The sequence below is a fragment of the Mytilus edulis genome, chromosome 8, assembly GCF_963676685.1.
Source record: "Mytilus edulis chromosome 8, xbMytEdul2.2, whole genome shotgun sequence".
Lineage (NCBI taxonomy): Eukaryota > Metazoa > Mollusca > Bivalvia > Mytilida > Mytilidae > Mytilus > Mytilus edulis.
The window spans coordinates 33,567,481-33,698,497 of NC_092351.1; the positions used below are offsets into that span (position 1 = coordinate 33,567,481).

The 131,017-nt window shown below is 31.7% G+C and overlaps 8 protein-coding genes across 11 annotated transcripts; 5 read left to right on the plus strand and 3 right to left on the minus strand.

Moving 5' to 3' along the window:
• Positions 1 to 2,864: 2,864 nt before the first annotated feature.
• On the plus strand, positions 2,865 to 5,401 carry LOC139485415 (5-hydroxytryptamine receptor-like). Its single transcript, XM_071269886.1, has 2 exons — positions 2,865 to 3,276; positions 3,865 to 5,401. Exon 2 carries the CDS (start codon positions 3,886 to 3,888, stop codon positions 5,260 to 5,262), a length of 1,377 nt encoding a protein of 458 aa, XP_071125987.1. The 5' UTR covers positions 2,865 to 3,276; positions 3,865 to 3,885; the 3' UTR covers positions 5,263 to 5,401.
• Positions 5,402 to 11,213: 5,812 nt separating this feature from the next.
• LOC139485416 (Fanconi anemia group B protein-like) lies at positions 11,214 to 35,315 on the plus strand. 2 transcript variants are annotated; one of them, XM_071269888.1, is made up of 7 exons: positions 11,214 to 12,540; positions 16,994 to 17,236; positions 20,338 to 20,457; positions 22,171 to 22,334; positions 27,977 to 28,413; positions 29,035 to 29,272; positions 34,894 to 35,315. In XM_071269888.1, the coding sequence occupies exons 1-7, from the start codon at positions 11,644 to 11,646 to the stop codon at positions 35,279 to 35,281; spliced, it is 2,487 nt and encodes an 828-aa protein (XP_071125989.1). In that variant the 5' UTR covers positions 11,214 to 11,643; the 3' UTR covers positions 35,282 to 35,315. The 2 variants fall into 2 exon arrangements, with proteins under 2 accessions (XP_071125989.1, XP_071125988.1); XM_071269887.1 differs by having other exon boundaries at positions 11,575 to 12,540; positions 29,032 to 29,272.
• A 1,716-nt stretch (positions 35,316 to 37,031) lies between these two features.
• On the plus strand, positions 37,032 to 58,280 carry LOC139485417 (uncharacterized). Of its 3 annotated transcripts, none has more exons than XM_071269890.1 (10): positions 37,032 to 37,194; positions 40,050 to 40,086; positions 48,724 to 49,421; positions 50,422 to 50,543; positions 51,046 to 51,132; positions 52,144 to 52,377; positions 52,951 to 53,178; positions 54,211 to 54,321; positions 55,670 to 55,838; positions 56,993 to 58,280. In XM_071269890.1, the coding sequence occupies exons 1-10, from the start codon at positions 37,115 to 37,117 to the stop codon at positions 57,480 to 57,482; spliced, it is 2,256 nt and encodes a 751-aa protein (XP_071125991.1). In that variant the 5' UTR covers positions 37,032 to 37,114; the 3' UTR covers positions 57,483 to 58,280. The 3 variants fall into 3 exon arrangements, with proteins under 3 accessions (XP_071125991.1, XP_071125992.1, XP_071125993.1); XM_071269892.1 differs by having other exon boundaries at positions 37,100 to 37,575; XM_071269891.1 differs by lacking the exon at positions 40,050 to 40,086 and having other exon boundaries at positions 37,092 to 37,575.
• A 10,567-nt stretch (positions 58,281 to 68,847) lies between these two features.
• LOC139485418 (uncharacterized) lies at positions 68,848 to 80,186 on the plus strand. Its single transcript, XM_071269893.1, has 8 exons — positions 68,848 to 69,449; positions 71,698 to 71,956; positions 73,774 to 74,099; positions 74,712 to 74,930; positions 75,624 to 75,870; positions 76,678 to 76,851; positions 77,418 to 77,631; positions 78,305 to 80,186. Exons 1-8 carry the CDS (start codon positions 69,328 to 69,330, stop codon positions 78,664 to 78,666), a joined length of 1,923 nt encoding a protein of 640 aa, XP_071125994.1. The 5' UTR covers positions 68,848 to 69,327; the 3' UTR covers positions 78,667 to 80,186.
• Positions 80,187 to 94,501: 14,315 nt separating this feature from the next.
• LOC139485419 (cyclic GMP-AMP synthase-like receptor 1) lies at positions 94,502 to 97,250 on the minus strand. The gene has a single exon (XM_071269894.1). The coding sequence runs from the start codon at positions 96,256 to 96,258 to the stop codon at positions 94,579 to 94,581; it is 1,680 nt and encodes a 559-aa protein (XP_071125995.1). The 5' UTR covers positions 96,259 to 97,250; the 3' UTR covers positions 94,502 to 94,578.
• LOC139484045 (serine/threonine-protein phosphatase 6 regulatory ankyrin repeat subunit B-like) lies at positions 96,324 to 97,130 on the minus strand. Its single transcript, XM_071267768.1, has one exon. The coding sequence runs from the start codon at positions 97,128 to 97,130 to the stop codon at positions 96,324 to 96,326; it is 807 nt and encodes a 268-aa protein (XP_071123869.1).
• A 5,123-nt stretch (positions 97,251 to 102,373) lies between the features above and the next one.
• LOC139485420 (uncharacterized) lies at positions 102,374 to 114,593 on the plus strand. The gene is made up of 7 exons (XM_071269895.1): positions 102,374 to 103,132; positions 109,974 to 110,046; positions 110,840 to 110,925; positions 111,363 to 111,470; positions 112,268 to 112,327; positions 112,774 to 112,854; positions 113,519 to 114,593. The coding sequence occupies exons 1-7, from the start codon at positions 103,022 to 103,024 to the stop codon at positions 113,759 to 113,761; spliced, it is 762 nt and encodes a 253-aa protein (XP_071125996.1). The 5' UTR covers positions 102,374 to 103,021; the 3' UTR covers positions 113,762 to 114,593.
• A 3,075-nt stretch (positions 114,594 to 117,668) lies between these two features.
• On the minus strand, positions 117,669 to 120,373 carry LOC139485421 (protein mab-21-like 2). The gene is made up of 2 exons (XM_071269896.1): positions 119,108 to 120,373; positions 117,669 to 118,609 (listed from the first exon to the last, which is right to left on the minus strand). Exons 1-2 carry the CDS (start codon positions 120,260 to 120,262, stop codon positions 118,571 to 118,573), a joined length of 1,194 nt encoding a protein of 397 aa, XP_071125997.1. The 5' UTR covers positions 120,263 to 120,373; the 3' UTR covers positions 117,669 to 118,570.
• Positions 120,374 to 131,017: the final 10,644 nt, after the last annotated feature.

A 131,017-nucleotide genomic window follows, 5' to 3' on the forward strand; every position in this document is an offset into this window, starting at 1 on the left:
ACAAATTTTAATAAATAAAAGTAGATGTAGAGTATACGTCCATCAACAACTACATATACAACTAAAAGACTTCTATAGGTCTTCAAATGTAGACCAATGTCTTTCAATATTTCAAGCTCTTAATCGTCTTAAGTTTACAGAGGCTGTTTTGAATTTAACAGGAACGATTGAAAATCTGTTCAATATTTTTTTTCTAAACTACAGAAAAAAACGACATTTGAATATAACAAAAAACGACCAATGCAGGAGAATTCGTGGACATGGGACATAAAGGTCAAGATTTGGCCGCAGCGTCCTATAATAAAATAAAAAACACAGATAATACTAACTACTGGCAAATACATTCGTTTAGTCGATGATATGTGTCAACTAATTCAATCAGAGAATCAACTATCTTCTATAAAATAATAACACAAAAAGTACGAGGATATCTTCTTTTGCAAAAACAAAAGGTATGATATTTCAATTGTATAATTACAATAAAAAAACACACACTTCATAAATGTTGAGATGAAGAGAAACAATACAAAAATAGACTGGTTTGTCTTTTTTAATGTTTAGATGAGTTTTCCAAATGCAGTGACTATTGGAAACAAAGACTATGGACTTTGTAAATCCCAACAACTTTTCTGGACTAACCTTCATCAGGAAGGCTCATAGTATTTTGAAACTAGAAATAGTATTTAAGCGACATAGTTTATCAGGAAATATCAAATTGTAATACATGTATATGTATATGCGACACAATGGAATATAATTACAACCTACATATTTTCAATTGCTTCATCATGTTATATGTAATACATACATACTATTTGTAAATATTGTGTCTGGTTGCTAATTCTCATCATATTATTTCCGCTCTGATATCAAGGCCACAGTAACTGATACGGGACAATGATGCTATTTGCGATCAAACATCCCAGTTTGAAAAAATAGAAAATGAAGTATGAAAACGACACGTATATCATATGTTAATCGTTGGCAAAAAAAAAATTTTTTTGGACGCTTGTGCTCGGTGTTAATTGTGACAAAAACGTTTCTCGGTGTATCCATTTTTTCACCAAATCCTGTTAAATCTTACAAATATGTATGACTTATATTATGTAAAGCTTTTATTCAGATAATGAAATGATCGCTTGTGACATAAGTAAATTGTCCTTTTCTATAAACGATTGTTTTATGATATTTTGTATGAATAGAAAGAAGGTCGGATGATACCATAGGGCAAAACAGATTGACAAAGAAAAGTCTACAACAACGGTATAGAAAGCTAAACTAAAGAATTAGCAACACAACTCCTACCTAAACAATAGTTGGCTGATCTTATTGCAAACATGTTTCACTGTCACTTTGATGTATATTGAATTTTTGTCTTGAATTGGTCATTTAACATCAAGTTTGTGACAAAAGAAGTATAAGCCACTGCCTCATTAACATAAATGTATTTTACCCACATTGTCAAATTTGGCGGAATTCCAAATACATCTACGGGATTGGATGATGTTGAAAATACCATCGGAGTTACGACGTCGCGTTTCAACATGCGAGACGTATCCTTAGCATTCATAATATAAATTGGTTTTCAATGCTCTTCAACTTCGTACTCTATTTGGCCTTTTAAACATTTTTGATTCGAGCGTCACTGATGATTCTTTTGTCGATGAAACGCGCATCAGGCGTATATATAAAATTTTGATCCTGGTATCTATGATGAGTTTATTTGTATATGAATTAAAGTGTAACAGTATAGATTTATGTTTATATAACGGTAGTTGATTTAGCCCCGAAATGTATTTTTTCTTGTTTCTTTCGATATAATAAAACTCTTATTGACTGGATATTCATGGAAAAGTAAGTTCATTGTCCGTCCCCTTGGATACAACTACTCCTCAGCAGGGCAATAATTTCATCTTGTGGGACTATGATCTCACAATTCCACTCATACCCAGTCAATAAGTATATATTTTTTGATAGATTTAAAGTACTGTTGGATTCCGAATTCAAGGGCCGAGATACAGTCTTTATTACAATGTCTTGTTCTGTGCAGTACTGTTACGCATTTTACTTTAACCGCCTTAACATATATAAATATTTCAATCTAATAGATTGATTGATTGGTTGTTGGTTGATTAACGTCCAGTGTCAATCTAATGGATAAAATTATATTATAAACATTTTTTAAATAAAGGCAAAAGTAGAATACCGGTGTTCAAATGTCATAAATCGATTGCAAGAAAACCAATCCGGCTTACATACTTAACCGCGGAAAACATTTTAATTTCATTAGGTTCAACAAAAGGGAACGAACTATGACTGCAGGAAAAAAAACATAACATGAAGGGCTTTCGAATCTATAACCTTTATACTTTGGAACGCACTGAACTCCTCTTTGGTACTGATAACGTAACTTTCTCATTTCCCCAGTGATATCATATGATATTCAGGTCTCAGACAGGGAATATAGCGTGACATTCTCAGCTTAGAGTTCGGCTCAAGGGATATAAGCCCAAAGCCGGGAATTGGACAGTATATATCGTGTCTGGAAATTGCATTACACATATATTACGGATTACCCATGTCTTAATGTTTTTCCAGTGCAAGTATACGTAAACATTAACAATACAGCATGTTAGCCTCTGACATTCTTTAGTGTTCTGTATAGCTTTTGACTACGTCATATTATAAAAGGGTTATGATGAAATGTTTTGAGGTTTCAATTTAGGATAAAAAAAAAAAACAAAAAAAACAACGTCTTATAACATATCCCGGCAGTTTCCTGAGTATATACTGACTTCTCTGTTTTGTTATCCAATCATAAAACTCGACACATTTGTAATCCGTAATATATGTATATAATATGTATATTCGTCATTCGCAATAGGATGTAGATATGATGATAAAACAATACGGGTACTGTATTTTAACAATATATTCACATAAACAAATGTTATGTAATTTCCATATTATAATTTAGTGTAGGAGTGTTCGTTTCAGTGAAATATAAAAAATTTCGAGAAAAATTATCAAGCACGGATCAACAGTTGAAAGTCATTAATATTTCTAAAAGAAATTAATATTTATTGTGGATTTAAAAAAAAACATTGTTAATTAGTTATCATTAATCATTGTAAAATCGGTCACATTATATTTAACGGAGTTCCTCATCTTGTGTGCCGTTATCGTCAATTAAAAAAACACAGAACAGAAGAAAGTCTGACGACTCTCTATATTACGATTTTCAGTGAAAAGGATTAGTTGACAGTCATCCAAAAGGTATATTATTGTAAACATGATTCCATACATTTCGAACAAAAACAAGCTTCATGCTTTCTTCCTTGAATAAAGAAAGATGAACATTTGAAATACAGGTGAATCTGGATTTGTTTGGCTTTTGGTAAACGATATGAATATACTTTTAAAGGCATGAAATTAAAAACTTAATATTTTTAACTCTTTCAGTAACTTGTTAACAGAACTAGATGGTTGATTGTATGTGGTATATTTTTTTTCTGGAATCAAACAACTTTCAATTTAAGTATATATATATATATATATATATAAGTTTGTAAACAAATGAGAAAGACACCATCGACTGAATATTTTCTATAAACCAAGAAAGAAAATATTTAAAACCTAGAAAGAACTGACTAAACAGCAACAGGACACAAAATAATTTTATGCATCTTATACTTTTATGATCTATAATGGTGATCAAATGATATACCAAATGGTTTGTAAATGAAGGTAGAGCGAGTGTTAATTAAGTCTGTGTGTATGTCTTAATATCCAATAAAAATAATCCTAGCAAATAACCATATCTTTTAGACAGACCTTTAACCCTTTTTTCGTCTTATTTTTCAGTGTACCTGTAAATAGTTGCCAATGAATTTTACAAGCGGAACACCACCAAGTTTCGTTTTACAAATTACAAATGATAGCATTGCCTCAAATATAACAGAATTTCTGAATCAGGATTGGGCAAAGGACGTGCATAAGAACATAATCACAAATGTCGTGGTACTATCACTGTATCTTGTTATTGGTGTAGCTGGGAACAGTTTGGTTGTTGCCGTGTATAAAAATCAGTTAAAACATGCATCCGTCGAAAGGTATTTTATTCCAGTATTGGCAATTTCGGATATGTTGGCAACGATTTTTGGAAGTATAAATAATATTGCGTGGGATTTAATGTCCAATAACTTCACAAACAATGCGTTGTGTAAATATTTTCTATTTACAAATTCAAACACAGGATTCATGTCCCTTTATTTATTACTTTGTATCGCTTTCCAGAGGTATTTACTGATATGTCGAAACTATTCATTAAGTCTGAAGCATCGCCGCTTAATGGTAGGTCTGTCTTTTGCATTTGCTAATGGACTTGCTTTGCCATTTTTATTTTTGTATGGCGTCAACAACTTTTACAATGATGATAAATTCATAGGAACACGATGTGGAAGGCTAAAAACTAGTTTATACTTGCCTGGAGTGATATATGCCATCTCCTTTATTTCTCTTAGTGTTCTAATAGTTCTGTCACTTGTTTTCTTTTACGGACGAATTGCTTGTACAATATTTAAGCATTTTAAATCCAATCCATCAAGAACTTACTCAATCAATCCAGTGCCAAAAGAATCAAATGGACCAGGTAGCAGAGCGGAGTATCAGACAGAAGAAAGAAGCATACAGAACAAGTTGGAAAATATCAGAAAAGATAACAAGAACCATATTGTCGTTGAAGGAATAAATAATCTATCAATAGATGCTGTAACTGACGACAAAATTCAAGCAGAAGATATCAGGAATAGTAATTCTGGCATATCAAGTGCAAAGTTTAAATCAAATTCTATTATGAGTGTTAAAGTAGTGGAGGACCAATCATGTGTTTCATCAGGATACGATTTTCATACTGATATGACAAACATCACCCCAAGTAATAAAGCATTGAACAAAACGTCCGCTAAAAATTCAAAACGCAACAAACGAAATCGACAGGTTAAAAACAAGTTTTCAGCTATGTTTATTGCCATTACCTCTGTCTCATTGTTCTGTTATATGCCTGTAGGAGTAATTATTCTTTTAGAAGGTGTTTCCCCGGATTTTTGGGACAACCTCTCTAGTACAGAATTTATTGTGGTCGCCTGGCTGTATCATACACATATTATCAATAGTATTATTAACCCAATAATCTATGCCTTTCTCGATACCGAATTTTATACAGGACTAAAGGCTCTTTTTGCAGATTGCTGTAAATTGTGAAAATATTCTAAAGGTACATTTTCATTTAACAATTAGCAATGACGTTTTTACGAGATTGAAAATGATTATGAATGTGATACATGTTCTACATTAGTTATCAAATTACATTTTTCGAAATAAAAACTACAGATTAAAAGCACACATTTTCAAATGATTTCAACGTTAAAAAAGGTTTTCACCCATCAACTATGAACTGTATTAATTGATTGACTGTCAACGAGCTTTATAATGTACAAAAGGTTCAAATGTTTTGATTTTCTGTATAACGATGTTCTATATATCTGAAGTTGTTGCGCTTTTTCGCAATCAAATAATCAAACGCCCAGGTCAAACTCCTTTATAAGGGTTTCAAGTAACTAGTGTTGATGTGGTTAACGTCATGTTGCCGCTTCCCTCAATTTTGTTGGTCTACTTTAGAGGATTTTCGGATCACGTCAAATACGTCTTTCCCAGAAAATCCCACGTTTAGAAGACTGAACGAGTCTTAGCTAAACTTGTAATATACGTCAATAAGACGGCGGCAACACACATAAAAACATATAATCTAAGAGTTACCGTTCAACGTACGATTTAAGAAGTAGATAGATACCTTTTCAATATGTCAACATCTAAATCAACATGAGTATAGGAAGGTAATGAATTGATTTTAACAATACTACCATGGGCCATCGACATCAAGGTCACAAAAATGAAAACAAAAATACGTTACGGTTTGAGAAAAGACAACCACTCACGAGATTCCTGATTTGAACCAAACACGTGAATATGTGGAGTGTTATTTCTATGTATCAACTACCTCTTTTCTTTAAATATGCTATCAATATAAGAATATAGAATACTAAAATGCAATATCATATTTCCGTTCGAGCATATAAGATATCACACTTTGTATCAATAAGATGGTTTGTATGAGTGTTGATCTAATCAGATCACATGACACAAACAGTCGTTAAGAACGAACCATCCTCAATTAAGAACTAACTTACTGTTGACAATGTGGTAAGCTTATTAATCAGGTTGAATTAACCATCCCTTAAAATAGTATATAAATACAACAGATAATGTATGATACAAGCCATTACGTCAGACGTTCTAAAGCCTTAACAAGTATATTAGACAAAATTCAAGTACAAAAATCGGATCCTGATATCTGATAAACTAGTATGGCGTTCATTATCACTGAACTAGTATATATTTATTGAGGAGTGTTTGGATGGGGTTAAATGATTAAAGAATAATGCCCTTAAAATGAAGATTAGAGAATAACGGGCAAAAAAAATGAAGATTAGAGAAAAAAGGGGTTAATTTTTTGAAGATTAGAGATTAAAAGGGTTAATTTTTTAAAGATTAGAAAAAAGGGTGAATATTAAATGTTTACAGAATAACAGACCCCCATCCAGACCCTCATTTAGGGGTCAGCTGAAGGACGCCTCACAAAAGTTCCCGTAAATGTTGACGTCGTCATAAAAATATCTGACGTCACAATGGAAAGGTAAACAACCGATACCGGAAACACCGGAAGTAACTTGCACGAGAGGCACTATTATGGGTTTTGTGCACGAGATGCACCTGATATGGGTTATCAGCCCGTGTGGGAAATTATGGCTTGTGTACTTCCGCTCGTTACACATATGCAAAAGCTATCATATCAATGCTAAGTATATGATAAATCGATTTATCATATAAATACTTGCATCTCGTGCACAAAACCCATAATAGTGCCTCTCGTGCAGGTTACTTCCGGTGTTTCCGGTATCGGTTGTTTACTTTTCCATTGTGACGTCAGATATTTTTATGACGACTTCGAAATATACGGGAACTTTTGTGGGGATAGTTTAGTACTTGCTAACAAATGTCATTGACAAGTATGAATCATTTTATAGTACAACAAACATGAAGTAATAGTGATCATAAAACTCTTCCAAATTTTCAATGTTTCAAAATGCCTCTATAGGAAATGTTACCATAAATATATATTGAGGTAGCGATGCTGTTGTTGGACAATTATAGTATATTTGATTCATAATTTAACTTCTTAATAAAGTTTTTGACTGTTTTAGTTATTGCATTTCTTTATTTTCCTTACATAAAACTATTGTCGGAAGTATATGATAAAGCGATTAATACATGGCCTTTTCCATATCAGCCTGGGTATCATCCCTCGACCCATATCAGCACCTCGACTCCGTCTCGGGCTGATATGGGGGTCTAGGGATGATACCCAGGCTGATATGGAAAAGGCCATGTATTAATCTCTATATTAAGGATCGGGAACATATTGATTATTAAAATTGAGAATGAAAATGGGACATGTGTCTCAGAGACATCTTTTATAACAATTTTGTCAATGTAACGGATAATTCCCTTGTCGTGATTGGTATTATTATTGTTCTTTATGTCATTTTGATGAGCTATAAAAGATTCAACCATGATCAATTTAAATTTGACAAACAGTATATTGACAAGCAAACAAATAGTTCTATTGCTACTCAGACTTTATAAAACGTCACCAGTGTCTGAGAACAACCAGAGTAATGTCAAAAACGTATCGTCCTTCGTTAAACAAGTTTATCGGAAGATATCAAGACCTTTATTGTAGATAAATATCCTAGATAAATTTCAAGTAATACATGATGGTCTTGAAGTGAAGATTTTAGTTGCTGACGAGTTTTGTTATCTAAATTATGTGTTATAATAGTGCTATTTTATTAGTCTTTGAGAATTATTTACTTTAACTATTTAGTCAATTATGGTAATATCAATTGGCGTGGTTCGGTACCTATCTATCCCGCCTAAGTGTTTTTATGCTGTGGTCATTTTCTTTTTATTCTTGTCGTTCATTTTTTTTATTTGCTTTGTCTATATGCCATTTAGCTTTTCTTTGTTCACATATTTGTTTGTTTTTGCATGTGTGATTAAGATCATACCATAATGTTGACTGCTATAAATTTATTTTTAATAGTTTACCCCTATGTCTTTTTGTTTAGTACACATTGTTGTCAATATAATGGAATTTTAAGCAACTGCCATACAAGTTAGAGATTTGCTTACTTGCTTAATCATGTTACTTCTTGGTGGGGCATAGGCCACCAACTATATTTCTCCACCTTGTTCTGTTTTCTGCTAGTCTCTCCAGAGCATGCCACTTGTACCCTTCTGTCTCCATCTCTGATGCAACGTTCCTTATCCGTGTATATCTTGGTCTGCCCCTGCTACGCTTTTCTTGCGGGTTCCACTGTAAGGCTTGCCTTGTAATGTTTTTCTTTGGCTTCCTCAGTGTGTGCCCTATCCATCGCCACTTTCTCTTTTTCAACTTTTCATCAACTGGGTTTAGGTTGGTCTTTTCCCACAGATCTTGGTTAGATATCTTCTAAGGACATCAAATGTTAAGGATGCACCTGAGACAGTTGTTGATAAAGACTTGAGATTTTTGAAGCAGGTTTTTTGTTGTTTTTCAAGTCTCAGTTCCATATAAGAGTATGGTTTTTACATTTGAGTTGAACAAGCGTATTTTGGTCCTGAGAGTGATGTTTCTTGCTTTCCAAATTGATCTCATCATATTAAACGCAGTCCTAGCTTTGCCACTTCTGATTTTTATATCTTTATCTGAACCACTAAGATTATCCACTACGCTTCCATGGTATGTGAAGGAGTCCACTTCTTCCAAAGCTTGGATGTTAACCATTAGACTTGCTAGGGACCTTGTGTTAGAGACTTAGCTAGCTATAAAACCAGGTTCAATCCAAAATGTTTTACATAAGAAAATGCATGTATCAGTCAGGAATATGGCAGTTGTTTTCCGTCAGTTTGAAGTGTTTGAGCTTTGATTTTGCTATTTGAATTTCCCTTGAGGTTCGGTACATGAGTTATTTTAATCAATATCATATATCTCTGTACAAATATCGCAAAACTTCAAAATTCTACCGCATTACAAAGTGCCAAAGATGAAATTTAGAATATTTGTACGCTAGTTCTTAAATATTGTTCACACAACTTTAAATCTTGAACGCTCAACTTTAAATTTGCGTACAACTTTAAACCTTGTGCACACAACTTTAAATCTTGACCGCTCAAAATTAAACTTGTGCACAACTTTAAATCTTGAGCGCACAACTTTAAACTTGCGCACATTTTCAAGTTAAAATAATTCTGAGACTTTAAAGTTGTGTTTGTCCATGTAATACGTAAAGTATTAAATGCTGCTCACATTTGTGTAATGAATCGTGCATCAGTATTCCGATTTGAATTCAAAATATATACCGTCCTGACTGTTGACTTTAAGATGTTGGCACGTTTCAAATTAAAGTTGATGCAATATCAACATCGCTTTTGTTTAGTAAAAAAAATGTAATTACGAAGTGTGTGGTACTTTCAATACATTTGTATTTGCTTTTAATATCACTAATAGCTGACGATCTCTGCAGTATCCTATGAAATAAAAAACATACCTATTAGCCTGTCTGTGGGATTAAATGATGAGAGTACTGAATAAAAGAAAGCGTTACTTTGGCAAATACTATGATTAAAAGTAATTTTGAAATCATATTTATATATTTGAGTTAGTTATCTGTTAGAGTTACTGAGCTATTTAAAAAATAAATGCAAATTAATTTTGTTTTACTGTCATCATTCATATAAACAGTCGATTGACGCTTTTAACTGTTGTTTTTATACTAGCTTTTGATATCGATGTATATTCATTTAAAGAAAAGGAAGTTCTTTCTTTGACAGGAGTGGTACTAAATTTGGAGCAGGATCTACTTACGCTTCTGGAGCACATAGATCATCCTGGAATTTTTTGTGCGGTTCGTGTTGCTCCGTTTAAGTTTTCTATCCTGCATTTTGTATTTTTTTGCATACTGTTATATTAATATTTTAGTCTTTTCTGTTTTTTGCAATTGCTTTGTCATTTTATTTTCGACTTGTAAGTTTAAATGTCCCTTGAGTTTCTTTCAGCTCTCTTTTACGTACACAATTTGTAAAGAATAGCTTGCAGGTCTAACATATGATAAACAAGAATGTGTCCAAAGTACACGGATGCCCCACTCGCACTATCATTTTCCATGCTCAATGGACCGTGAAATTGGGTAAAAATCTAATTTGGCATTAGAAAATTAGAAAGATCATGCCATAGGGATCCCGGAACATGTGTACTAAGTTTCAAGTTGGTTGAACTTCAACTTCATCAAAAACTACCTTGACCAAAAACTTTAACCTGAAACTTGCACTTTCATTTTCTATGTTCAGTGGACCGTGAAATAGGACTCAAAAGTCTAATTTAGCTTTAAAAAATAGAAAGATCATATATCATAAGCAACAAGTGTACTAATTAAATTAAGTTTCAAGTTGATTGGACTTTAGCTTCATCAAAAACTACCTTGACCATAAACTTTAACCTGAAGCGGGACAGATGGACAGAACGGACGCACGGAAGGACGCATGGACGGACGAACGACCAGACGGACGCACAGACTAGAAAACATAATGCCCTTCTACTATCGTAGGTGGGGCATAAAAAATCCCACAACATATACCAATATTTTAGCACACTTGTCTACTAATTTTCACGGGCACTTTCAACCAAATATATTATCTGTATGCGCGTATTATGTTAAACTTATATCTTGTAATGAAACCTATGTCTAAGTAATGATTATTTTCAACAGAACAATGTATTCTTCCAGACATGTTTGATTTAATCAGGAACATATTAATATAGATATACTGTTCCCAGATTTAATGCATTACTTTAAGCTCTTTTTTAAGAAGCAGTTATGTTAGCATGTTTAGCTATATATTTCTTTGTCCTTGATTCATTTTCTGTAATAAACTTTTCAATTAATGTTTGTCACCGATTTATTTTTACTATTTATTCTTTTTTCTTTAAAGATAATTTGATTGTTATTCATTATCTAAACAATGTTAAATTTCAGTATTCTTTATATTTTTAGCACCTCACTACAAGGATTCATGACAAGGATTTCTTAATATAATTTATCGTTGTGTCCATGTGTCCGGCTACAAAATGCAAGTCAACTTGACCTATATTTTGCCACTAATGATCACAAATGGGATTTCTTACTAAACACATCCATGCTCACTTTTTTCTATATTTTTGGCTTTTACTTTTTTTTTACTTTTTTTCAGTCTCTATCCTGCACTTTTTTCTTTTTGTCCCCTTTAAAAAATAATCTATTTCTGGTCCTAAAATGTTGGTCCTGTAACGTTACGAAGAAAGTCCGAAAACGTAGGTACGAGTCCATTTGATACTAATTATTTGGTACGAGCTTGTATATTGCATTGTTGATTTTCATTGGATAAAGTTTTCGCGGAATATTTATTTACAAATGTCTAGTTTCACTTTGTATTTTGAACCAAGTTATGGATGTTCATCACACTGGTAATGGAAAAATTCTACACATCATTCAGAAGGAAAAACACAAAAGCAACTCAAAGTTTACACTGCATGAAAAAGCATATGAGTGTGGAACATATTCTTTTACAAACAAAGGAGAAGTGGAATTTTCTTGTTCTAATTCGTGTGGTATTTCCTTTACATCATGTTTAGAAATATTGACAGACACTGTAATACCTCTGTTACTGATTGAAAAGTCAAGTGGTAAAGCGTTTGACTATTATTTTCTAGGATATTCGTTCACGAACTCAAAATTTATTCCTCTTAGAAAACTTCAGCTGAGACAACAAATCTATGATTTCCAAACAGTAGATGGACCTACAGTAATCTGGAATGCGGAAGGCTTAAATATTGGTATACAGTCAAAACAAAGCCCAAGTTGTTTATTAGAACATGAGATTGAACCAGAGTTGGGGGAAACCCATTTATTGTCGGTAAAATATTGCATAGAACATTATTTGATAATTGGGACAAGCACAAAGAAATCTAACAGCTCAACACACTTATTTTGCCTTATTTTCTCTCCCTCACAGGCTGACAGTTCCTTGCCAAAAACAACAAACATTGAAATTTCACAGGTTTTACCGTCTTTATACACAAACATTTGCAAGGTTCTTATTCAAGATTGTGTGATCAGTTGTTTAGAAGATAAATTTGAAATTGAATGTACTGCATATGCTGTGACTGATGATGGCTATATCTTAAAATTCACTAATGGAAGGCTCTTGTTTGCTGTACCAACACATATTCAGTGCACTTTTGATCTTAGACTTGACCTTATTGAGTGTGTTCCACTGCAGAGATGCTACTTGAGTCTTTTCACAAATGAAACTATAACTATCATTTGTATTGGTGATGAAAAGGTAAATTGTATTTATAGAAAGTTCAATAATTTTAGGTTAGAAAAACCATAGAAATCTAAAAATTTTGATGATCAGGCCAAGCAAATATATATACACATGTTTTCCCTAACATGCTGAAAAAAAAGTGGGTAGGTAGGTAGACAATAACATTTTATTTTACAAATATTTTTATGCGGGTCGTCTGACTTTAAAAGTGATAGTTTTTAGCTGTTTGTCTGCTACAAACATGACAAATGTAGTTTCAAAATGACATAAAAAATGTTAGGGTAGCCTGGTAGGCACTAACCATTAGGGAAGGAAGGCAGGGTTGGTGGAAAAACATGTATATTTTTGGCCTCATGTTTTATGACTCTCTTATAGCCTTACCGGACGCAATTACGACTGGACACAATTACGAACGATTTTTAATGTTTGCCCCCTTATATTATATTTATGCATGATAATTAATAAATGTTTCTATTAATTAAAAACCCACTACATTACTTGTGTTTTCACGAAAAAAAAGTTCATGCTCACTTGGTTAATGTTGCAGACGACGAAAAATTAAGTTTCGTAAATGTCAAAATAATGACTCCCTCTCTTGGAAATTACATGAATAAAGCACACAAGCTAGTGCAAATTGCCTTCTTTTGTCATTATATAGATAGAAAAATATCTCCTCAATCTGTTCATATGTGTGATACCCTTTATCTTGCCGAAAAAAATCCAAAAATGAACGTTTTCTCAGACTCGGGTGACCCTGAGCATTGTCAGAAGAAAATAGTATTTTTATTGAAAAGTCCCGAGAACTCCGAAAGTAAAGGTTAAATATAAATTAAAATCATAGGTTCACTAACTAAAAAGAGAATTCAGTGCTTCTTAGACGAAAGAACTTGCATAAAAACAAAAAATCCGAATTATTTCCTTTTCAAAGAATTTTTTTTGTCACTAATTTCGTCTCCAACTACTGCTCAAGAATTTGAAGAAAATACCATATTACACTTCTTATTTTCTTAGGAAAAGTGTTTTAGATAAGATTAATGTATGTTTCATAAATTTAGATCGTTGTCATTGATTTTTTCTGCCAGATATATAAATATAGTGCCGTTCGTAATTGCGTCCATATTGGGCTTGCTAGACCCATAAAACCAGGTCATGAAAATCTTACCAAAGTATCCCAACGTAAATAGAAAATTATGTGTGTTATGATTCAAAATGAAAAGCATTCATACATCTTTAATTCTATGGTACAAACAATTCAAGAATAGCAAAATGAATAGTATTCTACAAAGAAAAAAAATAATTAAAGTTCAAAAATCGTTCGTAATTGTGTCCAGTGAGGCTAATTTAATATCTATGATAATGAAGTATTGATTTCTTGCCTGTTTAGTTCATATACATATATTTAAACAAGTCAGCATCTTATACCACGTACTCAAACATATATGTATGTTTAGACTTTTATATGTTAAAAATTTTAATTTTTGTTTCTGTAGATCTGGATAAATTTTCATTTGTTTTTTTGTAATTAAGTTAACCTTGTACATGTACATGTTCAAGTATTTTCTATTGTGTCTACTATACAAACATGTCAAAAGAATTCTCTGTTATTTGGTCGAGGGAAATCAACGGTAATATAATGTACATATAAATAAAAGTATTATTTTTATAGACTTCATAAACTGAGAAATAGTTTTACAAAGTGTATAAAAGTAAGGCCAACCTTAAAAATATGTTTGTTTGCAGTTTTCCGACTGTACCTTCAGACTAAAGGGTCGGTAGGTAGGGAAAATATTTTTTTTTATCAGCCAAAATACAGTTTAAACAAGCAGTTACACTAAACCAAGTTTCTTGTGAAGAAAAAAAAAACAATTTAAAACAACAAACACTTGACATGCTGAAAACCAACATCAAATGAACAGGCATTTTCAGATAAAAAAAACTTTTTAACCAAAACTGAAACTAACATAGTGTCATTATCCAATTTATGACATAAAATATGGTATAATTATTAAATACTGGAACACTTATAAACAAGGAATGAACTGTTTTAAAGAAATATATTCAGACATGTATGCTTCTCGACTAGAATGTTTTCATGAGTAGAGTATTTTCATCAGAAAAATGTAGATATTTAAGATTTATAAGACAATATATTAAAGAGTGTATTTTTAATAAAAAAAAAATAACCATTGAATCTTCCTCAATTGAAAAAAAGGCAACTTGAAAAAAAAGTATTAAGACATTCGACTGTTTTCATATTTCTAACAATATTTAATTATATGTGATAAGGTTATATTTTTGCCAGGCTTTAAAGAAAACCAAAGAAATCTAAAGTTTGGGGTGAAATCCATAGCACCCCATTAAAATTAAATGGTCTGTACTGAAATGTTTTTAATGCATAAAGAAAATTGGCAGCATAGCTCCTAAGGACATGTTTTAATTGAATTCACACAGGCCACAGAGTTTGGGTATATTTAATATTGTAAGAAAGAGAATAGTTGCAATGAGTGGAGCAGCCCCCTTATCCTAAAGGAGCATGCTCATTGCAATCGAAGATAGATTTAATATAGAGAGAGTATATTTATTTTTCAAGCTAACCATTCATTTTCTCTACATCTTTGTGTAGTTAGGGTTGCTTCTTATTGATTTGGCATGATCTATATCCATTAACATTTCAAATGAGCCCTTCCTCCGTACAGGCGTGTTTACAGATATCCATGAAGATGTAAGTCACGGAGGAGTGGTTTCATCTTTGTCGTCTTCACAACGATTTGTAGAAAATATGCCATACTTCAAGCTGCTGTCAAATTATTTAACCACTGAAATTGGTTCCATAAAGTCAGGCTCCACAGATTCTGTACCCGATTTGTTTGAGACAGAATGGTTATCGTGTCAGTTCACACTTCACTGGCCAACATTACAAGAAAGGAGACTCAAAAGCAGATTAAATATGTTCCATAGAATAACAAACAACAAAATTGCCATACCACATACTGACATATTAATTAAAAGCCAATCAAACACCAGGTCTAGCCACGAACAAACATACCGACAAATTTGATGCAGCAAAGACGGTTACAAATTTTCATTTTTCTGCCAAACTATAAAAGACTGGAACTAATTACCTGAACCAATAGCCTGCAGCACCACTACTGAGTGCTTGAAGGAGAAACTCACTAGAGAGATGCTCCTTGACACTTACAAACACACATAGTTTAATATGTATCTTGTTTTTATCTTATACCAAAAATTAAAAATAAAAATTGAAAAATATTACTTACATATACATGTATTTGTATTATATAAAAATTGAAAAATTATTAAGAAACCAAAAATATATATTTTTAATCATTAACAATATTGTTAAACCAGGCATGCGCCGGAAAGTAATCATCAACCAGTTGATGTTTTTCTGTATATAAAGAAGAAGAAGTTATGAATATCCGCTGCATCATCGTCAATGATATCATCACACATCATTACATGTGCCTGAATCTGTATAAACAGTTTACTAATAAACAGTTTAATGATAAACTTTTTTGTTTGTTATTTGTCTTAAAATTGACACGAGATGACAGTGTAATGTACTCCTCCGTGACTTCATGGATACCTGTAAACAATTTCCATGTGCTTTATCATTAAATGGTCACATGAACGCTTGATGGGAAGCTAAGAAAAACCGAACTTGAAATGCGTAATTGACCCAGACTTTAAATCATTTTTGGAAAGGACCCAAAGTTCCGGATCGCGTCAATAGAAGTATTAAAAAAAAATTCTTCAAATTTAAGGCAATAAAATTTTCACAGTCGGGAGGATTTTCAAGGGTTGGTCAGTAAACTGCAAACAAACAATATTTTAATTTAAGCCTAAATTCTTCAGATTTATGTTCATGATATATTGTCTCATGAAAAAAATCAGTAAACATGTCAGTACAATCTTTCCTGAAATATTTAAATAATCAGTGATTTGAGTCATTTAAACATGCATAGCATGTTGTATAAAAATTGACAAAAAATAAAGGGTAAAAGCATTGCTATCTTGTGATTTGTAATAATTCCAGATCAAATAGATATAGGAAAATGTGGAGTGAGTGCCAATGAGACAACTCCCAATCCAAGTCACAAATTTTAAAAGTAAATCATTAAAGGTCAAGGTACAGTATTCAACATGGAGCCTAGGCTCACACCGAACAGCAAGCTACATGTATAAAGGGCCCTAAAAATTACTAGTGCAAAAACAATCAAACGGGAAAACCGACGGTCTAATCTACACAAAAAAGCAGAAACAAGAAACACTTATGAACCTCATAAACATGATAAATAGAAGCCAACTACTGAACATCAGATTCCTGACTTAGGACAGGTGCAAATAATTGCAGTGGGATTAAACATTTAAATGGTACCAAACCTTCTACCTTTTCTTAAACAATAATATAACATAATAACATAAAAAGACAAATGTTCATTTTCAGATCACTCATACATGGTCAAATGTTAAACAGGTCCTGTGTGATGATTTTGTTAAAAATGGAGGGCAGCAGTTACTGATTTTAGAGAAGGAGTTTGATGGGGAAAAGGGATTCATTTTGACAGATTTTGATATTGTCCATGAAGATACATGTACAACAGCAGAACTTGTAGAAAATGGAAAAAAGACAGAAGAGGAAAAGTCCAGCACTTCAACAGCATTATTTGCATTACAGTCAAGACTAAGGGTAAACAAATGTTGATCTCAAACATGAGGGGGGATAGGAGGGGTCCTGATCCCCAAATCCCGGACTTAAAAAAACGAAATCCTGAGGTCCCGAATTTAAATAAAGTAAATCCCGAAATCCGAAAAAAAGAATTCCTGGATCACTAAAGGGCCAATCCCGAAATCCTGAGCTTAAAAAGACCCTATCCCGGAGTCCCGATAAAGGTCCTATCCCCCTCAAACATTATGGTCACTAACCTGGGTTATGAACAGATTTAAGATAATTATTTTTGATATTAATTTTATTGATATCATAGGCGGATCCAAGGGGGGGGGGGGCCTGGGGGGCCCGGGCCCCCCTTTTCGTGGGAAAAATTTGGTTGATTATATAGGGAATAACTGAAGCATGACTGGAGCGGGCCCCCCCCTTATGAAAAGTTCTGGATCCGCCACTGGATATATTGGCTACTAAGAAACCTAGCTGAACTGCAATGAGAATGTTTTTTGTCTCAACAAGTCAGCTTTTGACATATGTATTAAATATGTTTGCTTTGAAGTAAGAGACTCAAACATCTCATCATATTACTCACTAGAAGATAGTGTGAGATAACATAATATAAAAATACACATTAGATGAAAAAATTAAGCCTTGTTGAATAAGCAAAACCATCCAATTTTATCAAAATCATATGAAATATTTATTTTTTGTTCATGAAGTTTTTGTAAATATTGATGAGAGAAGCCTGATCAGTTCTAAGTCTTAATTTTAAACATTAACATGCCTTCTAAGTTTGAAGAATGTATCATTTGATCTGTTATGCCAGTATTTACTAAGCAGGTCTGCATAAACAAGAATGTCTGTCTGTCTCTCTGTCTGTCCCTCCTTGCAGCTCTTACAGGTACAATGTATGTTAGATTTGTGTAAAACTTCTACTTTAGGTTAATATCCACAATTACTAGGACAAGTTCTATGATGAAATTCTGAAATATTGCCTTGTAAACGCTCTCACAGGTATAATTCCGTCCAGATTATTTTTAGCTCACATGACCTGAAAGGTCAAGTGAGCTTTTCTCATCACTTGGCGTCCGGCGTCCTGCGTCCGTCGTCCATAAACTTTTACAAAAATCTTCTCCTCTGAAACTACTGGGCCAAATTTAACCAAAGTTGGCCGCAATCATCCTTAAGGTATCTAGTTTTAAAAATGTGTCCGATGACCTGGCCATCAAACCAAGATGGCCGCCATGGCTAAAAATAGAACACAGTGGTAAAATGTATATTTTGGCTTATATCTTTAAAACCAAAGCATTTAGAGCAAATCTGACATGGGGTAAAATTGTTGATCAGGTCAACATTTATCTACTCTGAAATTTCAGACGAATCGGACAACCTGTTGTTGGGTTGCTGTCCCTTAATTGGAAATTTTAACCCCTTAAGGAGTTATTGCCCTTTATAGTAAATTTTAACAACTTTTTCGTCATTTTTTGTACAAAAATCTTCTTCTCTGAAACTACTGGGCCAAATTTAAACTAACTTGGCCACAATCATAATTGTGGTATATAGTTTAAAAATGTGTCCAATGACCCCACCTACCAAAACAAAATGGCCGACATGGCTAAAATTAGACCATAGTGGTGAAATGCAGTTTTTGCTTTATATCTTTGAAACTAAGACATTTAGGGCAAATCTTTCAAGATTTAAATGTTCCTCAGGATAAGATCTATCCCCTCACAAATTTTCAGATGAATCCTACAACCCGTTGTTGGGTTGCTGCCCTAAAATTGGTAATTTTAAGGAAATTTTGCAGTTTTTGGTTACTATCTTGAATTCTATTAAAGATAAACTGTAAACAGCAACAATGTTCAGCAAAGTAAGATCTACAAATAAGTCAACATGACCAAAATTGTCAGAGAACCCCTTAAGGAGTTATTGTCCTTTATATAGGTCAATATTGAACAACTTTTCATCATTTTTGTAACTTGTACAAAAATCTTCTTTTCTAAAACTATGAGCCAAATTTAACCAAACTTGGCCACAATCATTACTAGGGTATCTTTTTAAAAAAAGCGTCTAATGACCCGCCTACCAACCAAGGTGGCCGACATCAGTAAATACAGTAACAGGTGAGCGACACAGGCTCTTGAGAGCCTCTAGTTTTATAATACTTGTTCTATAGGTTAACATCAGTATTATCTCGGACAAGTTTTATAATGGTGGCTGATCTACTTTTTTCATGAGTTATGTCATGTATGTACTGGAAAATATTAAATTAATGTAAAATGGCCTCATTAAGGCAACAAAAAAAGTGTTTTATTTAGTTATTGCCCTTGTACCTTGGGTAGATAAAATATGCATATTAATGGTAATGCAGGGAACATTGGAACTTTATTCTTTTATTTATTCATGTTATTATAACAAGCTATTTAAAAGACTAATTTAAACTGCTTGTATATAAGTAACGGAATAAAAAAGCAGGGTCTGTGTCCTTGTTTTCAGGATGTAAGCCATTGAAAATGTTTCATACAACAATGTACCTTTTTTCTTTTAAAAAATATGAAACATATTATGGATTTTAAAGTTGTTTTTTTGTGACTTTTAAAAATGTATATAGAAAAATTGACATAAAAGTTTGGGTTAGCATTGGTTAGTGGCAAATTTCTAATGGCATTAAATATAAAAAACCAGAGAATTCCAAATTGCGGACAAAAATTCTAAAACATGAGGTACGAACATCCATAAGTAAAAACTTTCAGTAGAATTATCCTCAAATAGAAGACATGATAGAGAAATCAATTATTATAAACATATACTAGTTTCATAAGGCCACACTAAAAAATATTTTGGTTTGTCCAAACCTTACCCAAAGGCAGAGACAGTTGGAAGGGTAGGCAGTTTCTATTTTTACAGCAAAGAGAAATTGAAGTGTCAGATGTTTTTAGTCTTCATGCCTATCTGATTGAAAAAAAACTTTTTCACATCAGGAAAATAAAAGATTTTGAGTAGGTAGCTATTTTCTTGGTTTAGGGTTAGGGCAAACAAACACCTTTTTTATGGCCTTTTTTACCACATTATTGACCGTCAGTATTGCAGTATTTGTAGTTTAATTAACATATTTAATGTTACAGAATGAAGTTGTATCATTGAATGAGCTCCAGTCTGAGATTGACGAAAGAAGAACACACATCACAGAGTTATGGAAGAGTACAGAATTACTGAACCAGGGAAAAACATCTGCTTCTACAAATGTAATTATTGTTTTAGATTGTTTTTAAAAAAAACTCCTTGAACAGCAGTTCATTTGCGATTGACTTTGATCAATTGTTTGGTTGCTTCAGTATTCAACATGACAGTGTTAGAGGCATTTGGTCTGAGTACACAGTTATTTCGTAGCGCATTTCTTTTAGACAATAAGTAAAAATTTAAAAAGTCCCACCTGCAATTTCTCAATAATATATTTACAGTGTGTTGTACTTGTTTTGGGACAAATTATGTCAAAATTATAGAAAACTTCATTGGCTCTAACTCAAAATATGTACAATTTCATGTTAAGGGAGTCTTAAAATCTTTTGACAGCTTCTGAAGAGCTAATTTTTAACCTTTTTCAGCTGGACCAAATCACTACTTTACTTTAAAGTTCATGACCCAAATCTTTTTACAGTGCACATGTCATTTTACCTTCTTGCTATTTGAGGCATAAAACATGGAGAAATAAATTTTAAAGGGGTATATAAAAAAAATTGGCAAGTAACACACTGTCCACACTAAAGACTATATATATATTTGTGAACAACGAAAAGGATGATAACTGTGTACCTGGACCTTATATATCTTCATTACTTTGAAAAATTACCCTACAAAAGCTTGTTTATGATCATAAGATATTTTACTTACAATTATAACAATGTATAAATGCATTAATTTAGTTTTTTCTGCTAGGAAACAATACATTCACTCTGTAGTTAAAGTTTTTAAAATTTTAATAACTTCTTAAAATATTCTTGATTTGTACCAAACTTGGACAGAAGCTTGTTTATGATCAAAAGCTAGTATCTAGAAGGAAATTTGGTTAAAATTTTGTACCTGTTTATCTGTATTTTACTTATAAATGGACTTTTTCTTCCATTTAACATTACATGCAGTCTGCAGTTAAAGATTAAAACATTTATTAGATTCATAAACTATCCTGGATTTTTACCAAATTTGGACAGAAGCTAATTTTCTTACAATTGAAAGATAGTATCAAAAGGAATATTTTTATTAATGTTTTTCCTCATTTGTGTTGAGCCTGCAATTAACAGCAAAAGTAGGAGAGACACTGGGTTCTGTGGAACCCTTGCATTTTTTTTTCATTTTTATCTACTCCACCAAGTTCATTGTCCTTGAATTATGAAAAAAAAATATATGAATGTTCTGGAATAAAGAATGGAAACAAGGGAATGTGTCATTAACAACCTGACCAACGAGCAGAAAGCAGAAGGAAACAATAGTAATTAGACACCACATTTAACTCTGAAACGCACAAATTGAACCAAATTTAAAGATACACAGCATATACTCTGGGTAGGGATTCCTGACTTTCTGACAAATTTGGCCAATGTAAAATAAACACAGCAAAACACACAATAAAATTCAACAGAATTTACCTCAAATTATATGCATTATTTATCATGTTTGCTATAACAGATCGTCTGTTGTCTTTGTGTTCTAAGAATAAAAAATCTTAAAAAAAACCAAAGGAGATGAATACATGTATATATAAGATAAAAGAAACAATAAAAATGGCAAAGCTGTTATTCCACAATTATATTTTCAGCAGTATAATCGGAAATATGTATAGAAGTCTAGAAAAGTTGTGAATTGATATACAGTGACTATCAAAAAGACTGCCACCAACACCAAATCCTACAAAAAGAAAAAAACTTAAAGATTAAAATTAGACAAGGTTATTTTTATTTCAGACATCAATGTTGATCAGTTTGATTGGAACCGAGAATGGTTCTGAAATTTTTACACAACCAAAGAAGGAAGACAGCTCAGCAATCCTTAAAGTACCTGCTGTATGGAAGAGAGTGGTGCAGAATACTCTAGTTATAGGTGCTGAGGTCGTCAACTCATCAAACAGGTCGGTTCAATATTATTTTGTAAAATGTTTGCAAGTGGTTATTTTTCTTCTTTTCTTAATTTGGAGAAAAGAAAAATGGAAAAGAAAACTCAAAACAAAATAAAATCTTGGGAACATGTAATTCAATATAGGTTTAGTGGTTATTGTTTGTTGCTGTATTAAATATTTGTTTACCGTTCATTGTTTTGAACATAAATAAGGTTGTTTGAACTGTTTTACATAAAAATTTGTCATTTCAGAACTTTTTTTTTAGTTGACTATGTGGTATGCTCTTACATTGTTGAAGGCTCTACAGATTCCAAAAGTTGTTAATTTTTATGTCATTTTGTTCTCTTGTAAAGAGTTTTCTCATTAGCAATCATACCACATCTTCATTTTGTTATTGCCATGATTTGCCCTGTAAATTGGAAATTTGTAGGAATAATATCTGACTTAGCTTTGGTATGAATAGGAAAAATCCAAGAGTAAAATAAGTGTTTGACAGAGGATTTACTTTTATGTTCTTAATTCACGATGTTCAAACGAACATAACATATTTATGTGCTAAATTGCTCTATTTTTTTTGTACAACTCTGCTCCTAATTTCTGTTCTAAACTAACTCATATTGTATATATGTATATAAATAAGACAAGAATAGTTCTGATACTAACAGGCACGGTGACCATTTCGACGTACAAAGAAAGCAGAAAGTGAAAATGTTATAAACCTAAATTCTTAGAAACTGATTATCGTTTTTCTAAACTATCTGATACGTAACCATCTTTAGCTAAATCAGATTTCCATCTTCCATGTATTTTAAACAGTCTATCTGTTATATCATATTTAACGGCCGCTGTGGCACCGCCTGCTCTGAAACTGTGTAAACCAAATTTGTTCACATTTAAACCAATTTGTGATAAGGCCTCTTTGACTAACTCTCTTGCTCGAGTGTACGAAATTTTTACATTTTTACTTCTCAATATAAAAGAATTAGTTTTCTTTAAAAAAGACAATGCACGAAATATAAAGAATTCTGAATTATTCTCAATCTTAGCTAAAACTAGATAACTTTGCAAAAGCTTTACAGGACAGTAGGAACTATCTAATCTAGAAATAACGACATTATTACCATGTCTATAACAGTCTATTTTGCTCTTAGGAATAAAGATATTGACATGCGAAGTATGAAAAACTATGTCTTTAGCTGTGATGTTGCATAACTCGTTGAAACGCAAAAATCCTGTATACATTAACGAACACATTAACAATAAACGCACTTCTTTTAGTGAGTTACGATCTTGGTATTTATCAAACAGTTTAATCATTGAATTTTTACGGACGAGATAGTATTCTTTTAGCACCTTCTAGTATACTCTTGACTAGTTCAGATTCCCTTGGATCAGTTACGCCAGCAATACGATGAGCCCATTTTATGCTATTAAATGCTGTATCTACTGAACTAAAACCTTCGGATGACTCAATCAAATGTTGCAAGTATAAACCCACATAAAGTTTATTACACGGAAGTACTGAAGTTATCTCTTTGTATTTTTGTGTCCACTTTAAAAAACGTTTGAAACCTCCAATATATTTTGTAACAGTCGTCTTGGCCCTCGAATCTAAGACAGTTGCATTTAGATTTGAGTAAAGTAATCTGAGTTCTGTGTGCTTAACCGAACTTAACTGTAACCAGAATCCAGTCGAAAAAATGTTCTAAAAATAGATATACAGTAATTATAATCTTTTTGTAAAAAGATAAAAATTCTATTACATACATAACATATTTACCTGAATCAATGCATATCAATCAGGTCCAGTGACCATACAGTATACTTAAAAGATTTAGTCCAGTGACCAAAGAGCATAACGTCCAGTGACTTCCAACATTACATCAATATTCATATAGTAAAAACAATTCTGTAAATAAAAAACTTAATATTAACAACATGAAGCGTCTAACAAAACAGCTAATACAGTTCCTTTGAAATCTCCTCTCACAAAAATAGAGTTCAAATTATTTCCAGATTCGAAAATTCTCTCTGGTTCGTTGAACTGAAGCACATCATTTGTGTACTTTCTATATTTTAGACCAGTGTCAAAAATCAACGGCCAAAATGGCGATGAAGGCCAATTCGGAACTATCAAAGTTCCTTTAGCTTTGCATTTTACTATATGATTTATAACCCTGCTAACCTCGGTTACTGGAGGTACTAGCCAGTTATTCTCACCGGACCAGTCGCACGTGAAAGCGTCGACGCATAAAGAACCTGGGTTCCAGTATAAGGAATTAAACTTTTGTAATTTCGTATTTTCAAAGCTAGCAAACCTATCCACTGAAAATGGACCCCATAAATCATTCAAGAATGTGAAAAATTCATCTAAAATACGCCAGTCGTCAATATCGACAATTCTACTTAGCATGTCTGCTTGTTCATTCTGTTCCCTTGGAATCCAGTTAACAAAAATAGTAATATCATTTTTGCGACAACAATCGTATATTGATAAAGCTAAAGACTGTAATTCTGGTACTTTACTACCCTTGTGAACTATTGTTACAGCGTTTTGATTATCTGTATAAAACGATACCGTGCAATGTTTAAGCAAACGTGCAAAACTTAGTATAGACAACTCTATTGCTTTGACTTCCCTCCAAGTGGAGCTCTTCAATTTCTCATCATCCGACCAAGATTTATGCATAATCTGTTTTAGATTATCAATATATCCAGCAGCCCCTGTATTGCTTGCATCTGTAAATATGTAAAATTCAGAATCCAGTCCTAACAATGAAACTGGTTCTAATTCAAAAATGTTATCTCTCCAAAATATCAGATCTCTGATACAAGCGTTACAATGATTTATATTAATTGATTGGTTCCAATCTTGTCTTAAATTTATAACTTCAAACAAACCTCTCGACATGATCTGAGTAATGTGGCCTAAAGCAGGCGTAAAAGAAATGATTTTACCAGCTACTTTTGCTAACAATCTTACTTTCACTTTGCAGGAACTGTTAAGTATAATATTAACTAATTCAATTAAATCATTCTTTTTTCTATCTGGTATATTGAGTTTACATAAATCTAAATTCCATATAAAACCTAACCACTCTAATTTTTGTGTTGGTGTCCAGTGACATTTATCTCTGTTTGGTTCAAACCCCGATGCTATAAGATCTGACTTTACTAAATCAGAATGCATTTTACATGTGTTTTCATTATCGGCTAAACCGAACTCTTCATCTAAATAAACAACAACTTTGATTCCTTTCTTTCGCCAATGTTTTACTAAAGGTCTAACTACTTTAGTAAAGATATATCCGCTAGATTTCAATCCAAAAGGAAGTACAGTAAAAACAAAAAACTTTGTTACACCTCCTAATTTCCAGGAGAAACCTAAATATTTCTGATGCTCGTTAAAAATATCAATATGATGATATCCTGATTTCTTATCAAAAACGAATCCGAAACAGTTAGAAGATAAATAACGTTTAACTACTTTCCAATCTTCAAATTTAATCTTGCTATCGACTACCTGTTTGTTTACGTGTCGTAAATCTAAAATTAACCTGTGTTTATTTTTCGCAGTCGAGACGGTCAAAGGATTAACCACATGCGGTCTTCTCAATACCTCACGTATCAAGCCCCCTTTCATTAAATCTAAAATAGCTTTTGAGACAAATTCGCTGTTATCAAATGCTGATTTGTTATTTCTTAAGAATATTTCTTCGGGCTCATTTAGCAAGAGAATTTTGTAACCATCTGTAATAACATTCAAAATGAAATCTGAAGCATTAATTTGTTTCGAAAAGTTAATAGATTTTTTCAAACGACCTTTAACATAAATATCAGAATTACAATTTTCATATTCATAAAATGTTTCTACAATATCATAATCTTGTACCTTGAAAATGTCACTGTTATGGTCTTTAAGAACAAGAACCTCTGGGAGGTCCTGTCCTTGCCTTTCCCTTCCTGCAGTCTCTTGCCCAGTGCCCTTGCATGCCGCAGTTGTAGCAGACGTCTGAGGTCTTGAAGCTATTTTGGTTGCCGAAACTTTGGCCGCTTGGGGCCAAGCCCCCTCGAAAGGGCTGGAGGCGAAATGTAGCATCAGAACCACCTGTACCATTATGTGACATTTGAGCTGTTGAACCAGATGCTTCTGCCGGACGCTTTCTACTACTGCGTTTATCTGTTTTCTCTGCTTTGATCTTTTTGACTGCCCTGTTATCTGCTGCGCGTATTCTTTTCTCGTCCTCCGAGTCACTGGCCACTTCATCTGAAAGGTATTCGTTCACCGTTCTCCAACCGCCCTCGGACTTATCCGCAATTCTAATTAATTTATTTCTCTTCTTGAGCTGAATAGACGAATCTTCTAAAACCCTAACTGCCTTTTTATGTCTATTCTTCTCAATATAACCAATTGCAGTTGATACTGTCTTGAATATCAGAGTTAAGCTCAAATTGTAACTGATTCCCCTTAAATTTAAAAGTATTCTCTGCCTTCTTTGCTCTCTTTACTAATGTCTCTGTAGTATCTGAGAAATTCTTCTCTATGCCGGAAAGTTTATTATTGAAATAAGTGGTCATCAAAGAAAACAAATCTGCATTTGAAACTTCAGGTGCCCTATCTTGCTCTGAATTACCTTTTCTCTTAGTTGGTTCAGCAGCCGAACGTAAGGCTTCAATTGACTTGTCAGGAGACTTGGTTAATTCTCTATCGTCGAGGTCTAGATCTGAATCGGACATCTTGAAAAATTGTCTGCAAGTCGAGTTGTCACCGCCCAGCCTTCGATAAACTTGAAAACCCGTTTTCAATCTATTATACACCTTACTAATTTGCATAACTAGTTTATTCTATTGTTAAACAATAGACTAAAATAGATCCGAAAATTCGTACGCATACCGCACATAAATTTATTACCTTTTTTCCTTTGGAAAGAAGTCATCCAAACTTCTGTGATGTTATTGAAGCATTAAAAAAACTTAAATGGCACTGAGAGTAAAAGCTAAAAGAGATTAAGAAATCATCTGAAATTTCATTGAACTGCATATTAAAATATCATAAAATGTGTTGTAAACAAAATAAGATGTTTTTAGCTCAAGTGGAGGCATTGAATGTTACCTTTGATCGTCCTTCCATCCGTCTGTTTAATTTTTATTACCTCACCCTGACTTCAATGAACTTAAGTTTTTCTCATCCAAATTACATGAAACTCATTCACAATGATAAGAACAAAAACTCACAGACAGAATTCAGTTTTGCCAGTGAGTAACCAAAACTAGCAGACGGAAATTAAAATTTGGACTGTGAGTCAAGTAATGTTCCAGAGTTATGCCCCTTTATAACATGGAAAATACATTCTTTTAAGTTTTTATACTTAAACGTAAGTTTTTGTTTTTCAAATTTTATGAAACTCATACACTATGCTAAGAACCAAAACATCCAGACATAGTTTGAATTTGAGTTGTGAATCTATTCTAGAGTTATGCCTCTTACTAACTTTGAAAATTGCAAAGCTTTAGGAGGCATTTGCGTCCTCAGTCACATTCTCCTTTTATATATATAACAAATAAATTAATTTTTAAACTCCAATAAACAATGACTTCGTGAACTTAAAAGTCTTATAATTTATAATGTCTACATGTCAGTTATTATATTTTAGTGATTTTGCCTATGTTGCCATGACTATGGTGCAGCCAGAATGTAATAACAGTCAAGTATTGACCTTTACCTCAGAATGTTATGACCTTGGGAAGACATCAAGAGATTATTCATATCATAATGTATCAAAAAGAAGAAGAGTTTCAGCTGCATCCCTTTCTAATTTCAATGGCACAGAATGTTTTCAGGTTAAATCCGGCCAGTCAGTCACTATTCTGTGCAAAACTAGTATACCAAGTTTTAGAATAATGAGTGATGTAAAGTATGAAATGTTTATCAATGTGACTGACAGCATCAGCCATGAAGAACATAGAAATAAGAAAGTAGTTTATGCAGGGGAGGTAACTCTATCATCCTTAGACATATTACAAGGAAAACATACAGTTTCAGCAAAGAAAATTTTTCATCAGGATAATCCAGGAACAGAACCTTTTACAGGTAATGTCATATTAATGAATTATGGGATTTAATGAAAAAGGTGTTTTATTGTTAGGATTTACTATAACATTGGAAGAATGCATGATGTACATTTAAATTTTCAATTGTTAGTCGCATTTGAACAATGCTGGAGACCAAAGGTAATGCCTACCCTTGTTTAAACAAAGCATAGATCATGATATGCAAATGTTATTTATTAGTCCCCTACCAAAAAAGTCAAAGGGGACTTTTAGGGTTGCACTACGTCTGTCCTTCCATCAGTCAGGCAAATGAGTTTTCCGCACTTTTTATTTCATGCTTTATGATATTGATTTGATATTTGGTGTAATGTTTTTTCATGACAAGTCAGATCATGTTCAAATTTTGTTTCCAGTCTAATGATTTTGTTTAGAGTTCTGGTCCTTGGATTTAGAAAATTCACTCAAACAATCGAATTTCTACATTTTTTTCCGTCATGATTAAATATATTGACTTTATATTTGTTATATAATTTACACCGTGACAAGTTGTAGACCAAGTTAGCATTTTGTTCCAGTACAATTTATTTTTAACTGTACGGGGACTATGTATTGCCAAGAAATACTCACAAAATGCTTGTTTAATTTATATTTTACTTAGCAGAGATCCAGAGAAACATACTTGCCTTGAATTCTGTCCAAGTTTGTACACCTCTTGGTGTAAGATCAACAAGATTTCCCTTGTCTCAGCTGCAATCAAGGCTACGGAAAAGGGCTGGTTTAGTCTTACTGGAAAAATATGAATGTATGGTATTTGATAATATTCAGCCATTGGAAGGTGTACGATTATATATTGATGAGTATGGTGATGAGAAGGAGCTAAAGTTAACTGTATATACCAGGTAGGAAGATGTGACTACATCACATTTGAATATACCTTTCAAATTTTATTTAATATCAGTAGCTGAAGATTGTACTTTTAACCAATTACCTTCATAGGATTTAACAATTTTATGTGGTCTTTGATGATTTCCTGATATTTTATTTGCACCAAATTCTACGTCTTAACTATTACAGACAGGTAATGCATATTTAATCTTAACTTTAGAAGAGGTGCTGAAATCTTTTGTGTATTGTTTATATAAATTGATATGAGCCCCTATACATTTTAAAAAAAATCAAATTTTACTTTCCCGTGTTTTAATGGTGTTTTATTCTTTAAAAAAGAGGAATCATCAAGTCTTTGATAATTTCTTAAAAATGTTTTGATCAGTTTGTTGGAACTTCGATGTATTATTTTTATCTAAATTTATGCCTCTTTTAGATTTTTGTTAAATGTCCTAGTCATGGGATTTTATACATAAAAACAAAAAGGAATTTCCTAGTTTTTTGGATAATGACTCAAAACTGTTTCAACCAGTTTTCATAAAACTTTGATGACTGGTTTATATTTTTTTTTATTATCACTTTTATTATTTTTATACGACCGCAAAAACTTTAATTTTTTGGTCGTATATTGCTATCACGTTGGCTTCGTCTTCTGCATCGTCATCGTCGTCGTCTTCCGAATACTTTTAGTTTTCGCACTCTAACTTTAGTAAAAGTGAATAGAAATCAATGAAATTTTAACACAAGGTTTATGACCACAAAAGGAAGGTTGGGATTGATTTTGGGAGTTTTGGTCCCAACATTTTAGGAATTAGGGGCCAAAAAGGGCCCAAATAAGCATTTTCTTGGTTTTCGCACTATAACTTTAGTAAAAGTGAATAGAAATCTATGAAATTTTGACACAAGGTTTATGACCACAAAAGGAAGGTTGGGATTGATTTTGGGAGTTTTGGTTCCAACAGTTTAGGAATAAAGGGCCAAAAAAGGGCCCAAATAAGCATTATTCTTGGTTTTTGCACCATAACTTTAGTATAAGTAAATAGAAATCTATGAAATTTAAACACAAGGTTTATGACCATAAAAGGAAGGTTGGGTTTGATTTTGGGAGTTTTGGTCCTAACAGTTTAGGAATAAGGGGCCCAAAGGGTCCAAAATTGAACTTTCTGTGATTTCATCAAAAATTGAATAATTGGGGTTCTTTGATATGCCGAATCTAACTATGTATGTAGATTCTTAATTTTTGGTCCCGTTTTCAAATTGGTCTACATTAAGGTCCAAAGGGTCCAAAATTAAACTTAGTTTGATTTTAACAAAAATTAAATCCTTGGGGTTCTTTGATATGCTGAATCTAAAAATGTACTTAGATTTTTAATTATTGGCCTAGTTTTCAAGTTAGTCCAAATTGGGGTCCAAAATTAAACTTTGTTTGTTTTCATCAAAAATTGAATAATTGGGGTTCTTTGATATGCCAAATCTAACTGTGTATGTAGATTCTTAATTTTTGGTCCAGTTTTCAAATTGGTCTACATTAAGGTCCAAAGGGTCCAAAATTAAACTAAGTTTGATTTTAACAAAAATTAAATTCTTGGGCTTATTTGATATGCTTTATCTAAATATGTACTTTGATTTTTGATTATGGGCCCAGTTTTCAAGTTGGTCCAAATCAGGATTCCATATCAAGTATTGTACAATAGCAAGAAATTTTCAATTGCACAGTATTGCACAATAGCAAGAAATATCTAATTGCACAATATTGTGCAATAGCAATTAATTTTCAATTGGAGTTATCTTTCTTTGTATAGAATAGTAGTTGATAATATATGTTGGAAATTTGCCAAACATGACTATGATGTCATTTTCTATTTTTATTTGCCAATAACTTTATGTAAATAACTTCATTGGAAATTTGCCAATATAAAATGTTGCTGATGAAGTTTTTTTTCCTTATCTTATCTAAAATGTTTTTAGATAAAGTATGTTGGACATTTGCCAGACATGACTATGATGTCATTTTCTATTTTTATTTGCCAATAACTTTATGTAAAAAACTTCATTGGAAATTTGCCAATATAAAATGTTGCTGATGAAGTTTTTTTTATTGTTTTATACAATAAACAATGTATATTCACTTTTACTACCAACCAATCTTTACCATTCAGTGATAACAAACACTTTATTTTACATTTTAATATTTTATGATGTATTTAAAAGAGTAGCTATTGTTGCAAACTCCATTAGAAATTTGAATTAATATCAGTTTTTGAAAAAGGGAAGCGGGGATGTGAAAAAAAAGGGGGGGGGGTTAAATTTTTCTCATTTCAGATTTCATAAATAAAAAGAAAATTTCTTCAAACATTTTTTTGAGAGGATTAATATTCAACAGCATAGTGAATTGCTCAAAGGCAAAAAAAAACCTTTTAAGTTCATTAGACCACATTCATTCTGTGTCAGAAAACTATGCTGTGTCAACTATTTAATTTTAGATTTAAAAAGTTTGAAGAAGAAATCTTTAATTGATTTGTAAAATCTTGACATTTGTTTTGTGTAAAAAAAACACCATGTAATGTCAAAAATTTGATCACAATCCAAATTCAGAGCTGTATCACGCTTGAATGTTTTGTCCATACTTGCCCCAACTGTTCAGGGTTCGACCTCTGCGGTCGTATAAAGCTGCGCCCTGTGGAGCACCTGGTCTGATATGATATTGAGGAGTAATAGAACTTTATTCTTTAAAAAAGAGACTGGTGTATTAAGCACTCATGGCACAGCAATTTGTTACATATGTTTTTATTTTTTACGCAATAATGTACTTTTATATAATAAGTTTAAAATTCTTGTGGTTTATAGGACTACTCACAAAAGTATTTACAGATAGACTTTGTCAGTTATTTCATCTTATTATCTTCTTATGTAGTAGCATGAAAAAGACCTAATCAATCATATGTCTATAGGATATGGGTTTTTCTCATTATTGAAGATTATACAGTGGCTTTAATTGCTTGTATTTTAAGTCCTGTGGATAGTTGTCTCATTGGTAATCATACCACATCTCTTCATTTTGATATTGATTTTATGATATCCAATTTTTCTCACCAAAAACTCATATTTGAGGTAAAAAATACATGTAGCTGTGGCTTACCGGTAGACAGATATAACACTTTATTTTAAACATTCCAATTCTGATAAAATTGAGAATGGAATTTGAAATCAGGAATATGTCAAAGAGACAACATTGAACCTGTCCAAAGAGCAGAAATCTAGCTGAAGGCCATCAATGCTTCTACAACACAGCAAAAAATTCCAGCACCCAGAGGTGGGCATCAGCTGGCCCCTAAATAAAATGTGTACTGGCTCAATAAAAATTAGCGTCATACTAAACTCCAAACATATAAATGATCTAAAATTAAAAAAAACATACAAGACTAACAAAGGCTAGAGGCATGACTTGGGACAGACACAAAAATGTGGCGGTGGTAAATATATTTTTTTGAGATTTCAAGCTCCACCTAGCCAAGGTAGAAAAAAGAAACACACAGTAATACACTCAGTAAAACTGAGTTTAACTAGTTTATTTTAGTTCATCAATATAAGTATTAAGTTACACAACTGTTTTTATTTTAAAATATGTGATGTCATGTTATAGGTCATAGTTTATATCATTAGTGATAAATCCTGATGTGCTTTTAATGAGAGAGAAAAAACTGAACATAACATATTATGCCATCAGCTTCAATTATTTGCTTAAATTTCCTGTCTCCTTGTGACAACAATACATTTTCTACACACATGGTCCTCTGACCTTATTCTTTTGCCATAAAACATTTTTCTCTTTGTTGATTAGATCACACTAACTTTACATTAATCACAGGAAAAACAGTACAAAAATGTAACTTAATATTGACTTATATGTTAGAAACAACAACACAGTAAATTAATAGCACCACATGAGTTACCAAGATAGACGAGATTGGTCTGTATTTGTGGTTATTTTGGATCTTATTTAATATGTTTAATCAACCACATATTAATTAACTTTTTGTTGTTTGCATCATGATTGGTGAGCATAGCTGTTAATTGGCTGTTAATATATTTTTTTTTAATCACTTATTTTACTTGGTCTAGGACATATTTCAACATTAAGTATATGGTAACATTTTACTGATGGTTGCCATTATCAAAAATTGGCCTCACAGACTATAGTCATATATAAACTAATGTGAAAAAAAACCCATCACATATTCTAGGTACATGAGGTAAGAACAATTCAGAGTTGCCACATTGTATAGACATTGTCTGTCTGTTGTTCAAGGTTATGTTGACCTCTCGATACATTTTAGTTATTTGAATATGTCATTGAAATGTTGTCTCTGACATTTACCCACGTCTTGTTTTACTCATAGTTTTCAATTTGCTGTTTGAAAATTTTTAAACACGTGTGAAAATTGATCCTTCTGTTGAGCTTGCTCAGTTACTTTTGTTTAAAACTTGAGCACACCAGACTTGTCATTCATCCTATTGGCAGTTTCTCTTGTATACACATTCTATAATTATCTCAGTTTCTGTCCTTTCTCAACATGATTAGTTAATTTCATATCTTTTGTTGTACATTTTAGTCACCTGTAAATTATCGTGTCAAGTCTTTTTTCTAAATAAATAGTGAGATTTAAATTGATTTTAATAGCCTTAAATGAAGCTGTGTATTTGTTCCGGAGGTTTAAAGAAATATTTTATATACTTGCTATTTATATTACATTTAATGATCATTGTTGTCGTCTATTTACAGTTAAAGACCTATTGATTCACCAATGTGGTCACTGGCGGCCTCATTCAGTCGTCAAATCATATCCTTTCAGTTTTGTATTTAAAGAAGATTAGAAAATGTCAAGATATTTAAAATTAATTTAGGGCTTCTTTAAATATCATGTTTTAACAACATTTAAAGCTAATAGTGATATTTGAAACTATGTTAGGAATTTTTATACTTATGTTGGTTAAACCGCATGCTACAGGCCATAAAAGATTAACATTTAGGAATCTCTTCAGTAAATGTAGTATACAATCAGCTTTGTTCCTGTAAAAGCTTAGGTCATGATGGTTGCCTTACATTGTAGAATGTTCAACAAAAAAATCAGGACAAATTTGTGTTACCTGATATAATGAATGATCAGTTATAAATGTGGTCAGGTAGTATAGGGCCGATATGTTATTTAATTGGCAATTTTTCTAAAAGCCTTCACATATTGAGCTGTGCCATTTGTACATCTTGTTTTATGAAATGTTAAAGTTTGATAATTAGACTTGCTTTGGAATGCAATTAAGTTGAAGATGTTATTTGTTTATTTGTTATCCTCTGTCATTGTATATCAAGTATTATATGTGCTGTTATATTCTCTTAAAAATCTTCCTGATTCAAGTTAATATTTCATTCTTGGTGCAATTGGACTGGACCATCTAACTACTTATATAGATTATACAGATTAAATCAACTCAATCTGGAAAGAAGCTTCTGGCATTTGGACCTTCATTTTTACTTTGATCCGAATATGTTATGTGGTTTCTATCTGCATCTTTTAATATAATTAGTGTTGTAATCTTTGAGGTCTTCTTTCAATCTTAAACTTTTATTCTGTTTTAGCTGTGAAGATCAACTGTACTTGTTACTCCATCATTTATATTCATTGCTTCCTGATGATGTTTTAATTATACCAGCCAATCAACTCCAACATGACATCACCCAATTACTGAACAGCTTACAAGAGGAAATAAATGAAACATGTTCAGAAATCAGTAAAGTTTATCAACTTAGCCAACAAACTGAAGATGTAGAGATGACAGAAGAACATGACAGTAAAGGAAAACTTCTTTTTGAAAATGTTCGCCAAAACTTTGCACAAAGAAAACTTTTAGCTCAGAGCAAGTCTAAGCTAGCTTTAAGTGGGGATCAATTCAGGACATTATGTGAAAAGATTGAGCAAAATCAGAGAAAAACTGATATTAATTTAATCAAATTAGCAACGAAATGATAATAATATATTTAATAAATTTTTATTACATTGATTAGAAGTTACTTAATCATTCTACTATTCTAATTAATTTGTTTTTGTCAAAACAGTTAGACTTAGGAGTTTCTGTTGGAAGGGTCAACAATGTATTTAGTTATGACTTATAATAATGTCAGTGTAATGAGAACCATTTGTCGTAGGTCAACTGTATATGTAGTATGTAGTACACATCTCATATAAATGGAAATAATATAATTTGGTCCCACCCCTTCAGTCATGGTCTTTTGACTTTGAAACTATTGTATAGTTTACATGTTATAGACTAGTTTGTTATTGGGTCTGTTAAGATTAACCCTAAATGGTAATACATGAGCATTTTAAGTTTGAAATGTTTGCATAGTTTACATCAACAAAATAAGTCCATTGTGTTTTGGGTACAGCAGTATTAAGCCTTGGCATATTGAATTCAACAGAGATTGTTTGGCCTTGCAATTTCAGTCATTGACGATTGACTGAATGTTTTGCATAATAGTAGTTTACCTATTAAAGAATTACCATGGTTGTATTTCAACCTTTGCTTTATAGCATCAGATCACATGAAAGGATAACCGTCTCTGGGTCAAAATTTTATGTAATTTCATTGTGGGATTTTTATGAATAATAATCTACATTTGACATCATTGTATTAAAACGGGAGCATGTGGTGTTTTTAAGTGACCTATGCTACAATTGGTCATTCCTAGGAATAAAAGTGTCTGTGGGATGTATGCCTTTGAGACAGAAATCAACAACACAGAATAAAATGCAAAATTTGGACATTTTGAGGTCAACATACAGTTTTCAAGAATATTAAATGGAAGTAACCAAGATTCATCCTTTGTACATGTTTTATTATGATGTCGTTGAACTAAATAAACTCATCATAGATATCAAGATTTTAGACATTTTGTATTTAGACCAGACGCGCGTTTCGTCTACAAAAGACTCATTGGTGATGCTCGAATCCAAAAAAGTTTAAAGGGCCAAATAAAGTACGAAGTTGAAGAGCATTGAGGACCAAAATTCCTTAAAGGGAAACTTCGCAAAAAAATCAAAAATTGATATTATGTTCATTCTGTATAAAAATGCTCAAATTCATGAATATTAAAGTTTTATTCTGCTAGATAAGAGATCACCATCGATTTTAAATTTAGAGTATCAATTCTCTCCAGTCGGCCATTTTGTTACCTTCTCCGATTTGCACCAAGATATGTCTAAGGACCAAAACTATAGTAACCCGATGTAGTCGTAATTGCGTGTCGATATCTTGTCAATCGTACGGTTGTTTTATTCGACTATAACTAAGTTGATACGGAAGATTTTCTTATCTTTTTTTTGATAAACATGATCTGTTATTTTTAACAACAATGATAATATTGGAATTAGTTAAAAAGTAAAAATTTCAAATCATAAATAAGTGTTCCGTGAAACTTGAATTGTTTTCGGAAATCTAATTAGTTCATAATTCTTTTATGTAATAAACTTTATTCAAATAAATTAGGATCTTCGCTCCACTGATCACCTGCATGGCTAAAGGTATTACTCCCAAAGGTATTGCAGGGAGGGGTGACACGTCCAGGCATTAGTGGCAAGGTTTCGGTGCAAAATATAGTTGACATTCATTTTGTGTCCGGACACACGGACACAAAACTATTATTATGTACAATAAGTTTGGAGATTTCCGATAGCATTAGAAATTTTCAATTGGGCGCTTCACAGGAACTATCTCGACTTACTTAATTTGAATTAGATATCGGGTTTTGATAATCCTAAAGTTATGCTGTTCTAAATTATGATTTTGCGCAAGCGTATAGAATGCAATACATCACAACATTCAAGATGTCCGATACATACTTCTCTAACTATTGTTTTTTCAGAAACATGCTGTTTAACGGGTAATGTTTTACAGCTATATCAAGGGAGTTTATAGATTCTTCATATAGATCAAATTTAAATCGCTCGTCATGATAAATCTAATACTATGATAAGTTCATAACACATGGTGTGCCATGTATGTATGTTAGTACGAAGATCACTCCGTGAGCGGAGCACCCATCGACTAATGCTGCGAGAGCACAGTGGATTTGTGTACACTCTCTATCCTGATTAATGGAGATGTGTCAGTTACTTATATACAACCCACCTCCAGGACAATCCCCAACCCAACACAGAGGGAGTGGTTGCAGACACAGGGAAGTCCGATATTGACTGTCCTAAAAATTATGACGTCTGGAATTGCTTTCTTTCTAGGAATCCTTCCTAATATGAAAATCAAAGTAAGTTTGTCAGCCAATGTGGGCTTAGTTCGGCATATATAATTAACTACTAGTAGGCTTAGTTCTGCATATATTATAAACTACTAGTATTAGTTTCATCTTACTCAAAGTAGTTATAACTTACACTACAAATCCTTGTAACTTATAACTAAAATCATGATGGACTTTTTTTTTAATTTGAAGAATTGCTAATTATCAATCAATATTGATATGATTATTTAAATATGAGGGTAAATTGATAGTTTGAAAGTGTCTCTTTTACAAATGGCTCTTTGCTGTCAGTAATGTGATGTTGCCCTCAATCGACAATGGCAGTGTACCTCATCTGGATCATCCAAAAAAATTAAAAAAATTGTAGTATAAGACAAAAATATAAAATAAACATGATAAAGAAACATCTCATGTATAGAAATACAAATGAAAGTTTTAACCTCCTTGACTGTCTACACAGTCCTTGCTCAACATTGCTACAAATATGAAATATATACATATTGGTTGTGTATGAACCTATTGAAACAAGTCACATGACGTGATGAATACCATATTTGGAATTCACCTGCAGAGCTATCATTTTTTTCACATCTAATTGTGTTTTGATGATTTTTTCATTATAGACATGACATTTTACCTTGGTAAAAATATTCTAAATCACTGCAATTCAAGTTGTATCTAAATTGTTGTACCACGTTTAACACATTAACCTGTATCTGACGAGAACAATATTCTTGTATAATTCATTTACATGCAAGTACGTCTTCCCCTTCTTTATATTTGAATCTACCTGATATTTTAATTTGTATTATTATATCTAAGGAAAACAATGAATTTGTGTCTATGAGATAAACAAATCTTAACAACCAAATAAACATGCAAAAGATGTCTAAAAATAATTATTAATGATTATTTTTTTCTTGCTCTTTCACTGGCATGACTGGAAGATATAAAAAAAGAAAAGTACCTGATGTCAGATTCTAGCATTGTTTGAGAATTGGTATATCAAATATAAAAGATAACCTTAGTTATTGAATTACTATTAATATGAATTGTAAAGTGGTAAACAAACAAATAAATTTGAAAAAAAGAATAGGACAGCTATTAAATCATGTGACATCCAATATTTGGAACTTGTATTATGTTCAGATTTTTCTACATTATCCTATATATATATGCATTTTAAACTTAATTGAAAGTGATGAGCAACATATAAATCTTTAAAAGGATAGATTATTGCTGTGATAAGGATTGCATTATTTATTGTAAAGGCAAAATGTATGACACTTGCACTTGCCATATAAGGAATTAACATGCAGAGCTATCATTTATTTTTCTTATTCTTTTGCCTTTTACAATTTAGGGTAATCCTTTTGTATTTTATAGCAAATAGAAACATAATTTTGATACATGAGGTTAACTATGTCAAAGAGCTACCTAAGATCATGAAATGCTAGCTAAATAGTCATGACAGGTTAAGCCAACAATAGAATTTACCTGATGGGAGTTTACACCATTGTTTACTTGCTTGAGACAATTGGCTTATTCACTGTAAGAGAACCTTAGACTTTGAATTACTATGAATATAAAAATATGAATAATAAGGTTGTTAATAACAAACAAATTTTAAGAAAAATAAAATAGGACAGTGACTGTGATTGTAATTGTGTGATTTTGTACATCTATTAAAAAAGTCACATGACATTCCATATAAGGAACTTGTATTAAGTTTTATATCTTCATTTCTCTTTTTGCTCTAAAATCATAATTTAAAGTGATTAGCAACATATGCATCTTTAAAAGGATAGATTATTGCTGCGATAAGGATTGCATAATTTTTATTTATTGTAAAAAGGCCAAATGTATGACACTTTCCATATAAGGAATTAACATGCAGAGCTATCATTGATTTTTAGGTTTGCCTTTTACAATTTAGGGTAATCTTTCTGTATTTTATAGCAAATAGTAACATAAATTCCGGATGCATGTGGTTGTCAAAGAGCTACCTAAGGTCATGTAATGCTAGCTAAATAGTCATGACAGGTTAAGATTGTTTACTTGCTTGAGATCAGAGATATGGCTTGAGAATTGATTTATTTTATGTAGGAGAACCTTAGATTTTGAATTACTATGAATACAAAGAAAAATATGAATTATAATTTTGTTAATAATAAACAAATTTAGAAAAAAAGTATAGGACAGTGACTGTGATTGTAATTACTAATTGTGTGATTGTGTACACCTATTAAAAAGGTCACATGACATTCCATATAAGGAACTTGTACAGAGGAACTTGTATTAAGTTTTATTTCTATTTCCTTTTTGAATCATAATTGGAATTGATTAGCAACATATAAATCTTTAAAATGATTGATTATTATAGTGATAAGGATTGCATTATTTATTGTAAAAAGGCCAATGTATGACACTTGCCATATAAGAAATTAGCATGCAGAGCTATCATTGTTTTTTTTTATTGACAGGACAGGTCAAGCCAACTTTCACTGGAATATGAAAATGGTAAGTTCATGATCTGAGGTTATACCATTGTTGGAGAATTGGGTTACTCAAGGTGAAAGAGAAGGTTACTTTTTGAATTACTATGATTAATTTAAAAATATGAATTATAAAGTGGTTAACGACAAACAAAATTTAAAAAAAATGGACAGTTTTTCTACCAACTTCTCACACTTTTTGCCATTTTATTTTACAAATCATTATTACAAATCCTTGAATAGTTGCAACAAATGTGAACTTCAACATTAACATCCTATAAAGAAGACAACAACTAATTTACTATCATTATATTAATTGCTTTATTTAACAAACACGTCTCATATGTCAATAGTACTTCATCATCAGAAAAGTGATAAACAGTTTGTTTTTCTATGCTAATCATTGTTTTTAAAATAAATTGCCAAAATTAAAAAGCATTCCATTAAAAAGCAACTTGAATAAAATGACCCACACTTAAACCTTCTTTTAATTAAAACATCTGTCATTGTCCAAAAAAAAATTGATGAAAAAAAAAAACAATTTATTGGCTTATAATATAGAAATGATAGAAGCAGTACTAAACTTATACCATGTATACAAAGCAAAGTAAAGTGAGGAGGCAATTTAGATATTTCTATTATAATGGATAACAAACACTGGTGTCATTGTTAGTGCTAGTGCTTGAATTTGATTGGTTGGTTTGTCACATGACATAAGATGGAAGAAACCATCATCTAGATACCATATATGGTCAGTCAGGTGACTTATTTAAAAATGTAATTTTTAAACTTTATTTTTTTAAGTATCAAATTTGAAGTTTTCTTGCAAATTGTGAATTCGTAGTTCTTCCACAATTTGAAACACATAGATTTAGATAGATGGATTAAGATAATATCTTTTCATTAGTAGAATTGAAAAAAATGAACCTTTTGTTTCTTTTAAGTAGCAAGGTTTATACTAGTTGCAATAATGGCATACACACAGTTTTCAGCATCCAAAAACATTTTAATTTGCTAATGAAATAAGTAATTATGAAAAATGAGAACGACTCCCTTGTTCCCTACATTTTTGAACATTATAAAAATGTTTCCAATTTCTAAAGTCACATGTAGGTGGTTTCCAAAAATATTAGTGGTACATCCAAGGATTTGTATAGTTTTCATCGCTTTGGTCTGATTAAGAAAGATTTTTAGTGGATGGAATCTGTCCTCAAGTGATTTCCCTTTGCCACACTTTCAATGTTGACATTCTTTTCCTTTAAATATCTCTAACTATACTTATCCTTGGTACATCAATGTTGTGATTAAGATTTGTGAAAGAAATTGTGTTTAAATGACAAAAAAACTAACACATGAAAAAAAAAATATATGAATTTATTTAATTTAATCCAATATTGTGTGCATGATAAAAGCCTTGGAAAATTTATTACCTTTTTAAGGCCTGGAAAATCTATTACCTTTTCAACTTTAACTATGTGCAAGCATTTTTTTTTAAGTTCATTAAATTATTTTTATACATGTATATATATATATCTGCTCCATAATTAGTACTGTATTAGTCATATTAGTCCATGAAGAATCAAAACAGTATATAATAAGATGTTTGTTTTCTGCTGTTTTTCTGTTCTTACAGGTTTTAAATTATTCTATTAAATGCATGTGGCTTTAAAAAGTATTTCAAATATAACTGCAATTTATTGCAATAATGTAGTAATTTATACATACATCTTATAAGTAGGTATATATTGACAAATTTGTAACAAATTCTATTATCTTAAACATATAATATTTTTTTAAATAAAATCATTCATCATGACCATCAATGATCCTGATTTACTCAGTACTCAGGTGATTTCTTTTATATCCTTGAAGCTTTATCACTTCAATTGAGATCAAAGTATATTTTATTAGTGGAGAAGTTCCCTCATAAAAAGAAAATTAATACCTGATGATATTTTTAATTATCACAATCACATCTGTACAGGTATAACATTCCTTTGAAGTTAATTATACCTATATTTTTTATTGCTGTAAATGAAAATCGTAAATCATGTCCACAGAAAACTTGTCAGCATCAAATACCTGTATCAATTAGCCAATTACTGTGCAGTTCACTTTACTTATTACCCAATCAAATGCCTTGACATTTTAATACTTAATCTCATGTTTCACAAATATTTGTATTATTCTGCTACTGATTTTCACCTGCAACAGGAAACTGAAGGTAGGCACTTTTTTTATTATATGCATATCTTTGTTTCAGTTTAAAATTCATTGTAAAGCCAGTTATGATTAGGTTATGATTAAAATCTGACTTTTGTAGATACAACAGAATATATATATTTACCTCCCTATATTGGTCATCTTAATTACATTAATTTTAAACAGATTTTATGGATTATCTATTGGTGCTTGACAAAAAAATAAACTTTTCCAAATAAGGCATTCCAAATAAGGATGATTTTTGTAGCTAGAAAACAAGGTGACACTACTTTTCTGTTTCTATAAATGACCAAATGTATGATATAAACAGACATAAGGGACAATTCAATATTTTACATATGTGTATATATTAATATAGTTTCACGGTTAAATTCATAAAATTATCAAAGAAACAGTTAAAACATCTTTATATGCATTTAAAAGCAAATATATACTTCAGAAAATGAATCTTGTTTCAAATTTTGGAAATAATTAAAACAGAATAAAATACATATTTATAATGTATAAAATATTTCGATATAAAAATGATCACTTTGCATATTTAATTATCTTATCATAAATTAATCACAGTGTTCACTTAATATCCAATCTGTAATTCATTTCCAAAATACCCTATTTATTAAAAATAAATTAAATACCTCTAATTTAAGGGGCATTACTCTTAGACTTAAGTTAACACATAATATCTTACGCTGAATTACCCATTATTGTCTTAAAGTAATAACAGAGAAATGATGACAGAGAAAGTTCATATTTAAAATAATGTCCCTTTCTCTATTATTCTTTTTAAGTCTTTTCAAAACAATTTAGGAACACTGGTTTTTGAATATGATGAATCTTTTTTTCTTACATATTTATATACTTAAAATTCCTAGTTTTGACAGCAATACCACAAAATGCAAAACAACCTATATATGTAGTATTTAGTCAGATGTAAATGAAATAGCTCTAAATTTATTTGAAAAACCAAGTTGTTTTAAAAAAGTTATAAAAAATCTGAAGATGCTGGATTCAGCATTAACTGAACATGTTATCTCTTTTTTTTTAACTACTCATAAATTCCATAAAAATGACAGAAATACACCAAACTACCTAACAAAAAACCTGGCTTTCTATAAGATCAATACATATAAATCAAATAGCTATACATTTATATGAAAATCCAATTTGATTTAAACAAAAATTATAAAAAATTCGACTATCTGGATTCAACCTACTGTTAGACTGAAAATTTTAGCTTTTCTTTTTTACCTATTTTATAACTTCCTTTAAAATGACAGCAATAAACCAAACAACATGGATCTCTATAACTTCATGTATAAATAAGATAGCGGAAGAGTTATATGAAAATTCAAGTTGATTTGAAAAGTTGTAAAATTATTTAAAAGGTGACTTTCTGAATTTAACCAAAAGTGAAAAATTGATCGATTTTACATATCTTTTCATTAAAGCCATAAATTAATTGTCATTTACACCAACCTATGAAACCACATGGTATCTTATAGGGACCCAAAAAAATCAAAGATAGTTTGAACAAAAAATTCTAGCTTTTTTATTCCTGAATTTAATCCTTAAATTGACAGAAACGAACCAACCTACCAGTTTGTTTTTAGACATGTTTGTGTGCCAGCAAAAGAAATTCCTACACACCGACAAAATTAATTGCAAATTTTCATATAAAATAAGATCTGGCCAATCCACTTAACATATTAAAAAAAGTTCCCGTCCATCCAAATATTTCCAAAAAAAAAGTGCTTGTCCTGCCCATTTATGTGCAGGCCCATCCATCTGATAAATATTGAATGCTTCCTAAGAGCTATATTCTCACAAGTTTTTGTTGTAGTTTTCTTTTGATCACACAAAATATGACTTTCCATGCATAATAAATATACAATATTTACCCATTTTGCACAGCTGCTAAAGCTGGCAAAAAAATCTTGTAATCCAAATGTTTCATATACTTTTTGAAATAATACATTACAGAATCTGTTGATAGTACTTTATCTAGTAAAGGCGTTAACCAAATTTGTACATATAATCTATTTTAGAACAGTTTAGTAACGAAAACTATTAGTAAATTTCAAATGCCATTTTCGGAAAGGAGTTACCAAAGTGAGCAAAACAAAACCATGGTGAACAGAGTCTAATATGTCTAAACTGGTATTTTTTTGGTATTTTGGTTATATCAAAATTAACTTCGCATACAACATTTCTTACATAATTCTTAACCAAGGAGAAGACTCCTTCCAAGCCCAAATTCTTGCTATGCTTGTAAGCTTAATTCTTTAGATGATTTCACTTACAACATGCAAGTCATGATTAAATATAATCAAATATGTGTAATATTAAATTCTTTAGGAAATATCACAATACACAACGTGTCAAAATCTTAAACTAACTCCCATTGACACTGTCATGACTGTTGTCTATTGATGAATATTGATGCTGCAGTTATAATAATCACAATATATATGGAGGGCAATCCTCTTAAGATCTTCCCTCTTCTTTTCTTCACACCTTACATTATAAATGAGGCTAACATTACTTGCCCATTAATATTTTTTTGTTATTAGTCTCCTAGTGACAAAGTGGAAAGGGGACTTAAGGTTTGCATTCTGTCCGTCAGTCACACAAATCAGTTTTCCGCACTTTTTTTCTTCCTTCTTGACAATATTGACTTGATCCAAATATCCAAAAAATAATTTCATTAAACCAAAGCACATCTATGTAAGCAATACGAACTAACAATGAAAAGGAACACAAGTAAGTAAGAAGTTATTAAATTTTTATTTAATGATTATTACTGGTACAACCAGTACCTCCGACCAGTCAGGGGACTTACTTAAACAAGTGATTTTCTAAATCACTGATTCAAGTAACATTATTTCCATAAAAGTTGTAAGTTGGAGTTTTCTTTCTCTAATAATCACCTATTTCAGGTGTACAAATTAATCACTAGAAGAAGTGATTTAATCTTAGTGTAGCTTTAAATATAGAATACTAATGATACAGGGCCTAATTATGTTTCTAAGCTCATCAGAACCAACATCTGTGTTGTCTTGGATGACCAGGTCATTTCAGGTGAAGACCTTGTAGTCCAGTAAAACTAAGATTTAACCTCAAACTAATTGCAACAGATTTTTTTTTAGTTCTAATCTATAGCATTATGCCATTTATATACACAGAGTCCCATAAAATATAACTTAAGGAAAACTCAAAAGCAGCATTTTTAATTTCCTATGGAAATTAACATTAAAAGGGTAGATAACTTTTACAAAAATGAGTCTTTTTGGTCAGATTTTGGTTGTTTTTCTTGAAATTTAGGTACAGTATGATACTTCAATGGGGTTATAAGTTTGTTTTTTGACTGAAATAAATGATGTTCTGCTCCTGAAATGTACACAACCAAAGTGTCATGGGTAGTTTTATTTTTTCTTGCATTTTCCATTAAAGAAATTGATAATTTGAAGGTTTGTGACCATTTTGAAAAATAATAAGAAAATTTGGTAATGCTTATATCTGTATATTATATTATTTCAGCAACTTACTCATCTAAAGAAACTTTAAACCACAAAAAGAAGAATACATGCTTTATTATTTTTATTAACTTTGCGATTCTTTACCTTGACATGTTGAAAAATTTAATAAATGGTCAATTAATGATTTACGAAATCTAGATTATAGCTTGATAAAATATATGAAAATACCTTTAGAAGTGTTTATTATACTTGTAAAGACCGCTAAAAAATCAAGAATTAATACATTCTGATGAATAGAAGAGGTAAAGTTATAACTTTGTATCAATTTTTATTGTTATTTCTGCCTTTTTTGCAAGAGTTATCTCCTTTTTCAATACTAATCTCCATAGGAATTTTAAATGGTGATTTTTTTTTTAAACTTCATCAAGTTAGATTTTATGGGACTTTTTTCTGTGTATATTTGGGGTATAATGCTAAAGATTAAAACTTGAAAATCTTCTGTTACAATTACTTTCAGGTAAGAATTTTATATTGTCAACAGTAGATTTTTATTACATAATCAGAAAGATGAAACCTTGAACTTCACAGGAAAAGTACTCCCACTGCTGTGAAAAATCTTTGAAGAAAGTATCAATTCATTATGTAAAGCCATTATTAAAGCATTTTTTCAACTAAAATATAATTTTAAGCTAAATGATAACATCAAAGGCATAAACCTTTCTATTTAAAAGATATTAAAACCTATGTGTTTAAAATTTTGAAAAAAATACAAAATCCCAATTTGTGACAAAACTGTGAATTTGTTACTCAAATAAGTGATTTAAAAGCCACTTTTTTCAGTTTGTCGACTGCTGACTGTAAGTTTTATATCTTTAATATAAAAAGTTTTACTCTGAAGACTAATTCAAGGGACCCTCGACCAATAAAGTGTATTAGTATAATAATTAATTAAGAGCTGATTTTCATTGTGGAGTGTTTTATGGCTTATGTTTAAAATATCATAAAACACAATGTCATGGAATACTGAATACAAATCCTACATATGAATATAGAATACAAATTACCTTCCAGTTACATCATAAAAACATGAAAATGGTGCAAAAAACTAAAAAGTAAAATAAAATCTTTAAACAAAAATATGAAATACATCTTTTATCCATAAGCCAAAAAAGATATATACTTGTATTATTATAGATATGAATCCATCTGGCCACCAAGAAAACTAAAAAAAACAGCTGTTCATGCTTTCAACTCATCACTGTACATTTAAGATTCTACTGGTCAAAATTATATCCCCCATTACACCAGTTTATTTTCACAATCATAGAAATGAAAGCCAATGTAGGGATGATGCACTGCAAATTTTGCTCTTGAAAACCGATAAATTTATCAACATAGCGCCATTACGATCCGTATATGTCAGTTGTATTTTAAAAGACAAATGTATCTACTAGCTAATGAGCATCAGTTAATAATCTTGTCTGCATTGATTTAACTTAAAACCATTGTCTGATTGGTTGTCGGGTGGAATTTTCAAAAAATCTTACATTTAAAAAAATTGTAATTGAATATTTTGTGGAAGGGCAGAATAAAAATTAAAAACCCTAGTTATATCACACACAAAAATTACATTTTTCAAAGATATACATTTTCATCATCCAACTTAAAATAATAGCTATTCCTACACACCTACTGTTTTTAGGCCCAACCTACGATAGTGGAGGGGCATTATGTTCTGTAGCCTGTGCGTCAGTCTGTCTGTTTGTTTGTCGGTCTGTTTGTCCCACTTCAGGTTAAAGTTTTTGGTCAAGGTATATTTTGAGGAAGCTGAACTCCTATCAACTTGAAATTTAGTACACATGTTGCTTATGATATGATCTTTCTAATTTTAAAGCCAAATTAAACTTTTGACCCCAATTTCATGATCAATTGAACATAGAAAATGAAAGTGGGAGTTTCAGGTTCAAGTTTTTGGTCAAGGTAGTTTTTGATGAAGTTGAAGTGCAATCAACTTGATACTTGGTACACAGGTTCCCTATGATATGATCTTTCAAATTTTAATGCCAAATTAATTTTTTTCAAATTTCATGGTCCATTGAACAGGGAAAATGATAATGCAAGTGGGGCATTCGTGTACTTTGGACACATTCTTGGTGTTATTAATTTAATAGGTATTTCACTTGACCCATATATTTCATCTTTTCGTAGTGGGAATTTTTGATGTTATAAAGTCAACCTCTACCCTTGATAAATAAAAATGATAGAATCTGAAGTGAGATGATATATCAAATACTCTTGTGTGGTAGGTACTTTTTAAAGACAAAATATACACCTCAACCATGGCCTAACATAAAAAGGTGCTCTTGATTTTCTCTTTTCATCCACTTTTTGAAATTTTTTCCACAGTCACATAATGGAAGGGCAGATACGAAAAATTACTTAAGTAATAGATTGATATGTTCACGTTCAGTGGTAAAACAGAATTTAAATCAGAGGTTGTGCATTTCCTAAGTCCAACTTGATATCTAATAGTTCTGCATAACTATGATGTAAAAGATGAAATGAAAACTTGTTCAAATGGTGATTTTAAAATAAAACACTTGTAATTGTGAAGAAAATTGTCATTTAATTTGTTTCTCTGTAAACTTGTATCTAGTTTTTTGAGAGTAAAGTATCTATCTATCTATCTATCTATTTACTTTAAAAAAAATTGTTACTATAGTAAACATTACAGTTAGCATTTATCGCCTTTTTCGCTTTAGATTAAGGGTACCTTATTTAAACATTAAAAACAAAATAAAAATCTCATCAAAATTTAAAAGATCCAGCAGAAACCTTGCAAAATAGATTTCAGGTAAAGGCTTAAGGCAAGTGTGCAGCATCACTAGTGCCATACAAGCTATACAGACCACTAATTAATTTTGCAATAACTAAACTTCTATATCTTTTTCCAATTTTAGATCAACAGAATGTTGTCAATACTGTCCAACCAGAAAGCAACTCCCAAAAAAGTGTTATCAACACCAAAAAGAAAGGCTACTTCATCTACACCCAAAGCAAAGAAGCGTTTCTTTGAAAGATCTGACATCACAACATCATTTTCAACACCATCTGAAATGTGCAGCAAGTTCGGTTTTGAAGCAGTTGTCTTGTTATGCTTTGCTACACAACATGTTCCCATCATGTTTCCAAATAGACTAACCTACATAAGAAATATAGTTAACAGTGGTAAAAGGACTTTTACCTCAGAAGAAATCTTAGACAGTGTTCAATCTGTGGAAAGTTGGAAGGACACACCATGGCCACTTTCAGGTTATTCATATCATAGAACTTTATGGGAGATCAGCCAACATACGTCAACAAGCCACATGTTATTTCTTGCACCTCCAGTCGACAGCTGTCTTCATTGTGGTGGTAAAGTTTATGCTTCCGATAGTTCAAGTCATGCCACAGTCTTCACCTTAGGCTTTGGTCCATTGCCAGCTCTTAAGTGTACCTTGCGCTGCCGAGAATGTTCTTCCAGATACAACTTATGTGATTACAGAATCCCCAACATTGGAACCAAGTATTACCCTTCAAATTGTGTAACCCCGTACGTGGAAGTTTCCACTTGTACATACTTTGAGAAGAATGTCCACGAGTTTATGTGTGAATCAAGGTAAAACATTATTTCAAACTATAAGATTTTAAATAAGCTCTTCATTTAATTCTGGTCATTAAGCATGATAAGCAAGACACTTTTTGAGATTATCATCAGATTTTACTTTCAGCTAAAAGAAAGTATAATCAAACACAGACCACATCATTTAAATGCTTATTACAGATAATTTAAGAGGTTACATTTGTATTCCAGTATTTCCTTTGGTTACTTCTCAAATACCTATAATTCATTGTTCAAGTTATTACAAAGGAAACCTGAATATGATTATTTTACATCTTTTTTACTTAACACATTGAATAAGCCATCTCATTATGGTATGGTATGAAATTTAGATTCTATAAAAGACATGGATTTAAAATTCATTCTTACAATGAAAAAATGGGATGGCATCTTCTAAATTTTGATGAGTATGGTTATACACATGCATTACACTTTGTTACTGTGATCTGAGTATATACATGTAATGAAGTAATTCATTCGTAGATCTAAGAAGATGTGGTGTGAGGGCTAATGAGACAACACTCCATTTCAATTTTACAAAAGTAAACCATTATTCATCAAAAAAAAAGTACAGTCTTCAACCCAGAGCATTGGCTCATACTGGACAGCAAGCTATAAAGGGCCTCATAAATTAGAAAAAAAGTAGAAAACCTTTCGAACTTGAAAACTATCAGTCTCCAATTATAAGGGATTAATAATTACAGTAACAGTATTACACCGCTGTGAAATTGGGAAAAAAATCAGGAAAACAAAAAATCAACTAAATATTTTTTACATGTTCATGAACAGAATATTATGATGTGCTTAGTGCATATGTTTGTAGATATTCAACAAGGGAACTCATTTTCAGTCAATAAATTAGATGAACATGTACCTGTTATTATGAGCATGTCTGATATAGATATGTATGTTTCTATTGTATTTATTTCAATAACATGAGTAATGTATAGACTCAAAAAACAAGTCAAAAAATAATCCATAACTTTTTCTACTTCAGCAATCATGGTATTGTTTCTGCCAGTGCATTTACAGAAATATACAATTCCGTCTATTCAACAGATCACAACTTCACTCGCAACTTTTATGAATCCAAGTTGTCTGCTAGTAACTCTTTTAAAGGTAAGTTCGCCTATGTGCATTAGATAAGAGTTACATTTACCTAGAAATAGGAAGATCTGGTATAAGTGCCACTGAGACAACTCTCCATCCAAGTTACAATTTTTATAAATGGAAACCAATATAGGTCATCTATTCTTTTCATTGAAATCACATGGTTTGGCACCACAAATGGATAAACTAAGTGTGCTCAGTTAAGATTAAGTTTTAAATATAATAAAAAGCAAAAAAATTTCCGCATATGAAAACATCTTAGGTCATGTAGATATTTCAATATCACACCACACAGGGATTGTATTTGTGTCTCTGTTTTATATGAACTTTGAAACAACAGATCATATTTTTAAAAAAAAGTTTGTTTAAGCATCTCAAGCGAATATTTTCATGATCATCATTACACAAACTGAAATTTCACATTATATGAAAGACAATATCGTGACCAGATTATAATCTGTATAAAGTGTTTAATGATAACTGTATAGTTATTGGTTTTTTTTTGTTACAGATCCCCCAGCAGAGGATCACACCCCAGTTTACCTGCCTAATTATGAGAAAGAACATTCTTCATCAACTGCTGACATAAACTGTATAGGTAATTAAAAACTGATACAATAAGTTATAAATGTGATAGGAAATTAGAGTAAAATTTCCGCTCATTCAAGGAAATCATCAGCTACACAAAGTAAACCATATATGAAGTCAACAGTTTATCAGAAACTGATTCAACTTACTACACAATTGGTTTTGAATAACATACTATATTTGTCATCTACATTTTTTTCAGACAGAAATGTCTAATAGATGCTGTCTAAGGCGTCATTAAAATAGTTAAGATCTGCATATCAGACTTTTCTGTCATAACTTTAAATTTCACCAATTTAAGCTCTGTTATTTCCGTTTTATTCCAGCAATCATTGCTGCAAGTAGATAGTCAGCACAAATGTCAATGTGTAATTTTAGGAACTTATTTAAAAATAGACCAAAATAAAGCACACAAAATTTCTTAAGTTAGAAATGATGAACTGTCATTAAAATAATGTCAAAAGCGTCACTGTGCTTTCAACGTTCAGTTTAATTTTAAACTGACTTACTTACACTGCATTATACATGAAGCAATACTTTTGTGCAATAATACATAAATCCCATTTGTGGAAGAGAAAAAACGCCAAACAAATATGTGGACACATTCTTGTCGTATTCAGAGTGGTTGACCTGACCACATTATTGAGGTCATCCTATGAAATGTACAAGATTCCAATACACAACTTTTAGTTGGTTTGCAAATTGAATACATGCACACATATATAGGTAATAAGACTCAGTCAAAGTCTTTTTCAACACACCTGGATAGAGATAATGCTAGTTTGCAGTTAAATGACCAGATTTTTTTAATTTGTTCTTAACAAGTTTAGCCTACAAAATCATCATTCTTTTGAGTTACAGTATCTACTTCACCACCAATGCTTAATAAAAAGACGTCATGCATGTCTGTGTGTGCAACACTCAAATTTTATGGTGGTCTGTGTTTCTTTTTAGGTATCTTTCAAACACAACCACTAAAATTGTTCTGTCTTAGTATTTATACTTGCTTATATTTTTGTAGAACAAGAGCTGAGATCAACTGGTTATCAAGTCACTATGTCACGCAAGAATGCCATCAATAGTTTTTTTAATGGTGAACTAGAGAAGGAAGTAAGGGAAAGACAAATGGTAGAAGAAGTCACATTCCAAAAGAAAGATGACAGAAAAGTTCTCATGAATAAAATTGACGAACTACGCAGAGCAGAACTGTATCCTCACACTGAAACCGAATGTTCATCTATTTGCAAGGAAAGAGGTATATATCTTTTTTTTTGTTTGAAAATCATTCATCGGCTTTGGTATATATTGTATATTAGTCAAATAATACCAAAGAAAGAAATGTGGACCATAAATCTATTACACAGGAAATAACAGTAAAAGATTATATTTTTCATTCAAACCTGCTATAATTCATTTAAAATTTGAAGGGAAAAAAAGGATATGTGGTATGATTGTCAATGACACAACTTTTCACCCAAATTCAAATGAAATGGATGTTAGCAATAACAGATCTCTGTATGGCCCTCAACAATGAGAAAAACCCACATGAAATAGTTTGTGGCTTAGTTGGAGTATATGGCGCCAATACAACTGAGTTGTAAATGGAGTAAATAGGAACTGTTCTACCTTTTCCTCTAAGTTAAGTCTTGATGGGTTTTTTTCTTTTGAGGAGGGAGGGGATCTTAGTGAACCAATTAGTTAACTACCTAAACATATGTTTTTGCTAATAAGAAATTCATAACAGATTTTCATCAATCAGATTTCATGCTTGCCTGTGAAAATGATATATATATGTAAATTATTTTTAATTAAATTAAATTATTTTTAGGCTGTGAGAACCTTCGCATTATTGATGGCAACTGGAAGTTGTGTGTTCAGCACTGCCTGTACTCAATTCCAATGGAGATTGACGGTCAACCACTTTTGAATTTTCCAAGTGTTTGTACACAAGAGCCACAAGCTGGATCAGTATTTTGTGATGACCACTTTCAACTCCTAAAGAAGAAGGAAATTCCAGTTTCCAAGCCAGACTTTCTCAGATGTGCCGGAATAGATGGTTTGTTTGAATTTCTATGATTATTTTTCAATAAAAAAAGAATAGGTATGATTGCAAATGAGACAAATCTCCACCAAAGTCGCAATATTTAAAAGTGAACCATTATAGGTCTTCAACACAGAGCCTTGACTCCAACCAAATAGCAAGATATATACAGTTTTTATTGTTTAAACATTAAAACACAAAACTAATGGCCTAATTTATATTTAAAAACAAGAAATGAGGAACACTAAGTCTTATGAACAACAGCAACAAACAACAACCTGTGAACATCGCATTCCCCACTATGGACCGGTGTGAACAATTGCGGCAGGTTTAAACATTTTGATGATACCAAACATTCACCCTTATCTGAAACAATAGTGTAACATCGAAACATAGACAGGCACTATGAAAAATCATTTGAAACGGCTTACCCCAAACACAAGACAGAGTAACACAAATGAACTTACCAGAACATACAGTAAATGAATAAATTAGACCGATTATATAATGCAAATACAAAGTTGATTAAAATAATGTCTTAGTTTACTTTAAAACATCTGAAAAATTTACATGTCATTCAGTGGTGCAAAATAAGATCTGCAAAAAAGCTGAAATTATCAACTAAATCTTTATTATTTATATAGCCTTCAGTATGATTTCTGCACATTACTTCTACATGTAAAAATTTTGAGATAAGAGAAAGGAACTTTGATGGAAAAAATATCATCTCCAAAATAAGATCGCCATTATAGCTTACATGGTCAAAATTGAGACTCTTTTGTCATCAGTTTTAATATTCTTAAGTGATGATTGTTTTCGAATTTCTATAATTTTACAATAATTTGAAAAAAATTATAGATAGGAATGAAATATTGAAAAAATATCAATGCTCACCAATAATCTACAAATATGTCCCTTAATAAAACTTCAATGCTAACCACTGAATTCCATAAAAGTACTAAAAGTAGATGATGAATGCAGTTATAGTTTCTGCAAAAAATTGTTCATGTGAAATGTGTGTAAGATTCTGTTCCTTTTATCATGCAGGACCTCCTAAGAACCCTGAAGAAAGAAAAGAGTATGACTCCAAATTAGCAGCTTTTTGTAGAAAGCTTGATGGAAAGGACAATATCAGTAAAAGTGCAGCATACTACCAAGGTAAATATTTGGCTTTACTTTTTAAAAAAACCAACATGAGGTATGATTGCTGATGACATAACACTTCAAAACAGACCAAAATGACACCGAAATTAACAACTTACTAGTCACTGTTATCCACACCTAACTCTAGAAATTTTCTTTTCCATTTCTGAAAATTTAATTAATTAAATTCATAGATTTCTGTCATCTTAATTTCGATTACAAGCATCTGTTAGGGCTAATATGCAAAAGTTCATAACTGAATGCAACAACTGACTAAAAACCATACAGGACTGTTTATTTGACCATCAAATTACATATAAATGGTTAATTTTCGTGTCGGGCATTCCTAATACCCAATAATTTTTCCCATATTTTGACGACCCACAAAAAAAATTTAGAAAAAAAAATTGTAAGGTTCCGCGGAACCCAGTGTCTCGCCTATTTTTGCTGTAAATTGCAGGCTCAACAACAATGAGGAAAAAAATCAATAAAAATATTCCTCTTGTTACCATTTTATGATTGTAAGAAAATCTAAGTCCATTTAAAAGTAAGTTACAATAAAAACGGAGTAATCTTTTTACAAACTTTACTTCTGGATACAATCTTATGATCATAAATAAGCTTCTGTCCAAGTTTGGTACAAACCCAGGATAGTTTAAGACAGTTATTAAAATTTGAAAAACTTTAACCACAGAGTGAAAGTAATGTTTCCCCGCAGATAAACTAAGTCCACTTAAAAGTAAAATATGGAAAAAATGGATTTATTTATTTACAAAATTTACTTCTGGATATTATCTTATGATCATAAACAAGCTTCTGTCCAAGTTTGGTACAAACCCAGGATAGTTTGAAAAAGTTATTAAAATTCTAAAAACTTTAACCACAGAGTGAATGTTTTGTTTCCCCACAGAAAAAACTAAGTCCATTTATAGTAAAATACGGAAAAAATGGAATTTTATTTTTACAAAATTTACTTCTGGATACTATCTTTTGATTATAAACAAGCTTCTGTGAAAGTTTGGTAGAAATCCAGTATAGTTTAAGAAAGTTATTAAAATTTCAAAAACTTTAACCACAGAGTGAATATTTGTTGACGCCGCCGACGACGCCAACGCCGGCGGAATGTAGGATCGCTTAGTCTCGCTTTTTCGACTAAAGTCGAAGGCTCGACAAAAAGAGATAAAACTGCAGACTTACCAATCCTATTTTTTAAAAAGGGTTTAACTGGAACCACAAATATATCTATATTTGGTCTTAGATAAAAGGTATTAATGATGCAGCTCTAAGGGTAATAGTTAGAATTTGAAGTTTAGTAATGTACATGTGATTAACTGATTTAACAATTTTGTTTATCAAATTTCAGGTACAGAACAATTACTGAAAAAGCTAGGTCCTTCAGCTGTTAATGATGTTCCAGAAGATTTATGTAATAAAGACACTGGTGAAAAGTCACATATGCGACAGCGTGCTAGAGGACATGTTGTAGTTGTCAGCGGTGGTGGAAACATTTTGTACTGGAATCCAGTGTACAAGTGAGTGACTTGTTTAATAAGGTGTTCTTCTTCATGCGTCTTCTTCAGGTCTGGTGTTATCATTGAGCACAGATTGAAAAGTTCCAACATAAAAGTACAATAAAGTGATCACTCTTTAGATCCCTCTAGATGTCATACAATGTAATGAAATTTTATATTTTGATAATTAAGCAAAATTATGATGTGTATTGAAATAACCACAATGGTCAAGAAAACCTTTTTTATTATAAATTATATATTAAAGCATTTCAAAGTGTTTGAAGCTAAAAATATGTTCAACTACAAGTGCACAATCATAAACAAAGGCAGATAACTCCAACTCAAATATTTGATTGTCTATCAAATGACAAATCACTGTTTGATTAAAATTTAAGATAATTGCCAAATGATTGCCATCTTCACCCATCAGTGCATAGGTTCTCAGTCACAAATGTTTACATTCATATATAATATAAAAAAGAAGATGTGGTATAACTTTGGTAACATAACGTGTTTATAGACATATGAAGATGTGGTGTGAGTGCCAATGAGTCAACCTCTCCATACAAATAACAAATTAAAAAAGTAAACCATTACAGGTCAATGTACGGCCTTCAACACTGAGCCTTGGATCACACTGAAAAACAAGCTATAAAGGACCCCCAAATTACTAGGGTTAAACCATTCAAACGGGAATACCAACGGTCCAATCTATATAAAAAAAAAAAAAACATGAATAAATTTCATAAACAAACAACAACTACTGTACATCAGATTCCTGACTTAGGACAGGTGCTAATTAATTTACCTATTCTTATGATATAGTCGTCAGTCTTATACATATATAAACATCACTGGTTTTATAATTAGCCCTTTAAAAAACATGCAGCTAATTAAAGATTCATTACCCCAGAGTCTTAAGACAGACATCCACAATTATAAGTTGCCTTATTTTTAATCTTAATTATTTGAATGAAAAACATTCAAGGTTTGGCATGATTTATAGATATATAAATGAGATGAATGAAAATAAGAAGTCATCTATCCACTATTTCAAATACAGTTGATGTTAGCATTTATAGGAAATGGTACAAATAGAATTGTATACAATGTTAAATTGTCCTATATTGGCTGACTTGAAAATTGACCAATGTTGTATTTTTGGTTGATTGCAGGTCTGAAAGTCCATCACAAGTGTTTGTCCAAATAGTCAATGTTCTATACATGGAAACAGCTCATATGACACCAGAAGAGCAAGAAGAAGCAATAAAGAAATATATAATCTCATATGACAACATCTGCCACCTGGACAAACTAAAAGCTGCTCAACAGGACCTTCCCCTACCATCACCACTGAACAAAATTTGGAAATTAGTTACTAAAATCATTGATAGACTGCACATTCGCAACCATAAGGACAAACAGTGTCAGCAGAAGTACAATCCCGAAAACGTTCTAACCAAAAAACATAACACCATGGCGGCTGAACAACTGTTCTCCTGGGCATCCAGATTCAAGAAGATTGTAAACATGATGACACAATCCCATCACATGTTTTATCTGCACCGAATGTTTCAAAGAAGAAACAAGTACACTGGCCACTGTCGTCAGAAGGGAATTGAACCACTTCTTCCAAATGTTTTCGAAAAAGACTCCAGCAATTGAACATGGACCATATTTCTAAATCATATGTGCCAGTAAACACTGTTCTCAATTAATTGAAGAAATGTATTAGAAATATCAATCAGTTCTATAAAAGGAAGCAGTACATGAGGAGGGTCCAAAAAATTACCTTCTTTTTTTAACACAAATTTTAATTAATACTTAAGTACTTCTAACCTTATCAAATGGGTTTAAGTTAATTCGTTTTGGCCCCGATGACTGTTTAAAATGTATATATCATTGAAGATCTCCAAATTATCTCCCTTTGTCAATGTCAATTTCTTGCTTTCAAATTGAAACATCTTTTTTAACTCAACAGTGAGCTATATTTGTAATGTATTTTGTATTATTTACTTCGATTAAAACAGGTAAAAATTACCTATACAAAAATGTATGCATTTTTCCTAAAGGAGATTGTGAACTTAAATGAGCAATGACCCCATTTTTTATTTCATTTTTATATTTAGTGTATACAGTCATTTATAGAAAAAAAATAGCAAAAGACTTTATTCAAAATAAAAATAAAATTTAAACCCCTTGAAGTGTCATTTTTCATTGCATTCAAAACTGCATAAAATTATAAATGAAAGAGTCGCACTGCTTAGTTGTATATATGTCAGTGTTAATAGAAGTTGTAGATTTGTCATTGTTAGAGGCTTGAATTAATTTGTTAAAAAAACACCTTCTTATTTGTTATGGCTATTGATGTTTCTCAAATAATCAATGATTTGTTTGTGTGAATGTACACTATGATATGAGTAATATTTATGTATTATTGAATAAACTACTTTGTTAATTTAATTCCATTTCTGTTGAATGATTATACAGTGCCCTTAAACCTTGGTGCTATCAGTTTTTTGTCTGTCTATCCCAGTGTTTGTTAAAGCAGAGTCAAAAAAAAAAACCAATGCAACATTGAATTTAACAAGTCGGGAATGATCCACAGAATGGTTGAAGCAGAAACAGACAAATAAAACAAACAAACAAAACAAAATAATGAAAACCAAAGAGTTGGCAACCCTTAATTAAAATGTTGGTGTTCAGGAAGGTATTAAAGCAGATCAATAAGAGGTGTTGTGTTATGCATGTTTGTACAAACGTGTCAACAATTCTAATTAGGTAGTTTGTGGAAAATGGGAAAGTCTTTATAAATTTTGTTTGTAATTCCATTACACACAGATTTCCTCTTGTAAAATTGAAAATTCCTGGTAAATAAGAATTTACATAACCAAAAGGACAAGCAAGTTGACACACACTGAGCAAAGTAAATGTGGAACATTTTGAATTAGGAAAGTAGCAGCCTTATTAATAATCCAATTAAAAAAATCAGATATGTAATAATGACTAACCATTTTTCTTACAAACGCCTTACATGCCAATATTTTATGTTTATTATTCTTGTCTTAACAATTGAAAAAAATTGTCTTGTCTTGAACAATTGATCCCACAGAATGTATTTACTTATGAGATATAAATTTGCATACTACATCCACCACATTTTAAGTTGACCTGTGACTGGAGTTAAATAAGGAGACAGTTATTAAAACTGAAGGAAACTTAGGATGGTAGTCCCAATATTTAATAGAATAATATTAATTATTTACAAGAAATATATTGGAATTCATTGAGGGTAAAAATATTCACAACTTGTATTAGATCATTTATTTCAAAGGGTAATTATTTAAATGTATAAATCGGCAAATGTCATATTATAGGACAATTAATTCATGACCTGTTTCTTGATTTGTAGTAAAAAAACAACAACTTTTCATTGATTTCTTTTTAAATCGTTAAATACATATTATTAGGGAAGGTGTTATGAAATAGTTTTTTTCCTTCCAAACGTTTGATATTAATTAGTACAAACATTTTGTTTCTACTTTTGATATCTAGCCCAAATTGTTATTACTCTTTATGGCTTCCTACCACTACAGTAAAGGGAAAGGTGCCACAAGAAGCCACTAATTAATAGCAAGTCCCTATATCAAATTGTTGTAACTACTTAAGTATTATTAATTGGTAAATATTTGTTTGATTACCACTTAATTGATGGTTTCTCATGTAATTGTTAAAAACATAACAGTAATAAGAAAAATAACCCCAAATATCATCTACCAAATATAGTTTGGTCAAATAATGAGTAAAAGAGATATGAGCAAAATAGCTGGTAACAAACGTATGTCAGTAGTATAATATACACGTTTGTTAAGCTATGCCTTTTTTCTAAATTTCCTTAAGGAAGAGCATACAAGTTGAATAAATATATCAAGTTTTTTTTTCTAAATTCGTTGCAATGTTTCATTTGTACTGACAAATTACCATTTAACCTGAATATAACGAAATCAGACATAAAAACAAGAGGTTGTGAAAAATAAAAAAGGCAGATAATGAACAACTTATATAAATGTTAGGTTGAATTTTTTTCATACTTTACTGAAATATCTTTCTATAATCAGTATATTCTTACTATCTAAGCTTTCCCATAAACTCAAGAATTCAGCTATTATCCCAAATGACATCAACAGGTGTTGATCTGATTTGGTTCCCATGTTAGTATAGACAAAGTGTCACATTTGTGTATTAGAAAATGGTATCTAAACTAACTCGCCGTCATAGGTGTAAATGCTTTTACGGGTTGACGTATTAGACATGGTATGTAATAAAGCCACAGCCCCCTTTTCAATAAACATTTCCTTCAATTTGTGTCCGAAACGGGACTCATTTTGAAACTGTAAAGATAAAAAGATTACATGACACTTCCGCAAATAATTTTTGAATGCTCGTCAAAAAAACTTACGACATCAATACAGATATTTGCAAAAAAAGAAACTATTTTTATTACCAAATTGATAGAAATTCACATATAGTTTAACAAGTTCAAACTTATATCCCCCTCACTTATGGTATTTTACGGTATTATTATTTGTATTTCGGTTTTGCAAAAAGAACGGGTAAAATGCTATAAACGTGAAAGTAAAAGACACCAAAAAACATGCAACACATAAAAAAAGTTATCTCAATATCATACAAGTACATGACTGAAAATTTACAAGTAGGAGCAGTATTTTCACAGCTCCATAGATTAATTGCTTAATATAACCAACAACGCTGACCATCACAAAATTGTAATTGAGATGTACACTAGGTTCTCCAACTTTTTAATCTATATTCGGTCATGTTTTAAGAACCTGTGAATGTCTTGAACAAACAAGAAATATAAACCACTGTCCGGCAACCATCAATTATATGCTAATACCTGGTGCATACTGTTTCTGTGATTTTTAATTCCAAGATTTTAAGTGAATCGGGTTTTTTTTTTTAAATTATTATTTAATTCAAATAATGCAACAGTTGAGTTCCGAAAAAAAGGTCACTGAAAGAAAGAAACAAACACATTTATATTCATATATTTTATATTATATTCCGGTAAAGGTACAAGGTCAAATGTGATAGAAAAAAAAAAAAAAAAAAATCATTTGATATTGTTTATTCTGTATTATTTTTAGGGGGTTGAGGGAAAATTTATTTTATTTACAATAATTTTAATTATTGAAATCTTTCTTCTTTAATTTTTTTTCATATAATCTAAATAAAAGGTACATGAAAAAAAATCATAACCAATCAAAAACATGACCGTTAATTAAAAAACAATGGAAACATTTCCATTGGAATGATTAAGGACCAATCAGGGTATAATTGGGAGTTCACCTAAACCCCTATAAAAGACTGACCCCCTTAATTACTGGTCATCGATGAAATTACTCACAGAAACAATGACGCAAGCAAATAAGGTAGGCACTTTTATTAATGCAATTAATTTATTATAGAAACTTGCTTTCTCGATAAAAACTTAGCATGGTTGATTTCTTATTTAAGTGACAGAAGTAAATTACATGTATTTCCTTGAATGGTAGAGGTCATGTTTTTTATCTTATTAGAACAGGCTGCAATTTTTCAAATGATATGATTAACAGACTATGAGGCTCCCCATTTTAATATTAGCATTTCTATACTCCTTTACTTTAAATTATTAGTAATTAAACAAGTTGAATTATCATTTATGTATTAATTCAGGAAGGCTGTCTCTTTGATAACATTGAAGTTAAGATCAAGAAAGAGAAAAGGCTCTAATTAAAAAAATATCTATATAAATCAATAAATATCAGAATACAAATATTCAATACCACAACCTACGTATTATATATAATAAAATCATGATATATTTGAATTGAAGGTATTCAATGTGATATATAAATATGTGATATTAAGAAATTAAATTTTATGTATTCTCTGATATATATATTAAAATGCAAGGTGTCAAATTTATTTCATTATTAGATACATTCATGGTTTTACCCTGGAACAAGATTAAAATATTAGGTCCCTGTTTCAAATTTATTTCTTTTTCATTACCTGATTTTTTCAAATATTACCTGTAATTGTATTTATTATTTCAAATAAACCTGTAAAAACATAAGATTTAAAGTTTAAAACTGAATAGGCACCCATTCCACTAGTTGAACTTAATTTGTAGGGCTTCGTAACGCTAGGGTATAGGGCTCACGGGGGGGGGGGGGGGGTGTAACTTTCTATTATTGGGTATACGGGGATGTGCCGAAAATATGGGTCATAATTTTGCGAGATTTTATATAAAGATGACCCTCCTTTTTAATGACATCCTAAATTAAAATGCATTTACGTTTGATAACTGTATATTGATTTGGGGTATGTCAGCTACATATCATTTATAACGATAACATATGTGCACCAAACGATTGTCAATTCATATATATAAAAACTTAAGGGTAGCAGGTATATTTATGAATTATGAGTTATGATGAGTTAGTGCTTATATAAGCATGGGTCATATTTTAAATATTGTATATAAGAAAAGGTCATTCTTTCTTAAATATTTATATAACTATAGGTACTGAATTTCAGTGAATGTTATATTCAAATGGGTACGTTTTTTGAGGCAAAAATGCAATGAATCGTGAATAAAGGCGAAAGAGCACGTGAACGTTAAATAATAGATTCAGATTAAGAATCAATTTTTTTTATTAAACCACAACATACACTCCACATCTATTAAACATTTATATCTTTATTCTAACTAGCATTTCTATACTCCTTTACTTTAAATTATTAGTAATTAAACAAGTTGAATTATCATTTATGTATTAATTCAGGAAGGCTGTCTCTTTGATAACATTGAAGTTAAGATCAATAAAGAGAAAAGGCTCTAATTAAAAAAATATCTATATAAATCAATAAATATCAGAATACAAATATTCAATACCACAACCTACGTATTATATATAATAAAATCATGATATATTTGAATTGAAGGTATTCAATGTGATATATAAATATGTGATATTAAGAAATTAAATTTTATGTATTCTCTGATATATATATTAAAATGCAAGGTGTCAAATTTATTTTATTATTAGATACATTCATGGTTTTACCCTGGAACAAGATTAAAATATTAGGTCCCTGTTTCAAATTTATTTCTTTTTTCATTACCTGATTTTTTTCAAATATTACCTGTAATTGTATTTATTATTTCAAATAAACCTGTAAAAACATAAGATTTAAAGTTTAAAACTGAATAGGCACCCATTCCACTAGTTGAACTTAATTTGTAGGGCTTCGTAACGCTAGGGTATAGGGCTCACGGGGGGGGGGGGGGGGTGTAACTTTCTATTATTGGGTATACGGGGATGTGCCGAAAATATGGGTCATAATTTTGCGAGATTTTATATAAAGATGACCCTCCTTTTTAATGACATCCTAAATTAAAATGCATTTACGTTTGATAACTGTATATTGATTTGGGGTATGTCAGCTACATATCATTTATAACGATAACATATGTGCACCAAACGATTGTCAATTCATATATATAAAAACTTAAGGGTAGCAGGTATATTTATGAATTATGAGTTATGATGAGTTAGTGCTTATATAAGCATGGGTCATATTTTAAATATTGTATATAAGAAAAGGTCATTCTTTCTTAAATATTTATATAACTATAGGTACTGAATTTCAGTGAATGTTATATTCAAATGGGTACGTTTTTTGTGGCAAAAATGCAATGAATCGTGAATAAAGGTGAAAGAGCACGTGAACGTTAAATAATAGATTCAGATTAAGAATCAATTTTTTTTATTAAACCACAACATACACTCCACATCTATTAAACATTTATATCTTTATTCTAACAAACCAAATAACAAAGGTATATAGATAATTTTACTACATATTTCAATTCTAGAACAAAGCTAAAGAATTTACGAAAGTAGATATGCATTCACAAGTGTTCACCGAGAAAAGATGAATTTTTTATTGGTCTTCTTATAAGTTTACATAGTTCGTTCAGTTCTGTACACTTTTCGGAATTCATTTAGTCATACAATTTATTTTAAGAACTTTCTTGTGTTCGGTCTATTTCTATAGAAAAATGCAATACAAACTGAACAATTAAAAATGTAATGATATTCACCATCAATGGATGACCCAATACACATTTGCTGTTTTCTCTTTCTATGTTTTGTCGTCATGCGGTTTCTATTCTAACTTTTTCATATTCAAAGTTTTCAATTTTATTAAAAATAATATACTTAATAATATACTTGAAGAAACCTAAATATTTAAATATTTCTGAAATTCTATCATCAAAAGATATGCAAATTAAATACAATTTGATGTTCAGTAAACATGATGTTTTTAATTATTAACTTGATTTGGAGAGGGAGAAAAGAATCACATTTAAAAACAAAATTCGAACTTGTTAAACATGTTAAAAGGCAACTATAAGATAATATGGTGGTTTTTTTTTCTTTAATCATGATCTGCAAAACACAATAAAATTAACAAAGTCGTTATCATGATAAATCAACTGAAAACTACATCGTCTCAGTTATATTATACTTTTTTTTCTCTCGGCGCATATCCATTTTAAACGTAACAGTGTACTAACAACTGAATTCTTTAGATTTAATTGTATAATATCAAATTATTTCGTGCTGCCTTTTTTGAAGCCTAAACAATACTATCATCATAAGCAACACATATTTTAAATAATTCAAATATGGGGAAACGTTTACTTCTTTTTTTTTTTTACCTAATCCTGATTCGATACATGCATGTAATGAAATCGAGTGGACCTAAGGACAAAACTAGTTAATGTACTAAAATTGCCGCACGAATATCACAAAGTTTTTGTGACCATTTACTTTTGTTTTCGTATTAAATTCATTTATATCTTATTTAATAACGTATTTATTAGTATTCCGTAAAGACTTTTAACTTTTATTTTGTGTTTTTTGTTTTCTATCTAAGAGTCATCCTCCCTCTCTTTACATATAGGTTTTAAAATACAATTCAATCTATGTCATACAAATCTGTACATATATTTTCAATTAAATAAATGTGTTAGGATGGACCTAGGACCATCGTAGTTAGGACAGTCCTAAGACAGCTTTGTTTTACATCCTTATTAAGACCTATCTTAGGACATATCCTAGGATACTTTCATTGAAAAGTACTGAACTTATTAATTCTATAACCATTCTTATTATTAACGAATACTTTATTTCTTTATTTAGAACTGAGAAACACAACACATATTTTAATTAACATGAACTTAGAATTAGTTATACTTGAAAAGTACTCTAGTAAAGAGAAGGGATAGGACCTTTATCGGGACTCCGGGATCGGGTGTTTTAAGCTCGGGATTTCGGGATCGACCATTTCGGGATCCGGGAATTTTTTTTTCGAATTTCGGGACCTCGGGATTTCGTGTTTTTAAGTCCGTGATGTCGGGATTTCATGTTTTTAAGTCCGGGATTTCGGGATCAGGGCCCGTATGCATAAAGCTACTTGAGTTAAGAATTTCCTTAGTAAACACTTAAGTTAAGGAAACTCCGCCCTTTTTATCTAAGTGGCATGCATAAAAAATCTTAAACTAAGTATTTCCTAAGTAAAATTTAGTTGTTTTAAGTCACGCCCAACAAAACTTAAGTGGTATGCATAAAACTCCATATACTAAGGAAACGCCTGAGATAACACCTAAGTCTAAGGTACATATAGAGCTTCCTTAAGTTTTCAAAAATGGTTTACAATCAATCGAAAGTATGCGTTTTTTGCAGATTATTAATAGGTTACCTACAGTTAAGTTGATGAAATAACTTTATCAATAATAAAATAATAATTATTCGGTTTTTTTTGTTGCTAAATTTTGCTAAATGTTAACGATCATCGTAATTTCTTCAAATTACGTATAATCAACAAATCAAGAGATAACATGCAGTGGGTAGTTAAATACTATTTCTCACATCTCGTGTTTACATGTATACCGAAAAGTACTCAGTTTTTATACTCGTGTAATTCATGGTTCGATTTTTCTCTGGTAATAATCATTGCCCCCCCCCCCCCCCCCCTAAATGTGTATTAGTGATACACCGCAGCAATGGAACGAATATTTTAGCGTATAATTGTAAAATCCACAATGTATATGCTGCATAATTGTAGATTTATTTTATTGATACACAAAATCTGTTTTTCTAGATTTATTCAACATTACTTTTTAAAAACATTGTAGCATCATTTTTTTTTTTATCAAATCTCGATATTCACCTTTGACAATCTGCTGAAAGTGTACTATAAAAAATAAAAATAAATGGGAATCTTGTCGTTGAATTTAGACTAAAGTACTTCAATAATGCCATTGAAAAGTTAATCGTGAAACTCGTGCTTAAAAAATTCCGCCGGAAATATGTGTACTCGTGGTTTACGGTAAGTAACGTATCGGACGAATGTGTATTTGACAGTATTTTTCTGTTTGATTATATTAAAATCGTGTATTATTTGCAATATTATTATTTTTGAAAAAATAAACTTGATTTAGAAAAGAATGCTGTTTGGCTGGATAAGACAAATACTCATTTAACCGTTATTGTGGAAATGAAATACGTGCTCCCTTTCCGTTCGTTCGTACCTTTCGTTAATTTGTAAGAAAGCTCTATTGTTCATCAATATACTATGCTTATACGGTCTATTGCATTGTTTTACATACAAATATCAATTTAACCGCTCTTTAAATAAAAGCATGCATTGATCAATAAATTTAGATGATCATAACAAACTTTTACACTGATGAGTACATATGATGAGCTAGTATATATATCATATGGTAATTAGAGAAAGGTTCCGATTTAAGTATTCCTTAGTTAAGTGAAGACTTAAGTAACTTTATGCTTACCGCTTTAGGATTTTACTTAACTAAGCAAATACTTAGTGAAATCTAAGTTTAAGGAATACTTAAGTTAAAATGTTTTATGCATACGGCCCCAGGACCCCTCCTACGCCCCCAAGTAAAAAATTAGTTGGTAATCATCATTTAAAGTATTGTCGTCATTAATAATTTAAAAAGACATAGAAGAACAAACTGAAACTGTAATTTTCTATTTTAAACTTTGTAGAAATAAAAACCTGGAAAACTTGAAAACTTTTGACAATTTTGTAATTGATAGGTGTATCACGGACCAAAGTATTTAATTTTGAGTCACCTTTTCCTTGACCTAGGAAGTGTACAGGTGTACGGTAACGTTTTATTAAAAAAAAAACTATGGTTGAAATAAACAATTTAGGCCTACAGTGGCAATGGCTTCTCAAAATAATTATGACGACTGGCAAGGCCTTAATTTAAATGTTATTCTGATACGGCGTCCTAGATAAATTATTTGAACTAGGCACTGGCATGGAAATGTAGGTGTAAAGCAAAATTATATCCGGGTGAAATTTGACTCGGAGATAAAAATGTCACAGTAATTGTTGTTATTTTTTTTTATCTGGAGGAAAATATTTCCCTGGTATATTTTCTCCTTTGCCGTGAAATTCTATCTTGGTAGTTAACTTATTGATTAGTTATTAGAAAAAAACTTATCCTTTACAAATACTATGAATTAATAATTATATTGTGTATTTGAATTAAAGTGAAATTGTAAAAAAAAATGGCAAATAATGGGAAATAATTTCTCAAATTATCATTAAAAAAAAATTCCTGAAATATTCAAGTCAATATCATCCTTTTAAAACGAAAATTATCATGAAACATAGGGAAGAAAACCAGAAGTAATTTTATAGATCGTAATTGTGAAAATTATATCATGATTATATAAGGTTAGTGAAATACATGTTAAAGTGAGTTGTTTTCAAATCTCAGTACAAATATAAATTAAAAAGTAAGGTAGAAATATAGTTGCATTACTACTGTTAACAGTAATAGAGGAATTTGATTATGATGATATTTTTCACTATATAAATAGTCTTGGGTGGGGACAGAGATGTAGTTGTTGATTATATGAAAATCAGATAAATCATAGCATAACAATATATTGGATCAAAAGCATGTTTAACAGCTGGATAGTATTTACCTGTGAAATGTTATCTGTCTTATTAAATCAAGTTGTAAGTCATCTTTTATATAAATGAATATATAAAAAATAAGATTCAAGGAAAAATTTCTCTATGAAACAGATTCAGAAATATATTACATTAATTTCTTTAAAATATAAATTGCTCATAATTACCTCCCTTTGCTAAATTATGCAAATTTGTTCTACCTTTGAAACATTTTATACTTATAGTCAGGTATATATTGATTGTGAGTAACATACATATACATGTAGTAGTTACTGGGACTATTTCACATGGTTCTGTGAAATATGGTACTGCAAATATATATTGGTACATACTATCCGTATAACACAGATAGATTTTCACTTCTCTGGAAATAATCTACCTGTGAAATACCATGCCTGGAAAAAAATTACCGGGACAAAATATCCTCAGGATAAAATATCACAGAGGAAGAAATAAACCGTTACATAGGCTTTCGTTGATGTGTATTTTAGCCTATAGACTATAAACTCCATCTTATAGTTTTTTTTCTGTACAAACTTTTTTTTTTCGCCTTTGGCGAAGAACAATCCATTTTTTAAGACAAACCGAAAACAATTTTTTCTTTCAATTTTAACATTACATATAGTGGCAGCTGAGGGTAAAACAAACATTTTTTTTGTCTCACTCTCAGGGTCCAAAACAAATGATTTTTTTCACCAGAAACTGGAAACTCAAAAAAAAAAAAAACCATAGCCCCCCCCCCCCCCCCCAAAAAAAAAATCAAATGGTTGCTGCCTAAAATCAAATCAATCTACAGGAGATGCTTTTTAAATTTGAGTAAACACCTGAATAGAAAGAGTAATGATTTGTAAAAATTATTATTTTAATACACAAGAAATGAATGTATAGAAAATATATGATATTACATATTCTAACACGCGGTCCTTCAAATGCTTTGAGTACACACCCGTGGTAAAATATGAATATATTGTCAGGCTGTTCCAATCATACTCCCACATCATAGGCTTTTTTATGAATGAGATACCCGACGTCATAGAACGATGACGTAAGAATATAAGCATTTTACGGGGAAATATACTCTTGCCAAAACAAAAATCATCACAAGGAAACGTAAACTAACAATGTTAATGTGGTATAATCCAATTTTTTTTTAAACATAAGACATTATAAGTAAATTATAATTTGAATTCAGCCAAAAAATCTATATATGTTATTGTAAAATCGGGAAGCATGTAACTAATTCAGTTTGCTCCTTTTGATTACACCAATTTGATAGTGCGTTTATTTATTGGAACGGCAAATATTTGCCTACACCGGGAGTATTTCGATCCAAAATGAATGCGCTAACTTTTAATTATAACTTTTTCTTCAGAACACAAGAAAGATAGTCTCAAGGAACAACTGCTGGGGTTTTATGACCAATGGAGAGTTTCAGAAGAAGACCAACTTTGTTTATACTATTAAGTACAATGTGCAGACTGACAGACAAGCCGGTTACGTGGTAAACCTTACAAGATCAGTTGATGGTTTAGAAGAGTAAGTAAATTTTAAGCAGCTGCATTTTTACTTCTAATGAGGGGAGGGGGGACCATAAAAATTCATTTGATTTCCCTTCATCATCTTGAAACTTTGTGAATTTCTGAAGTTGAAGAATTAAGTGACCTGGCAAATTACAATGAAATTTATAATTCACTAAGTATTTGCTTAGTTAAGTAAAATCCTAAATTTATAAACAGAAATAACTAAAAAAAGCAGATTTAGTGCAATGAATAAAAAAGGGTGGTTGATGTTAATCTTTGAATACTGTATTATGGTTTTAATCAAATGACTATTTTTGCCTTTGGATAGTCTGATTATAAATTGAATGTTTACATTTAGTTTCCACCTTAGTAACATGTTTACCCCTTTCAACTTTTAATGGTTTATGATTCCATTATTGCAATCTATAATAAAAATAAAGTGTCATTCCCAATTTTATATTTTACACATGAAACCTTATTTATAAACAGATTAGCTGAAATATTCATTCCATCAAAGGAGAATCGCATATTTAAGATTTTCAGAAAAAAATTAAACATTTAATTTTCATTACAAATTTTCTTTATTACCTTTAGTAGCTGTTACTTTATCATAGGGTACAAAATTTATTCCAAAAAATCAATTTGTGTTGGCCCCAGGTGACTTTAAAAATGTAGATATCATTGAAAAAGCTCCATATTATCTCCCTTTCATGCAAAAATGTATTTTTTTTTGCCATTTAAATTGAAATATCTTTTTAACTCATCAGTGACCTATATTTCTTATTGATGGTTTTAAATAAGCTGTACATAAACTAAATAATTGTAAAACTTAAGGGATTTCTGTAATTAAGTTCTTTTTTATTTAGATATTACCCCTTTTTTTCCTATGAGTTCAACAGAAAAAAAGGACATTCACAAAAACGTATGTTCTTTTGAAGGCAAATTGTGAGTGTAAAAGAACGGTGACCCCATTTTTTTTATATCATTTTTCTTATTTAGTATAAGATAAAGTTCATTTATAGAAAAAATTAACAAAATCCTATATTTAATAAAAAAAAAAATTGATTTAGACACACAAGCCCCGTTAAGGCAGTTATATTAATTGTTATCAAATTTAATATGGAAATTTACCCGTTGAAGATAAGGTTGATTATATACACAGCTACTTTTGCATCTATATAGGTACTATTTCTGTACTAAAAATATGTAGTACTTGAAATATACTTATATATTCAGTAATATTTTGTTACTTTAAAATTCTTGTAATATTTAGGTACTTGTATTTTACAGTACTTAATTTGTACTTGACATTTAGGTACTACTGATTTTTGGTTACTACCGTTACATTTTCAGCATTTTGAAAGTTTTTCTATTTCAAATCTCTTAAAATTATGATTTTCAAACATGTAATATTGTATCATTTCTGTACCAAAATATTTAGTACAAATCAAGTACTGTAAAATACAAGTACCTAAATATTACAATAATTTTAAAGTAAAGAAATAGTACTAAATATTAAAAGTAAATTTCCAGTACTACATATTTTTAGTACAGAAATAGTACCTATGCAAAAGTAGCTGTGTATACGTAAGATTATCTCATTTAAGTAAATCTTGTGTATAAAATAAAACATGTTTCCTTATATTCCCACGAGGCCACTATTTTACATCTTACAATATATAGAGTATCTTAATGGAGTTCGGAGACGCTTATTACAAATAGTCCAATATAGTTGATACCTGATTGTGCTTTTTCCATTCAATCAAATTTTATGTTTTTTCTTTCAGATTACCATTTTTACAAATGTTATAAAATACTGACACGCATTTTAAATGTATAAAATTATAAAGGGAATTTCACAGGATTACTTTGCTAAATATTAATGATGTTCAAACATTGCAACTTACTATCTGTCCCAAAAAGATTTATAAGTTCTCTGACCAAAAACAAATTTTTATAAATAATCCTTTGTACTTTTCTGACCCATTAAGGTATTGAATAGTTTGCCACTCACCAAAAAAGGCTTTGTTAGCTGGAATTGTTAAAAAAAAAAAAAGAGACAGTTATATTAATCTTTTGTTTTTATAGTGTGCAAGTTGAATAAAAAGTTGTTTTTATGGTTAGTAAATGAAAACATTTATCACACCTTTATTAATATACTGTTAACTTGTTTTTTGTATATATGTAGTCTCATTTGTGATGGAGTGACTTATTGTTTATGAATGTTGTAATGTTACTTATATGTTTGTTACTTTTTTCTTCAGTGAAGCTTTCTACCGCTTTGATGACCTACAGAATGCATTTTGCTATTCCCAAGCCTTGAACAACAGTTTTGGAAACGGGGGCGGTTTGTTTTGTACTTTCCAACCAAGAGACATAATCATGCACTGTGGCCAGTTAGACGAGGATTGGCGTTCTGAGGGCAACACTCCAAAGACATTAGTGACCAAACCTGGACTTCAACCAAACTCCAACATCTTAGTTCTAAATCCTGACCATTATGTCAACACAAAAGGGGAGAATGTAAGTTTTTATTGTTGCCAAATTATCCATTTTAGCTCATAGCTTTTCTCATCACTTGGCGTCTGTTGTCTGTCATCCGTCATCCTGGTCATCAGTTGTCATCGTTAACATTTACCAAAATAGTCAACTCTGAACTACTGGGCCAAATGTAACCAAACTTGGGCACAATCATCCTTGGGGTATCTATTTAAAAAAATGTGATAGACATCCAACCAAGCTGGCCAACATGGCTAAAAATATCGAAATGTAGATTTTGGCTTATAACTCTGAAACCAAAGCATTTAGAGCAAATCTGACATGGGTAAAATTGTTTATCAGGTAGAGAACTATCTGCCCTGAAATATTAAGATGAATTAGACAACCAGTTGTTAAGTTGCTTCCCCTGAATTGGTAATTTTAAGGAAATTTTGCCGCTTCTGGTTATTATCTATTGAATATTAGTAAAGATAGAGCTGTACTATAAACAGCAATAATGTTCCGCAAAGTAAGATCTACAAATAAGTCAACATGACCAAAATAGTCAGTTGACCCCTTAAGGAGTTGTTGCCCTTTACAGTGATTTTTTACCAATTTTCAGAAATTTTTGGTATCTTTTACTGTGTAAAATTTAGCAATCTGTGTCCTTTGTTAAATATGCACATAGACCAAGGTGAGCGATACAGGCTCTTTACAGCCTCTAGTTTCCATCTGCTACTATTGAATGGAATAGCCTTAACCCTGACATACTTACGTCAAAAAAGACAAATATTTTCAATCTTAGCTTAGATGAAGTCCAAATTGATACAGCCACCTTCCCATTTTAGTTATAGGGATAGAAAACTTAATATGATTCCTAAAATTGAGATAGGAAATGGTGAATATGTCAAATGACAACCACCCGTCCATAGAGCAGATAACAGCCGAAGGCAACCAATGGGTCTTCAATGTAGGGAGAATTCCCGCACCCGTAGGTGTCCTTCAGCTGGCCCCTAAAAATATGCATAATAGTATATCGATAATGGACGTCATACTAAACTCTGAATTATACACAAGAAACTAAAATTTAAAATCATACAAGACTAACAAAGGCCACATGCTCCTGACTTGGGACACACATACACCCTTGAGAAATATAAGAAATAATTATATTGTATTTTTTTTACGGTTATTTTTTTTTATGTATTACATGCATTCCTACTGTTTTTTCGTCATTATCTAATGTACTTTGTGTGTATATTTCATGTATTTAATCATTTATATTGAGAGAAGACTTCACTAATGTTGTTATAATTTGTGTCCAATCCCTTTTGCTACATTTGCAAATGAAATATGTTCAAATAAACTTATTAAACGGAAAACATATAACCGGACAAAGTCTTTCTCTTTAGTACCTTTAAAAAAGAGTAAGGGAATACATTTGAAGGACACAACATAAAAAAATGAATTACAAAGTGCAGACAGTCAGGGCAGCTTTGCAATTGCATTAAATGTATCAACAGGACAAAAACCATGTGCAGGTCAATTTCATTAGATTGGACTTTTTCCAATGAATGTTTCATATGTTTATATAAATGGCAATTATTTTATGAACTTTTAGATAGTTAAATGAAGCTTTGAAAAGCCGTGCATGTTAACAAATCATTAGAATACTTTTTTTAAGTCCAGTTCAAAACTTGTGATGTTCGGTGATATTTTTATCAATGGTTTTAATTTTGGTTATTTTTGACATTATTTTTTTTTAAAGCTCCTTGGCCACTAGGATGCTTTTATATTAGATTCTAGTCATATTTCATTTATTTTTGGAAAATAAATAAATGATTATTATTTTTTTTTGTTAGGTTCCAGTTGAGGACTGCAACTTTGTTTGGCTACCTGATTATCCAGCATCACCCTCCATGGAGTTAGCCCACTACATAAACACAGACACCAAGTTGGAACCCCTTCGCCAGTTTGTACTCAAAGCAGAAGAAGTATGTGCCAACAATATCGGACCAACACTCCTAGCCATTTCCTGCATGTATCTGCAATGCCACTTCAAGAAGCTCATGGACCTTGTGGGGCATTACAACATTCCATTACTGTACAGCCCACACACCCAAGTAGGGAAGACTCTAGCTGCCAGCTGTGCTAGTAATCTTATTGGTGCACAGAACTTATATTCCAGGTAAGTTAAAATTCAAACATTTTGTAATTAAAACAATTTTGAACATGTGCTATAATTGCCATATGAGACAGTCCTCTACCAGAGAATAAATAACAAGGAAGTTTTAAACTTCAAGTCACTATATATAGCTTTTAAAATATGCAAAATCAGATTAAATTGACACAAAGTGCAGGTCAGGGATTACCAGCACTTACAAAGAGCAAGTACTTAGTCAATATTTAACAGAATAAATAAAGAGAGAATGTGTTTGTTAAGAAACCTAAAAATTTGGAATTAACTTTTAAGCATAAGTTTCATTAATGCAAGATGGATGTAATGTCTGCTATAACCTTTTATGTAGTTTATCTTAGTGGTCAAAAAATATTGGTTTTTTTTCTCAAGAACTTTATAAGAAAATCATTAAAATTAGTAGCAAATTCTTAATTTCACGACTGGAAGCCTTTCATTTCTTATTTGCTGTAGTATCGAAAGTATGAACGATCAGTGTCTTGAACATTAATTAAATAATCAATAACATGGTGTATTTTGCAACCTGAATAAGCTTGTATCTTTTGAAGTGATATGTCTCTGAATTAACAACATATTCCTAACGTATATTCTATATTTTCACAGATGTACCCTTGCCTACCTAACCGGCAGAGTAACAGGGAGCACATTGCCCTTTGTCTGGGATGATCCAACATCTCCTAATGACGTTGTCCAGCTAGCAGTTGACCTTGGGAATGGAGCTAGCCGTGGTGCTGGCCCGCCAAAGACCAAGAGGGGAAAAGATAATCCACCAACAACAGGGTGCATTGTCACAGCCAATTTCAGCCTTTGCAATATTGACAGGTATAGTTTGAATATTGGGGATTAAATACTTTCCATTAATCATTTAGTAAAAAGATTGAATTATACTTATGGATTTTTGAAAGTGTCTTATTTCAAAGTTTAGAATGACTGTTTTGTGCAATATAGATAAATGAATGTGAAATTTTAAGTAAAAAGTGCTAAGTAAATTACTACACACTTACTTTTTTGTTCTTAGCTTCAATCAATTTACCAATAAATCAGAATACACGAGTTAAACATATGTTATAAAAGTTAAAAATTATAGAGAACTGTCCAACATCACCTAAAATTCAAGTGTCATATAGGTAAAAACACAGCCTTCAGCAATAGACTAAAATGTATAGTATATATGAAAATAAAAAATGAAATGTTTATTACCGATGACAAACTCTTGAGGAGTTGAATTTATAACATTTTGAATTTCATTATTTAATATTTTTAATTAACATGGTAAAGATGAAGATAAAATGCGTACTTTAATATATGATAATGAATGTCTATGCATTAACTTAAGAAAAGTGTGTATAACTATTTTGTCTTGAGAAGGTGGATATCCTACTATCCAATGTTCACACATTTGTCAAATTACACTGACCTCAAAACTATATCCTAGTCATATAATCCATTAAAAGCTATGAAAATATTTTCCTATCAAAGAAAGAACATTTTTTAAATGTTATGTTTTTTTTACAGAGCTGGAACCAGGACTGTCCCTTTGATGTTTTCTCCCCTCAACAAAGACAAGCAGCCCGGTGAAGGTCTGGAACTACAAGAGATGGCAAAGGAAGCCTCATGCGCTTTTCCTCTCATAGTTGGGTTGTTTGAGCAGATAAAGAAAGACACTGTTGCAAGTCAGACGACCTTAGTGAAGAAGCTGCTACCAATGCTGGATCTACGTTTGCAAGAAGGTCTTGCACTTCCACTACTATATTTAAGACTGGTAAGTTAAATTAATTTAAGTAAATGTCCTACTGAATTGTGATTCTTACGTGTCAGTAATGCATCTAAGGCATATTCTATTTGAATTTCAAAGGTGAACATATATTAATCATCCCTCTGAGGACAATTTATCTGATGAGTCAAGCCTTAAATGTATTGATCATTCATTTACCAAGATGAAAGTTATCTCCCTTTTGATTCAATATTATTGAAATGGACTTAAGTCATATTAAAGTTGTTTTTTTATTTGATGCATTTTATATTTTTTTAAGCTTACTATCTATCAAAATTTTACTCTTATATTATAATTATGAGATTTAGTGAATCTTATATATACCTGATATTCAGTCTGATATGGATGTAATTAATACAATCTACTGATAAACATATGAAATTAATGTGAGAATTTAATTTTTGCACACACAAAGCTGCATTATCCACATCGATTAAGAATATAATGATATAAAAAAACAATGCAATCACTTGTATAGTTAAGAATCAATATCACTTTACAGTTTATTGAAAGCTGACTTAATGTGTTTATGTATGGATCAATTTTCAATGCCAAAAAATAGAATAGATATTTTATTAAGAAGTCCCCCCCCCCCCCAATAACTTGATGTTGTGTGAGCCAAGGCCTAAAGTATAACCATACTTAAAGCTATAATGGTTTTCATTATGGAATTATTGACTTGGATTAAGAGTTGTCTAATTGGCCCTCATACCACATCTTTTTTTTTATCTACTGACAGAATGTGACATTTATACATGATGAAACCTTGTAACTGACTGTTGTGGTTTTTTTTAGATCTTGAATGAACTGAAGTTATATAGAGTGATGCCAGCTGTAATTAGCTATATACAGAACCAACTGTTCCAGGAGTTAAGCGGAAGACCTACAACTGACCAAGACGAGTCTACCCTAAACACCCTAATTACTAGGATATCCACCATTGTGCACAACAAAGACTTGGCAGAAGAGGTAAGAAAAGAAATATTTAGATAATGTTGTTTTATTACCGTAAAAGGCAGATGTATAATGTATAATTAAATTTTATAATTAAGCCTAAATAGTGTGTCTGTAATATCATTTTAAAATCTGAATAGTTTATAGGACTGAAGGTATTCAATTATTTATAACGGGGTCCCCCAAGTTTCAAAAAAATTAATGATAACTTATTTGAACGGTCCAAAAAACTAATTCAGGCATACGTATTATATACAAAATACATTTTTTTTCTCTTTCAATCAGTAGAAATTGAGGAAATATAATGATATACTATTCAACTTAGGGACAGTTACTGTATACTTGTTTTTCAGTTATGTTGTTATAAAACAAATTAAGCGACAATAACTTATTAAACATGATATCATCTTAAAATTATAATTTATTTGAGTGGCATTTAAAAAAAAGGGGATATCTATTCTATAATATGTTGTTGACTGCCTGAAATATTCAGTTGGAAATATTATCACATATGCACCACATGTACCTTTGTCAATTAAAATATGGTTCTTATATAAATTGAATGTTATTAATGTTTTCAGGCTTCAGACCACATAAGAGTGATGCCAGACTATATTGCCATTAGGCCATCTGAGATCTCCAAACTGCTGGACATGCCAGAAGATCAGACAAGGAAGATATTAAATCATCCGGGCTGTACCAGAGGACAAGTTCGTCTGCAAACGGGAAACAAGAAATGTTACAAGGTCTTCAAGGATCTTTTGACAAACAACGTTGTGAAGAAGTTGGAAGAAGGTATGACAATAAAAAAATATTTTTATTATTATTTTAATTGTGTATTTTGGCCATAACATCTCAGTTTAAATTTTAAGCAAACTAATTGAATTAGAGTTTTTGTTGTAATGGATCAATCTGAATCAAGTGTTAGAAGATAAATAGTGAATTGATTAGTAATTGTATTTGAACTATGTTATGATAATTATTGTTCTAAATTCTAAATATTTTGTGAGCATCTGAAGGAAATATTTAAATATTTACCTATACGATATTAGTCCATTCACCGCACAGACATATATTGTAAAATATGATAACAAATTTCACAAAAATCTCAATGCATACATAAAACCAGATAATTGTAGTTGACCAATACACCTCTGTTTTGTAAGTCATTAAAATGTTTCAAATATTATGTTATAACAGATATAAATTTGTATTAAAGGATTATGTAAAGAGTGGAGAAAATGATATTTATAATTCAAAATAATTGAAACAGTATCTGTTTTTTAGAAAAGATCTTTCACCATTAAGCGTTAAAATATAGTCCTTGTACAAGAATTCAAAAGTTTTAATATTTGTGAAAGCAATGTTGTCATTGACTAAAATGAATTGCATGGCTTGCCTATTTCATATTATGTTTAAGAATTCTAACTATGATTAGTTGAAACTTATTTTGCAATTTTTTTTTCAGCTTTAAAAGTAGGACAGGTTGAAGAAGAAGAAGCTGAAGTTGTAGAAGACATCCCGTCAGACGATGAGCTTGTCTTTGACCGGGAGAGACCAGCAGATAGACCAGCCATTCTTGAGGAAACAGATGATGAAGAAGAACAACAACAACAAGATCCACAACCACAACCACATCAACCACAACAACCAGAACCTCATGTTCCTGAAGAGCCACTGCCCGAAATAACCCAAAAAGGTCAACAGAAAAGGAAAAAACTAACATTGTTGCCATTAGTTGTGAAGAAGAAAGCCATCACCAATTCACAAAGAAGCAGCAGTAGGAGCAGCAAAGGTGTGACTTCAAAACTTACAGACTATTATATATAGAACACTAAAAATATGTGATATTTGAGACAATCATGTAGATTATATTGATAAAATTATGTTGGTAGAGTTACTAAAGTAATTGAAAGATGTTCACTTCTATTGTTTTTGAAATTATTTAATATATTAGGGATCCTCCAAAAAAGTGCAATTGAGAATTTTGGACACTGAACTCAACTGTCCGGTCCATAATTTAATATCATATAATTTGAACTGTCTGTTTTGTAAAGCTTATAAAATCCTTGTATTTTCATTGTTTTGATAAAAGAAAGGGCCACCGGTAGAACAAGAAAAAATATAGAGGATAATGAATTTTCACCAATAATTATCCAGGGCTAAAATCTAGAAAAGAAATGTGAATAATTGTTTGATTTTAGTCAATGCTTATGACGGTATTTAAAAAAAAAAGATTTAGTTACTTATTCGAAAATAGTCTTTTTAAAAACATGTACAGAAGTTGTCTGGTGATATTTTAGTCATACTATAGTATTCATACTACTCTATGTAGCAATAGGGTTCTTTTTTTTTCATGTGTTGTCACTATATAACAGTCTGTTATTTTAAAATGAGTTGTGAACATCCTTATGACAATTGTATATTTGACCCTGTGATATTTATAAAACCATGTACATAACATAAGTTAATTTATTATATTTTTTTATTTATTTATTTATTTATAAGGTCATAGAGATTTCTACAGACTTTGATCCTTATATCATCATAGTGAACACAATAATAGTGAAGTTAAAGTGGTAAAAAACACCATTAAGATATATTGTAGATTAAATTATCATTCACCTGGAGCCAATTGTATATTTTTCTTTACCAGATTATATAACCATAAAATAAATTAAATATTATAAAAAAATGATTTTTTTTTCTGAAAATTAAGAAATTCAGATTTCTTCAAACTTTTTTTCATTTTTTTACATCATAGTCAACATTTTTCTTTTCCTTCAGCCAATAGGTTTTGTCCAGTGCTAGATTGATTACCCATGTACATAACAAAAGTTTATTTATAATGAAACAAATGAAATTGAATTAAAGCTAAGTATAAATATAGAAACCTTTTGTTTTGAAACTTATAACATTATCAACAATAAATTAGAATGTAGATTAAATTATCCATTCCCATGTACATTACATACGTTAATTTATTAATTAAAAGTAGAAATTAATCATTTCAGAAATTTAGGTAATAAAGGTTTCTACCAACCTTAGTTTCAAATTTATTATCATTGTCAAAATTATGCAGTTAAGTTTAAGTTATTGAACTGTGAACATTGTAGATTTTATTGTCATTTTACTTGATCTTTTAATAAAATATTGTTCTGTGGATTCACGTATTTTCAGGGTAACCAATTTTCGTGGTATAATGCAATTGAATTACACTTTGACTGAATTTTGTGGTTCTTTTATAGATTCCAATATGAAATTGGTCATTGTATGAACCTTTTATTTCATTTTCTACCCCACATTAACCACGAAAATTGGTATCCCATGAATCATAATGAATCCACAGTAATATACGGTAGATTACTACAAACATATTTTTTTTTTTTTAAATCTTTGTCAATGTACAGTTCCTTTATTGATATAGATTGTGGTATGATGCCTATAAGACTCTACAAGTCACATAATATGTTGACAAAAAGATGTCAAAGTGAAAATAGGTATAGAAAAATGTTAGTGCCAATGAGACATTTCATCTTCCAAATCACCATTTGAAAAGGAAAAAAATAGTCATATAAAAAAGAAGATGTGGTATGATTGCCAATGACACAACTATCCACTAAGACTAAAATGACACAAAAAATAACAACCGTATAGTCAGATATAAAAGGTCGTGATAAAACAATAAAAACAATTCAAACGTGAAAACTAACGGCCTTATTTATGTAAAAAAAAATGAATGAAAAACAAATATGTAACACACAAACAAACGACCACCACTGAATTACAGGCTCCTGACTTGGGAAAGGCACATACATAAATAATGTGGCGGGGTTAAACATGTAAGCGGGATCACCAACCCTCCCCTAACCTGGGACAGTGGTATAACAGTACAACATAAGAACCAACTATAAAAATCAGTTGAAAAAGGCTTAACTCATTAGATAGACAAAAAATACAAGTGTTAGTTTGTCACAGAGCTTCAGCACACCAGCAAGCTGTAAAGTGCCACAAAAATATCCTACTTGTGTAAAACCATTGAAACAAGAAACACTTATGTACTCATCAACAAACATTCTGAAACAAACAACATACACCGAATAATCTCCAAATTAGGGACAGATGCATACAAATGCGGTGTGTTAACGTTCAAAATGTTTCTAATAAGTACAAAGCCTTACCCTTAACTCAAACAATAGTGTAAAATCACAACATTACACATTTATTAAAAGTACGTTTACAAAAGTTGAGTAAAGGAGTTTCCGGAACCTGATGCTGAAATTAAATTATGAATGGAAATGCGAAACATGTACAAAAAAAATTTACACCATGTCCACCTGTAGCCAGCAGTTTTCATAAGTTTTATATACAATTTTCCTTGTGTCTGCCTGTATCCCCTCATTTCTAGAGGTTTTATATAGAAATTGCGTTGTGTCTACTTGTGTCTGCCTGTATCCAATCATTTCTCGAACTTTGATATAGAAAAAGTACTATGCCCACCTGAAGCCAGCAGATTTTATAAGTTTTATATAGAAATAGCGTTGTGTCCACTTGCGTCCGCCTGTAGCCCCCCCCCCCCCCCCCCCCCCCCCCCATATCTAGAATTTATATATAGAAATAGTACTGTGTCCAGCTGTGTCAACCTGTAGCCAGCATTTTTTATAAGTTTTATATAGAAATTACGTTGTGTCCAATTGTGTTCGCTTGTATCCCCCTATTTTATAAAGTTTTATATAGAAATAACGTTGTGTCCAGTTGTGTACTGACATCTTGTAGCCCCCCCCCCCCGTATGCATAAATTTTATAGAGAAATAGTACTGTGTCCACTTGTGTCCGCCTGTATCCCTCTATTTGATAAAGTTTTATATAGCAATAACGTTGTGTCCACTTGTGTCCACCTGTAGCCCCCCATAATCAGAAGTTTAATATAGAAATAGAACTGTGTCCAGCTGTGTCCACCTGTAGCCAGCAGTTTTTATGAGTTTTATATAGAAATAACGTTGTGTCCACTTGTGTCCACCTGTGTCCCCCTAATTTATAAAGTTTTATATAAAAATTACGTTGTGTCCACTTGTGTCCGCCTGTAGCCCCCCATGTTCAGAAGTTTTATATAGAAATAGTACTGTGTCCAGCTGTGTCCGCCTGTATCACCCTATTTTATAAAGTTTTATATAGAAATAACGTTGTGTCCAGTTGTGTCCGCCTGTAGCCCCTCATATTCAGAAGTTTTATATAGAAATAGTACTGTGTCCACCTGTAGCCAGCAGTTTTTATAAGTTTTATATAGAAATTACGTTGTGTCCACTTGTGTCCGCCTGTATCCCCCTATTTTATAAAGTTTTATATAGAAATAACGTTGTGTCCACTTGTGTCCGCCTGTATCCCCCTATTTTATAAAGTTTTATATAGAAATTACGTTGTGTCCAGCTGTGTCCACCTGTAGCCAGCAGATTTTATAAGTTTTATATAGGAATTACGTTGTGTCCACTTGTGTCCGCCTGTATCTCCCTATTTTATAAAATTTTATATAGAAATAACGCTGTGTCCACTTGTGTCCGCCTGTAGCCCCCTATTTTATAAACTTTTATATATAAATTACGTTGTGTCCAGCTGTGTCCACCTGTAGCCAGCAGATTTTATAAGTTTTATATAGAAATAACGTTGTGTCCAGTTGTGTCCGCCTGTAGCCCCCCATATTCAGAAGTTTTATATAGAAATAGAACTGTGTCCAGCTGTGTCCACATGTAGCCAGCAGATTTTATAAGTTTTATATAGAAATTACATTGTGTCCACTTGTGTCCGCCTGTATCCCCCTATTTTATAAAGTTTTATATAGAAATAACGTTGTGTCCACTTGTGTCCGCCTGTAGCCCCCTATTTTATAAAGTTTTATATAGAAATAACGTTGTGTCCAGTTGTGTCCGCCTGTATCCCCCATATTCAGAAGTTTTATATAGAAATAGTACTGTGTCCAGCTGTGTCCACCTATAGCCAGCAGTTTTTATGAGTTTTATATAGAAATTACGTTGTGTCCACTTGTGTCCGCCTGTAGCCCCCAATATTCAGAAGTTTTATGTAGAAATAGTACTGTGTCCAGCTGTGTCCACCTGTAGCCAGCAGTTTTTATGAGTTTTATATAGAAATTACGTTGTGTCCACTTGTGTCCGCCTGTATCCCCCTATTTTATAAAGTTTTATATAGAAATTACGTTGTGTCCAGCTGTGTCCACCTGTAGCCAGCAGATTTTATAAGTTTTATATAGGAATTACGTTGTGTCCACTTGTGTCCGCCTGTATCTCCCTATTTTATAAAATTTTATATAGAAATAACGCTGTGTCCACTTGTGTCCGCCTGTAGCCCCCTATTTTATAAACTTTTATATATAATTACGTTGTGTCCAGCTGTGTCCACCTGTAGCCAGCAGATTTTATAAGTTTTATATAGAAATAACGTTGTGTCCAGTTGTGTCCGCCTGTAGCCCCCCATACTCAGAAGTTTTATATAGAAATAGTACTGTGTCCAGCTGTGTCCACATGTAGCCAGCAGATTTTATAAGTTTTATATAGAAATTACATTGTGTCCACTTGTGTCCGCCTGTATCCCCCTATTTTATAAAGTTTTATATAGTAATAACGTTGTGTCCACTTGTGTCCGCCTGTATCCCCCTATTTTATAAAGTTTTATATAGAAATAACGTTGTGTCCAGTTGTGTCCGCCTGTATCCCCCATATTCAGAAGTTTTATATAGAAATAGTACTGTGTCCAGCTGTGTCCACCTATAGCCAGCAGTTTTTATGAGTTTTATATAGAAATTACGTTGTGTCCACTTGTGTCCGCCTGTAGCCCCCAATATTCAGAAGTTTTATGTAGAAATAGTACTGTGTCCAGCTGTGTCCACCTGTAGCCAGCAGTTTTTATAAGTTTTATATAGAAATTACGTTGTGTCCACTTGTGTCCGCCTGTAGCCCCCATATTCAGAAGTTTTATATAGAAATAGTACCGTGTCCAGCTGTGTCCGCCTGTATCACCCTATTTTATAAAGTTTTATATAGAAATAACGTTGTGTCCAGTTGTGTCCGCCTGTATCCCCCCATATTCAGAAGTTTTATATAGAAATAGTACTGTGTCCAGCTGTGTCCACCTGTAGCCATCAGTTTTTATGAGTTTTATATAGAAATAACGTTGTGTCCACTTGTGTCCACCTGTAGCCCCCATATTCAGAAGTTTTATATAGAAATAGTACTGTGTCCAGCTGTGTCCGCCTGTATCCCCCTATTTTATAAAGTTTTATATAGAAATTACGTTGTGTCCAGCTGTGTCCGCCTGTATCACCCTGTTTTATAAAGTTTTATATAGAAATAACGTTGTGTCTAGTTGTGTCCGCCTGTAGCCCCTCATATTCAAGAGTTTCATATGGAAATAGTACTGTGTCCAGCTGTGTCCACCTGTAGCCAGCAATTTTTATAAGTTTTATATAGAAATTACGTTGTGTCCACTTGTGTCCGCCTGTATCCCCCTATTTTATAAAGTTTTATATAGAAATAACGTTGTGTCCACTTGTGTCCGCCTGTATCCCCCTATTTTATAAAGTTTTATATAGAAATTACGTTGTGTCCAGCTGTGTCCACCTGTAGCCAGCAGATTTTATAAGTTTTATATAGGAATTACGTTGTGTCCACTTGTGTCCGCCTGTATCTCCCTATTTTATAAAATTTTATATAGAAATAACGCTGTGTCCACTTGTGTCCGCCTGTAGCCCCCTATTTTATAAACTTTTATATAAATTACGTTGTGTCCAGCTGTGTCCACCTGTAGCCAGCAGATTTTATAAGTTTTATATAGAAATTACGTTGTGTCCACCTGTGTCCGCTTGTAGCCCCCCATATTCAGAAGTTTTATATAGAAATAGTACTGTGTCCAGCTGTGTCCGCCTGTATCACCCTATTTAATAAAGTTTTATATAGAAATAATGTTGTGTCCAGTTGTGTCCGCCTGTAGCCCCTCATATTCAGAAGTTTTATATAGAAATTACGTTGTGTCCACTTGTGTCCGCCTGTAGCCAGCAGATTTTATAAGTTTTATATAGAAATTACGTTGTGTCCACCTGTGTCATATAGAAATTGCGTTGTGTCCAGCTGTGTCCGCCTAAATCACAAGGTTTATATAACAATGGGCTACTGTAACCACTGTAATAGACATTGATTGGGTATCTGTTTGTATAGTTATATACATACGTGTCCATGTATCCCCGGACACAAAATGCATGCTAACTATATTTTGCACCGAAAATAGGACATATCTACGTCCAGGTATTCAAGCGATTTCCTGTCGAGCTTGCAAATTCATGCATCGTTTCACTTCTTAGGGTATTGGTCAGTGTACACGGCCGATAACTTATAACTTTCCATTTTGAACTATTAGGTGTATAATATGCATCTCTATCTTGCGTGTCCGAAGGTGATATTATATACTAGTCATTACTAAACTCGTAGTACGCTTGTTTATGTTTATAATAAACAACAGATTTGATGAAATAAAAATCTATATACATATTTTTTGTCAATGGTGAAGGACAGATCGGACCATACCAGAAATTTTGATTTAAAAAAATGTACGCACTTGTCGACCATTCGTATATACGCCAGGATAAAAATTAACGGGACTATAGCGAAAATTCAAATATATACATGTATACATTGTACATAAGAAAGAAACATACATTTTGTGTAAATTGGGATAAAAGTTTTTTTAGTAGACTAGTCCACGTATGCCAACAGTATGTTATCATCAAATGTCGAAAGACTATTGTATACCAAAAGAAGAAGAAGAGATTTAAATACTGGTCGATATATAACTTTCTTTGGCTCATCGAAGTTATGGAATTTATATATCAATTAGATTGTTCTCGAATAAAGGAAGAAATTCGTCATCATCACAATTGTTCCTACATGCATGTTATATGTACGCAACTGGACGTACACTAATAATCCCTAAGAGATGTGAATATTTTCCAGGAAAACTATAGAGTATCAAAGTTTCAAATCAATTTCGGGATTTATTTTCTTTCTTGATATTCAATGACAGCAATTTAAAGAACAAACTGCTTGTCCGCTTTATGGGTATTCTTGCCAGTTGAAACAGACTTATAACATTTAACAATAGGGAAAGATGACATTAAACTCGTTCTGGTTTTTTTTATACATTGTTGGTCAAATAGCAAAGTATTATATATAGTTGGGCCCGATATAGTTACGGTGTGAGACGAAGACTATTTTGTGAAGGACATTCCCGATTATGTATAAATTTTGTTGATATTTTTCACACTTGAAAAGCATATAGGTTCGTAAATTTCGATTCCATTCCAAAAAGGTTCTTAAATTTTCTGTCATTATTTTAAAAAAAATTATCAAATATCTGAAGTATTCGTGCGTTGTGAGATTTGAAATATTTTGATGAAAACATTAATTCCTAAATAGGTAAATTTAGATAACTTTGGATGGACTAAATTATATAATTGCAATTGTTAATGATCTGTTTGAAATATTTAAGGCTGCCGATCCTAATCTAAGATAGTACAATTTTTAGTTTATACACTCGTGATTAGAAGGCTATTTTTATTTATGAATTTATACTTCAATTAAAATAATTAAGTATTTTATCGTTACTGAATTAATCAAAAGTCATAATTCATTTAAAAGTGATCTTATCATGCTTATGCAAAATATAAAATATACAACAGCTATCCAGTTATTGTGCGACCTTATTATTCCGGTTAATTAATTTTAATTTTTTTTTACATTTCTGCAGGGACGTCTATTTAGAACATACTCACCCCTTCTCGTCCAATGAAAAGTCAGTTTTTTGCCCTCTAATTTTCATAGTGCATGGTTTTCCATGCACTATGAAATGCTGTACATGAATGACTTTTCATTGTCAGTTAATTATGAAAGTGAACTCTTAACTCACTAACGAATTGTACAATCCCCTTAGGCATTTTGTTTGGGGAAAAAGCCTACTGATTAAAGATGAAAGAGCAAAGATTAAAATAAAAACATTTTGAATTTTGCAAAATTGCATGCATTTTCTAATGGTACACATATATAGAATACACACAAAAAAATGGTAAGGATAAATAAAATGATATTTATTTAAATTATATACCTTACATTAGAGGGAATTATTTTCTTTTTCTTTCTAAAAACACAATGTCAGACTGCTGATATATAAAGCAAAGAATTGTTTCCGGAGAAACACAATACATTTCAATTTCTCAATAAAAAGTAAGCATTTAATGTTAAATGGTCTGAATTCAAATATTCATACAGAGTTTTATATTTATAAAAAAAATCAAATTTCATAAAGGGGATTTATACAACATTGTGTTGCTTTTTAAAATAAAAAAATGTAATAAAGGATATATATAAAGTATTAAATTTTACCTGAAGTAGAAGAAAAACAATTTATCCTTCACAAACTATGTGCTATTTCATTTCATCCATTGAAATGATCATTATCTATGTTTTATATTTAGTGCATTATAAAAAGTGAACTCTTATTCAGGTTTGAATATTACAATGGGAAAGGATTGTCTTGTAAGGTCACTCGAAAGTGTGAATATGTTCTAAATTGGTCAGACAATACTTGGTAATGTTTTATGAAGATTTAAGCCCTCGGCTTCGCCTTGGGCTTAAATCTTCATAAAACATGACCAAGTATTGTCTAACCTATAAATAAGTCCTTGATTTCTGTGTCTAAAACTTTGACTGACTCCCGTTTTCAATTCATGTGAACGTAATGTTGATCACACCTTCAAGTCAGTAAACCGTGACCCCTAGATTTCACTGAATGAGGATCAAAGGATTAGAATTACATAATGCTAATCCTTTAATTACCTTGAGTTAACCGACGCACTCAACATTCTTTAGGTGTCACAAAACAATACACATTTTATTTCCACCGTACAAGCAAGTGAAAATGTTTGCTGGAATGAAGCAAAAAGGTCAGAATACAAACGTGTATTTTTATTACTGATCATGTCAATTTCATATGTTTGTTTAAAGTATTTGTAGAAAAAATCATAAAAATGTTCTATTGTATGAATTAATTTTATTATTAAAATTCGTTTTAAAATATCCACACGATCTAAATTTAAAAGTTGCATGGCTATCACTTATTTTTCGTTGGTTAATAGCTACACCAAAAGTCGTCGATGCGCTTTAAATCGCGTTATTAGATGGTTAACGAACAAGACTTAAATGAGATATTTTCACTCCCGGCATGCATCAAAGACTTAAACTACGTCACATAAGTCAGGAAGTTTCAAGAAATAAAATTAATAATTCCCAATCTTCTCCTTTATTTGATTTCATATCAAAATAAAACTTGGTGAATATGTTTTTTATGGTATTATGAACATAATAAGATGAAAAGTGAAAAATCGCGAATTATCCCTTTAAAGTATTGCCAAAAACAGCTAAGGTAATCTATTCCGGAGGTAGAAAATGCTTAGTATTTCAAAAGTTCGAAAGTTTTTAAACAGTTAATTTCAAAGTAGGCACTGGCTACGGTTACATGGAAATGTAACAATAATAAAAATATTATTACATTGGAGACTAAATGCCGGAATGCATGGTTGGGTAAGGACCTGTTTAATTACGAATGTAACAATAATTATTGAGTCTACGGTTACATTGCGTTATTGTTACATGAAAAAAAGCAATGTACGATGGGACTAGTAATATGTACTAAATAATAAAAGTTGAGGACATTAATTACATACATTTATAACATACAATTTATTAACTGTAATTTTTTATTTACAATGACAATTTCTACAAATCCAGTAAGTTGTTTTTAAAGTTCGACACATTTTTGAAGAACGAAATTACGTCCTCCACGGATACGTGTACATACAGAATTTCTTAGTATTTAAGTTACAGTTAGCAAACTTTGCTTTTGATTATCAATTTGCGTCAAGTTATAAAGCTGTATGCAATGTATGTCTTGATATTGTTTCAGTTTCGTTTAAAACACATCCCAAGTTTTATTTTTTTCACCATAAACAAAATTGGTCCAAAGTATAATGACAGTAAGGAGAGAAGGTGTGCAGTTAAATACTTTAAAAAAGTGAAACCATTTAACTATATTTTTTGCCTTTGACTGTCACACTCCTAATCTTGAGTAGTATCTTTAAGAACATCAAAACCATTAATACGTAGTAAAACTATTCAAGTAGTACACCATTTGTTGAATAATAATATTTTATTATTTATCAGTATTACATTACAAGTATTGTTTAGTACATATGAAAGAATGAAGCAATACAACTATAGAAGATTTAAGTTTAATCAATCTAGAGTACATTGCTGTTTTTCATGTAACAATAACGTAATGTAACCGTAGCCTCAGTAATTATTGTTACATTTGTAATTAATCGGTTCCTCACCCAACTTTGCATTCCGGCAAATAGTCTCCAATGTAACATTAATATTTTTATTATTGTTACATTTCCATGTAACCGTAGCCAGTGCCTTATAAATATTACCATATCAATGCTAATTCATGTCAGCACAGAGGTGCTAAGTAGTTTTCTCGCTACATTGAAGACCCATTGGTGGCCTTCGGCTGTTGTCTGCTCTATGGTCGGGTTGTTGTCGCTTTGACACATTCCCCATTTCCTTTCTCTATTTTATATTGTATTTGAAATTTAAGTAGGACGTATGACTAGACAGAAGTCAGTAAAATGATAGTCATTCTGACTTACTCTTTGTGGGAGGATGCCTCAAAACTGAAACAGACTGAGTAACATTATTCAAACTTGACATAAGTGTACATATTGGTGATGATGATTGGTTTCTTGTTAACGTTCAGTTGCAAATTCAAAGGATATTCAAGACGAAAACATGAAAATGAACCATGCTCTATTAAACCGACACACAGAACAGGATGCCAACATGTTGATTCACAAGGTAAAAGTCCTTTGGAAGACATGTCGATGTAGCTGCACAAGTGTATCTATCTGTATTGGTACGTGTATAATCCTATTTTTGGCTTTTATACACGCTGAAGAGCGCATTTTTTATTGGCGGTCTTCTTGAAGAGCGGTATTGAATTCCTCTACAGAATCTGCCTGTACTTTATCTGGCAGTTGCTACCAGTGAATACTAGTAGTTGTTTCCACAAAGAATGCATGCGTATATTTTGGATTATTGCTGTTTGGCCCTCTTGTATTATAGGGTTATTGCATGAATATTGGGGAATATTGTCCCGAGTAGAATTTTATATTACACGAGCTTGCGAGTGCAATATATATTCTACGAGGGACAATATTCCCCAATATTCATGCAATAACCCTTTTATTGTATAGCAATATAATATTTGAAAGTAAAAATTGGTTTAAACTAAGATTTTATCATTGATGACGTCATGAATTTTGAAGATTTATTGCACTAATGCAATAAGAGAATTTATTGCACGCTAATGTTTGGTTACTTTCTGTTGGAAATATTATATTACTATACAATAATATTTATTATTTGTTGTTCAATAATATTGTCTGTATCACAGTTTGAATATTTTGGCTTTGATTGTTCTTTTCGTGTTTGCTGGTGAACAAAATTGTCTGCTGGTGTAGAGCCGGCATCAGACCCTCAACCACCTTGTATATCAGGATTAGACGAAGGCTGTGTCTTCTTTCCTCTGGTGTCTCATTTAAGTTAAGGACCTTGTTTCTCAAATCCTAGATTTTTTCTTAATAAAACGTATATCTCTGTTTTGGATACGTTTTAATTTGTCTTCTTTCATGAATGTGATCCCAATGGTTGCGCAATATTTCATTGCAGATCCCCTTAAGAAAGCCCAGAATGGCGTTGGCTTTCTTGCTGATGTTGTTTTTGTGGATTCTCCATTACAGGTCGTTCGCTATTTGTAGTCCTAAGAATCGGTTCACTTGTATCTCGTGTAGGATATGCTTATTAAGCGTGTAGAATCCAAATTTGATAGCAGTTTGTGTTGGTCACGACAGTCAGTTTTAATTTAAATTGTTCTGCACAATCAGCTATATAGGCAATCGTCTGCAAAAAGTCTTTCTGATAATGTTACGCTGTCTGGTAGGTCGTTTATGTGGCATAGAAACCGGAGTGGTCATAAGACTGCTCACTGGGGTACCCCAGAGTCATCTGTTGTTTCGTCGGATATATCCTCTTCCATGATCGATGGTGCGCAGTTGATAAGTTTGATAGCCATTTGTGTGTATTTACTTTGATTCAATATTGATTTAGTAATGGAGTAAATTGTTGCGTGGTACTGTATCAAATGCTTTGAAGAAGTCTAATATGGCTACGTCGATTTGATGTTCCTTATCATGCTCTTGTATGAAGTCATTGGTGGTAGTTATGAGTTGGTTTTCCCATGAGTATCCTAACCTGAATCCGTGGGTTAATTTGGTTAGGATCTTGTTATTTTACAGCTGTTTTAAGATGTGCTTGCATATGATATGCTCTAGAATTTTGCTGGTGACATGTTAAGGAAATAGGTCTGTACATTTCTGCGAGATGTGTGTGTCCCTTTTTTTTTAGATACTGGATATATTTGCATCTCTTCAATCTTTTGGAAGTTCACCTGTGTCGAGCGAGCATTGCATTATGACTTGCAGAATTGGTGCTAGTTGTTCAGCACATTCCTTGAGTATGCGGTTTGGTATGTTGTCAGGTCTGGAGATCTTGTTTGGAATGGTGTTTTACAGTAGTTTGTCAAGTCCCTTTTGGTCAATCGTTAGTGATGATATATTGATTTAAGCTTTCATTCTTGTTGTTTGTAGGTTAGTGTCTGATTTTGTTGTGAATGCTCCCTTTAATTGTTCTAGTAAGAGTTCAGCTTCAGAAGTCACATGTTACAGTTTGCGTTTATTTCTTATTGCTAATTGATAAGGGACGTAGCAGCAAATGCCAATTATAAAGACTGGTTTGATCCGGTCGTGGAACGAACCAACGACCTCCCGAAACTCGAGACAAACATGAAGCAGTTTCATATATTTCGTTTTGTCTAAGGTTTTACATATTTGTCATTGATATACACTGTGGGACACAAGTACTGTCTCTTGTCAGTGCCTTCAAAATGTAGAAAATTTTTAGAACTTTACATATTCCATGTGTTGAAACATTGTTCACATCAAAGAAACGATAACACATTTTGAAATAAACTTTCGTATATTTCGTGTATTTTTATGAGATGGTCCAATCATTCAAATATACAGTTGTTTCGTTTGGTGTATTAAACTATATGTTACAATACCGATTTTGTTTTGGATATACAAATTTTGTGAAGATCTGTTGCCTTTGTTTTTCGTTCGTCAAATATGAAGTTTTCTATATTTCTCTGAACACATTTAACCTTAGTCATGATGAGACAGATTTACAATCATGAAGGTAAATTTGTACCAACAATGGGCCATTTTGCCTTTTCATTTAATGTACAGCCATATTAAATCTGGTGCAACTAATGAAAACATATGGGCCTGATGTATGAACATTGAAAATAAGAGAAACGGATGTTCGTGAAATAACTATATAATTTGTTTATCATTTTGCAATAGACTGGCTTTCGTGTTAAGTGATTGACATAAAATATTGCTTTTACTACAAGTTATGTGTTAGAACTCATTAGGACAAGGAATTGATGGGTTGTTTTTGTATTTTGTAGACGAGTATTATTTTATTAGTCTAAAAAACATAGTTTTCCAAAAGCATTAAAGCAGTAATTGACTAAGGAATAAAATCAGCAATTGATTTTCTGAAGTCGCATTGAGCCTTTATACAATAGACATAACGAGTTAACTAGAACAATTTTATACCTAAGCTTTTATTGAATAATAGACATAGAACATTATATTCCAGGATTTGTAAAAATATATTGTATGAAATACGATAACTGATCATATAGTTCTTCGTTATGTTTGGAACAATGCCTTATAGAAGAATCATATTATATAAGTAACCTAATATATCTCTGGCCTTAGTAAATGCATCTTATGCCCAACAAGTTACTTACTCTGGATTATTCTTGAATTCATTTGTTATCTTAAAATGTCCTGTTCCAAGTCAGGGATATGACAGTTGTTATCTAATAGAACGTTTCTGTTCCAAGTCAGAGATATCACAGTTGTTATCTAATAGAACGTTTCTGTTCCAAGTCAGGGATATACCAGTTGTTATCTAATAGAACGTTTCTGTTCCAAGTCAGGGATATGACAATTGTTATCTAATAGAACGTTTCTTTGTATGCTGCTATGTCGTTTGTTTTGTTGCACTCCGGTGTTTTGTTGTTTTGTTGTTTTCCTCTTATAGTTGATGTGTTTCCCTCGGTTTAAGTTTGTAACCCGATTTTTTTCTCTCTCGATCTATTTGTTAATTTTGAACAGCGGTATACTACTGTTGCCTTTTTTAAATGCTTCAAATCTTTTTTTTATTTTGTTTTCGTAAAGCTGAATATTTAAAAAAAACATCCAAGAAGGATGCTATCCACTATCATATACGAAGACTGTAAAGAGACGAATTGTATTTGCAATTTTTGTAATGTCTAGATCTTGACGTGTTCGTGTATAGTGATACACACGGACTGTCAATGATGAAATAAATATAATATAATGTATAAATACACAGAACACTGATTAACTTGATATAAAACAGTTAAATCAAAGACATGCTCTAACGGTTGACGCTTAATTTGAAATTGTACTTAGGTTGATCTCCGCTGCAAATGGTTTACAATTGAATGTAGGAATTCATTTTTCATTGACTTTTTTTAGGGTATTTTCGTTAGGTTTCACCAGAGACATATACACACAAATACATGTGTATATATGTCTCTGATCCATTAATAGTTTTAATATCCGGTCAGTGAAAGAATGAATGCTTAACTTTGCCTTCATATCCTTTCTTGGTATCTAGCTATATTTTCATATACAGCGATGCAAATCCCAACTCCGTGCATTATGAGCGTAATTGTATAACGTTTGACACACGTACAAGCAACAACGACACCATAACCCATTGATTGCAACTTGAATTGCCTGACAAATGTCAGTGAAAAACCTGATGACTCAAAATCTCAATATATCCTTAGTTTATGCTGTTATGCATCGTCCTAATACAAATCTAAATGCTATCTGAAAAAAATAAAATCACAAAAGTACTTAACTCCGAGGACAATTGAAAAAGGAAAGCTCAAACACATCAAAACGAATGGATAAAAACTATCATATTCCTGACTTGGTACAGACATTTTCTTATGTTGAAAACGGTGTATTAAACCTTGGTTTAAAGGTGGATAAACCTCTCACTTGTATGACAGTCGCATCAAAATCCATTATATTGACAAAGATTTGTGAACATAACAAACAGATATAATAAGTAAAAATGTCAAAAATATGGGTACAGCAGTCAACATTGTGTTATAATCTTAATCACTATAAAAACAAACAAATATGTAACAAAGAAGCACAAAAAGGCATATAGCCAAAGCACGTTATCAAAATGAAAGGAGTACAAAAAATATAGAATAGACATGTAGATATATCTATCCAAATGCACTGCTCGTCTTAATAGAAAGTTAAGTTCCCTTACTTATCAATTATAAAAATAAAAGAATATCTTCAAGGCAAGATATCCGGGGTATTTTTTTATTATTAATTTGATCAATTTAAATCTATGCACTGTATACGGTTACTAATATATATGCATATCGTCATAAGTCTGATCCTGTTTTTAAAAGTTCTTTCAGGCTTTCAAGAAGAATTTTGTATTCGTGGTCTAAATACATAACTTCACTTCCTTCAATCAGCAACAGATTTCGTCGTGGATAGAAAAATGATAGTAATTCAGAATCATAAATACATTTTTCTAGATTAGTTATTATTTTGTTTGCCCAGTCTAAAGACACCTCTTTTTCGATATTTTGATTGGATAATGTCTCACCATTAGATAGTTCTGCCTTTTCTAGTTCGTGCAAAAAACATGTTTTCAGTTTGTAAGTTGTAATTAAATCAAAATCCTCTTCATTTTCAGAATCAACAATCTTTGGAAAATAGTTGGATGAAAGCAACGCTTTCATCAAAATGTAACCTTTCGTTACAGCATGAGGACAGTTCCGAATAATCACTTGCTCCCAATCTCCAAATGATATCCTGAAATATTTTTCGTGATTTGGTACGAAATTTTGGTCGGGGGTTTTCATTACCACTGACACGGAACTATCTTTCTTTAGTTTATTAAGAAGCACTGAATCTGTCCGTATGTCCCTTGGTGTCCATTCTTTAATAATAATTTCTGGTACAATATCAACGCTTATGGGAGCTAGTTTTACTGTTGGACCTACCCAGTGAAAAGTAAGGCACGATAAAGTCCCTTGTGCACTGTTTAACAAGCCCTCAATATATAGACTTTTAAAAGCAGTATTAGAATTCTCTTTGAAAAGCTTTATAATGCCTTCATTTATTGTGGAGTATAGGGCACAGTTAATCTTTGCACTATCAAGGAATCCATCAGCTGTGAGAAAATTAGAAAAGTTTTCTCGGTCACATTCCTTTTTTAGCTTGAGCATTATTACTTCACTTGAATTTAAATCGCATTCAGTCGGTATGAAATGTTGCTGGAAGTTAACCAGGCTAAATAAATAGTCGAACTCGTCTTGTATATTGACCTTTGTGCCCTCGTACTTACTTCCAGCTAAGCGTATTTCACACTTCAGAAGTGGGTAAGTTCTCTCGACATAAGCAGAAAGCCAGTTTATTACAGTTTCAATTGCGATACTTATTGTTATGTTCTCCGGGATATCATAGTACATCCCCATACACGGTGAATCTAAAACTATGGTGACAAACTTTCTTAATGAATCTTTGTGTAATTTTAAATGCTTCTTCCATTCCGTAAGATCAATTTTTCCATCGATTTTATCTATAAAGCTTATCCAAGGACATTCTTCAAATACATCAGTTCCATGAAACTCAGTTTCAATATCATCTATCATTGTGACATATCTTGATTCCGAGTTACTTCTTGTCGTAATCATTTTCAAATGGTCATATCTTAATAGCTCTGCAAATTCTAAAGGACTGTATCCATTCAAATCACAAATGTTTGTATCGGCACCATTCTCTAAAAGACATTTAATCACTGTTTGTTCTCTAAACCATATGGCCCAATGCAGTGGTGTTGAACCAAAACTGTCTCTTGAATTAAGAATATCTTTGTTATTGCAATTTGCAATAACTGTTGGCCCAATCATATATCTCAAACAAGACCTGTGCAAACTGTTTTCACCTGTCTTTGAAGTTTTCGATATTTGCCCGCCTAGTGAAAGTATTTTATCAACGACTTTAACATTAAGTATTAAGACAGCCAAATGCAAAGGAGTAAGGGAAAACATATCTTCTCTATTTATGTCGACTCCACATTTCGATAAAATTTCAACACAATCTAGACTGAGAAAAATCACTGCATGGGTTTCTTAAGAACAACACTGTGAATCATGTTTCGTTCACAATTATCTACGTCATCAACTTGTGCCCCATGACTAACAAATGTTTCAATTACACCCGAGTGACGCAGATCGTCGTCATACATTGCATGGTGCAGTGGTGATTTACCTGTTGCGTCTTTTTCGTTAATGTGCGCTCCTTTCTGCAAAAGCAGTTCAAACGATCTTGAAAATCCACTATAATCAGCGCTTGCTGCTAGATAATGCAAAGGCGTTTGGCCATCTTTGTTTTTCCGGTTAACATCTGCCCCTTGTTCAAGGAAATATAACATCGAATCATAGCATGCACATGATGCTACAACATGTAACGGGGTGTCTCCATCTCCGTCAGTCCCATGTAACAGTTGCAAAAATGTCGTTTTATTTTTTCGGTGCATTCTCCTGATGTAATCATTGCAAAAATGATTATTTTCGTCAAATCCTTCGCTTTGCTCGTCCGGATGTACGTCCATAACCCAGTGCAACATATTCCCCCCGGTAACAGAGGTTTGGTCCAATAATGTCACACTTTCCATCAGGCCACATATATCTGGATAGGGTAATACACTATCTTGTATTATATACATCAGAGGAGTTATGTACACTTTATTCGTGTGGTTTATATCTCCGCCATATTCTAAAAGTAATTTTATTAATTCTGTGCCGTTTTCTTTGTCCCAAGAAGCGTGAAATAATGGTGTGCATTTGGTCGCCTCGTCTTCCAGATTTGGATCACCACGATTTTCTAAAAGTAGACGAACAATCTCAGGTCTACTTTGCATAACAGCTAGATGTAGTGTGCTACAAGAATTTCCCTGAACTGTAAGCGAAGGCCGATAATTAGGATCAGCATTTTCTTTTATGAGGGACTTCACCTTTATGATATCATTTGACTTAACAGCATTTCTATTTTTTTCTATTTTTAAACCAACCTTTATATTAAAGTGGTATTTAAATCAAATTTTCGTGTATATATAATGAATACTACAGGATAATATGCCCCATTCATCCGGATGTAGACTTTTATTTTGGAAACACATTATATTTAGTAATATGTTAATCCCGTCTTACGATGAATAAACTATCATTTCATTCACATCTAACAAAAAAATTAATAAATGTAGTCTTATTTTCTATCATCGGTACAAGGACATCATTCTAAAATATAAATGCATTCACATTTCATTCCCGTCAAACCAGTTCGCATTGGAAAAGATAAAAAAAAAAAAAGAGGAAAGAACTTTTCTTAAACTTTCCTTTGTCTCGATGGCGTTCACTTTGGCAATATTCTTCTTAATGAATTATTTCATTTAGAAATACCTCCCTATTTTAAAAATCAGTCTGTATCAGTCATTTCTTATACCTATACCAAACCAATTGCAACTAGAATTTTTAATTACAATAAAATTGAGAATGAAACACGTTTTGAATGATCTAAACATTGACGAATTCAAGTCTAAGCCTCCTGCTTGCACCTGAGCTAGTTCACAATTCACATATAACCGGCTGGCCACCTTATTACCAGTGACCTCAACGTTGTCAATAACAATTCCTTGCGAAATGTATTATTTAAAGTTCCGAAATATCATAAGCCTAAATTCGTCAATTGGAAACACAATTTAAAATACGATGAGGCTGTTTATAAAAATCTTATTAAGAATCTGAATATGTCTACTAAAACCCATGCTAAGTCAATCTTTAAAGACACAAATATTGCAAAACACTTTTCATACCTCAATGACCAATATATTGTTGTTCCCTCAAATAAAGCCCCCCCCCCCCCCCTCCCAAACTGAAACTGATATTATCAACGTGCTTGATTTCTTCATTGACAACATATTTGTTACGATCAGGGGACGTGTTTTTCATCGAAATATCGGCATTCCCATGGGAACCAATTGTACCCCTCATCTTGTCGACTTGTTCCTTTATTGTTATGAGGCTGACTTCATACAGGAACCTTTAAGGAAAAAAGAAAAGAAGTCAGCCTTAGACGTTAACTTTAACTTTTGCGATATTTAAGAAGATGATGTTCTCTCACTAAATAATTCAAACTGTGGTAACTATGTTGAACGCATCTATCCCATCGAACTAGAGATAAAGATTAAACTAGATACAGTTAAGTCTGCTCATATCTTGATTTACATCTAGAAATTGACAGTGAGGGTCGGTTTAAAACAAAAGAGATGATTTCAGCTTCCCAATTGTGAACTTTCCATTTCTATGTAGCAACATTCCAGCAGAGCCTGCATACGGAGTAAACATCTCCCAATTGATACGATTTCCCGGGCTTGCATTTTCTATCATAATTTCCTTGATAGGGGGTTGCTGACCACAAGGAAGCTATTAAACCAAGAGTTCAAAACGGTGATGTTGAGATCATCCCTTCGTAAATTTAACGGACGCAATTCATGAGTTTATTGATCTTTATGGAATATCCGTTTCACAGATGATATCAGATATGTTCCTTATATCGTAACTACAATCCAGTTCCCTTATCACGAATGTGACCTACTGAATTAGACTATTTACCGGGTGTGTAATAACACGAGCAACACGACGGGTGTCACATGCAGGTTCTACTTATTCTTTCGGAGAACCTGAGATCACCCCCAGTTTTAGGTGTGGTTTGTGTAGCTCAGTCTTTAGTTTTCTATGTTCTTCTGTGAATTGTGTATTATTATGTGTCTGTTTGGTTGGTTTTTTCTTCTTTTTATCCATGCAGTTATCAGTTTATTTTCGATCTATGAGTTTGAATGTCCATCTAGTCTCGATTATCCAGACGCTCCATATGCATATGTAGATTTAGTATCTTTCGTCCCTCTTTTACAATAAATTTATTCACATTTTATTCCAGTCTAACAATATATTTAAGAAATGCAGCCACATTTCATTCCCGTTTTACAATAAATGTAGTCACATTTCATTCCCGTTTCATTATAAATGTATATCAACCTCTTTCCCGTCTTACTATAAATGAAGTAACATTTTATTCCCGTCTTACAACAAATGTTATAACATTATATTCCAGTCTCACGATAAATATGGTCACATTCCATTCCAGTCTCACGATGAATATAATCACAGTTAATTCCACTCTCACGATAACTAGTCTCAATATATTCCCATTTCACGATAAACGCAGTCACATTTCATTCCCATCTCGCGATAAATATAGTCACATTTTATTCCCGTCTCTTGATAAATGTAGTAATATTTCATTCCTGTCTTCCGATAAATGCGGTTATATTTTATTCCCGTTTATCATACACATCGCTATGTTTGTCATTTACAATTACTTTAAAATTGATTGTATGCGTACATAGGACAAACATTCGGAGGTATTTCATAAAGATCCATACCATCTTATTTTAAACAATGTTTAATTTGTCTAAGAGTCAGCTTATAAAACCACACATAAGTGGACTAGCATTTGATTTTTAAATGCTTTGTTAAGGAGACAGGATGAGGAATGTTAAAAATTATTAACTTTGCACAAGACAGTATCAAGGATACTAGTCTACAATACAACATGCTGTAATTAAATATATATAAGTGTAAAATTTGCGATGCGAAGCTTCGGATAAAAATGAACATATATAGCAATATATGCACCTACATGATAACTCATCCCACCCAAGGGATGTCAATATAGTCGTCCCCTAGTGCAAAAAAAATGACATTTTATTTTCTTTCTTTTTAACTTGTCATATTAACCTCATTTTTCATCGCAACTGAAAGCGTGATATTTTCCAATCCCATCCTTTCCATGGAAAGTGCTGCTGCTAGCTATGAGTGTCAGATTATCAGACTTATTAAATCATCCACAGAAGTGCTGCTGACGAAGCCACAGAACACCCACGTTAATATTCTATTGTATTTCATTTCAGTGCATGCTATATTAAGACAAACGAAAAGTCGTGGGATTTCATTGTTGATTTATGACTAGTTTTAATATGACAACACATACTAATCCGACTAAACGTAAAATTAGGCTTATTTGACAGCTAAGTTTGTGGATTTCTCGCAAATGTTAGGCTTTCTTTTAAAACAAAAACAATAAATTTCAATTTGAATTAAAAAACGTGAACTATAATGAACAAAAGGGGATTATATCCCGATCTTAATGAGTTGTTTCGTGCAACTTTGATATACAAATGTAGATAGTAAATATTGGGTTTCATATTCCCACGTAATACATATATATGTACATAAACATTGATGAATTAATAACATCATCTATAGCTTGATCTTTTTCTGTCGGTTTGTGCGAATGCTTTAATTTTAAAGTATTTTCAAAATCGAAACTTCAAATTCAGATTGTGTGTTCTTCCAAAAAGGTTCAGTTACTTACCTCAAATATTGCTACGTATACCGCTACATATAATAATTAATAATCACTAGACAGGTACATAACCGTTTGTTTATAAATATAGACACAGAAGATACCAAGGGACAATCGAAATTTATAAGTCAAAAAGAGTAAAATAAAAAAGCATGGCAAACAACGAAATGACGAGAGGAGAAACAGAACACTACACAGAAAACTAGATTCTACTTAAAACTTGGGTGACCTAATATGCTCTAGTAGGTAAGTATATCCTGTCCCCAATTTATCATCCGTCTTTGCAGTGTATTGGTATTTTTAATATAAGCGCATTAAGCATTTGACATTCTGAAAACATTTTGACTGTATCTATTTTTTCACCTCATTATCAGGTTGGGGAATAATGGCTGCAATTTTTGAGGGAGTAATTGGTGGTATGACACCTAAAGTTGTAACAGGGTCGATTCTTGGGTCAAGTAATAATAAACTCTGTTTAGGGTTCGGATGATTTATTATACCAGTAGTATAAAAATAAACTCTGAAATAACAATATCACAATAATAAATAACAGATCTATTATAAAACACAAGTATCTTAAATTACACATTACACATATAGTTATGGTAAAATACTATGCACATTAATACTGTGTACTATATAGCGAGTACACATAAGAGACAATCAGTGAGCTAATGTCACGTGAGATTTTCGGGCACATGTTTTGATCATTTCTTTCTAGCACAAACGATTCAAACTGCTAAGCGGGCACATGTTTTGATCATTTGTTTCTAACATACACTTGCAAAGTTTACATAAACTTTGACTTGTAAACTATATATATGCACTCGCTAAAAATGCGTCGTTCATCGTTTAATTAATTGTTAGTACAAACTCTACATTTGTTTCTAACTTCAACCTGATTAAACGATATAATTGTTTCACCGTTTGTAAAAAGTCTGTTTACCACCAACATGAACATGTATGCATTATTGAAAGTTCAAACAGGGTCAGTAAACACTGATTAAACGATGTATTTGTTTCTATTTTTGTAGCGTTTAGAAAACATCAACAAATGCCACACAACGTTTACAAAATTTTGTTTAGAAAGAAATGTACTCTTTATTTAGACCTTTTGAATCTTCTGTATTCGAGAGTTACTGTTGAGTCTTTCGTTGTAAATAAATCCCATTAAATATTATGTCTTTTACCGATAATATAATCATAATGCTAACACTTAAATTATTCCTTCGTTAGGTAGCACCTACATAATACAATAGTGCAATCAATGTCCAGTAAATACTTATTGTATAAAGGCTGTGATAATAAAACAACTATTATACTATTATCAGCCGTGTGTAAGTGTCGTTGTCCTCTGAAAAAGTTACCAAATACAATTATAAATTCCCACACTAAGATTATACCCTTTCCATCATTCTATGAAATATATTGCTCAAATTTTCCCATGAATAGTCTTTAATTAACATAAAGAAAATTTAATTTTCTTTCAGGACATAGGTAAATATAATTATTATAGTAAAAATGTCAATATATATTTTGAGTGACATCATAACTGCTAATGACTAATTTTTCTAGTGTGTCATATTTAATTTTCATATCAATAAGTGATTAAATAATAAATAAGTTGTTCCTCCCAGTGGCACGGCATAATTAATCAATGTAGATACAGGTTTTTTAGACACTGTATGGATCTTAAACTGGTTGTAATTACAGTTTTTCTTGTTCGGTTTTATGTCATGTCAATCGTATATACCTGAACAGGTAATATTGATAAACATCTATACGTCTTCCCCAGATTGTGTCTCATTTGTAACTTGAACAATCAAGACGTGGATTAAATACTTTCGTGGATGACTCTATCTTTTAATGCCCAAAAGAATGCAGTGTTTATGTAAAGGTTTACTATATACTAATCAGGATTTATAAGTTTATAAGCTTAATTGTTCGATCTAAGACAGACGTATTGACTAACAAATTGTGACCGTCTTCGATCAATACTCCGTCTAGCAGAATAATCTTCTTGTTGTGACATATTGCTTTATTTTCATCCTAATCACATGTAACTTTGATATCGCCGTTTGCTCAAAGTTATTGACACAAAAAGTGTCGTTAGATGTTCGTTAGAGCGTAGGAAATTCAAACCATTTAAATACCGTAGATTTTAGTGTATTTGTTCCGAACGTGACTCAGTTAACCACCGTAGTTTTTTCATTCATACGACGGTTGATCAGACATCTTTAAGTTTGTAGTACACCGTGGGACAAGGATATCTACACAAATATGTACGACTCTTACCTGTGACATAAACATTCTTTTAATATTACCTGTATGTGCAATAAAAGAATAAACGAGGGAGGAGAGAGTATGGCAATAATAAAGACTTTTTTGTGTTTTTCAAATACAAGAGTTGGAACATTAATCTGTGGATGTTATACTCTGGTACGTATCTTTTTACTACAAAATATGAGATTTTTTTATTACTTTGATATTCTTTACACCAGAGTGTTTGTTGTCCAAAAGTTGTTAAACTGTACTTTTCGTAAAATATTTGTAATTTAATGAAGGGAATTGTATGGCTTGTACGAAAATATAAACAGACATACATGCAGATAAATATATATACCACATTAAGTTTCAGTGACAGGACCAGGGGTTAGATTCCCCAATTACGATGACCAAAACCTTTTTATAAGCGTATTTTTTTTTTTTTACCTTTTTAGACTAATTTTCGGGGAGAGTTTACGCCACCCCTTTTTGACAAGCTATTTACCCCACACATATATCATGACAACATCGGCTTTATTTCGTGTGTTCTACATTTTGAATGTATCTTATTAGTATTCATAGACATAGATCTTTGTTTTGTTTTTAACTACGGTAACCTACATTTGTTTGTCATTTATCATTTGTGCCACTGTGTAATTTTAATTGACCTATAATTATGATTGGACCTTGACAACTTCTTTTTTTCTGACTGAAAACTTGCTCATTGTTGAAGGCCGTACAGGGGTCTATAGTTGTTAAAATTTCTGTGTCATTTGGTCTCTTGTGGAGAGTTATCTCATTGGCAATCATACCACATCTTCTTCTTTTTTTATATTTGGTTATTTTTCTGATGATCATTATCTAAAACTTCATGAATCTATATAGTGCCTTTCACCATTAAAAAAAGACTACAAATATACCATATCTTTACACAAAAAAAAGAGGATTGTGAGTTTATTAGCCATATTTAGACTTTTGGTAATAGTTATTATCGACTTCCTAAGTCCCTACAATAAACAACTTGTGTATCACTTCATTCAAAACAAACATTTCCATGTATTTAATTTGATCAATGACACTTTTCAATTTGGTAACAATTAATTTTGACAAAAGAATGGTGTGGTCAAATAGCTTCAACCTTAAGGGTATCGGTGTGAAGCCGTCTTGTGACAATGGTCGAGTTATCTGGACATCATTCAACCTCCGGTCAAACAATAATGTCAGAATAGAGAAAATTGAATTTGATCCTATTAACATGAGAAAGATAAATAAAATCCATTTGGAAAGCAATCTTTATCTTAAGCTAAACATAAAAAGATGAAAATTCTTCCTTTCTTAACATTCTTTTCGAGGCAGTGTTCAAATATAAGTTTGCTGTCGGAATATTTCAGAGACAGAGAACACACGGTGAAGTGAGAGTGGCGCAATTCAATAGCTTTTCAAAACTGCAATTGGCACAAATTGATTCTGCCCGAAGAAACGTTAAAGAAATGCTGAAAGTGACTTAAGCCTATAGATGCAAAATTCACGAAATGCATCACTGTAGTTGAATATATTAAGTTAAAAGAAAACAAACAAACTTCCAGATGACCTTTTATCACCCATTTTATCTTGACCAAATAAAAAGGGTCTATATATATAAAGAGTTGGTTACATTTTAGATAAACCTTGGAAATGTATTTTGTCAATATATTGTGTCCCAGGATAAACTGTTAATGTTTAACCTGATAATTTCGTTTCCTTAATAATAAAAAGGCTTAATCATCATAGAAATGTTGTTTCCCTGTAAAAAACGAGAAATTAATTAATTCTACAAAAAGACATTTCTTGTCAAGGTACATAGTAAAACATGATATATCGGTAATAAGAAAATGACAACCGTAATTTTCATATTTTGTAATTAATATTTTCCCGTGTAACTTAAATGCAAAATCTGATTTTTAACAACGTGTTACAAAATATTATATTATCACAAATATCTTATTAACAAAACTATTTTATAACCTTTATCGGCAAATGATATATTGAATGATTTAATAGCAACATATTAAATTTCATAATAATTATACCTCTAATCAACAAATCATTAATATTTCTATTCAAATCAGGTCCGGACGTCAATCGTTAGTTGTAATTTACAAAAGATCTCAGGTGTTTTAATATCGATCCCCGCATACCTAACATTCCAGAGAAATTGACTTTGCATGCAATTTGTAAAATTAGTCATTCGGATTATCGATTTGTATTAATAACGGGTAAATACACAGATGTACTTCAAAGAAACCGTGGTTAGAACAATTTGAAAGTATGGTTGGATTTTAATTGCTTCGTCTTTGAAATGGTATATATAAATACCAAACCTTAATTGCTCTCCAACAACACAGCATACTCAAAGTAATGAAATTCACGAAATTTAATCAGAATAAAATCTGATTTTCTTAGTGCAGAAAACACAAACACCAAGGGGACTAACAAACAATATACCAACGGTGGCACTATTGCATTACATTTAAAGTCAAAACATAAGAAAAAGTTCACACTGTGTCAGTGATAACACAAAACCGAATTGAACTAAAAATATAGACTTGCAATAACAGAATGACATTTAAGGATTATTGTATGTATATACAACAGAAGAACGCGTGACATGCGTGGTTTATAAATTTTATGTCTATATTTGTTTCAACTGCTACATATTTTACAATTACTCGAACAGCTCATATTACAAGTTTCGTTACTTCATACAACGAAATTACAAAGATGCTAATTCAAATGAGAAAATCTCATTAAAACTTTTGATCTGAGTACTAACCCAGACAGTCGTCAAATATATTCAATCCGAATATATACTGTAAGTCAAAGCAGAATCGATAAATGCATTGAAATCGTCTGGAATCTAATGAAAACATGCACTTTTGCTAAATTATCGGTCATGTTTCGTGTTAAAAGTACAATGTTTGAGGCCTGTAATGTCATTGGTAAAACATTATTTAACGTGTTATTATTTCTGATGTCAAAACAAGGCTTACAAATAAAAACTGACTGAATGAAATCAAATTATATTTTCCGTTTATAGAGCTTAGCTTGTCAAAATATGTATAGCATGCAGACATATTGCATCCAGATGATCGATACCAGCAATGTAAGCTGTTGCGCAATGTAGTAGGGGATAGTATTTATAAAGATTACATTTAATCATTTTTTAAGCTGGTTAATTTCGGAGTAAAGTTGACTTTTAGACTGACGACCTTCATTTCAAAAGTTATGCAGGAGGTTTTTTTTCCCCGAGAAAACCTCACCCCAATTTGGCGACCCTCAAACAATTCAGAATCATAACATCCGATGAATTTTAAAAAAGGACGTTATTTTTATACCAGAGTTAGCTTAGAGTTAGATCCGACATTAAGAAAGACTGATAAGTTAAAGGAATCTATTTCAAAGTGATTAGATAGCCTAAACATGTATCAACTTAGTCTCACACCTTCTGTTTCAGTGTTAATGAACCGTCTGGAGATAATCTGTTTGATCTAGTGAAATCTCAACAAATAGATTAGGTTTTGTCACTCTGTGTTCGTTGATAACATACTTTTATGACACAAGGCGACATTATCCCTTGGTACTGTTTGTTTTTTTAAATAGCCAGTAATTGACCATAAGAAGATTCACATATTTTATTAAAACACCACGGGGTTTGACCAGAACTGGAGGGCTATTACTCATTGAATCAATAAAGTTGTTATATTTCCTAAATTAATATTTATATAATTACATGATTATAAAGCCAGTATCTACCCGAGGACATGTGTATCTACCCGAGGACATGTGTGCTTAATATGTGTCCATAGTTGATAGACTTGTTAAAAGGGTAATAAATACAATAACACAAGTATAAATGTCTCCTTTTCTCTTTGATTTTAAAATTGACAAATTTTGACAAGGTACTTGTTTGTTCTTATCACCTCTGGGGTGTTAATGATATTCTGAATGTACATAATTGTATGTATACAAATTTTAAGTTTACGCCAGCACACAATTTGTTCACCATGTGAAACACTTCATTCACCTCATTTAAAAAGTCCAAATTATCACACACGAGATACATAGATTCTATCACTAGTACCAAAATACTGATAGTCAGACATTCAGAAGTGCACTCAGTAATATTATATGGAAAATGTATTCATAAAAGGAGATGCAGGATGAACGTAAATAAAACAGACACTCATCAAATCATATTCAATATGCCATTTTGTAACATTAGTGTTATTACTACTATTAGGTCGATACCTCTGCTGGTGGATTAGTTTAGTTTACACAATATTTTATTTCAAAAAGATGCACAAAATATAATTATACAATATGAAATACAGGGATTAGGAAACAAGCTGGTTGGTTGTTGGTAATTCATTACCCGGCTTTGGCTAGCCTATACCTTTTGTTCTTTTTTTTATTATTAATTTCTGAGCTCTTCATTGTTTATAAGTTTTGAAATTAAAATATTAAGGCAAGCAGGCCTCGAGCCTCACTATTACCGAAAAGATCTTTATTGTTAAAATGTCCATTTGGTGTAGAAAAATGGTACCGTTCATGTTATTACTGGTCTTACATGTCTTTAAAGTCTAGCCGATCTTGAACTTGTCTGTCTGACAAAAGGGTTATCAATAAATTAAGGAGCTGTCTATAGCACCAACTTTCTTTACATATCATTAAGAAATGGGACGAGACAACCACTGACGAGACGGCACATATTTATGTGGAGTGGCTAATCTACTTACTTATAAACCTAAATCTCTACCTCAAACTTTTAAAATTTTGAATTGATAAAAAAGAAAAAACGAAGAAAGCGATGATAGTTCAAATATAATTGTATAAGTTAATTTGCATTACAATGTAAGAAGTATATATGCTTTTAAAACAAATTCACACCAAAATTGACGACAACTTGAAATTGAAACGAAACAGTTAAAATTTGTATAATCGTTTTGTATGCCTTATTAGACTTGATATTCCCATGATATTTAAAGTAGAGTTTAATTAAAAGATGGCTAAAATGTTCCTTGTGAATTTTTACTAGCTGTCTGTATAATGTGAGAATTTATTTTTTAATTTAAACCATATATTAATTCTCCAAAAGACCTATAGTCATTAAATTGTCCCATCCAAAATGAAGGTACTTAACTTTTAAGTATTAAAACTCAAAGGGTAAATGGTATTTATGTATTTTAGTTTTCAATGGTTTAAATGTATTGTCACTGAATATAAAGAAGGAATTTTATATCGCATGTCTTAATTTGGGTGCCATTGAAACTTTTTTAAAAAGGTTAGTTTCGATGTCCTTGGTTTTTTTTCGATTGAGAAGATATTTAGATTATGAATAGAGACATGTCATTTTAAGTTGCATTGCTGCACTCTTAAAATAATCTGTTTCAAATCATAAAAAAATCTAAATGTTTTGAAAAGCCTAAAGATTTTTTCTCACTGACATGAAATTTCTTAGGAAAAGTTAAAATACCTACTAAACTAAAATGTAAGAATCAATTTTTAAGTTGAATAAGGCATTTTTTGGCGTGGTTGGAATATGTACACATCAGTTCTAATAAAAAAGGAGATGTCAGTATTTGTTTGATTTTGTTTTTGTTTTATTTGCTGTATATATATATTTTTTTGCGGGTAGGGTAGTGGGAGGGGGTCACGGCCTAGTCTTGATACCCATTGGGGTGAATATTTCAATCCATGTTACTGCAGTGTTCAACTCAACTTTACGACTTGATATGTATATAGGAAGAGACGCGATTTCATTTGTAAATGCTCGTATATATTCTTGTAAACGTTATTTAGAAATGAATTCCGACATGAAGCTTATAGACGAAAGTCCATTTGAACTTTTTTTTCGAGTGATACACAATTTTAAATACAAAAATGACAGCAGTTTTCTTTTAAAAAACAAAAGATGAAACTCGTTGTGTTGCTCGTTGACTAAGTTAACTAAGCTTCTTTTTATTCACACTCATTTGCTTCTGAAAATATTACTGTACAGCGAAATTTTCATATCATCTTATCTATAGATATATATATAGATTTATTAAAACCAACCGAGAACTCAATACGGGCAAAATCAGTACACTTACATGTAATATGAACACATGTTAAGCATTACAATTGACAATATAGTTTCTTTTCGACAATAGAAAATAAAAATACTGAAATAAGGAATACAGTATAGACAGTATAAATGTTTGTAAGTAGTAACAAAGAATATTTTCAGCTGACTCGAAACTAACATAAAGTATGTAGATGCCTCATTTTATACGAACACAAAAGATAAAATGATATGATCCTTGGTAACTGTAGGCTGATACAATGGTATTAACTGATACGAGGACTGATATAAAAATGCCTTATAGTAACGATCTACATAATCACTATCTTACTATAGCGTATGGAAAGAAACTTTTAAAGATCTTTTGTCTCTTTGTACTTTTAACATTTGCCGTCTATGAATTGTTAACAGGCAACCTTTAAAGTACTTCGAAGAACGTTGTCTCTTTGTCCTTCTAACATTTCCCGTCTGTGAAGTTATCAACACACTACATTTACTGTACATGAACTTTTGAAGATCGTTGTGCATTTGCCGTCTGGGAATTGTCAACTGGCAACATTTGCTGTACTTTTTAAGATCTTTTGTTTCTTTGTTCTTTTAACATTTGCCGTCTGTGAATTGTTAACTGGCAACCTTAACTGTACAGTACTTTTGAAGATCGTTGTCTCATTGTACTTTTAATATTTGCCGTCTGTGAATTATCAACTGGCAACATTAATTATAGTTCTTTTGAAGGTCTTTGCATGCATGTCTATTTTTAGTAAGATAACATTTGCCGGCAGTGAATTGTCAACTGGCAATATTTACAGTCATTTGTTCTTTTGTTGGTGGTTGTTTAAGGGCAGAATTTTCTTTTTTATAACATTTAAAGGATTTGATATCATAATTTTAAATGTTCCACAATCCTATTTTCAGATTGTCTCCCTTGTGTGCCTTGTATTTTACCTTTTCCGGTACGTTGGCTACCAGTTAATACAGGATTCCCCAGGTAAGATACGATACTACATGTATATTTGAAGGTTGATGCTAAAAAGTAAAAAGTAAAATGAATTATCATTTCACAAAACCCCAAAAGCGAAAACAAACAGGGTTTCAGTTCTTTCGACCGAGCACCTGTTTTTTTTTTACATCTTTAAATATGTAAATTGCCCAATTAGAATAATTACAATAAAGTATACATGCTTGTTTACAGGCACACAAATTTCAAAAGAACATGGAATGCATTTCTACACGGAACAAAACAATCCCCCCCCCCCCCACCCCGAAAAAGAAGTTTCAAAGTGAACAGATCTACAATGTATAATTAACAAACGACCAAATGTAGAATTTCGGACTTTGATCAGATTGACTTAAACTTATCTAGTATTTAAATATATTTCTTGAACCTACTATGATTAAAATGAGATGTAGGGTTCGCTTCAATATTAAAGACAGTATCGCAATAAAACACAAGAGACACCAATAGACAAATATACGACCTTCAACAACTACAAAAAAAAAACAGCTTGTGTCTATAGAAAATGTCAAGCTCTTCATTTAAATTAATAATTTATATTTCTACAATTCGCGTTAAATATGATACATTGTGCAAATTAAAGTTAAGAAATCATTAGAACGTTGCGGATTACAGTACATTTATCAATTTATGTTTACAGAATATAAAGGGATAGTATATGCTGGTTTTGAGTTGTATAGTTTAATCATTTTATGTTTACAGAATATAAAGGGATAGTATATATGCTGGTTTTGTGTTGTATGGTTTAATCATTTTATGTTTACAGAATATAAAGGGATTGTATATGCTGGTTTTGTGTTGTATGGGTTAATGATAACCACTTCTCTAGTCCTTATACCCGGTGTTCAGTTGGTAAGTTCATTTTTAATAAAAAAAAAATATGGTTTATAATTGGAAGGTTTTTTTTTATTCAATGAATATATATACACATTTCTTCATATTCTATGGACTAGTTTTTTGAAAATCTTTTTTTTAATGTACAAGGCAATTCTCTGACACTTTGTTCACGATTAAATTTACTTATGTAGGGGTGTTTAACGACATTGACTACCAACATGAGGGTCTCGCACAGTCGGTGATTCCGTTTGTTTTCCAAGTAACAACACAGCAAGATCAAAACTTAAAGTTTGTAAAAAGAGGATATTTTCCCGTATTTCTTTTGTAATTAACAACAAAAAAGAGATATTAACATAAGCTGCAAATATGTTTTAATAATTATCGATCGCAAAATATATATTCAATACAATTGAAGTCTATCTATAATATGTCATGTGTTTCTCTATTTTCAGGACAAACGATATTTATTGTTGCCATGGATATATATGTTGATTTTAAATGTTTTATATGAAACTGGTTCTGTAGCTTTACTCACTACAGTACACATGGAGAGAGAAAAGGTAAAATTTTATCCCATACAGTAAAATATTAGTTAGAATTTAATTTACTTATTACTGTAAAAGTATATACACAAACCTGGTAATGTAAAACATTGATATTTCATGCTTCTCAAATGGTTGATAGTTCCTGGGATCTTACTTTTCAATTATAAATACGCAAGATAAGAATTTATGAGCGCACAAAACGTGTGTTTTGAATAATCAGTAGGCACTTGCAAGATACCATGCAAAATAACAACAACGCACAAACACGAGACCAAAAAAATATACAAAACGTAGGCTAAATTTTTTCTATCATGCAGCCGAATTATTGTAGCTAAAAATTATATCATGAGTGCAATGATAATACACATTAGTGCTTTATAATATTTATCTTTGTGTTACTTCCCTAAAAAAAAGAAACTGAAGACTTACTTCAAGGGAATACTCAGAAACCGAGACGAACTAACAACGCCACGATAGAAAAAATAAACAACTTAAAGTCAAACACTTCATTGAAACCGAAAGAATGAGCTACACGAAACCAAACAGAAGGACGCTATACGGATTAATCTAGTTCTACACACCATGATCTTAAAACACAATTTTCTTACGAAATATACATTTGTACGTATGTATCCAGATGTTATAATTATATGTACTTTGATTTTTTTCTTCAATGAAAAATTTCATGCAACAGATGTTTATGCAAAGCTCTCCTTATAATAGGGATTAATATGATATAAGAATTAAGATGAAATTGATATTTTATTCGCTGATTTGCATTATTTATTTAAAAGTACATTTTTTACTTTCAGACACTCCATGCGTGGGAAATTATATGGGTTTTCTTTTACTGTTTTAAACTCATAGCAAACGTAAGTGTACAACTTAAATAATCCTCTAGAATGAATTACTGTTAATAGAAGCAGATTGAAATACTATCAAAAACACCCAGATTACAAATTCAGTTGGGTCAAATCTTATGACAACTATGAAATTATTAACGAATGAAACGGGTTTCTGTTATTGCCTTTATCTGTTATACTTACATGTATATAAGATCGATAACACAAAGACATTGTCATTCTTAGATAACTGTACAGTAAAATACGTCAAGCAATAAAATCTCCTTTTATAACTTTTTTTTTTTTATTAAACAAGCATGCACTATTCTACAAATGGTATAAAAATATAGATACTCAAATATACAATAAATAACGTTTGGAACGTTTACTGGCTCACATTTATTATAATCTATTCATTGTGTCTTTAAAAAATAAACCTACTGGTATATATCTGACTATTTTTGTTTATTTTTTAGTGTTATTGTTTTGCCTGTGTTGTCTCACAATACCAAGAGCTTTCAGAAGGGAGAGGAACATATGAATACCTATATAAACCAGTAAGTTTTATCAGTTTATTTTTTAGTAGTATAACAAGATGATAAAGACTCAGTGTACTGCGTAAATGTTCACTAATGAAAAATACTTTTAATTTAAGACAAGACAAGACAATATTTTATTTAAGTTTCACCTCTTACAAAATATTCACACAATATACGACTTCATATAATATAAAACAAGAGCCACTCTAAAAAGATTCATTTAATGAATGAGCAAGCACTAATATGCGACAAACGTAAAAAAAAAAAAAAAAAAAAAAAAAAAAAAACTTGATCACTTAACCATGTTAACACTACTCAGAAAACAGAAGCTTAATCAATGCAAATCCAACTTACTTCCACAGTAAGATTAAACTCGTGTGCTCCAGTAAGGGTAAGAAGTCTTTTAAATGCTGTTCAGTTGTTTGGAGGATAGCTGAAACAAAATATCGCTTTTGTACAAGATGGACATATCAAAGACAAAACAAAACATATGTGTACTTTCTTCTCTGGCGGTTGTTCTGATACCGGTAATATATTCTCAATATATTCTACGACCTGACATCTGCTACACCTCCAGACAGATTCATTACTTGTTTTGTAGTATTAGTTAGTATATCATTAAATATATGATTTCTTTACACAATTTGATTCCATTGGTTTAAATTTGATTATGATTTTGCAGAGAACACATCGGTCTCACAGATGTCGACAAGATTTTTCAGTTGAAACATTTGAACTGCCATTCGGATATCACTTGCCTCCCTACACAGAAAGTGATCCGAATAAAGAACTAAATCCACCAAATTATGAACAAATATATCCTCAACCCAAAGAGGAACCTATATCAAATCATTCACATACATTTAATGTGCAATCAAGCAATAACAATTGTTATCAAGTAACGGTGGATATTGTGTGGATATGAATATATTGTATGGATATAATGTGGATATAACTTGAATCGAGTCCAAGTGGATCTTTGGATAAAATGAAGTTTGTGCTGTTCGGAAGAAGTTTGCAGTAATCATGGAAGACAGACGCAAATTAGAAGATTAGTGCTACATGTACTACGTAAATACAATGTAGCTGCATTGTGATAAAGGGAGGGTGTACCATCTGCAAATGGTACACATTTTTAGCCTGGTGGTACATGTATACTGAACATGACTGCGGTCATTGGAAGGGATTTACTACCGAGCTGTTACGAATTTTTGGCTTCTATTACACCAATGCCTCTTATTGCCTGTCCCGAAAAATGTGATACAACTCAAGAGAAATAGAGTAAATGAGTTATAATTTATTAACAAAATATGATAGGAATGAGTGACAAAAACCTGTGCATATATGACTGTTTCTAGTCAAAATTATTTGTTAAAAATGTTGTTTTTTATAATTTAAATGATGAATTATGCTGCATACTTGAACTGGCTAAACATTGCTCAGAAATTTTTTCTGAAAGTGCTTTAATAAAGACTCGGGGAATAAGTTGTATACTCTAAAGATTGTTCTTCTAACACGGATTTGTAATGGTTGCAAACAATTTGTGTACCAAGAACATAGATAACTGTTTTCACAAACAGTAATGCATTACCAAAAGCATAATTGATTTGAAAGAAAATTCTGTACCATTTTGTACAATTGAAGAAAACCTGATGAAACAATAATTGCCAGTTAAAGGACAATAATGGTGCCAAACTCAATAGTTCATTTTACAATGAATTCATACTTGATGAAATGATAAAAAGAATCAAAAACTTTTTGTTTATCAATTTTATAAACCCAAATCCATCCAAATTTGTTTGAGGTTGACAAATTAAGTATGACTTGTATATTGAGTATACAAGTTCAAAGGGCGAGAAATTATGATACTACGTTAAATAGAGGTAGTGATTAAGCCTGGCAACAAACCAAGACAACCCCATCTTCGCAAGCCAAGGGGTATGATCTACTTCCCTTCTCTAGGGAGTTGATCGTTACCCTGGGATAACAAAGATGCTTCAAACCTTACATAGAATTATTGAATTATGGAATAGATTCAAAACTTGCAGAGTGTGTAGCATCACTTTCCTTACAGATGGTAAGATGAGAATAGGTAAGGATGACAGTGAACAGATATGAATACTTAGTAGAACACATACACGTAGATACAGTGAACGATGCAATCGTAAAACATCAAGAGCATGGTCAGGATGCAAACTCACCAAAGATACAAGACTTCAGATATAGAACGCAACACGCGCGTTCTATCTACATATGACCAGTCAGCGGCGCTCAAACCAAGAACGATAGAAGTCTAAATCAATTACGAAGCTGAATATAGCATTAAAAACTAACAGCACCAAAACAGTTGTACATAATCCGACTTAGGTTACCTTTCCCTGGGGGATACTGTTTCGAATATTTAACTTTTTTAAAGAACTGTAAATATGCAGAAAATGATCTCATCAATGATATTTTATGTTAGAATAGATTCTAATATAAAAAATAAGATGTGGTATGATTGCCAATGAGACAAAAGCCCATACCGCATAGTCAGCTATAAAAGGCCCCGATATGACAATGTTAAACAATTCAAACGAGGAAACCAACGGCCTTATTTAACATATAATAAAATGAACGAAAAACAAATATGTTACACATAAACAAACGACAACCACTGAATTACAGGCTCCTGACTTAGGACTGGCACATACTTAAATAATGTGGCGGAGTTAAACATGTTAGCGGGATCCCAACCCTCCCATAACCTGGGACAGAGGTATAACAGTACAACATAAGAACAAACTATACAAATCAGTTGAAAAAGGCTGAACTTATCAGATGGATAAATATACAGTGGACGTGGACGGGTACTTGTACAACCCGACAACAAAAAGACACTAGGAACAGATCTGAGCTGAGCAGGTACTAACATCAGAGGCGAAGCGTCTACCGGCAGTTGCATCGACCAAATGGAAGCCAAAACTCATCACGGATAATACTCTTCTGTCCTATTACATGAACTCATCATAAATAATAGGTTTTCAAATTTTGTACGCCAGACGCGCGTTTCGTTCCTCTAAGACTCACCAAATGGCAATGACACTCGAGGCAAAAAGTTAGAAAAGGCCATTTTAATACTGAAATAGAGAAGGACGCTGAAGAGCATAAAGGACCCAACATTTCATAAGTTTTTACCAAATATGGATAAAAGTTTATTTACTCAAGGGGTATGGTGATCCTTAGATTTTTTTTTTTTTTTTTTTTTACAGATTTGCAAGTGGTTTATTTATTATTACGACCATATTAATGATACTTCATGTCAAAATATGCTGACTACTGTTCTGATGATAGGCAGGACACACGTTTTGTCTACAAAATACTAATTGTGACACTCGAATCAAATCAGTCGGAACGATGTTAAAGACCATTAAAACCAACCGTTCCTTATAAACGTTGTGACAAATCTGACAAAAATTATCTTTGACTTCGCGTTTCAAATGATTTGATATTTTATTAACTGTATGTTCTAATAGCGACACGCTTGAGCATCATATTGGCATTGATACATCAAATTACACATTCACGATGTACGTACCTTAAAAGAATAAGCAAATTAAGGTTACAGTAGTTTACCGATGTTCAGATATCGTAAATCGATAAGGAACAGACAATTTTAGGTAACAAACAGAAACTAGGGAAAATGCATGAACTCCAAAAGGAGCAAGATCGGGTATTTCGACAAGGTGAGCGCCTCCTGCTATGCATTTCCCGCCATACTCAGTGAGAATTTCATAGTCGTTCTGTCTAATGAATCTAGTATAGAATACTGTAAAGTATGAAATTGCTTCAGCGCAACATATTAACTTTACTGAGATACATTTTGTATGTTACAGCAACGCAGCGCGTTTTTATTTAGAGTTATACATTAACGTCAGCACTGATCCAGTAAAGATACTGTCCAGTATTTTGTACAATTTTTAGTGAACCTGATATCTAAACCAATGTCTGAGGGTTAAAATATAATAATGGTGCTAAACTTAATCATTCATGTTACAATTAACTCTCGATTCAAACCCAAGATTTATACGTGATAAAATAATAATAAAAAAGGAATCTAGTACAATATTTGTTTATTATAGCATTTTATAAACATCAATTCATATATATAGCAATTGCACCGGACATTTCATAGTAATCGAACGTAATGAAAGCATCAAATGTTTACTCTTGATTGATGAAGCAAAACATATGTATATCATATCGGCTTGTCCGGCTGTAGGTTCATGCTGAAATTTAAGAATGTCTGCTACAGATGCCAACTCTTATGTGACTTATTCTAGTCTTCATAATAGGTATGATTCGATTTACCTTCATCTTATAACGTCTAGATAAGAAAGCGGATTGCATCTGGATAAATCCTACACCAAAAAAGACAAAATTTAATGTATCTATGGTATCTTGTATTGTGACTTGTATATGCATTCAACATCGTCAGAAAACATGTAACTGCAATGTATAAAATGACAATAACTGTGTATAAAATGTAGTCATTTGCTGAAGAAGAAAAACCCAAAACACGTTTATTACTATTCAACAGATTAAGGTCACATAAATAAAGGAAGCAGTAGTATACCGCTGTTAGAAAGTCATACATCGACTGAGAGAAAACAAATCCGGGTTACAAACTGAAACCAAGTGAAACACACCAACTATAAGAAGGAAACAACAGAAACACTAAAGTGCAACAAAAACAAACCGACAATGTAACATACACATAAACAAACAATAAGATAACAACTGCAATTTTCCGACTTCGTACAGGAGATTTGAAGGAAAAATGGTTGATTGAACCTGATTTTGTGGCTAGCCAAACCTCGCCCTTTTATGGCAATGTTAAATATAACAAACACTTAAAGGACAACCTTACATGACAGGACTACAGTACAAATAAATGCAAGAACATTCAGGACAGAGAAATACACAAATCAAAATGTAATAATACATTTCGAAATCAATAGTTATCAAAGGTACCAGGCTTATAATTTAATACGCCAGACGCGCGTTTCATCTACATAAGACTCATCCGTGTCGCTCAGATCAAAATAGTCAAAAAACCAAACAAGCATAAAGAGCATTGATGACCCAAAATTCCAAACAGTTGTGTGCCAAATACGACTAAGGTTAGCTATGCATTGGATAAGAAAATCCTAAGCATTAAAAATAATTCATACTTTTGCAAACAGTAAATTTATAACAAAAAAATGACATTTACCCCTTGAGACGCAAAATCTGAAACCCCGAGCAACACAATATATTTTGATGAATACATTGGGTATAAGAAGCTGGCATTTGGTTAAATTTCATGATAATAATTCGTTGCTATATAAATCATAAATCATTTTAATGAAATTTAATAAATTTCACAGCGAAAATAAAACGAGAATGCAAAGAGAGACAACTGTGTTGTATAAACATGTCAAATGTGAATGGATCTTTTTGCTCCCACTACAAACCAGTAAAAGTCTAAAATGGCCTATATCTGTACTCGACTGTACTGATTTTTACTCGACCAGTCTGAATTAGTCTGAAATTTACTTGAAAATGCTCGACTGTAGTCTGAACCATACTTAATGATAGTCTGAACCTAACTTATTTTAAGCCTTTCAAAGTTAAAGCATAACATATGTTCCAACTCATTCATTTTGTTGTCAAGTTTGCACACCACGAATTAAAACTCCTGGTAACGTAAAATTTACTGCATGCCTGCAAACGGACTTTCGAAAGGTTTAATCTGCAAAATATAATTTTATGAATAGTGTAATCATTATTTAAGTGGTACATAGAACTTTGATATAAAAGCTAGCTTCATTGCCGTGTCAATTGGAGTTGTGCCGTAAATAGTAAAAAATACTTCGATGCCTAAGTATGAGTCGTTGGTACACACTATTTCTTTTAATCACCCTTAACATGAAATTGTAGGTTTTACTAAGAAAGATAATAAAAGAATGGATATCATTGCACAATTATATTAATACTTGTTAAAATGTTCTTTTTCATGAATAGAATCAGACATTTAAGCGACAAAAACTGAACTTAACTTTAGTAGTAATATTCTAGCTAGCGAGGGATGGAAAGGGTATTGATCGAGTCCATGTCATACTGCGATTTATGTTTTTGTTGTGAATTCAAGTCCTTTTTTTAATATGCTGCTTAAATTTCAATGTCAATACTATCGAGCTAGGGGCCATGTTTAGCAAAAAGAAAAGAAATATAATGTAGGAATACATACATTTGATGATGTCAAATCTTTTATGTACTTGATAGGGTCATCGAGCATTTGTGTTATGTTGCCAATCATTACGTCTTGTCCACCTTTAAACAAATTGACGTCTGGAAAAAAGAAATGGGGTAACTTTTCCTCTTTGATGTTCAATAACAGTCTATTGAAGGCTGAGACAAATCGTTCAGCTAGTTTACTTTCATGCCAGTCTTTGGGATCTGGATGAGCATGTGCTTCATGCAGAAAAATTGTTTTCATGTGATAAGATGATAAGACAGGGGTCTCTGAAAGACGTTTTTCAGGTATTTCATAGGTTCGGACCGCTTTTAGAATTACCAAAAGCTTCTTGTATGTGAGCTGGTCGTTACAATTTTTTAATAGACATGATTCTGCACGAGAAACAGAATATTGCCATAGAAGTGATGCATCATAACTATCAATATGCTTTTTAATCCCACCGTGTAAAGTCTTAGCTACTAGACCATACCCATTACCATTCTGAATTGTTTCCACTGTTTCAAAAGCAGGCCATTGCTCATTCTTTTTATCTTTATTTTCTAACCATGATGCTAAGCGTGTTGGAGGTATTCCTTCACAATCAATTTCAAGAACAAGATCACATTTTGTGTTTCCAAACGCCCAGTTAGCTGGTCCAAATGATCCAGAGATAGCTAATGCAACTGAGCAACCATCACCAATCTCTATTTGATATGCTGGATCAGTAATACCTGAATATCCCGACTTGTTTTCGTCATTGACCAAGCGTGTCGCCTTATCGACTATTTTCTTGAACATGGTCGAAACCTTCCGTGGTTCTAAATAGCCTTCTTCATTTATACACTCTTTCCAAACAGCCTGAACCGACGAATCGACTTTTAGCTTAGCAAATTCATGTAACCTGTCTATGTTTTCTACCTTTCCTTTAATGTCTATCAGTAGAAGGCGGTCCATCTCTTGAGCTCTAATCGCAGAAACATCCGATGCCGAGCTCCCTACAAGTACCAACTCTTTTGGTTTGAATTGGGGTGCTATTTCTCCCACTTTTTTCACAACTTCAGTAACGTAGTTGAATAACTTTGTGTAACTAACTGGATCACGCTGTGGTGTAGCATTTTTGCTGTGAAATTTGTCCAACGTTTGATTAAGTCCCAACATATCCGACATTTTAATTCATAAAAAGCCTCGCTTAAAAACACAATAATTTTTGCTAAAATGTCTTCACCTTTATTTAACAAATACCCTTTGTTATTATACACTTATATACACAACGCATTTATCCGGTTATCACGTTACATTTATTTTTTAGTATTCCAAGAATTTGTTAGTTTTTTTTGTAGCTAGAATTCGATTGAGATCAAATTTATTTGATTTCTGTTTCATTTATCAAATATATAAATTTTATTGTAATAATAGTTGGTATGAACTTAAATGCACTTAAATGACATATAAATGACATAACTTTTAAATACCTGTGCAATTTCGTTACATGTACGAGTAAATGTTCAGACTAGGTTTTAAAATAAGCTGTAACAATTAATGTTTGTGTATACATGTTCCAGATCATATAAAAATACATGAGTGGCTGATTGTTTTCTTTAAAGGGGTACTAGCTTCCAAATTCACGTTCACCGATTTGAATCAAATTCTCATATTTTATTTATAACAATGTAAATCATTTTTCCAAACGATCAAAAGTATAAAATAAACAATTTACAGGACATGGTCTCAAAAAGATGTAGCTTCGTTTCTTGTGAATTTTATCCAAGACGTCATCTAATTAACAATCGAGTTGACCTTCTATGACCATATAAGCGATGTAAACATAAACATAATATAATTGAAAACCAATTGTTCAGAGAACCATTGATGGTCTTTCCACCATTAAAGATTTTTTTATATGAAAATATTAAAATTTGGTTTCAAATGTCAGTTGTAGCGTCAAATGACAGCTTGTTGAACGCTGATTCCAAAAATGTATGGTTTCTATGGGGAAAAATATAGATAAGGGAGATAATTGTTTACTTCCGGTTCAAATGATGTTATTTCCGGTATAGTTTGATAGTTTAATTGACACTGATTCCAAAAATATATGGTTCTACATACTTTTACACTAATTTAGAACCAAAAATAGCTACTTCCGGTAAACAAAAGGTCACTTCCGGTTCCGATTACAAGTTCACATTGCTTGCAACCTATTGCAAAAAAGGTCCAATGTCTTTATCATGTATACATATGAGGTAAAAGCAAAGGTCAAAATCTAGAACGTGAATTTTGTCTATGACCTTGAGCTCAATTTCAAGGTCAACAACCAAGGACCTAAAATCAAAAGACCTTAAGCCTCTACTTTATATTGCTAATGAGTTGTATTACCATACAACTAATATAAGATATAAAAGGGGGGAAAAGTCGCATCAAATGTTTACGTACCCTTTTAACTAAAATTTACGTGTTACGCCATGTCGCAACACACATTTTGTGCAAATATTTTGTCAATGTCTTATAGGATTTCTGAAAAGAAGAGATAACAAGCCAAAATCATATTTTTGAACCTTGAGTGCTGTCTCAAAACCTCATAGAAATTATCTGAATTACTCCAGTTAGAAATCAAAGCATTATTTACGTTGTTCTGTGTGCAGCCTGACTTTAAAACACTGTTTTCTTTGTTTTTTTTGGTTTTAGACGCGTAGTAGAAGGCATTTCGTGTTTATGATATCAACAGAAAGAAAAAAACACCTCACAACAAAATTATAAACAAATAAAAAAATAAACATGTAACAATTTTACTTCTATTTATATCAAATTAATTAAAATGAAACATGAATTGAACCAACAATATCGTTTTAAAAAGCCGTAGTCTTGAACGAAAAACACAGTACTCAACGTAAAGTTTTATAATATGTTACATATAATTAATGAAAGACGTGTGAATTTAATTGTTAAATTAAAAAGACGTTGACATGTTCGTATTTTGTGCAATTAAAAATTTAAGGACATGATTTATATTCATATATGGAATAAGACGATACCAAGAGAATAATTTGACCACTAGTGCAACACCTACAAGTCGAAAGAACAAATTAAGACCGAAAACAAACAAAAAATAAACAAATAAGCCCCAAAAATTACTCAGTAACTTAAAAGTTGTCTCACTTTAACATTTATCTTAGAATAAGAAAAAACTATGCCATTCAACTCCCAGTTTTCAACTTTTTCTAGATGTTCAGAAAATAAACAGGTGTCTTCTACTCCGTCCGCAATATATGGGAAAACTAAATCTAAATTTTGAACCAAATTGAAATTGAAAGTACACATGTAAGATGAAGTATAACATATTATGTTTTCTTCTTTATCAAATTCCAATTTCGAAGAGATCTATAGCGAAATCTGTTTTTGTTATTGTGCCTGTGTGCAACATTCAAAATCAGAGAATGTAAATTTGAAGTAACAAGTCTCAATTCAAGATTATGAATGAATAGAATATAGTATTACGAGAGGGATAAGACCTTTATCGGATCTCCAGGATGGGGTGTTTTTAAGCTCGGGATTTCGGGATTGACCCTTTCGCGATCCGGGAATTCTTTTTCCGAAATTCGGAATGTCAGGATTTAAATTTATTTATTTAAATTCGGGACCTCGGAATTTCGTGTATTTAAGCCCGGGATTTCGGGATCTGGACCCCTCCTTCCCGCCTCCCTCTATTACGGTTTAAGAAAAGAGGCCAGGCCAGTTTTGTGACACTTGTAACTGCAATTAAATATTTAATGAAATGAGAGATGAAATGTTTTTCAGACTATTTCATTTCGATAGCATTTGAAAGATTTCTTTTTTTTTTTTAATTTAACCAAAGGATGTTTAACGACCTCGATGATTATCCATGAGGATCTTGCACTCGGTCAGCTCTATGCTTTCACCTAGTTCATGATCATACAAGAATTGAGAAGCCTGTGGTTTACTAGTCTTATAATATAAGACTTTGGAACTCATTTCATTTACATTCAACGTTTTTTATCGAATATTTCCTTTTTACTATCAATGTTGACCCCCCCCCCCAAAAAAAAAAAATTAAATAAAATAAAAATATTCTATAAAAAAACGCTGCTAATTTTGATGATTTCCCTTATATATCCTTTGTTTTTTTTAGCGTATCATGCTATTAGTTTCAACGGCTCGTATCTCCAAAACGAAAACGAGGTAAAATTAAATATTTTTTGCAGTGTTGCGTCACAAGCATGTGTGTAAACATGACTAATGAAATAGGATTATAATGTAGAATATATTGTATGCAAATCCTCAGAATAACATCATGCAGAAATGACGAAGATGATTATATGCAGAAAATAGGTCTACTTTTTTAAATACAAACATGCAGAAGTAAGGTGTATACCCGATCCTATATTAAAACAGCTCAATTCATTCTGACAACGCTGTGTTAACCGGGACAAATTCAAACTCGATATTTGATTAATCGAAAAAAATACAATCCATGCAAGCATTAAAAAGGGTGTGGAAACCTCTCTTACATAGAAAAGAATAAAATCTACGGTAACTGTCTTTCATTTGCAGTAAATTTAATAACAAACTTGCAATTTTTTGGCGACAGAAATATTCTTTCAAATAAGTTAGCTTATTTTCTTATCAATTTACAACGCTAGATCATTTGTAATACATAGGAAGATGGGTGCTACACACGCACGACAAATATTTTAATGTTCCGGCCAAAAAACAAACTTCAACCTGGAGTAGCGTAAAATCTAGCCCGGTTGCTGAGGACTTTCTTTTCTGTTGACCAACAAAATAGAAAATCTTGATAATGTAAATATGTCTGCTAATTTTGATGATTTTCCCTATATATTTTTGGCGTATCATGCTATTAGTTTCAACGGCTCGTATCTCAAAAACGAAAACGGTTACCTTCTTTTTTACTGTCATCAATTATTTCTTAATTTATCTCTGGTCTTATTCTGAATCGGTCATTTTTTTTTAAATTCGGACACAAAGTGTTACGTGAAGGAAACGTATTTTTTTATTCCTTTATGGAAACATTTAAGCAAATAAACAGATTATTTACGGATGATAGGGTTTACCCTTTAGTAGAACTATACCTGTAGTCAAAGACAAAGAGACTTTAATAAATAAAATTTGGCATTCAAATTCGAAGGCGTTATGTAATGGACGGTGATACGTCAACTTGGGTCGTTTTCATAATGAAGTCAGTAGTACTGTTCGTTGACGGTGTGGTTGCCAATTGATGCATTTATTAAAAGGAATTCCAATGATCGACATACAAGGATAAACTGGTTAGTGGATTTTTCTCCAACAGACGTCATGGATAATCCAAATAATTAAATTTGTCAATGGGAACTTAGTTTTGGTAGTTGAATATAATTGATGAGATATGGCGAATTACACACTAAATGACGCAAGTCAGAATGTGTCATACAAGAAAAATAATTCGATAAAAAGGAAAACAGATTTATAACGAAACGCGCGTCTGGCGTATACAATTATAATCCTGGTACTTTTGATAACTAATTATAAATCACTTGTACTGATCCCTATGTATTAGTTTTTCTCAAAATATTCAAAATATTCCCTTTTTTATTATACGTGGTTTTGGTAGGTGAATTAATTTAATTAGATATAGCGAATAACACAACATTAAATGATGCAATTCAGAATGTGTCATATTCATAAATAATTCTACAAAGGTAAACAGATATATAAATCACTCATACCTACATATTTCAATTGTATTCATTATTTTCAAAATATACACAATATGCCCTTTTTAATTATAACTTAGTTCTTGTTGTTTAAACTTTATTAGAGATATGGCGGAAAACCAACTTCAAATGATGCAAGTCAATATAAATAAACTCACCCTAAATACCAGGATTGAATTTTGTACTTATGCTAGACGCATCAGTGACGCTCGAATCCAAAAATTAAAATGGCCAAATAAAATACAAAGTTGAAGAGCATTGTGGACCAAAATTCCTAAAAGTTTTGCCGAATACAGCTAAGGTAATATATTCCTGAGGTAGAAAAGCCTTAGTATTTCAAAAATCCAAACGTTTTGTAAACGGTTAAAAGGTTATAAGCTATTGTCGATAAAAGTTTTTACAAAAGTAATGAGATTAATGAATCATTATTTCTTACTTCTATGTGTTTAGAACGAGCTTAGAATCTGAAAGATATAAAAACTTCGTGTAACCTGAATATCAAACAGTTTCCATAATGTTCTTCATGAACATTTCAACAATAGACAATATAATGAATAACCATAATCATTATTAAAGGCAAATCACAGGTAAATACTGATGTTTAAGACGACTTTGATACATATTGATTGTACATATTGTATGTTTTTATCCTTTTGATGCCTAAAAAACATTTATTGAAATATTCTATTTCTGCCAAAAAACATGAGCACTCATATTTTGTTTTTTAATATTCAAATAAATGAAACTCTTTGCTTTTTATTTAAAAGTAATCAGATTTTCTTTATCGCTAAATATGTATCAAAGTTAACGGGGAGTTAACATAAAGTAAATATTGGACAATTATTTTTCTGCAGCAAACAAATTACGATTTTGAGCTTAAAACTAATTTTCAATATCATTGAAGAAGGTATGTTATCTTTACATTAAGGTAACATGTACGTAAATGGCTTGTCCTGCGATTTTTAAAAGAAATTGTATGCACGTAGAACTTTTAAAAAGATAATGAAAAATCGAAAAATTTAAGTTGGTAGTTTTTGAAGTTAACTGCACATTATCCCTACTTTTTTCCCTATCGTCGGTTTTGTTCCATTATTATAGTGACGGCAATGCATAAATGTGAATACTTAAAAACAAATGTATTATATACATTTCAACTTATTTATCTTTTGATATTTTTGTTAGTCGGGGTTTCCGTCAAACTGTTATGTGCGCTATTCGTGTACACCATCAACACCTCCTCTTTTTCCTGGAAGGATAAGATCTTGCAAAAAAATACCCTTTGAAAAAGCATTGTCAACCTTGGCTTCTCCGCGGTTGACACTGTTTCCTCGGGGTAACAGTCTGCTATATCCCCTCTCAGCTATGTGTTGTTTATACATTGTTCAAGACGACTTTGAACACACATTAGATGACTTTCTGATAAATGTACTAGTATCCAGTCTAGATTTGTGTGCCAAGTTTCATGCTTGTAGCAGGATGTGCACAATTTTTCACGAAGCCGCCGTACTATTTGTGAGCTGTAATGATCAAGCTAACAATGTACTGAATAGAAATGCTGTATGTGATTTGAAGAACCGTCTTCGAGGGAGTTTTAAAGTATTAATTTGCTGTTTCAGCGATTGGACATGGCCAACGGCATTATGTGCCTCGTTATTTATGCTAACAATATTTCTGTTCGTACTTCAGAATTTTTTGCAAAGTTTAAATGATTGTGAAAATTTAGAAGAAATACGTATAGTAAAATTAAAACTTCATATTCTAACTTTTAATAGCAGCATTTGCACATGTATACACACAGCATCAACTGTAATCGAAATAAGTAATTACGAAATTTTGCGCTTTTTAAAATGAATTGATTGATGCACGCAGAAATTTCTAAATCTTCAGTATAATATATATATACTTTGCAAATTATTTTATTTTTCAAGTGGAGGTAAAGAGTAATTTTCATGCAGCGGATCTTTATTGTTCCCTTACCGCGTTTTCATGCTGGAAGCTTGTAATTCACAATGTTCCATTCAATTCAACTAGAGTGAAAAGCAACGTGTAACATTTTTTACTAGTACTTTCATTTTCAAATTCTTTTTATAGACCATATCACGGACGTGACAGAAAGCACTGTAAAGAAAGGTTTTTTGTTTGTATGAACATCCATATGTTTATATGTGAAAATAGTTATACAACAGGAATATCAAAATGAGAGTATCAGAATATCAATTAACGTATTTTTTGTCGAAGATTGAATACGTCCTACTGTAGTAGACGTTTTCACAATTGTTTTGAGAAATAAATTTATTTCTTTGAATGCAAATGCATGACTGAATGTATAAGTCTGTGACTACTTTAGCTATAGAATTTCCAAATAATAAAATTTACCTATATGTTGTATGCTTTAATTATTTATTGTGCGAGTGTATGTGTGTAATGCATCACGGTACGTGTTTATAATATTCTTATCAATACTACATTTCGTTTTCACGTCCCGTATCATCATTCCCGAATTTCAAGTTAAGTCTCTGATCTGTGCCGTTTACAAGCGTGTAGTAAGTTAATGTATGTACAGTTACCCCAATTATTGCATATACAAAATACTTCCGAGACCGTTTCTCTGTTCTTTTAAACAGTTTTGTAGAAACATTGTGGTGAATAGCAGTTCCTGCAAGCTTTTCAAAAGTTGGTCAACTCACTCTTCGACTATCACGTAAAGCCAAGTTACTTTATTTTCATGAGAGGGAAGCAATATTTAACTGTGACAAGATATTTCATTTTCATACTTCAATTTTTGATATATTTTGATGAGGTGCATTCAATACTTGACCATTATTCCGACGAAGCGGAACATATTCCGACATCTGGCAAACATTTTTCCGGTGTACGGGAGATAACTCCCATAACAACAGACGTCGATTTTACCGTTTTCCGCTAGAGGCGTTCATTTACGTATCGCTCACCTTAAAGACTTCGCTACCGGAATGTCATAACGAATACTGTAATATTATTATTATTTGATGTTTAAAAATGTACAATCATACAAAACTCGGGAATATAAATAAAGGCAACAGTAGTATACCGCTGTTCAAAACTCATAAATCCATGGACAAAAAAAAATCGGGGTAACGAACTAAAACTGAGGGAAACGCATTAAATATTAGAGAAGAATAACGACACAACACTAAAATGTAACACACACAGAAACGGACTAAGCATCAGACAAAATCCCACGAGAATAACAAACATAACATCAAAACCAAATACATGAATTTGGGATAGACAGGTACCGTGACACGTCTTATCGCAATGTGAATTTACACTCAAAAATAAGAGAAAACAAACGACGCAACGTTAAAATGTAACACACACAGAAACGAACTACAATATTCCTGACTTGGTACAGGACATTTTTAAAGGAAAAAATGGTTGGTTGAAACTAGTTTTGTGGCATGCCAAACCTCCCTCTTTTATAGCCATGTGAAATATAACATCAAAATGACAACACAACACCACAGGACTACAATATGAATAAATTGGAGAACACACTCATGCAAAGGTGTGATTCCTTTCTCGGCTTTAGCAATTGTTAATGTACTTTTTTGGTTTATAAGCTCTTAATATTTAAAATATATTTTTTGATTTTCAAAATGTTGGCGACAGGCATCATGGAAGAAACATTTATTGACGAAATGCACATCTGGTGCAGAAATATTGGTACCGTTAATATTAAAAAAAAAAATAACATGACACTTCTGGACTATATTTATATAAAAAAGACATATTCAGATGGTATAGAAACATTATATCGATTTCTGTTTACAAAACTCTGTATTATAGAGAAACCCTTAAAAAACCAAAGATATCGGAGGGGTATTCAAAATCAAAGTCGTAAACACACGGATAATGCCATGGCAAAAAAATAGTTTGACGGGAGACCTGTCATTTTGGAAAATAAAAATAAGAAAAATAAAAAGTTTATCAATTCAACTTCCGATAATGCAACGTATAAATGAAATAAGAAAGTCACCTTTATCTATGGTGATGAAAATCTTAAATCGATGCATTTTTATATGTTTATGAACTTGATTTTTTAGAGCATAATATATCCATTATTTAATCTAGTAACATATTTCGTTACGGATCAGGTATTCACCACCAGATGAATAATGTCTAGCAATGTTCGTCGTTGGTTGCAGCCTATTATATTTGACTTTTGTATATTGTTTTAGTGTTTTGTACATACATTTAGCTGTTACTTTTTCTTGTGTTAACTGTTTTTATTTTGTCGTTTTTGTGCCTTGGATGACGTGCTATATGGTAAATATTTTGGTCCTTGTTGAAGGCCTTTAGGGGATCTATGGTTGCCTTCATCTACACAGTTTAGTTGCTGGTGTATATAGTTATCAAAAGTACCAGGATTATAATTTTATACGCCAGACGCGCGTTTCGTCTACATAAGACTCATCAGTGACGCTCAGATCAAAATAGTAATTGTCTCAATGGCATTCATAAAAAAAACTTTTTTGGTCTTAAACAAATGTATTGTAATGCTTACTCTCTCGTCTTCCGGATCTGCCTCCCCATCAGTGGAGCACCACCAATGACCCTGAGGTACTACAGTATTGTAGTAATGCTTACTTAGTAATTTAAAAGATACCTGCACATGCACTTTGTCTCAAAATGAGTAAGATCAGGTGTCCCGTCAGGTTAAATAAAGGCAAAAGTAGTAAGTATACCGCTTTCCAATAGTCATCAATCGATTAAGCAGGAAAAAATCCGGGTCACAAACAAAATTTGAGGGAAACACTTTAACTATAAGAGGAAAACAACGGAACCACAGAAACAAAAAAAAGTGTCACAGGTAACAATTATATAGATAAGGGTATGTTTAAATGCATAACATAAACACACACTTATTAAAATTTGTCAAGGGCATTGCTTCTTCAAACCTTTCAAACCATTTAAACCAAACAGGATTTTGCTTCTCAACATTTTGTCTTTGATATGAAAATGAACAATATCATTTGATTTAAATCGTATCGGACAAAGTATTATATTATTGACAGTGCCTTTCAACGGTCTACCACCAACAGAGAGCTTAATTAAATATTAAGGAATTTTAAGAAAATATAAAAGAAAACCTGGCATTCATGGATAAAAAATTGGAAAGAACGCTGAATATTGAATTTTACATTTTTTTAATATACAGTATACGTAGCATATCAATTATTCATTCATGCGAAATTCATTCATTCATTCATTCATTCATTCATTCATTCATTCATTCATTCATTCATTCATTCATTCATTCATTCATTCATTCATTCATTCATTCATTCGTTCATTCACTCATTTATTCATTCACTCATTCATTCATTCATTCACTCATTAATTCATTCATTCTTTCATTTATTCATTTATTTATTCATTCATTCATCCATCCATTCATTCATTCATTCATTCATTCATTCATTCATTCATTCATTCATTCATTCATTCATTCATTCATTCATTCATTTATTTATTCATTTATTCATTCATTCAGTCAGTCAGTCAGTCCGTCCGTCCGTCCGTCAGTGAGTCAGTCAGTCAGTCACAACATGATCTTTCATAAATTCAAGTGTCAATAGTATATGGACAAATTCTCTCAAGGCACTCCATTGCAATTAATTTTGCCCGTTTTTCTTTTTTGTCCTGTAACTCTATTGTCCTAGGTTACTTTTCTATATTGACTAGAGATATAGGGGGAGGGTTGAGATCTCATAAACATGTTTAACCACGCCGCAATTTTTGCGCCTGTCCCAAGTTAGGAGCATCTGGCTTTTGTAAGTGTTGTATTATTTTTAATTTTAGTTTCTTGTGTATAATTCAGGAGTTTAGTATGGCGTTCATTATCACTGAACTAGTATATATATTTGTTTAGGGGCCAGCTGAAGGACGCCTCCGGGTGCGGGAATTTCTCAATGCATTGAAGACCTGTTGGTGACCTTCTGCTATTGTCTGTTCTATGGTCGGGTTGTTGTCTCTTTGACACATTCCCCATTTCCATTCTCAATTTTAGACTATACGGTATGGGTTAATCAGATTGTTGAATGCTCTACGGTTGCCTATAATTGCTTACAACCACTTTATTTAAACATTTGGTAGATAGTTGTATTCTAGACATGCGTTGATAATATTTTGCATGGCATCATAATCGCATTGT

What these genes read in the sequence shown, in the direction of transcription:
- LOC139485415 (XM_071269886.1), top strand. Translation starts at nt 3,886, where the DNA reads ATGAATTTTACAAGCGGAACACCACCAAGTTTCGTTTTACAAATTACA.
- LOC139485416 (XM_071269887.1), top strand. Translation starts at nt 11,644, where the DNA reads ATGGATGTTCATCACACTGGTAATGGAAAAATTCTACACATCATTCAG. An exon ending in TTTGTATTGGTGATGAAAAG is followed by an intron (nt 12,541 to 16,993) that starts GTAAATTGTATT and finishes GTTCATTTTCAG; the next exon opens with ATCACTCATACATGGTCAAA. An exon ending in AAACATCTGCTTCTACAAAT is followed by an intron (nt 20,458 to 22,170) that starts GTAATTATTGTT and finishes TTTTTATTTCAG; the next exon opens with ACATCAATGTTGATCAGTTT.
- LOC139485417 (XM_071269890.1), top strand. Translation starts at nt 37,115, where the DNA reads ATGCAATACATCACAACATTCAAGATGTCCGATACATACTTCTCTAAC. An exon ending in TGCTGACATAAACTGTATAG is followed by an intron (nt 51,133 to 52,143) that starts GTAATTAAAAAC and finishes ATATTTTTGTAG; the next exon opens with AACAAGAGCTGAGATCAACT. An exon ending in AAGTGCAGCATACTACCAAG is followed by an intron (nt 54,322 to 55,669) that starts GTAAATATTTGG and finishes ATCAAATTTCAG; the next exon opens with GTACAGAACAATTACTGAAA.
- LOC139485418 (XM_071269893.1), top strand. Translation starts at nt 69,328, where the DNA reads ATGACCAATGGAGAGTTTCAGAAGAAGACCAACTTTGTTTATACTATT. An exon ending in TCAACACAAAAGGGGAGAAT is followed by an intron (nt 71,957 to 73,773) that starts GTAAGTTTTTAT and finishes TTTTTTTGTTAG; the next exon opens with GTTCCAGTTGAGGACTGCAA. An exon ending in TGTGAAGAAGTTGGAAGAAG is followed by an intron (nt 77,632 to 78,304) that starts GTATGACAATAA and finishes TTTTTTTTTCAG; the next exon opens with CTTTAAAAGTAGGACAGGTT.
- LOC139485419 (XM_071269894.1), bottom strand. Translation starts at nt 96,258, where the DNA reads ATGTTTTCCCTTACTCCTTTGCATTTGGCTGTCTTAATACTTAATGTT.
- LOC139484045 (XM_071267768.1), bottom strand. Translation starts at nt 97,130, where the DNA reads ATGCAAAGTAGACCTGAGATTGTTCGTCTACTTTTAGAAAATCGTGGT.
- LOC139485420 (XM_071269895.1), top strand. Translation starts at nt 103,022, where the DNA reads ATGTGCAATAAAAGAATAAACGAGGGAGGAGAGAGTATGGCAATAATA. An exon ending in TTATACCCGGTGTTCAGTTG is followed by an intron (nt 110,926 to 111,362) that starts GTAAGTTCATTT and finishes CTCTATTTTCAG; the next exon opens with GACAAACGATATTTATTGTT. An exon ending in GTTTTAAACTCATAGCAAAC is followed by an intron (nt 112,328 to 112,773) that starts GTAAGTGTACAA and finishes TTTATTTTTTAG; the next exon opens with TGTTATTGTTTTGCCTGTGT.
- LOC139485421 (XM_071269896.1), bottom strand. Translation starts at nt 120,262, where the DNA reads ATGTCGGATATGTTGGGACTTAATCAAACGTTGGACAAATTTCACAGC. An exon ending in AAGATTTGACATCATCAAAT is followed by an intron (nt 118,610 to 119,107) that starts GTATGTATTCCT and finishes TATATTTTGCAG; the next exon opens with ATTAAACCTTTCGAAAGTCC.